This window comes from Phacochoerus africanus, chromosome 7 (assembly GCF_016906955.1).
Source record: "Phacochoerus africanus isolate WHEZ1 chromosome 7, ROS_Pafr_v1, whole genome shotgun sequence".
NCBI classification, from domain to species: Eukaryota; Metazoa; Chordata; class Mammalia; order Artiodactyla; family Suidae; genus Phacochoerus; species Phacochoerus africanus.
In genome coordinates, this window is record NC_062550.1 from 65,826,723 (window position 1) to 65,954,730 (window position 128,008).

General features: G+C 39.0%; 2 protein-coding genes and 1 pseudogene across 9 annotated transcripts; 2 read left to right on the plus strand and 1 right to left on the minus strand.

Annotated features, from left to right (window-relative positions):
- The first annotated feature begins 4,905 nt into the window (after window positions 1-4,905).
- Window positions 4,906-19,089, plus strand: LOC125131242 (killer cell lectin-like receptor subfamily B member 1B allele B). 2 transcript variants are annotated; one of them, XM_047787577.1, is made up of 6 exons: window positions 4,907-5,299; window positions 8,753-8,839; window positions 10,348-10,446; window positions 14,358-14,527; window positions 18,036-18,148; window positions 18,755-19,089. In XM_047787577.1, the coding sequence occupies exons 1-6, from the start codon at window positions 5,218-5,220 to the stop codon at window positions 18,870-18,872; spliced, it is 669 nt and encodes a 222-aa protein (XP_047643533.1). In that variant the 5' UTR covers window positions 4,907-5,217; the 3' UTR covers window positions 18,873-19,089. The 2 variants fall into 2 exon arrangements, with proteins under 2 accessions (XP_047643534.1, XP_047643533.1); XM_047787578.1 differs by lacking the exon at window positions 8,753-8,839 and having other exon boundaries at window positions 4,906-5,299.
- Window positions 19,090-29,504: 10,415 nt separating this feature from the next.
- Window positions 29,505-30,763, plus strand: LOC125130421 (polynucleotide 5'-hydroxyl-kinase NOL9-like; annotated as a pseudogene).
- Window positions 30,764-54,803: 24,040 nt separating this feature from the next.
- Window positions 54,804-120,943, minus strand: CLEC2D (C-type lectin domain family 2 member D). 7 transcript variants are annotated; one of them, XR_007135881.1, is made up of 8 exons: window positions 120,250-120,943; window positions 101,983-102,126; window positions 99,187-99,309; window positions 96,020-96,195; window positions 95,354-95,460; window positions 87,281-87,372; window positions 57,004-57,107; window positions 54,804-54,824 (listed from the first exon to the last, which is right to left on the minus strand). XR_007135881.1 is itself a non-coding variant. In XM_047787580.1 (8 exons), exons 3-8 carry the CDS (start codon window positions 102,056-102,058, stop codon window positions 63,523-63,525), a joined length of 765 nt encoding a protein of 254 aa, XP_047643536.1. In that variant the 5' UTR covers window positions 102,059-102,126; window positions 103,579-103,692; window positions 120,254-120,943; the 3' UTR covers window positions 63,509-63,522. The 7 variants fall into 7 exon arrangements, 6 of the variants coding, with proteins under 6 accessions (XP_047643540.1, XP_047643536.1, XP_047643538.1 ...); XM_047787580.1 differs by lacking the exons at window positions 54,804-54,824; window positions 57,004-57,107 and adding exons at window positions 63,509-63,713; window positions 103,579-103,692 and having other exon boundaries at window positions 120,254-120,943; XM_047787582.1 differs by lacking the exons at window positions 54,804-54,824; window positions 57,004-57,107; window positions 120,250-120,943 and adding exons at window positions 63,509-63,713; window positions 103,579-103,692; window positions 104,673-105,099.
- Window positions 120,944-128,008: the final 7,065 nt, after the last annotated feature.

The following is a 128,008-nucleotide window of genomic DNA, read 5'->3' on the forward strand; positions in this document are numbered from 1 at the left end:
TCTCTTTTTGTTTGTTTGTTTTTTTGTACCTCTGCAGTATCTGATGAAATTTCTCCTTTTTCATTTCTTATTTGTTTTATTTGGGGTTTTTCTCTCCTCTTCTTGCTGAGTCTGGCCAGAAGTTTGTCAACTTCATTTACCTTTTCAAAGAACCAGCTCTTGGTTTTATTGATTTTTTTTTCTATTGTTTTTTGAATCTCTATTCTATTGATTTCCTCCCAATCTTTAAGATTTCCTTCTGCTGGAGTTCCCGTCGTGGCGCAGTGGTTAACGAATCCGACTAGGAACCATGAGGTTGCGGTTTCGGTCCCTGCCCTTGCTCAGTGGGTTGACGATCCGGCGTTGCCGTGAGCTGTGGTGTAGGTTGCAGACGTGGCTCGGATCCCGTGTTGCTGTGGCTCTGGTGTAGGCTGGTGGCTACAGCTCCGATTCAACCCCTAGCCTGGGAACCTCCATATGCCGCGGGAGCGGCCCAAGAAATGGCAACAACAACAACAACAACAACAACAACAAAGAAGATGCTTCGCATCTCCACCCGCCGGGCTGGGAAGAGACTTCCACCCTCTGCGGGAAGTCTTTGGAGTGTAGAAACAAGAATTGTAAAGGAAGCTTTGGAATGTAAATAAAGTTTAAAAAAAAAAAAAAAAAGATTTCCTTCTGCTGACTTTAGGTATTTTTTGTTCTCCTTTTTCTAATTGACTTAGGTGGTGGGTTAAATTGTAGATTTGAGATTTTTCTTCTTTTTTGAGGAAGGCCTATATCACTATGAATGTCTCTCTAATCACTGCTTTTACTGCATCCCATAGATTTTAAATGGTTTTGTCCTTTCAGAACTTTAAATATATTGTGCCACTCCCTTCTGGCCTGTAGTGTTTCTGTAGAGAAATCAGCTGATAGCCTCATGGGGTTTCCCTTATAATTAATGCTTTCAGTTTCTCTTGCTGCCTTTAGAATCCTCTCTTCATTTTTAACTTTTGCCATTTTTATTATAATGTGTTTTGGTGTGGGCCTTTTTGGGTTCAACTTGTTTGGGGCCTTCTGTACTTCCTATATCTTGATATATGTTTTCTTTAGATTTGGGAAGTTTTCAGACATAATTTCTCCAAATGTATTTTCAATTCCCTTTACTCTTTCTTCTTTATGGTACATTTCCCTGTGGTTAGGCCACTTACTCATCAGCTTTATTTCTTAATGAAACTAAGTGTTCTTATTTTTGGTTTTCAATGTTTGCATCTCATTTTAAGTTTCACTTTGTCTCTGATGCACTTCCAGGCTGCAATAGAACCTCATGCATTCTCTGTTGGAAAATTTTTTGCTTCATATATAAAATGGTAGTCAGTGGTTGGTTTACCAATCTAAACTTTTACATTCAGTCAAGCTACATTTCAAGTTCACAAGTGTAAAAAACCCATTCAGACAAATTCCTGAAAACTGTAATTTCTCTCTGTCTCTGATATAGATGTTGTCTTTGCTGACAAAAATCTCTTGACCCTACTTTGAACAAATTTCTGGGCTGATAATAAGTCAATGTTTCAGGTATTTTTGACACAACTTTCTAGTTAGAGACAGGTCCCTCTACTTGTGCTTCAACCTCAGTCTATGTATTTGAAGTGAATGATCCTATGGTTTCTTTTAAGGTAAAGTTTTACTCTTTATCTTAAAATATAGTTCCTCTTTTTGCAACTGACAATGCTGATTTGCACAACTTCCTTTTCTTAGATATTGCCTGATATGTGGTTAATTTCTTAACACACCATATAATTTGTTCTGTATCTTTGACATTTAACATTATGGACATTAATCTTTTATTGTGCTTTTGTATCTTATTTTTCTGCGTTGTACCTTAATAATACTGGTAGAAAAAGGGGCTTTTCCAAATTCTTAAGAATGCAGACAATTTATTATTAAATATATTTCCTTAAGCATTACTATTTTAGTCCCTTTTTCTAAACACAAAATACCTATTTTAATGGCACTTAAATTAATTAATGGAAGAAGAAAAATAAAGCACCATAAAAGGGTGAGGAAGAAGTTAGAGAAATACCATGGTAAATGTAAAAGGAAGCCAGTGATCTGCAAGAGAAAAATAGGCGTATTTACAGTTTAACATGTTACAATATCCCATATCCTATGATAGTCCTTCATATCATATGTTGTAGATTAGAATATTGGCATTAAAAGATAAATTTGTCCAGACTTCTTTAGCTGCTACCTTTTTTAAGTCAAGATTCAGGCCTAGGCTTTTAAAATTACAAAGCCAACACTCTTACAATGGACTATGATGGAAAGTTGAAACTAAATAATACAGGAAAAATGAAACAAACTAATTTAGCCACATAATATTCACCTTGAAAAAAACATTTTAAAAGAATATGATATGAATAAAAAGATGTTTAAAATGGATAGCACTATGGATTAAGAAGAATCAGACTTAAAATCAGTCAGAAAATTTAGCAAACACATGCAAAAATGCTTTCAGATATTACAGAACAGAAAGCTCAGGACTGTGTTCCTTCAGAAAAGGGAAATAAAAAGAGTTCCTTCCCTGGCTCAGTGGTTAATGAACCCAACAATTATCCATGAGCATGGGGGTTCTATCCCTGGCCTTGCTCAGTGGATCAAAGGATCCAGCACTGACATGAGCTGTGGTGTAGTTCACAAACTTGGCTTGGATCCTGCTTTGCTGTGGCTGTGGTATAGTAGAAAGAAATAAAATGAGAAAGAAAGGAAGAAAGGAAGAGAAGCAAAAAAGAAGAGCTCTAAGATGACTCCAGATTTCACTGGGAGTGATTTTCCATAATACAGAAGCAGGAAGAACTATCCAAAGAGAGCTAGCAGCCTCATTGAAATTAAGGAGACAAAGATAAGGGTTTGGGAATCTGGGGCAATTGAGAGAGTTAAAAAAAAAAAAAAAAGTTCCCTTAATTCTACTGAATACTGATATGCGTAGAGTTAGGATGAAAATGCACAAGTCTGGGTAAATGACATCAAAGCAGTTATCTGCAGACCAATTCAAAATTACCAGATGCCACTTTACCCTGCCCCCGTGGGACAGCCATGAGCAACAAGATGAAAATTAACAAGTATGATAAGGCTGTGAGGAGACATACATTGACAATGAGAATGTGAAATCTTTTCAAGTTTTACGAGAATTTGTACTACTGATTTTTATATATTCCTGTTTTTAAGGTGACAAAATCTTGGGAAATCATTGAGTTATGATGGCATTTCAACACTGATCCTCCTCAAGCTCAAATCAGTACTCTAACCTAATGATAACTTGTCTCTGGTTTACTGTCCTTTAAATGTCAGCTCTATTTTCTCAGAAGTTGTGTGTTTACAATGAGTTAGTGCTTTTCCTCAGTGTGAGCGGTGGTCAGTCTCTTGATTTTGGTGTATGTGTTTTATTCCAAATAACTAAATCTGTAGTCTACTCTGTACGTGTGCTCTTAACTGTTAATTTTGTTCGTGATTATTTTATCTTGCTTGAAGACTGATTCATACTTCTTCATTTGATAAGGATAGGGTTTTTTCCTGCTTATAAAAAAAAGACTGTAAAATGGTGCAGCCTCAGTAGAAAACAGTTGGACCATTTTTCAAAAGTTTAAACATAGTTACTAAATGACCCAACAATTCCACTCCTAAGTATATATCCAAAAAAAAATCAAATCCATGTGCAAATGTTCATAGCAGCACTGCTAATAAATGCCCCAAAGTAGAAACACATCAAATACCCATCAAATGATAAATGTGTAATCAAAGCATGATATATCCATACAGTAAGATATCCTTCTACTATAACAAGGAATGACGTACTGAAATACTACAATCTGGATGAAACTTGAAAACATTGAATGTAACAGCCCGACTCAAAACTGTGTGACAGTCTGCTTATGTGAAATGTCCAGAATCCTCACATCATGTCAACTATATCAATATAAAGATGTTACATAAAAATCATGCAACTGGCAGCCCCATTATTCTTCTTCTCAGAAGAACCTGTTTGTTCACTGTTCTAAATCATCACTGGTAAATATTCTTTGTCTGGGATTAGTAGCCACATCTCTTAAATGGCTTCTGTTGCCTTTTTTCTTTCAAGGAGGCTAACTTGGATTTCAGCACCTCCATTAGTTCAGAGATTATAGTGAACTCCTCCAGATGTAAGCAGCACACTAAAAAAAAAGTGCTTTTTTTTTTTTCTTTCTTTCTTTTCTTTTTATGGCTGCACCTGCAGCATGTGGTTCCCAGGCTAGAGGTCAAATTGGAGCTGCAGCTGCCAGCCTCTACCACACCCTCAGCAACACCAGATTCAAGCTGCGTATTAGACCTATGTCACAGCATGTGACAATGCTGGATCCTTAACCCACTGGATCAAGGCCAGGGATCAAACTCGCATCCTCACAAACATTATGTCAGGCTCTTAACCTAGTGAGCCACAACAGGAACTCCAGCACCTAAAACATCTTGATCTTTTCTTTTAAGGTCCTTAAGTAAAGAGACGCTTAAGGTTCATCTAAGTAAACATGCAGTCAGATATTTCCAAAAATATTGCTTTGCCACAAATTGATGGCTGGAATAAGAAAATGCTAACTATCCTGTCCTCCTACTAAATTTAGAATCTCCAAATTTAGGACCTGAAACATGCAACACTATACTTCTCAAATTAATTAGTTAGTGCACAGTGATAAGGAAAGAAAGTTCTCAAACATCTATTTTCCCTCTAGAGTAAAGTTTAGTGTCTATCAATTCTTTCTATTCCACTCATAATAGTATCTCTCTTTTTTTTGTTGTTCTCTCCCTCAAATTGCCGTTCTGCTTTGAAGAAAATACTAGAAGGTCATAGAGTTTCTGCCGGAGAGAGTGTCTAAGAAAAAAGAGGAAGTGGTTCATAGTTAAGTGGCACAATATCTTCTGTAATATCATTAAAGATTAAAATGATTCCAAACATAGGCGGAATACTAACTGTAGAGCAAAAAACTACTACTTAAATAGTCCTTTATTCTATGACATGCAAGGGTTCAAAAATCTATTACCTTGATTAATAAGGCTAAACACATTGCTTTTGTGTGTTATTCATCGGAGAAACAAACCAAACTCGGGAGAGGGGAAGAAAACCATCCTTCTCAATTTATTTGACTTACAGGAAGTTTGCCAACATATGGGACTCCCTTCAGCAGAATATCACTAGTGGGCTTCTCTCTCGTTTTAACATAGGCAATGGCTGGAGATATAGTCTATGCTGACATCAACATTGCCAGGACTCTTTCTTCGGAACATTCCTCTTCACTACAGAGATCCGGTAAGTTGGATTTAGGACTCATTAAACTTAATACTTTACTTTTAATTTCCCTTATTGCTGCCCTGTGTCTATATTTGCCTTACTGGAAATAGCGAAGAGACTGGATTCAAAGCAGAACTTACTGAATGCAAGAATGAAAGTCAATGTTTTTAATGACACAAAATGTTCATAAAGTTAATTTTAATTTTAGCCTTAATATGTAGAATTTCGCTTTGGGTTTTCACAGACCCTCTATTCTTTATATTTGTTGTGGTGAACATTTATTATACTTAGATCAGTCCTCATGACTCCTTTCTCCTCTACAGCTTTACTCACTCCAATCAAATCTTCCCTTTTAAAACAGTTTGATCAATTTATTTACACTGAGGAAAATATCTCTGGCAATGATTCGCAATGTTATTTATCCTTTTGGAATTTGAATATTGGTAGGATAAAAATGTTAAGCTAAAGACACAAAATATTAGTATTTTATTTCCTAAAGTTTAGGATTGATGACTGAGTAAGAGAATATTTTTGGAACATAAATAGATAGGCATACAGCTAAAGAGAACACTGTACCTTAATCACAAACCACCTCGAAAATAATAAATTTTCAAATCCAGTGTATTTTCTATATACATTATATACACATAAAGCATTAGAGAAATTTCTGTATTTCTTTCCTATTCTTTCCTTTAGGGTAAGAATTTTTATATTATAAACTTTATTTAAAATGTTTAAATAACTTAAAATCTCCTCATTGTGCTTGGCCTTGTGGTGTAAATCTGATGTTTTGCTTTTCTATATTTCCCAAGAATGCCTTTCTTCTCCTATATTTTTAAGCTTGCAGTTATCAAATGAATCTGAGGTGTAGTTTTCTCTAGTTGCAAGAACATGTTATTTCCTATGTTTAAACATTTTCTCTCTGCCTTGCTGAATAGAGGCTTATCTCTTTTCTCCATAGACCAGGAATTTTCACTTTAAATTAGCGAATGGAACTTAGTTTAAAAAACTATGTGGACTAGAATTGTATTCTTATTTGCCCATTTCCCCCCAAATCTCATATAATTGGTCAGTTTTTCTAGAGATTAACTCACTTCAAGCAACAAAACCTATATATATATATATATTATATAACATATTACATATGTCTAACTTTATGGCCACATCTACAGCATATGGAAGTTCCCAGGCCAGGGACTAAATCTAAACCTCAGCTGCTACTTACACCACAGCTGCAGCAATGCCAGATCCTTTAACCCACTGCTCTGTGCTGCGGATCAAATCCCACGCCTCTGCAGCAACCAAAACTGCTGCTGTCAGGCTCTTAACCCACTGTGCCACACCTGGAACTCCAACAAAACCAATATTTTTGATTCTGCCTTCTGAGATTTAATTTCTTCTGATGATGGAAAGAACATTACTCTTTTCCTTGTTTAAGATTTGGAGACAACAACTTTAATGCTGTCTAGTCCAATATTCTAATGTTTAAAAAAAGGAAATATGACTATATAAAGATTAAACTACTACCTATAGTCATGCTTATGACCAGATGTCAAATTTCTTACTACTCTTTCACTGCACATCTCTATTTTGGACAAATGCAACTTTTGCCCTCATGCGTCATATCACTGAAGAGAGAAAGAACTATTTGATACCTTGGTTTGTAAATGTCCATGGAGCCCCACACAATTGTCCAGGGCCTTTCTTTCTAACTTGCTAAATGTCACTTATTTTGCTCTGATTGTTGACTTTCTCTTTGTTCTTTAAATTTACCATATTCCTTCCCATTTCAAAGCCTCATCTATGTCGAAAGCCCCTCCCCAATCTCTTCATTTTTGTATTCCCCACACCCCTCACGGTATTAAGTACATAGCAAACAATCAATAGATGCTTGGTAGGTGGAAGAATGTATAAATGGACAAATAAACTAATGGATCTCATTAGGTACTTAATAAATATTAGAGGTTTTTCGGTTTTCTATGATATAAAAAAGACAGCTGCTACCATGAAGCTGAGTGAAATATGGGTGAGAAAGTGTGATTCCACTAAGAATACCCCAGGCTATGATTTGGGAATTCATAGCATTCTTAAATTTTCCTTCAGCTGCCTAAAAATATGAGCTAGCATCCCACATTAGGCCTTTTATGAGGTTTGAAGATTTATTCTTTAAGTTTTTAGGTCTGTAAACTCAATTCTTCATATTAGAAGCTAGTGCTGGGACATCATCACCTTCTTCTTCTGATTGCCTTGAGTGGCACAATTTGAATTGTTTCACCTAATAAATGAAAACACATGGACTTCTTTAAAGTTTTGAGAATAAATTCCCACTAAAGATGTTTTACTTAGCAGCAAGAATTTGAACAAAATCCCATAATATTTCACTAAATAAGAGTTCCTGTTGTGGCTCAGTGGGTTACAAACCTGACTAGTATCCATGAGGATGCGTATTCAATCCCCGGCCTCACTCAGTGGGTTGAGGATCTGGTGTTGCCATGAGCTATGGTGTAGGTCACAGACATGGCTTGGATCTGGCATTGCCATGGCTGTGGTGTAGGCCAGCAGCTGCAGCTCCAGTTCAACCCCTAACCTGGGAATTTCCATATGCCACAGGTACAGCCCTAAAAAAAAAAAAAAAAAAATCACTAAATAAACACTCAGGTTAATCAGTCTGGACACTTGACTTTGTAACTGGTTTTATTTCAGTATCAGTTATAGTAGTACTTTCTCAGTATATTGTATGGATGTGTGTGTCTATCACATATTTAGTGGAATTGATATACTACAGCTATGTTGGGTAAGAGACTGTTGGTTTTAACCATTGGCTCAAAGGTAAAAATGCCAATTTCTTTTAATGATTTATTTATCTTTTGATCATGTGGATATTGATTACAGCACTAATGTAGTAGTCAAGAGACCTGAGGAGGCCCTCATCTCTGCTATCAATTGTGTGGTTGTAGATTTGAAATTCCCATTTTAACATGCAGATGTTGGATAAGATTATCCCTAAAATTATTTTACTTTACAATGTATAATTTCATGAAATTATAATTCAAATCACAGGAAATAGGTGCATTGTATAAGGGAGGGGACATAAAAGCATGGATCAATTCAAATAAGTCGGTGTTGTCTGTAAGCTTATGAGAGAATCCTGAGAATTTCGTAGTCTTATATAAAAGCTTAGGGATGCAGACAGTAGACCATAAGCAAGGCTAATACTGAGGAACATATATGGTGAATCAACAAAGAAAAATTTATATCCATTCATAGTTTTCTAGGTCTCTCTTTTCACAAACTAGGGGACCAGATATGTTCTGTGTGTGTGCGTGTGTGTGTAAAAGGAAGCTAGACTACATATTTCAAAGGAAAGTAATTGAAGAGCATAACTGACAAAATTTATTAAGCATTTCCCTGCCTCTCACTATCTAAGGAATTGTCTACTGGGCTTACTAGCATAATCTCTCCATTTTATAGAGTCTCACCACCATGGAATTTTCTTGAAAGTTGAATGTGCAATGATTGTCATTCTTCTTGTAATAGTAATTGTGCTGAGCATTTTTGGTAAGTAATTATGAATACCATTCATATATCCTAAAGTATTATTTTATCATGACCTGTTGTAGTAGTGTTTGCTATTCACGTGGTTCCTAAACAACAAAGTATGACTTCAGAAAAGCATGAAATTTGACACACAAGTAAAGAGATATTCTACCGAACTTCAGAATGTGATATAATACATATTGTGCAATTCTTTCATTGATAAAGGAGAGATTAGGTTTATATTTTTATGATCAAAATCATAAAATGCATTTTACACACAATGCATTTCCCAGTGCAGTTTGATAGTGAGTTAATAACAGCTTTTCTGGTATACACTATGTAGGGTGAAAATAAATTAAATTATGAAGCATATTTCTATTTGTGTTCATTCATATTAATTATTCCTAGGCATCATAAATCTTGTATCTACAGGTGGGAAATTTGTCTAAAATCCGTCAATTCAATCAAGCATCAAAAAATTATACTCATAGACTATGTATATAGCTAAGTATAGCCCATTTCCTATGGCAATTACCTTAATATTTTTTATTGAATCAATGCTTGGAGAAGAATTCCAAGATGATATATCTTCTAAGGAATTCATATTTCCAGATTAACTCAAGCCCTAGAACACACCAAGGCAGCACCTGCATATGTTGCCCTGTGAAAGTTATTAGTAATTATGAATGTCATTAGTAATTAGAGGTAAGCAGAGTCATAAAATTTTAGGACTGGAGGGTGCTCTAGAAATCATCAAGGTCAAACCTCCAGTTGAGGTGATTAACCTAAAGCCCAGAGTGATAATTGGTTTGAATATTTTAATCTAACTCCTCAGTGGCTAAACTGAAGCTTTAACATTAAAAGGAAGAAGCGAAAACACTTAGCATTAAACATATCTGCAGTATTGCTTTTGGTTGTAAGGTAGATTTGTTTGTTATTGAAACAGTCATTTGTTAGTAAAATAGATTTTAAAGATTTAATTGCCTAATACACACTACTATGAGATTATAAATTACCAAAATGTACTTTCAGTTAAATGCCCATCAGAAGTACCGATGTCTTCTTCATGTTAGAAAAAAAATACCCTGGGATCACTCTACCCTTCTATATGTAATATTTACATGTACAGTCTCAAAAGGAACAGAATCATGAACTGAAATCAAAACACATAAAACCCTTTCCATGAATCAGGTGACATCTGATACAATTAATAGGAACTCACTAAACACAACTATCCAAATTAGGCTTTTAACAAGAGCTGGTTATTTTGTGATTATTCCAGTAAAAAAAAAAAAAATCCAGTAAATATACTTCTGGTCCCAGGTCATAGTTTTCCAATTCTCCTAAAGTTAACATTAATAAACAAAAATGCAAAGGAATGTTCAGAAGCAATATTGTTCTTCCTCTTTAATTTTTAATCGTTTAACTTACTATGGAGTTTCCACATTAATGAACTTCACATCGTCACTAGAAGTCAATAGTTTTGTGCTTTATATTTAATCAGGAAAATATGTTTCTTCTTTTCTTAGTTATCCAGTTCAAATCTGCAAGACATATTAAAGGGGATAATGAATCAAAGGAGAAATACTGTGCCAGGCAAAATGAATCTGAAACACTCACCTCAATAGGTAACATTATTTTTTAACTAGTTAGACCATGATGGCAAATTCTGTGGGACATTATCCCTAAAGCAATTTTACTTTTTGCTGTGCTCATATCCATGATACGCGTGGTTATAGTGATACTAAATAAACCTCTAGCTTTAAATTCTGTCAAACTTGCTTTCTAATCCTCCTTCCCTTGTTGTATATGCCCTAACTGTAAACAGATCCTAGAGTCCTTGTTTTAATTCATCAGGAGAAGGTACCAACTCTAAATTTGTTTGATCTTGAAAGCTTTCAGCTTTTCTCCATTGAGTACTATATTGGCTATGGGTTTGTCATACATGGCTGTTTTGATGTTGAGATATATTCCTTCTATACCCACTTCTATACCCACTCTAGTAAGAGGTGTTTTTTTTTTAATCTTTAATAAAGGGAATGGGATGGATAGGAGTTTGGGGTTAGTAGATGCACACTGTTACATTTAAAATGGATAAGCAATGAGGTCCTGCTGTATAGCACAGGAACTATATCCAATCTCTTGGGATATACCATGATGGAAAATAATATGAGAAATAGAATGAATATATATATATATATATATATATATATGTGTGTGACTGGGTCATTTTGCTCTATACAGAAATTTTTCCAGTGTTGTAAACCAACTGTACTTTCTGATCACTTGAGATGGAACATGATGGAGGATAATGCACTATTACCTGGAAAGAGTTTGAATTAGGTATATTCTATCAATCTAAGGTAGAACTTTACAAGCTATGGAAGTGTGTGGACTTAATATTGAAAGTAAGAACAAATGGGGTTTTTTGTGGTTTTTTTTTTTTGGTTTTTTTGACCACCCATGGCTTGCAGAAGCTCCCAGGCCAGAGATTGAACCTGCACCACGGCAGTGACCCAAGACATAGTAGTGACAACACCAGATCCTTAACCCACTGTGCCACCAGAGAACTCCTGAAATGTCTTTTTAAAATATATTACTTACCTTATACCATTGTGTTTACCAAGATATTTTCCTTTTTTTGATGTTATTCTTTCTTGAATATTTAAGTTTCCATTTATAAACATTTCTCATCTCCGTGAAGAACCTCCTTTAACATTCGTTGTACTGACTATCTGCTGGCAACGGTTTCTTTTAGATTTATTTTATCTGAAAGTGTCTTAAATTTGCCATAATCTTAGAGGATATTTTCACTGATATAAATACTTTGTTGACAGCAATTTCTTTCCTTCAACAATATGAAGATATTTCCATTCTATTCTGACCCCCATAGATTGTGATGAAAATGAGAACTTTTAAATAAATTTCCCTTTGGTAATATGCAATTTTTATCTACCTTCAAGGTTTTTCTGTCTTTAGTTTCAAGCAATATAACTATTTTTTCCTATACAGATTTGCTTCATATTTATCTGGCTTCAGGTTTGTTGAGTTCTTGAAAGTATAATTTATAAATTTAAACAACTACGGAAATTTTGTCCATTATCTTTTTTCTGCATTATTTTCTCTTTTCACTGATTTTAGGGCTTGCATTTCACTTATATCAGATATTTTTTATATTGTCCTGCAAATCCTTCAGGCTCTGCCTACTTTTTTCCATCTTTTTCTGTTTTTTCCCCAATTAATAGTAACCTAATTTTCTGTTAATTCGCTGCTTTAAACCTGTATTGTATTTCTCAATTCTGAATTTCATTTAGTTCTTTTATATACTCTTTATTTCTTAACTGAAGTATCCTATCTTTTCATTAATTGCAAGCATATTTTCTTTCACATCCTTGTGCATAGTCATAACAGCTGCTTTAAAACAATTCTAACACCTTTGTCACTTTCCTGTTGGGATGCATTGATTCTCTCTCTCTTTAGAATTGGTTACTTCCAGGTTTTTCTTATGTCAAGTGACTTAAGACTATGGCCTGGATATTGTGAAATTTATGTTAAAAAGTATGTAGATTCGGCTATATTCCTCAAAAGAGTATTGCTTTTCCTATTTTATCATGCATTTGGTATAGTCAGACTCAAATTTAAATTTCTATCTTTTGGACAGTAGCTCAAATCTCAATTCAGTTTTGTTTTGTTTTGTTTTAACCCTCAGCTATAATCTAGCTTTCACACACATCACCTGGGGACTTGGAAAATTTTTACAACCAAAGTTGGTGCATACCCTTGATTTTTTTAAGAAAATGGGATTTACTCTTCATTCTCAGCATCTGTCATTGTCCCAAATTGTGTTCTTTGGTTATTCAGAATAGGAAGACTTCAGATTGTCTACCAAAACTTTACCCACTCTACATGGCACCAGCATTGGTTTGTCTTAGGCTAAAAGTTATAGAAATGGAAAATTCTTACCTTGCTATACCTTACGTTAAATGTCAGCTACATTCCAGACCTATCTGCTTTTGTTTACTCTTCAATAATGACTCTTCAAGTCACTGTATGATATGTATGTGTTCTTAAAGAATATTTATTTGAAGTTCCCATTGTGCCTCAGCAGGTTGCAAACCCAAGTAGTATCCATGAGGATGCAGGTTTGATACCTGGCCTCACTCCATGGGTTAAGGATCTGGCACTGCCATGAGCTGTAGTGTAGGTTGCAGACAAGGCTCAGATCCTGAGTTGCTGTGGCTGTGGCTGTGGCATACAGCTGAAGCTCTGATTCAACCCCTAGCCTGGGAATTTCCATATGCTACAGGTGCAGCCCTGAAAAGAAAAAAAAAAAAAGCAAAATAAAGAATATTTATTTGTAAAAAAATAAAATAAAGAATATTTCAAAAACAAAACAAACAAAAAAAAAAGGAGTTCCCGTTGTGGCGCAGTGGTTAACGAATCCGACTAGGAACCATGAGGTTGCGGGTTCGGTCCCTGCCCTTGCTCAGTGGGTTAAGGATCTGGCGTTGCCGTGAGCTCTGGTGTAGGTTGCAGACGCGGCTCAGATCCCGGGTTGCTGTGGCTCTGGCGTAGGCCGGTGGCTACAGCTCCGATTCAACCCCTAGCCTGGGAACCTCCATATGCCGCGGGAGCGGCCCAAGAGATAGCAAAAAGACAAAAAAAAAAAAAAAAAAAAGAATATTTATTTGGGAGGACAATAAATGACTGGTGTATGTGGAATGCCTATGTGTCATCATCTAAATTTACTAGCACATATTATAAAGTAGTTCTGTCTGTTATCTATCTGCACATTTTTAGATGTCAAGATCCTTTTGTTCACAGGAGGGTCAACCTATGAGTTTTGGGGGTCACCTATTACACAAATTTTACCCAAGAAAACTCTTCCAATGTTATATATAATTCTCAAAATGTCTAGTTTGTTGTTAGGCCGCTAATTAAAATCTCTAATTTCTATTTCTATTTTTCCTCCAAAATGTTTATCTTCCTGAGGCCTGAATATCCATTGCTTTTTTTGTAGTGTCTGGTGCATTGCCTCGCTGATAGAAAACAATATATTTTAAGAGAATAAGTTGCAGTTTCTGTCATGGCACAGTGGAAACGAATCCGACTAAGATCCATGATGTTGCACATTCAATCTCTGGCCTCATTCAGTGGGTTAAGGATCTGGCACTGCCATGAGCTGTGGTGTAGGTCACAGAAGCAGCCCAGGTCTGACGTCACTGTGGCTGTGGCGTAGGCCAGCAGCTGTAGCTCTGATTGGACCCCTAGCCTGGGAACCTCCATATGCCACAAGTGCAGCCCTGTAAAACAAAAACAAACAAACAAACAAAAAGGAATAAGTTAAATAGAGAAAGAAAGAAAAAGATTGCAATTTTTTTAATCTTTATTTTTTCCAAATCCACCCTGAGAAAAGCACACTTTTGTGAAAGACAGTTTAGGCCATAATTTAACAAATTCGGAGAGGTTTTAATTAATGTACAATATTAGGGGTATAGTCTCAAGATTCTTTTAATTAATCATCCTTTTTTCTTTCTAGTTTCTTCCAATTCTTCTACCACTCATAAACCATGCCCCTTCAAAGACTGGAAGCTACATGGGGGGAAATGTTACTGGGTTGCAGAAAAAAAGAAATCTTGGAATGAAAGTAAAAATGACTGTGCCCAGAAAGATTCACATCTCATGGTGATCCGAGACTTCACTGATATGGTAAGATGCAAAATTTGGAGGTCATAGCATCTTTCACAATTGCCATGGATTCTTTGTGTAACAAATTTGAAAATATCTGTGAAAAAAAATGTAAACTTCATTGCTATTAGTTATACAAATGTTATCTGAATCATTGAACTATATTATTATTTTAGGCTTTATTTTTGGCTAGGTATAGGAGGAATTCATTTGGTTATACACCTAAGTTCTTCTCTACAGTGGATCCCAGGTTCCATTTTAAAATATATAACATAAAATATCTGATATCCCATGTTGAATCCATTGCTCACTAAGGTTGTGGTCAGATATCATGGCAGCTGAAATGAAAGGTATTGGGGGAAAGGTAATACAGCATAGACCTCATTAAGACTTTGTTCCTCCTTGGGCTAATTTAAATTGGAATTTTGCAATGTGAAGGTTGGACACTAAACCTTCTAATTAATAAGGCCGGTGTATATGTTAATTGGCAAATGTCAAATATGGGTTCTCAGCATGATTGGTATGTTGGAATCAGAAGCTATGTCAAAGGCTCAGTTTCAGAAAACTCAGTGAGAGCTGTGCTTCACAATTTTGGTTGAACAACAGCCATCTTCAGGGATTTACATGAGGGCAGCTGTTGAAATTTCTGAAGGGGGAAGAAACAGTCCTTCTGATTTTCACAGATATCCACAACAAGAAAAACAAAATTAGAAGTAAACATCCTTCTATGTAAACAGTAAAACCCCAAATATCAAATGATAAGACTCTTTGTCAGATGCAGTTCAAATTGGTTCAAATATGAACCAAATCCAGGATAGACCAAGAACTAAAAAGAGACTTGTTTTCTTGGAGGTCAATTTTAAGACAAAAAAGAAGTGGGTATCAACTGGAAAATGTCTGATAAGAATGCCCTGACAGGAATAAACATTCAATCATTGCATGCAGAAATAGTGCCATGAGAGACTTCACTAAGAACCTCATCCATTTTCCTCTCACCATTAAAGGGAAGAATGCTGAAATGCAGAAAAGGCATGTCTCTTTATTAATTGGGACAATTAATAAACCCAATTTTAGAGAAGAGTTGGACTGACACAACTGGAAATTTTCTCCCTCCAGTTTAAGTTAAACCTCTTCACATTCTTAATCAAATGAATAAGCTAAACATAGTTATTCCCTTTCAAGGATAGATAAAAATCCATCAGGAACCTGTATAGGATTTAGGCATAGGTATTTCCATTTGTAATTTCTCCAAGAAAGGACAAGTAAAAGTCAAATAAGACGTATATTACAGAATAATAATTATCACAAGAAACAGGAAGTTATTTTCTATCAAATACTTTTCCAGCAGTTGAATAAGTTAAAATGATCAAAAAAATATTCGCCCATCTAGAATTCCCAGGTGTCATCATAGTACCAAACTCAGGTTCAGCTGCTCACCATTCAAAAGCCAATAATTGAAAGGCAAGTATCACAGAAAGAAAAGATGCTTTAATCAGAAAAGCTGGAAACCTGGGGAGAAAGTGGACTCATGTCCTGAGACCAACTCCAAAGATTCTGCCCTGCCATGGCGGTTTTAAGGGAAAAGAGGGGGAAGAATCTCAATGAGTCAAGGCAGGAGGTTGGATTCTGCATCATGCTCCATTGTGTGCAGACCAGCTGACTCTGGCTGACTCTTTCTTCAGAGGTTATCTTGCCAGTGTGATCTCTCTCCAAGACCGTTAAGGGGACTGCTAGGGGTAGAGAGCTAGTCATTCTTTAACTACTTCATTCTTCATTCTTACTTCTGTTTATCTAGGAAAAGAATCAACAGGTTAATTAGGTTCTTTGAAGGTTGGAGGGGAACAGAAATTGGCAAACGAAAAGAGCTGCTTTCAATCACATGGCAAAAAAAAAAAAAAGAATAAAGAAGGAAGAGGAGGAGGTGAGGTAGAAGAAGAGGAGGAGAAAGGGGTATTTTCAAAAAGCAAGGGAGATCTAGAGTTTTCATTGTATGACACAAAGATCTGGAAGAAGTATTGCTACCTTTTTTACAATGAATAAAAGTGGTGCTAACTTTAAATTGCCAATGTTTTTCAAGTCCATTGGAGAATTGAGATTGAGGAGCCAAAATCTATGGTGAAACAGGCATCTGTGAGAAAGAGGAGACACATTTTCACTTACTTGCAATTGACAACTCAAACATTAGATATCAGAGAGTTCAGCCAGAGTAAATGGGGAAAAAAACGAGCTTAAGATGAGTGTAGGATGGCAGAAGAGTATGAAGGTGCTGAGTTCTGCAGGAATTGGGGAATTCTACCATCTCTTGAAAGCTGTTTCTCAACAAACCCCACCAGCACTCAAAGAAAAGATTGGAAAGAACTATAAGAAAGTGTTCATTGTGTCACAGACCTGGGAGAAGAAAACGGCAATAATGCATACATAGAAAGAAAGTCTACCAAGACCCTTCTCCCTGTCTGCAATCTACACTATGAACAAAAGCTTAATTTATGTGTGTGTGGGAGAGAAGAGCAACAAACGTCGCTGCCCCTAGGAAACCAGTGAAACATCATCAGGTGAAAAAGGGGATGGGGAAAAAAAATACTCCTGTGGTGGTGGGGCAAGAATGCACACTGGGACAGCAACTACATCCGAGGTAGGGATAGCAGAACTGGGAAAGCCAATACATTGGAAATACAGGGGTTCAGTGTCTGCCTGAGACTGAAGCATAATCAGAACCAGAAAGACCACTCCTTTCACCATCTTTTACTACCACACCAACAAATTTCAAATAAGATGTCAGGAAGAATACTGCGTATCTCTCTGTGTGTCCACATTTCTTCTTCATATAAGAACACCTATCAAATTGTATTAAGACCTAACCTAACAGTCTCATTTTAGCTTAATCACCTTGCTAAAGGCTCTGCCTCCAAATACAGTCACATTTTGAAATATTGGGTGTTAGAGCGTAAATGCATGAATTTTGATGACACAATTTAGCCCATATTATTCTACCGCTTGGCCCAATATTGTTGCTTTCTTTAATTTCCCCTATATATTCTCTTGCTTCTAGATACGGCTCCATACTTGCATTTAGTAGTAATCAATAACATTTATGTGATGAATATTTATGATGTAAGGAACATTTATGATGGTATTAAATACTATTATTTAATAAAAAACAAGAATAGTTCTTTGAGATAGATACTATATAACCTGGGCTTTAGTGACTGGGCAAAAACTAAAGTAAAAAATATTGAATGACTGTGCAAAGACGCATAGCAGTGTATAAATAGCAGTGCTAAGACTCAAATTAGGCAGTCTGCCTACATAGCTTTGGTGGCTACTACACTGTATCTAATTGCACTTTAGCTGTTTGTCCCACGGTGTTGCGGTACTTTGTCCCTCCACGGTGATCTTTTGAAAACATGATGCATGTCTTAGCTGTTCACCCCTAGCTTCTAGTGGAGTGCCAAGCACATAGAAAGTGTGCAAAATATGTTTTTTGCATCTGTAAGAATCCGTTTCATATAACATTCCTTATTCACTTCAGAGTTTCCTATGGCAAAACCTGAATATATTGGAGTTTTATTGGGTTGGTTTGAACATTCCTCCTGGAGGGAAATCATGGACCTGGGTGGACAACAACACTTTTGACCCCCATCTGTAAGTTTATTACATTTTATTATTTTTTTGTGGGTTTAACCCCATATTGTATGTGACAAGAAAGAGATATCGGATGTTCTTGGCCTTGAGCTGATTAAACCAGTATGAATTTCCTGACTCTTACAATCTGCTCAATAGCCTATAAAGTGGTTTGCACAGAAAGTTGAGAAAGAAAATATATCTCACCCTATCCATTCAGAAGATGTATGTGTGAAAAAGAATTTGCACTGCTGCCTTTCTCTTTTATCTTTTTATCTAAGGTAAATTAGTAAGCATAAAATCTCTTATGACTGCACAAGTTTAGTTTACAAAATGTAAATTTCCACTCATTTCTTACAGTGATCAATTTTTAAATGATAAAAAAGTCACAGGTGATATTTTAACTCTAATGAACTATTAATTTCTCTAGAGAGAGGTTTTGAGAAATGAAACTGAGGATGGAAAGAACTGCTTTGCCTATCATATTGCTGTGTATTGTTTAAATTGTTTTAAAGATCATATTTTCATTAAAAATTAGAAAATATTTTCTAAGGTCCTTTTTAGCCTCTGAACATATACATGTTTTCATTTCTGATATTAAGATAATCATTTGCTTTCTTTCTGCAGGTTTTCAATAGAAGAAAATAAACCATGGACCCGGAGAATGAAATGTGCCAAGGTGTCTTATACTAAGATAGCTGAAGAAAATTGTGCAGAAAATAATCATTGGATTTGTCAACTGTAATCCACTGGGCAGAAAATTGGTCTATTTTTGTCTGACTGAGAGACACCACATGAAGTTTGAGCTCCGGTCATAAGAAAGTTTAGAGAGCTGCATGTGTCCTAGAGGGCTGTGCATGCATATGTATGTGTGTCCATTTATGATTCATGTGGGTAAAGTACTATTTCTCAGAAGTGACAGAGAAAATAAAATGTTTTAGAAGTTGATGGATAGATTTTTACATCTGAATTATCAGTGTAATTATTCAATCACCCATCTCATTTTGCCAGTATTTTGGAAACTTCAGTCTTTATCCCTTTTTTTTTTTCTTTTTTCCCCTTCCTTATTTTTCATTTTATTTTTTTTTCTTTTTCTTTTCCTCTTTTTCTTTCTTTCTTTTTGTAATAGCTGCAGCTGTGGCGCATGGAATTACCTGGACCAGATATTGAATCCAAGCCACAGCTTCAATCTATATCACAGCTGCAGCAATGCCAGATCCTTTAACCTATTGCCCTGGGCCAGGGATTGAACCCATGCCTCCGCAGAAACCCCATCCACTGCAGTCAGATTCTTAACTAACTGTGCCACAGTGGGAACTCTTTATCTTTTCTACGTATTTTCTCTATGATATCCTTAGCTAAACTTTTACATTTTCCCAGTTTCAATTGCCACATACAGAGCAATGTGTATCAGTTATATCTCTAGTCCATATCAGTCCTTGATCACCAGACCTGTATACGATGCTGCTTATTTAACATATCAAACATAAAAATCTCAAAGATACTTCAAACTCAACATATAAAAATAATTCATTAAATTTTATCAAAAGAAGAACCATCTTCTAGCACTCCATACCCAAAATTTATATGCCATACAAGACATTTATGGAATCTATAAACCAGACTCCATCCCGTTATCATTCTATCACACTCGGCTGCTCTAGGCTGCTCTCCACTCCCCACCTCATATCACCAAGTTTTATGTTTTACTAAATATCTCTCAACTGTGTCCTCCTCTTTCCATCACCACTGTCATGCTCTTAATACAAAGGTACTAAAATATTCAATAACTGCAATAACAAGGTCTTCCTGTTCCATTCTTACTCCAATACATCCCTACCGTGAAACCAAAGTGATTTTTTTTTTCTGAAAATATGCGCTAACAATACAACTTTTCCTTTTTAAAATATTTCAATATTTTCCTTACAATAGTACTAAACTCCATGGCCTAGAAATTGCTATCAGAGCTAAGTCTTCCTTACTTATTCAGTTTCTTCCAACACCAAACTTACCCAGATTCTCAGGGCCACAATTACCTTAAGCAAATTTTTATTTTTTTGACAATTTTTAGAATTCATACTGTTTCACTACATTGCCTTAGCAAATGTTGTTCACTAGACCTGAAATTCCCCCCTCTCTTCGCCATCTCCCAAAACATTCTCTACAGCTCTGCTCAATTTTTATGAACTCTTTCGTGAACTTCATGACAATGTCAAATATCCCAACATGATATAACCCTCCCTAGAACTTAACCACATTTTTGGTTTTACATATAACTGTCTTTTGAGTGAATATTTGATTAATGTCCTTCCCCTCACTTGACTGTAAATCTTATAAGGGTTCAATATCAGGGTTTATATATATATATTTCCAGTGCTATTTATATTGCCCACTACATAATAAATACTCAAAAAAATTTTGTTGTATTAAATTGTCTCTGAGAGTTCACAGAAGTAAAACGTTAATATGTGGCTGGGGAGATAGGGTGCAAAAAAAAACAGACTCAGGGAGTTCCCATTGTGGCCTGGGGGGATGAACCTGACTAGTATCCATGAAGATGCAGGTTCAATCCCTGGCTTTGTTCAGTGAATTAAGGATCTGACATTACCATGAGCTGTAGTGTAGGTTGCAGACACAGCTCGGATCTGGTGTTGTTGTGGCTGTGGTGTAGGCCAGCAGCTGCAGCTCTGATTTGACCCCTAGCCTGGGAATCTCCATATGCCACAGCCCTAAACCACACTTAACTAGATGGTCTGAGAGCTCCTATCCATACTAAGCCTGCCTTGCACAATCTATCCCCAGAGAAGAATGAAACCCTGTTATTTTCTAAAGATTTCCATCTTGGTTGTTTTTCTGTGTTTACACAATCCATGTGGAGAAGTGGGAATAGTTCAGGACCAAGATAGAATTAATATCTGCTCGGGGCTGAGCTTAGACTTCCCTTACCTAATTGATGTCTTTCGTGAAAATTAGCAAAGCTGATATTGTAAAGGTAACATGTAGAGAAAGATAGGCACGTCACACTCCATGAATTAAAAGTTCACCCTGAGTAATTTCCCCCACATTTTTTTTGAACTGTTACCCTTGTTAGTCTCAACTCTTCCCCTCTTCATCCATGCAGGTCCCCACTTTTTGGTCCACCTCTCTGAGAAGCCCACCTTTCTCCTAACAATTTATTATTATTATTATTATTATTATTATTATTATTATTATTATTATTTTAATAGTTATTTCCCCAATACAATTTTTTTTCTACTGTATAGCATGGTGACTCAGTTACACATACATGTACACATTCTATTTTTGCACATTATCATGCTCCATTATAAGTGACTAGACATGGTTCCCAGTGCTACACAGCAGGATCTCATTGCTAATCCATTCCAAAGGCAATAGTTTGCATCTATTAACCCCAAGCTCCCCAACCACCCCAATCCCTCCCCCTCCCCCTTGGCAACCACAAGTCTATTCTGCAAGTCCATGATTTTCTTTTCTGTGGAAAGTTTCATTTGTGCCTTATATTAGATTCCAGATATAAGTGATATCATATGGTATTTGTCTTTCTCTTTTTGACTTCACTGAGTATGAGAGTCTCTAGTTCCATCCATGTTGCTGCAAATGGCATTATTTCGTTCTTTTTTATGGCTGAGTAGTAACGATTTTTATTTTTCTCCTTCATTTTAAAAAGACACCTACATTTGCCAAGTCCCTATCCCAGTCTGACCTCACAAATCCACTGAGTTTTGGAAGACCTGTGTGAACTGTCACTAACATAACCCAATTTCTAACAAGAGTAGCCGATGTAATATATAACAATGCATTTTTTGGTTACTTCCACAAAGAAGGGTTCTTTGATTTTTTTTTCTCACTTTCTATTTTTTTTTTTGCAAAAATTCTCTTTTATTTCTCAATACTCTTTTTTTTTTTTTTTAAGGGTCACACCTGCAGCATACAGAAATTTCCAGCCTAGGGGTAGAATTGGAGCTGCAGCTATCAGCCTATACCACAGCCACAGCAATGCTAAATCCAAGCCACATCTGTGACCCATGCCATAGCCTGCAGCAACACCAGATCCCCAACCCAGTAAGCAAGGTTAGGGATTGAATCTGCATCCTCACAGAGACAATGTGGGGTCCTCAAACCTCTTAGTCACAATGAGAACTCCTCAATACTGATTTTTTTTAGAAAGCAACTGCTAAGAGATTTAAACCTAAAAATGCCACTAATTATGCTGAATGTAAGTAGCAAATGCCACAAATAAAACAAAAAAGAAGGAAAACAAAAATTAATCTCTTAACAATGAATAAGACAGAAGAAAATAGAAAGCATGTAAAAAAATTGAAAAATAAAATTAACAAATCTGACCTAAATGACATATCAAGACCAATACATTAACAACTAGATTTTTTTTTTTTTTCAGTTATACAAGGGACATTTGCAAAATGGGCTTTAGGCTGGGCCATTAAAAAAAAAAGGACTTCACAAATTACAATGGACTGAAACCATACAATTTATAGCTTAGTGATAACACTAAGTCATACTGACAAAGGGAAAAATAATAAAAATATAATAAAATTTTATTTGGAAATTGATTGTGTAAAAATATTACTATAATAATTACAAAATATTTTCAACTGAGTGATAATAATATATATATATATATATATATATATATATATATATATCAAATCTTTGAGATCATAGCTAACTAAAGCTATGCTTTTAAGAAAATATATGTCAGGGAGTTCCTGTCGTGGCTCAGTGGTTAATGAATCCGACTAGGAACCATGAGGTTGCAGGTTCGATCCCTGGCCTTGCTCAATGGCTTAAGGATCTGGTGTGCTGTGAGCTGTGGTGTAGGTTGCAGATGCAGCTCAGATCCCGCGTTGCTGTGGCTCTGGTGTAGGCCGGTGGCTGCAGCTCCGATTGGACCCCTAGCCTGGGAACCTCCATATGCCGCAGGAGTGGCCCAAGAAATGGTAAAAAGACAAAAAAAGAAAATATATGTCAGAAATAAATATGCTGAAAATGTTGACAATCAACCGAGTATTTGTATAAAGATATAAAAAAATAGCAGATTATATCCAAATTAAAGGAGAAAGAAATACAAGTGAAGAGTGAAAATAACAAATTGGACATAAGATATAAAAAATACTGTTATATTCTTAAAGCCAAATAAATTATTAAACCTACTTTTAGATTGATAAAGATTAGATGCTGGAAAGCACATATAAAAAAATCTCAAAAATAAAAACAGCACATCTCAGCAGATTGTGTCGACATTTTTAAAAAAGGGTCGTATAAGCAATATTATGACAAAACATTTGAAAATTTAGGTGAAATGGTGTCTAGAAAAATATAAACACAAAATTTCATACAAGAAGAAACAAACTTTCTTAAGTATAAATAAAATTGAATACATAAATTAAAACTTCCCAGGCTCTTTAAAAAAAAAAGTAAAACAAGTCATGCAATTTCTTTTAAAGATTATTGGAAAAGCAAAAACACCCCAAATTGTCTTCTATGGCCAAAGTAACTGTGACGCCCAATCCAAAAGGATATGAAAATGAAAATAAATGAAGGTTAACCTCAGTTGTAGGTACAAAATCTCAACCAAGATATTAATACACAAATAGATTACTTTTCACAGATTTGATTTACTCAGAGACTCCATGTCACCCTCTAGTGGTAGCCTGAAAAGATGCATGGGCCCCATTGCCATGACCTTATGATTCGTGTTCCCAATTGGAGAGCTTGTATGAACAAAAGAATGTCTCAATAGATTACTCCTAAGATAAGAGGCATCCCTCTTCTGGTAAAGAAAGGTCACCAGAAGGCCCAGTGATGAGAGCTGAATTAACCAGGGTTCCCACCAGAGAAAAAAAATTAGTAGGGTAGATATAGATAATAAGAGAATGATAGGTGACAGAGATAAAGAAATTTATCCCAAGAGATTTTCTTATGCACTGTGGGGGATAAAAAATACAGATGACAGGTAGATGATGAAATTTTAAATACATAGATAATAGATAGATAGACAGACAGATAGCCAGAATTGGGTTACACAGTTACGGGGGCTGGCTAGGCAAATCTAAAATCCATAAACCAGGCCATTGGAAGGACAGGCTAAAAACTCTCTAGCAGGAGCTGACGCTTCAATCCTCTCTCCAGCCCCCTCACAATGCAGCTAACAGTGGTTGCAGGAAGTTTCATTTCCTGGAAAATTTCAGATATTTCTAGGAACTTGCTTAGCTTGTCCCCACATATGTTGTATGATAACAAAAAGCAGTGTGGACTCTCTCCAGCAGATGGAGCCATTAAAAAAAGGCATTCTGAGAAAGGCATCATTAGAAAGCTGTTCCTGTTACTCTATAGTCTTCTGAGATATTGAAGGCAACTATTAACATTAATAACTGAAAAATTAGGGAAGAAAAAGAAATAAAAAGAATCCAAATTGGAAAAGAAGTAAAACCGTCACTATGTGAAGACACTAAAACCTTAAGGACTCCACCAAAAAACTGTTAGGACTAATAAATGAATTCACTACAGTTGCAGGATACAAAATCAATACACAGAAATTTTGTAGCCAAAACATGGCCTCTGTACACTTGCATCAATTAAGTCTTGGAGACAAAATTTTGGGTGAATTAGAAACAACAGATTTATTGCTTTGCAAGGCACAGGAGACCACAGCAGACTAATGCCTCAAAACTGACTCCTACCTTGAGAGGGGATAGCAGAGGGTTTTATAGGTTTAGCTTGAAAGACAGGCTTATTGATTAAGGCGTCTGTATCATTCTCCCTCCATAGATCATTTCAGAGTGATCAAATCTGGCATCATCAGTCTGGTGATAGTTTCTGGCTGTCTTGGGGGTTATTGTTCCTTGGCATTTGCTCTGGAAGGAAGATTGCTTACAAGGAAGAGGTGTTAGGGAGTGTTCCAATTACAAAAGAAAGCACGAGATGCAATATAACTCTAACTAGAAAGTAACCATTAGTAAAAGAAAGCAATCAAGCAAGAAAAAGATCATTTGTGAAAAGCTGGGCGCTAGGTACAATAAAGTTCTAATTAGAAAGTAAATATTAATAATGAGTTACTGGGCCAAGGCAGAGCACAACATAATGGAGACTGTTTTAACTAGTTTTTAGCTGTAACAATATTTCCTAATCGTTAACATTTGAATCAGCCTTTTGAGACTGAGGGAAGGCCTGGGAGGCTAAAGGAAAAGTCTTACTTCAAAACACAAAGGTTTAGGGTTTGGTACAGGGTTTCAATATGTTGCATTTCTATACACTAATAAAGAGCTATTGGAAAAGAAATTAAGAAAACAACTGTATTTACAATTGCATCATAAGGAATAAAATAGCTAGGAGTAAATTTAACCAAGGATCTAAAAGACCCATACACTGAAAATTATAAGACATGGAAGAAAGAAATTAAAGAACACAAATAAATGGAAATACATTCCATGCTCATACATTGGAAGAATGAATATTGTTAAAATATCCCAACTCTCTGAAGCAATCTGCAGATTCAGTGCAACCTGTGTCAAAATTATAACGGCATTTTTTCCTGAGAAATAGAACAAACACTCTCAAATTTATATGGAACTACAAAAAACCTTGAGTATCCAAAGCAGTCTTGAGAGCTGGAGGCATCATGCTCTCTGATTTCAAAATTTATTACAAAATTCAAAATAAAACCAACAGCATTGGCATAAAAACAGGTACATAGAAAACTGAACGGAGTAGAGATTCCAGAAATAAAGTCACACATATATGATCAATTAATTTATGACAAAGGAGCCAAGAATATATAATGGGGAAAAAGGATAGTCTCTTCAGTAAATGGTGTTGGGAAAATTGGATAGCCACATGAAAAATGAAACCGAACCACTATCCAACATCATACACAAAGTTAACTCAAAGTGGGATAAAGACTTGAATGTGACTTGAAACCAAAAACATCCTAGAAGGAAAAATAGGCAGTAAGCTCTCTAACACAGACTTGGTGATGATTTCTTTGGATTTGTCACCAAAAGCAAAAGAAACAAAAGCAGCAAGTGGGACTGCACCAAAATTAAAAGCCTCCGAATACAAATGAAACTATCAACAAAATTAAAATGTTACCTACTGAATGGAAGAAAATATTTTCCAATTACATATGTGATATGGGTTAATATCTAAAATATATGAGGAACTCACACAACTCAATGGCAAAACAACAACAATAAACCCATCTAGTCTGATTTAAAAATGGGCAGAGAATCTGAATAGATGTTTTCCAAAGGAAGACATACAGGTGGCCAATAGGTACAATAAAAGACGGGCAACTTCACAAATCATCAGGGAAAAGGCAAGTCAAAACCACAAAGTGGGAGTTGAGGGAAGGAAACATAAAATTGGGTTGTGATGATAGTTGTATAACTATAAATATAATAAAATTCATTAAGTTTAAAAAAGCTCGATCCTGTGAAATTGGATTGTTATGATCATTATATAACTACAGATGTGATAAATTTATTTGAGTAATAAAAAAAAAGAAAAAAAAGCTCAAGGAAATATCCCCTCACAGTTGCTAAAAAATAACTATTATCAAAAAGGTAAATAACAGGTGGAAGAAAAGATATGGAGAGAAGGGAATCCTTATACACTATTAGTGGGAATGTAAATTAGTGCAGTCGCTATGGAAAACATTATCGAAGTTTCCCAAAAAATTAACAGAATAACCATGCGATACAGCAATTGCACTTCTAGGTGTTTATTCAAAGAAACAAGCCCTGTTTATAATTCACAAGTACACAGATGAATTATAGAGACTTGGACGAGAAAAAAAATGTTGCTATCTTAATGATTATCTTTTTTACAAAAAATCTAGATTACCTTTAGACTCTAAAAGCAGCCTTATACGTCTCTGTTTCATGATAGTAAACTATGGACATGTCTTCTACAGATAACTTGAAACAACTTTAACGAGACATTTAAAAATGTCTATGTAAGTATATACACATAATGTGCATACATAAATGTTATATGATTAACACATCAGTATGTGTTATGTGTATATCATATACACATGTATAAATTAATTTATATAAATTAATGTGCCTGTGTATTATAAATGCATGTATACATAGTGTATACATATGTATTACAAATGAGTTTATACAGTATAGACATATATCAAGTTTATTCTATGAACTGCGCATTAATACATACATTAATATATAAATACATGATTACATATATTTATATATATATATAAGTGCATATTTACATGTATGTGTATACTAGAGAGAGAGAGGAAGAAAGAAAAAGAGAGAGAAGAGATGGAGAGAGAGAGAGAGAGAAGGATCATGGTGTGAACAAGCCACTGTGCGGGGTGTTGCCAGTAAATAAGACAGATATGGTTCTTGCCCTCATGAAACTTAATAGGAGAAGAATTCATGAGTCAACAATAAGAATAATGACTTAGGAGTTCCCGTCGCGGCATAGTGGTTAACGAATCCGACTAGGAACCATGGGGTTGCGGGTTCGGTCCCTGCCTTTGCTCAGTGGGTTAACGATCTGGCATTGCCGTGAGCTGTGGTGTAGGTTGCAGACGCGGCTCAGGATCCCACGTTGCTGTGGCTCTGGAGTAGGCCAGTGGCTACAGCTCCGATTCGACCCCTGGCCTGGGAACCTCCATATGCCATGGGAGCGGCCCAAAGAAATAGCAAAAAAAAAAAAAAAGACACACACAAAAAAAGAATAATGACTTATAAGAGGAGGACATAAGGTAATGAAGTCCAGAAAATTAAGCACTTTTGCCAAAGAGAACGTGATGGATGTATTGTAGTATTGGGATGGACTACAATATTAACAGTAAAATTTTAGCACCAAATTACTCCTCTTTGGGACACAGTACAAAAGCTAACTTTATACCTAACTACAAACTAAGAAAACTGCTGCCCAATAAAACCATAAATAATATGTATTGGTCAAGTTAAAGAAATCAATATTATTGATATTTTTACTTAAATTATAGCATTTGAGAAAAAACAGTCTATATGAATAAAATTATGTTATTTCTGGACAGATAACTATTATATGTTGTATATTGTGTAACAGTTATATACAGTTATTGTATACATGGCTTTATATAAAATTACATCTATTCTTTTATGAATCAATATGACATTGATCTAGGACACATGTCATTACATTATCTAGCTCCAATTTAAGAGACAGTCCTTTAGTGTAAGGTTTCCAACTGCTGCCATCATGTAAGAAACACCTGGGAGTTCCTGCTGTGGCTCAGCGAGTTAGTACCCAGCTAGTATCCATGAGAATGTGATTGTGATCCCTAGTCTCACTCAGTGGCTTAAGGACCCAGCATTGCCACAAGCTGCAGCATAGGTCACAGATGTGCCTTGGATTGTTGTGGCTGTGGTGTAAGCTGCAACTGGAGCTCCAATTCTACCCCTAGCCTGGGAACTTCCATATGCCACAGGTACGGCCCTAAAAAAAAAAAAAATAAAAGCACCTGGATCCTCCTCACCTTTCTGGCTTCAGTTCTCATGCTTCCTTTTCCTCTCTACACTTCAGTTTATACTGACCTTCATCCTTTCTCAAGTGAAAAGGTCACTTACCTCAGGGCCTTTAGCACATCATCGTTGCTGAGAACATGCATTCCTCATCTTTCTTCCACTGAACCCACTGCATCCTTAAAGTATCAGCTTTAAGGTGCTACACTAAAAAGCAAAAAATAAAAAAATAAAATACTCTTTAAGCTGCAAGTATTTGGGAATTCTCCAGCAATCTTTCTGTTGTTGATATCCAGTTTCACTCTACTTTATTCCCAGAACATGCTTTGTATGCTTTTAAATTTGTTACTGCATATATTGTAGCCCAAAATGTGATTTATCTTGGTGAATCATCCATGTAAACTTGAGAAGACTGTGCATTTGTTGGATATTCTTAAAATTCCAATTCAATCAAGAGGACCTTCATTTTATACTTAGTCCCTGTTACTGGGAAAAAGGATTTGATATCAGAAAAGAGATTTTGGAAAAATCATTTTGTCTATGTCCCAGAACTTTTTATTCTCCTACAGGAGCTTAAAAAAAAAAGAAAGAAAGAAAAAGAGAGAGAATATGAACCAAAGCTTATTAAAGTATTTTCTTTAAATTTCTGAAGATGGAGAATGTGTTTGCTGTAGGTCTACCATACGACATATGCGTAGTACATCTTAGCTTTTAAAATCCTCAGCTCAAGAGGCGTCCATCCTGCTCCACATGGCTGGCAGCCTGCCAGGCCCTGCCCCAGCCCATCCTCAGCCATGGCCCTGCCCCAGCTCCAGATCCTGCAGGGGCTACTGCAAGCTTATGGTGAAGAAGCAGAAGGCTGACCTGTCATTCTGGTTTGTGACTCTCGGACATTGAGAAGTCAACATTTCTTAGAATGTTGATCCTAAGAAATGTCGACTCTAACAACTGATTAACCAGTTGTTAAAGAGTATAGCTGGCATTGACAATTTGTAATGTGATCTGAGACAGGCAGAATTTATTGCTCCAGGTTGCATTGCTTAACTTACTATTACAGAACCAGTTCCAGAACCACCGTTCACCCACCAGAGGACACCACGGAAAATGAGGTATTGTGAGAAACCTTCTTGTAAACACAACTTTGAGAATTGTGTTGCGATAATAAAGTATGTGTTTAGCTCCTACAAGAGGGAGTCCCCTCTTCTCATCAACACCATGGGCTTGAGAGCAAGCTCTCTTAGTTCTCATTGACCTGATCGGACTGCTGTTCCCCAGTCACATTGTTCAGTTCAGCCCTGGCTCAAGTAAATACATGCCAAACCTCATCTTTGACTATGTGGACAACGCGAACAGATTTTACACAAAATCAAGTCCAATATCAGAAACAGAGATTTCCATCTGGCAGAGTTTGCAGAGAATTTGGAATTTGCTGACCAAAAAAAAAAAGGGGGGGGGGACGTCCAGTTGTGTTCGCTGGATACGAATTGATGTCGGTTAAGGGTTTGTGTCCAGAAAAACTCCAAAAAACAGAGAATCACGTGACAAAATCCTTCATGATTTGGTAGTGTTAGGTTACCTTGGCCAGCTGCAGCTCCCAGTGCCAAAACCGCTTTATCCCTTACATGGTCTGACCACCCCTTCCCCCATTAGATCACCTTAAATGCCATTGAGCTGATATGGCTCCTACTCATATATTATACCCTATGTTATATGCCGTGAATGCCAGCTGGGTTGGACTTTGCAAGACCCTGGACGACGTCAGAGGATATGCAAATAGGTCCATCCTGCTTGCCCAGACTTCTGTCTGTGACTGTTTGAGGTTTGGAATCTGTAAAGGGATTGACGTGGAGAACAGTCTTTACTCCTTACTCCTTACTCCTGTGCCTCTGGGGGAGCTAAGACAACAGAATTGTCTGCTAGTTGTAGCCATTTCCGTTCCATAGCATGTTCTCAAGAATCAGCATGGGCCCAAAGGAATGATACTTTAAATCACAACTGATTATGATTTTAAATCTCCTGGAGCATCAAGAAAATTGGAGCATGAGAAATTGAAGAAACACATAACAAGACAGTACACCCCAAATCTAAATTCGATCAAAAAACAAACTGATACTGATGTTCTTAGTTAGGGAAGGGACTTTTCCACCAGAAAGCTTGACTCTGTCTCCCGCCTGGCATCAACAAACGGATGAGCTTCTGTGGCCATGCATGGTGTGCTTACAGAGCAAACAGTATTTCCTGCAAAACTTGTCGGTATGTTTACAGTACATTTAAGTCTTTCTTAAATAGATGTGACCTGGGAGGTCTGGGATAGGCTTCTAGTCTACATTTTAAAGGGATAAAGCAGCAGGGGAAATTTTGTGCACCACTGAAACAGAAAGAACTTAGTAGATTCCTCAAAAAGGTTTCAAGGAAAAACTGGTTGTTGAAATCTGGATAATAATTGTGAAACTGTAGCCAGAGAAATGGACCAGCAAGGAGGCAGGGCTGGCCAGCGTGGCCCTCCCCACAGTGGGTGTTTCTATCCCTGCTCATTTGATGCCATCCAAGTTCCTCCATGCACAGGAGTCCAGGGTTAAGGTTATATTTGATCTGTTCAAGTTAATTGAGTTTTCATAGATAAAAGTTTGACACAAGATCCCTTCTTCTTTTTTTAACCTGATGGTTTTATGATAAAAAAAAAAAAACAAACAAACAAACAAACCTCTAAAATCCAGGAAGTCTATCCTGGGGCATCTTTAACACTAGACTTGTCCTAATTGACTCCTCATCTGAGACTGAAAACACACAGGCGGAGCCAGAAACTGGGCTGTTTGGAAGAAGGACTGGCGGAGTGGCTCATGCTCTTGTCTTTGACTTCTGGACCTGAACTCTGTGCCAGTGATGATGCTGTCCTCCCAGAGGCTCTGGGAAAAATCAATGGAAATCCCTTCCTCTTCTCGCCAGTGGTCAGGATTCTCTGACCTCCAAGGTTGGAAATTGTTTCAGTAAACAATCAATACAAACCAGGTCAGGTCACATCATCTCTGCATTTAGGATGGCGAGATACTTACTGAGGCAACATTTCAAACTGGTGTTATGGATGCCAGCTTCCCAGGAGAACTTGTTGAAGGGCCACTATCAGGATGTGTGGATTTTAACATCTGTGTTCATTTAAATTGTTGATTATCATTGTCTTAAGTACTCAGACGGCCTCTGCTCATCTCGTAGATCCACAGATTTAAGGAGCCCTTAGTCACCCTCCAGGATTAGTTTTTTGAAAAGTGTATCTATATATAATTGTGATTTGGTATGCACCAATATCTATATAAAACACATTTTAAAAGCTTTTCCTTAAGGATCAAGCATTTTACTTTATTCCCTTTTTCCTTTGAATTAATATTTCTATCCCACTTTCCAATAAAAATTTGTACTAATATATTTATTTTCTTTTTTGCCACCCCTTGACATATGGAGTTCCTGGGCCAGGAAACAGATCTGAGCCACAATTGCAGCAGTGCTGGATCCTTTAACCCACTGTAGGGGGCTGGGAGCAGCAGAGATCCCCGGATCCCAATGCACTACAGTGGGAACTCTTATCAAGATTTTAACTGTACTTCTTAAAAATTGTTCAAGCAGACTATTTGTTGGAAAAGAACATATAAGGAAATTGGCTATCTTAAAATTTGTCCCTTAAACTTATCCTTGTCCCCTAACCATCAGGAATATACATACTTGTTTGAATACCTAATGTTATGACATTTTAAAAAATGTAATTACATTATTAAACTGAAAATCTATTATATAAATCTATTTATAAATATTTAGCATATGTTTCGTATTATAAATATAAATCTATTATGAGGTTTTAAAAACAAAGCTTATATATTCTTTATCTTGGTTGTATTATAAATCTTAATCTTCCCCCATTTCTGGAAAATTACACCCCCATAATTGGTAAACTATTTGAGATACATGACTCCGTATCTTTTACTTTAAAATACTAAAGACTTATGACAACATAAAAAAGAAAACATTTATTTATTTATTTATTTATTTATTTATTTATTCATTCTTAGGGCTGCACCTATGGCATTTGGAAGTTCCATGCTAGGGGTCGACCCGGAGCTGCAGCTCTGGGCCTACACCACAGCCACAGCAAGGCCAGACCCAAGCCACATCTGTGACCTATACCACAGCTCACAGCAACGCTGGGTCCTTAACCCACTGAGCTAGGCCAGGGAAGGTACCCTTTGCCTCATAGATACTAGAAGGGTCCATTACCAACGAGTTACAACGGGAGCTGCGAGAACTTTATTTTTTAAAACATGTACAGTTGATTTACAATGTTGTCTTGGTATTGGGTGTGCAGCAAGGTGATTCAGTTATTCACATACATATATCCATTATTTTTCAGATTCTTTTCCCATATAGGTTATTAAAGAGTATTGAGTAGAGTTAGTTCCCTGTGCCATGTGGTAGGTTGTTGCTGGTTATCTATTTCACATATAGTAGTGTGTATAGGTTAATCTCAAACTCCTAATTTATCCCTCCCCACTATGCTTCCCTTTGGTAATAATAAATTTGATTTTGCAGAATTAGTTTTGATATGCTAGAGACCATTTAAGGTCTTGCTTCTTAGTTGCCCCTTACTTATATCTAACTTTAACTTCTATGTTTTGTTTTTAATCTAGGCCTTGCAAAGAATATTAACAGACAATCACCATCACCTTTTTGCCTCCCTCCCCAGTTCCTGTATCTTTACAATAGTTCTCACTATAGGTCTTTAGTAGCAAGTATCCGGAAGACTGCATGGGCTGCCCTGCCACTTGCATTTTCATTAAAACCAGGCTAGTCTTTAGCGTGTTTCCTGTTGGTCTTCAAATTGCCTTTTCTTCAATCCCCACGTGTAAAGAAAGCAAACGTTGCCACTAGAGGGAGCTGTCAGCGTTTGAGCAACTGTCCAAACCGGGGCAGGGGTTGCAGTGGGGGGCGGCGGACTCAGAGATGTTGGAGGCGGGGCTCTGTGGTCGGCTTAGGGTGTGCCGAAGCCTGTCAGCAGTGCATTCACTTGGGGCGCCCATCAGACTTCGGGACTTTCAGCATTGGGCCTCCTGCATTTCCCCAGCCTGTGGTGGTTCAGAATGGCTAATGAGAGTTCTATGTTGGAGACACGAACAAAACTCTTCACTCGTTTCTGTGGGTGATTTTCAAAGCAGTACATGCTTATTTTAAGAGAATTAAAGGAATATATGACTTAGAACATGAAAAAAATCCTCTAAGTCTTACCTTTAAACAAATCAGACACTTTCCATTTATTTCTGCACGTTATTTGTGCAATTATTCTGAGTCCCTTCTGTACCTACATGGATCTCGGCTTATTAAGAATCTTCCTCAGTGATTTAGTCAGTCAGGTAGAGTAAAAACTAAGGTTGATCTCCAGACCATTCGGCTTATTAAGAATCTTCCTCAGTGATTTAGTCAGTCAGGTAGAGTAAAAACTAAGGTTGATCTCCAGACCATTCAGTAACTATGAATTCTTATATCCTTGTACTTACCATATGAAGATTGAGTTATCTGTGTAAGTATCAGGGATGTTTTTTCTTCATCTTTGGATTTACATCTTCTAGTAGAATGCCTGACAAATGCAGCTTTAACAAATATGTGTTGAACAAACAAATACATGAATGGCACTGATAAAATCCGGTTCATTCAAAGTGGTTTGTTCATGTATACACACATATGATCGGAGGCAAGAAATGGAAGAGATGAGAGAAGTTTTCACCTATTTGGAACTAACGAAAATAAATATTTTTATGATTTCTATTATGTATTTAAATAATTCATATGATTTTTGAGATCGTATTGAGCACATAAAATATTGCAGAGACATTATCTCCTTCAACCATTCAAACCACTCTCCGAGGGCTGTTATCTCCATTTTATAGATGAGGAAATGGAGGGGCACAGAGAACAAGTTAGTCAATGCTCTCCAAGGGCTGTTAGCCCCACCCAGATGAGGAAACTTGAGTGGCAGAGAGAACAAGTTAATCCACATAGCTTTAGCACTAGAATCTGCATCCGTGTGGCCTGATGCAGAGCCTGGACTCTTCAAACTATAGATAGCTACATCGTTTCTTAAAAAAAGTTTTCCCAAAGATCCTCTATACCTCTATACCACATAAATGTCTTTATTTAATTTTCCTTGATCTTACGAGAAACTTTACCAATGACTTTTTTTTTTTTTGTCTTTTTAGGGCCACACCTGCGGCATATGGAAGTTCCTAGGCTAGGGGTCAAATTGGAGCTGCAGCTGCCAGGCTACAAAACAGCTCACAGCAACACCAGATCGAGCCACATCTATGACCTATACCACAGCGCACAGCAATGCTGGATCTTTAACCCACTGAGTAGGGCCGGGGATCGAACCCAAATTGTCGTGGTACTAGTTGGGTTGTAACCCACTGAACCACAGTGGGAACTCCTCAACCTAATTTTTTAATATCAGGATAGCAACTATACCTCATGTTTGGCTTTTGTAATATGATCATATGCTGTATCATTTTTGCAAAAAAAAAAAAGAATAACTTTCCAAGTTTACTTTTTTCTTTTTTTTTTTTCCTTTGTGTCCTTTTGCCTTTTCTAGGTCTGCACCTGCAGCATATGGAGGTTCCCAAGCTAGGGATCTATTTGGAGCTGTAGCTGCTGACCTACACCAAAACCACAGCAATGCAGGATCTGAGCCGCATCTGCGACCTACACCACAGCTCACAGCAATGCTGGATCCTTAACCCACTGAGAGAGGCCAGGGATGGAGCCCGCAACCTCATGGTTCCTAGTCGGCTTCGTTTCTGCTGTGCCACAATGGGAACTCCTCCAAGTTTACTTTTAACCAAGAGCATCTCTTAATACTTTCTTCTTCAATTCATTCTGCTTTGAAGCATCTACCAACCTTCTTGGCGCCCCTGTTGATTTTCTATAGTTAAATCATTAACTTAGTGTAGCTCCAATGTTCTCTCATTTGTCAATAACTTGGCCTGTGATTTAAACAAATCTTTCATTTTACTTCCATGGCTCCTGTAAAATCTTAAATACTTTGAAAGCAAATTTAATTTGCATAGTACACTGTGTGCACTATACTGTCATGTTCACATCTGACAGCTGGCGAAAGGCATCTCGTGATGTACTGGGTGTCATGACACAGATGGAGGCTAAAGCCAGGTGGCAAGGGAGGGTGGGTGGCTGTTGATTTTGTAAATGTCAGTTCATCAGTGAATCATTTTGCTTCTACTGCTTTTAGAATTTATTGCTTTATTAACAAGTAAAGCATAACTGCAGTGATTCTGGGAACAAAAATCTGAAGAGTGGGGACTTTCTGTATAATATATTAAACTTGAAGATAGTTTAACACAATTCTTGAGTAATACTGAAAGCTCTAATATGACAGTCAAGGCAGACATCATTATTCCCACTTTATACTTGACTTTTTTTTTGTCTTTTTGCCATTTCTTGGGCCGCTCCCGCAGCAAATGGAGGTTCCCAGGCTAGGGGTCGAATCAGAGCTGTAGCCACTGACCTATGCCACAGCCACACAGCTACGTGGGATCCGAGCAGCATCTGTAAGCTACACCACAGCTCAAGCCAATGCTGGATCCTTAACCCACTGAGCAAGGCCAGGAATTGAACCCGCAATCTCATGGTTCCTAGTCGGATTCGTTAACCACTGAGCCATGATGGGAACTCCTATACTTGACTTTAAAAGGTTACATGATTTGTTTAAAGTCAAAGAATCCCTGAATTACATAGTTAAGTTTTATACCCAAATCTCTTCCTGTACCAGAGTCCTGTTTAATGTATTATATACTGCCTCCTCGTGGTATCAATTTATATTCACAGGCATCTATAAATAAAGTCATGTTATTTCCTTTTCTTGAGGATTTGGGAAGACTGAAGTTCTATTGACTTGTTCATTATCAAAGTATTTTTTCTCCTGCATGCCAGGGTGCTCTTTTTTAATATTTGCATCATTCTGCATTTGTGTAATTTTATGCTTTCATGCAGGGAGGAGTTAATCATATGAAAAGTTAACATGTGTGGTATTTATTTAATCGGAGACATTGTATCCTCAAAGTTATAAAACTATTGTTATCACTGCCACTTTAGTAGTAAAATGGATGACACTTATGGAGTCTATGTAACTTGCCAACATTACACAGTGGACAAGTGCCACACCTCACTTTCTCTTGTTCATCACCAAAGCCCATCCTTGAAACCATGCATTACACTTCCTAGTACAGTTTTCCCCTAATTAGGATGTTTGTCGTGGCTCTCTATTCCTTCACTGCCTGTTTACTGCTTCTCCAACACAATTTCTTCTGACTGACCACAAGCATTAGGTCTTTTGAAATCAGTCCTTGAGTAATACTTTGTCCAGCTACTCATTTGTGTAAACATAACAAATAGGTATCTCCTTAGTGCATATGACCTACACCTGTACCATTTTTTAACAAGAAGTAACCAAAGAGTTTGTTTTAAAATATGTATTGATTTTGCCACTCCAATCCTGACATAGGAGGTTAAAAAAAAAAAGAAAAAATCAGTGGTGAACAATATTCTTTTCTAAACACTTTGATGTCTAAATCCAGACCATAGCTTTAAAGCTACTGTCCAATATAGTCATGATTAATCACATTTGAGTATTTATATTCAGGTCAATTATACTTACATAAAATTTAGAAATCTAGACAACTCTCGAGTGCCCTGTTGCCACCTATAGCTAGTGGCTACAATTTTGGGTGCACTGATGGGAAATATTTCCACCATTGCAGAAAGCTGATTCAATAGTGCTGGTTTAGAATGAAGATAATAGTTTTCTTCCAGATGTTGAACAAAAGGAAATCCAGCTAAGTTGTTTTCAAGCAATGAACCATATATATAGCTCAATACATCTTACAGCAAAAATTAGGCTTCTTCAATATTTGTGCTTATAAAAAGGGTGGACATTAAGATTTAAGTGAAACAAGGCTGAATATGATGATAGTGTGTAAAGGGAACATGAATAGAGATGAGCAATGCCATACATGTGCTCATTTTTTAATCCTTCACTGGGATAAAGTAGGTACCTTCAAAGCAAATGGCAGCACATGTCTAAAAATGCAGAGACGTCTAGTGAAAAATGACTTGTCTTCTCTTCCAGTCTCTTATGGAAATACCCTGTAATACAGGGAAAATACAGCATGGTACCTGATTGAATTTTAAACTGGATACATGTTACAATATGGAAGAAATTTCTACAGCTATAGCAATTGATGGGCTAGAATTAACCAAGTTCCTTAATAACAAGTAGAAGTTTTCCCACCTGAGCCATGACAGATAGAAAACTGAGACGTGGCCTAAAAGTAGTTTTTGAGCACTTCTAATGACAGCCTTTAAAACAGGCATGGCGGAGTTTCCATTGCGGTTCAGCAGGTTATGAACCTGACGTTGTCTCTCCGAGGATGTGGGTTCAATCCCTGGCCTTTGCTCAGTGGGTGAAGGATCTGACGTTGCCTAAGTCACAGACGAGGCTCAGATCCTGTGTGGCTGTGGTGTAGGCCTGCAGTTGCCGCTCCAATTCGACACCTGGCCCAGAAACTTCCATATGCTGCAGGTATGGCCATAAAAAAGAACACAATACAAAATTTTAAAAAAGTAAAATAAAATAAAATAAAAATAAAAAAATAAATTAAAATAAAAAACAGGCATGAAAACTGCCCCAGATGAGAAAAGCTACACTCAGGAAATCACATCAGGGCAGGGCACAAGGCCAGTGAAGGCCCCTACCTGAAATGAGGACCCTTGGACTCTTGTGCACTGGCTGCACTACAACTCTGAGGATGGAATAAACAAGTCATAGAATTCCCACAACTGAGGGTAGAAGGTAGCCCATGCCCCCATCTAGGGAGCCAGAATACAAATTTCAGCAAAAAACCACTTTGCATGACCTTGGGTTTGGAGCACCAGCATCCCTAGAGTGGTGCCAACAGCGGTAACACAGGCTTGGACGTGTCGGTCTTTGCCTGTCGCCTTCTCTGAACTGAAAGCACGCTTTACGGTCTTCTCCTGGCCTCAAGAGACCACTTAGGTTTACCCAGGGTGAAGAGTAGCAATGCTTGGTAACATTATCAATTACTAGAAATCATACTATCACTACATGACCAAACTGCTCTCCAGTTTTATATTAGAGAAAGTAGGCGGAAAGTGGCCAATTCTTGAGTGAAAATGTCCTAATACTGAGAGCTCTCCTTTTTGATGTAACAGTTTCCCATTTCACAGCAGGATATAACTCCATTCAAGGATGAGAAAACAGAAAAAAAAATATGCATTTTGGGAACACACTTTTCATGTGCAGATGTTAATGTTGTGAGAAGAAAGAGAAGAAATATCTTCCTCTGAAAAATATTTACTTCAGCCAACTCCAAATGTGAAAGTCTATTGAGGGAGTTCCTGCTGTGGCTCAGTCGGTTATGAACCTGACTGGAATCCATGAAGATGAGGGTTCGATCCCTGGCCTTGCTCAGTGGGTTAAGGATCCGGCGTTGCCTTGAGCTGTGGTGTAGGTCATAGACACAGTTCTGATGCCACATTTCTGTGGCTGTGGTGTAGGCTAGCAGCTGTAGCTCCACTTTGACCTGGGAACTTCATATGCCTCAGGTGTGGCCCTAAAAAAAAAAAGAAAAGAAAGAAAAGTCTATTGAACAAGAAGTGTTCAGAATAATTGAAGTAAAAGAGTAATCAATAGAAGTCTCAAAGATAATTCTAAAAGGAATAATAAATGGATTGAATACTCTTATTAGATATTAAACAGGTTTCAAAAATTAAACAATTTTCCTGTATGAATTTGCCGTGAGGCAGATAATGAAACAACATAGGTGATCTATAAATATATATTTCCATACAAAAGTATTCAATCTGTCTTCAGGATGGCAAAGCAAATCAATAGAGAATAAAGACAATACTCAATGTCTTGAGTCAAATAGGTGAAAATTTCGTGAAATGAAATATTTTATTTTGTAATATACACTGAAATAAATTCTGGATGAATAAAATCTGTATGTGGGTATAAATTTCATTGGAATATTCTATGCATACCAATACTATGTCTTTATAAGCCAAAAAAATGTTAAAATTTGTATAATGGAAGAATGGCTCATTTAACTTCAGTATATTTACCTCTATAGATAAAAGTAACTAAATTTTTTTTTTTGCAGCACCCACAGAATATGAAAGTTCCCTGGCCAGAGATCAAATCTGAGCCGTGGCTGTGATTTACACTACAGTTGAGGCAATGCCTGGATCCTTAACCCACTGCACCAGGATGGAGATGGAACCCATGCTTCTGTAGCAATCTGAGCCACTGCAGTCAGATCTTTAATCCACTGTGCCATAGTGGGTTTAAAATAACTAAATTTGTAAATAAAACAGTACATATCAAAATATTTTCAGGACAATTACAGAGAATTAATAGATCTACTATATAAGGAAATCACTCTGGCTGTGAAGGGACTCTGGCTGTGATTGCAGTTACTATCAAGTTTATTAAGATTCATCTTGGCCAACTTGGATGCCCAGGCAATTGTTCTTTTTGTTTATCACTGCTCCATGATATTCCTCCCAAAGATTTACATTTGAAGAGGAAGTTTTTCTGATTTCGGAAAGGATTCTATAGTTAATATACATTGTCAGTAGTTCTCCAGTAGTATGATGTTGGTTTGTGAGATATTTATCAGTTCTCCATACTTCAGGAGGCATGTGCCTCAACCATTCATTCACAGATTCTTTATTTAAAGGAAGCTAACTTTTTTTTTTTATTTGACAGAAAGGATTTCTTCAGAATGAACTTCAATTAAAAAAAAAAAAAGCATTTGGATCTGTTCAGGTCAGATTTGAGGAATGTTAAAGAAGTTTGCTTTTTTTTTTTTTTTTTTGTCTTTTTAGGGCCACACCTGCAGCATATGCAAGTTCCCAGACTAGGGGTTGAATTTGACCTGTAGCTGCCAGCCTACACCATAGTCACAGCAATGCCAGATCCAAGACACATGTATGACCTACACCACAACTCATGGCAATGCCAGATCCTTAACCCACTGAGCAAGGCCAGGCATCAAACCCACGTCCTCATGGATGCTAGTTGGGTTTGTTACCACTGAGCCACAATGGGAATGCCAAGTTTGTTTCTTAAGGATGAATGATGTGTAGACAATTAACACTATGATTGAGATTTCAGTTAACTGTAAGCAGTTATTTTCTTTGGGTTGTAGACTGTCTACCAGTTTATTTACAGAACTAGTCTTCCCTTCCTTTGTGTTCACTGAAGTCTTGGCAGAAGTACCTTCACTTGGTGACTCATTAGAAGTCACCTGTGTAGCCATTAGATCCTGGACTTTTGTTTTTTGGAAGGTTTTTAATTACATTTTCAATTTTGGTACTTGATGTTGGTCTGTTCATATTTTCAATTTCTTCCTGGTTCAGTCTTGGTAGGTTGTACCTTTGTAAGAATCTGTCCGTTTCCTCTAGGTTGTCCATTTTATTGGCATATAGTTGCTTATAGTAGTCTTTTTTGATCCTTTGTATTTCTGTGGAGTCAGTTTAATTTCTCCTTTTTCATTCCTGATTTTATTGATTTGAGCCCCTCCTTTCATTGTGAGTCGGATTAGAAAGCGTATTGGGCAGTTGCAGATGTCAGAGTCCTTTTCCTCTTTCTCGGACAAAAAGAAGACAAGCAAAAACTTGATTGGTCCTGGGGATTGAAAATGTTGATCTAAGTTTTAACTTCAAAATATTGTTTATATCTTCCAAATTTGGCACAAATTTATTTTGTACCAATATCTCTAATTAACTTACAAGTCCATCTCAAGAGTAGCCATTGTACCATCTGTCATGTTCATGGCACTGTGCACACTTTATGCCCCACCACCAGGTAAACAGCCCTTCCAATTTTGGATCTACACTCTCCTGTAATTTCATTGGCAGGTTTTGACTTGGGTTTGTAGTTTTGTCTGTAAAAGGGTGATTCTTTATAAAAGAAGCAGCTGAATTTTTATCAATCCCATCGAAAGAAGTCAAAGGTCATCATTACACTGTGTACCTTGCCTTATTACCTTTCTCCCCTGGGATGATTCAGTTTCTTGGTACAGTACCCATGAAGCTGCCAGAGTAGGTTCCTTTGAATAATTGAAATATCGGGTTTACATGCCTAATTGTTTGATAGTCTGTCAACTTCATGAGTGTATCTTTATTTTTCCCAACATCTCTACACTAATTACTATTCTCTTCACTCTGTTGGTCACTGTTGTCAATCCAGTGGCCCAGGTTGCTGCTGTGGCATGGGTTTAGTCCCTGGACTGGGAGCCCCCACAGATGCAGCCAAAAAAAAAAAAAAAGCTGAATGCAAAACCTAAAGTTGAGGCTGAAGATATTTCTTTGAAGTCATAAGACATCCTTTTTGTATCTACCGATGTAAGATATAGACCAGAAATGGTCCTGACTCAGCCATTGGCAGTGATACTGCAGAGTCCCCACAAAACTCCATGGAGAAAACTAAGAAGCTAGAAACCCAGACAGAGGTGGACCACATGTCATGGCAAACCACACAAACAATCATAGGAGGACAGTTGGCTATGTAAGCAAATTAGAGTTGTTGGGCCCAAATCAAGAAAATGGTATCTGTCTTTTCAAGCCTGGATTAAGAGCTTATTCCCAGAGTTAAGTAATGATAAGATTTAAAAAAAAAACATATTGGGGTATAGTTGATTTACAATGTTGCATTAGTTTCAGGTATAGAGCAAAGTGAATTGGTTGTACATATACATATACACATATATAAATCTATTCCTTTTCAAATTCTTTTCCCATATCGGTTATTACATAGTATTGAGTAGATTTCCATGTTCTGTACAGTAGGTCCTTGTTGATTATCTATTTTATATATGGTAGTGTGTATATGTTAATCCCAACCTGCTAATTTATCCTTCTAACTTGCATTTCCCCTTTGGCAATCATATGTTTGCTTTTGGAATCTTTGAATCCGTTTCTGTTTTGTGTATATGTTCTTTTGTATCATTTTTATTAGACTCTGTGTATTAGTGATCTCATATGATACTCGCCTTTTCTCACTTCACTTAGTATGGTAATTTCTAGGTGCATTCGTGTTGCTGCAAATGGCTTTATTTCATTCTTTTTTACAAAGGAGTAATATTCTAAATATATGTATATATTAGAATACACACAATAGAAGATATGCCCTATCTTCTTTATCTCTGTTGATGGACATTTAGGTTGCTTCCATATCTTGGCCATTATAAGTAGTGCTGCGATGGACATCAGGGTGCATGTATCTTTTCAAATTACAGTGTCCTTCTGATATATGCCCTGCAGTGGAGTTGCTGGATCATATGGTAGTTCTAAATTTGGCTTTTTAAGAAATCTTTGGAGTTCCCGTCATGGCGCAGTGGTTAACGAATCCGACTAGGAACAATGAAGTTGCAGGTTTGATCCCTGGCTTTGCTCAGTGGGTTAAGGATCTGGCATTGCCATGAGCTGTGGTGTAGTTTGCAGACGTTGCTTGGATCTCTCATTGCTGTGGCTCTGGCGTAGGCCAGTGGCTACAGTTCCAACTAGACCCCTCGCCTGGGAATCTCCATATGCCGTTGGAGCAGCCCTAGAAATGGAAAAAAGACAAAAAAAAAAAAGAAAGAAAGAAAGAAAGAAAGAAAAAGAAAGAAAGAAAGAAAGAAAGAAAGAAAGAAAGAAAGAAAGAAAGAAAGAAAGAAAGAAAGAAAGAAAGAAAAAGAAATCTTCATACTGTTTTTCACAGTGATTCCAACAATTTACATTCCCACCAACAGGGTAGGAGGGTTCCCTTTTCTCCACATCCTTTCCAGCAAGTAATGCTATGATTGCATCAGTCATTTTTGGGCAATCAGAGAAAGAAGTTGTACCTTTCAGTACCGGAGTACGCATTGTTCATGACTGGGTTAACCCAGGGCCAAAGAGGTACCTGGGTTGGGTAACTAACTTTTCAACACACTTTGCTTATGAGTCTTGTTTGCATCAATAGCTTCTACAGCTTGCAGAGCATTCACGTGACTCTTCTTACGCAAGAAGAATTTCAGAGGAAAGAAATGATGCTTTTTGCTTTGTTCTTCTCAAAGACAAGTTCTCTAAGGATGTGGTGCTAAGCTGCAGGGAACATGTCAGCTCCAAAGAAAACTAATTTGTTTCAGCAACACTCATGAAATTCACAAAAAGCTGGTCTCCCTTGGGTGTAGGCAAGTCTTTGTGGAGCATATTGAGACTCTAGCATTGAAGGCAAGGGATGGTATATCTTCTTAGGTAGATCTTATCACAAGAATTTGAAATACATATTTGGAAATTATATTGAACCTCATAAAAGTCAGACGAAGTTTTCTTATTAGAAATATCACAGAGGCACCTGCAGTTTCTTCCCGCTTTTTCTTACTGCTTTGGAAAAAGCTGAAATACCCTTTACATTCTTTTTCTTTCACAACACCTAGATTCTGTGATGTTTATTAGGATGCTTTGCTGACATCTATGCATACCATTCTTTCGGTCCCAGGTCATTAAGGGATGTTGTCAAGTAGAGAAGCTCTTGAGTTTGATCATCCACCAATAGGCCATGTTGATCAAACTCACATTTGCTACGTATAACAGGGACAAGGTCCTGAAGTGACATGTGGCTTAACCTCACTGTTGCCTTCCGGGATTTCTTTTCTCTGAAACTTTGCGATGACTGTACTTCCGTGAAAAGTAAAGAGAATACATTTCTGAATTGGGGGTGAGCGAGGTCAGACAGTAAAAATCAGATATCATTTAAAATGTTTCATTTCAGTTTACCAAAGAAACTATTGGATTGGTAAGATGTACAGACAACTTAAAATGAAAAAGGGCCTCATTACAGATTCTGAAAAATCCAGCATTAAACAGCATCAACAGCATTCTAAATAACCACGGTAAAATATCCCTCATCTGTTTATTTAGCCTTATGGCACTAATTCCTATTCAACTGGATTTTTGGTCATGGTCTCATGAAGTTGTTTCTCAACTAAAAAGAGGTCTGGAGATCTTGATCAACACACCAGAAGGGTCTGAATATTGTCTAAGCAAAAACATCAGAAGCCTGTTCCTAAGAGTTTACTCTTTGCAATGAAAGTGTAGGGAGTTGGAGGTGCCTTGTCGTGTCTTTTCCTATGGGACTCTGAGGTGGTCCTTCTTCACTGACGTTACAAACTCTGACCTCTAGCTGGTTGCAGACCCTTTGAACAAGCATCGGAGTTGAAGAAAACTACCTATAAATGAACAGATACACTGTTTTTTTGCTCATTTTACAAAAAATCAAATTGGAGTGCAGAGAAGTTGAGTAGCTTGCCCAGGAACACAGAAGTAATAAGTAGAGAGTCAAGAATACCTTAGTAATCCCAAGCTACTAAGTAGAAGACACCCCCTACTACACACAACCCTTATGTTGGTGCTCTTGGCAAAGCCACTTACCTTCTGAGCAAAGTCAGAGGAACCATCCCTGTCTTAAGAGGCTCCAATCCCATAATAAATCCCCTCCATCTGGCATTCTGATGTGTGGCTGTTGATATGCCTGCCTCAACAAAGCCCCATGGGGCCCATGGTTTGAAGCTGTCTTGCCAGATTTGACTGGAGCAAATATAACTCCAAGATCACTCCAGTGAACTCTGAGGGGCTGAGACAAAACTCCTGCTAGCCATGTGATATCCCTTGTACATATCAGAAAAAGCGCCCTTTTGGGAGTGTGGGTACTTTTTAATAAAGTTTTCTTGGGGGTCCCTGTTGTGGCTCAGTGGTAATGAACTTTACTAGTATCCATGAGGATGTGGGTTTGATCCCCACCTCTGCTTGGTGGGTTAAGAATCTGACATTGCCGTAAGTTACAGTGTAGGTCACATATGCGGCTCGGATCTGGCATCTGGCTTTGCTGTTGCTGTGTACCTCCAATTCAACCCCTCGCCTGGGAACCTCCATGTGTTTAAAAAGACAAAAAAAAAATAAAATTCTTATATGCCCCTCCTGGGCTGTGACAGAGCCACCCCAATACACCCAGATGTAGAACTTCTTTTGAGTTTTCTTAAAATTGATCATGCTTCTCACAGTGTTCTTCTATTACAGGTGTAGGGCTCTCTTTTCATCCAAAATTGTTTACTTTAAAATGACCGTCTCCACCTCCAACATTCTAATGAGAGTATTTGGCTTAGAGATAGACAATAAGATTATTTACAACCAGCAGCAGATCAATAAGAGATCTGTACTCTGAAAACTATAAGATGCTGATGAAAGAAATCAAAGATGAAACAAACAGTATGAAAGATATACCATGCTCTTGGATTGGAAGAATCAACATTGTCAAAATGAGCATACTACCCAAAGCAATCTACAGATTCAATGCAATCCCTGTCAAATTACCAATGTCGTTTTTCACAGAACTAGAACAAAAACAATTTAAAATTTGTATGGAAACACAAAAGACTCTGAATAGCCAAAGTAATCCTGAGAAAGAAAAATGGAGCTGAAGGAATCAAGCGCCCTGACTTCAGACTATACTATAAAGCTACCATCATCAAAACAGTATGGTAATGACACACCAAAAAAACACCCAGAAGTATGGATCAGTGGAACAGGATAGAAAGCCCAGACATAAACCCATGCACCTTTGGGCAACTAATCCTGACAAAGGAGGCAAGAGTATACAATGGAGAAAAGACAGTCTCTACAATAAGTGGTGCTGGGAAAACTGGACAGCTACATGCAAAATAATGAAATTAGAATACTCTATAACAATGTACACAAAAATAAGCTCAAAATGGATTAAAGACCTAAATATAAGACTGGATACTATAAAACTCTTAGAGGAAAACATAAACTGAACACTCTTTGACATAAACTGCAGCAATATCTTTTCATGTCCATTCTCTAGAGTAATGAGAATAAAAGCAAAAATTAACAAATGTGACCTAATTAAATTTAGAGGTTTTTGCACAGCAAAGGAAACCATAAAAAAAAAAGATAACCCACAAAATGGGAGAAAATATTTACAAATGAAGCAACAGACAGGGTATTAATCTCTAGAATACATAAACACCTCCTGCAGCACAATATCAAAGAAATAAACAACCCAGTCAAAAATGGGCAGATCAGAGTTCCCCATGTGGCTTGGTGGTAACGAACCCTACCAGTATCCATGAGGATGTGGGTTTGATCCCTGGCCTGGTTCAGTGATTTAAGTATCCAGCATTGCCTTGAGCTATGATGGAGGTTGCAGATGTGGCTTGGATCTGACATTGCTGTGGCATAGGCTGGCAGCTACAGCTCCAATTTGACCCCTAGCCTTGGAACTTTCATGTGGCATGAGTATGGCCCTAAAAAGACAAAAAAAGGCGGGGGGGGCAAAAGATCTAAATACACATTTCTCCAAAGAAGACATACAGGTGGCCAAAAACATATGAAAAGATTCTCAACATGGCTAATTACTAGTGATAACAAATCAAAACTGCTTTGATGTACCACCTTTCACCAGCCAGTATGGCCATCATCAAAAAATCTACAAACCATAAATCCTGGAGTGGGTGTGGAGAAAAGGGAACCCTCCTACACTCTTGGTGGTAATATACATTGGTACAGCCATTATGGAAAAGAGTGGGGAGGTTCCTCAAAAAACTAAAAATAAATTTGACCCTGTAATCCCACTCCTGGGCATCTATCTGGAGAAAACTATAATTCAAAAAGTTACATGTGCCCAACATTCATTGCAGCACTATTTACAATAGCAAAGACATAGAAGCAGCTTAAATGTCCATAAACAGAGGAGTGGGTAAAGATGTGGTACATACATACAGTACAATATTACTCAGCCAGAAAAAAGAATGCAATGATGCCATTTTCAGCAACGTGGATAGACCTAGAGATTATCATATTAAGTAAAGTTAGACAGTGAAAGACAAACATCATGTGATATCACTTACATGTGGAATCTAGAAAAAGGATATAAATGAACTTATTTGCAGAACAGAAACAGACCCACAGAATTTGAAAAAATTATGGTTTTTTTCACGTAAAAAATTGTAAGGGAGGAGTAGAGAGGGATGGCCTTTGGGTTTGGGATGAGCATATGCACACTGAGGTATGTGAATTGACTGGCCAAAGGGGACCTGCTGTATAGCACAGAGACCTCTACCCAATATTCTGTGATCATCTATGTGAGAAAAGAATCTGAAAGAGAATGGATGTGTGTGCATGTATAATTGCGTCACTTTGTTGTACAGCAGAAATAAACACCATCTTGTAAATCAACTCTATGTTAATCAAACTCTAAAACATGGGAAGAAAAAGGTTTTCTTATAAGAAGTCAACATCCTGACCAAGCTTGCTTCCTGTTTCATGATCAAAGGAGATTTTACAAAACTGTTAGCCACAACAGTTCTCGGCTAGAGAAGTGCTACTTTAGGTTTTCTCTCTGCTTCTCTCTTTTTCTTTCTCTGTGGTGGCTGAGGGCAGAGTTCCCAGGGGTAGAGGTTAGAACCTTCTGGGCTGTGGTACTCAGAGGCCCTTCAGCCTACTGGTATCTGCGTGTCCCTCCCCCTGCTCCTACTCATCCCTCCTGGCATCTGCCTGCTCTCGGCTTCCAAGCCAGAGGAAGAAGCAGAAGCTTCACAGCTCAGCCTGGTGCCTCAGGTTCCCATGAGAATGCAAAGTGCTGTGGGGCCTTCCCCCTCCCCGCCTTGCATCATTTCTCTGCTCAGAACTCAAAACCTAATCTGTCTGCATCATTTCTCTGCTCAGAACTCAAAACCTAATCTGTCTCCATCATTTCTCTGCTCAGAACTCAAAACCTAATATGTCTCAAATCCATGCCACAGCAGTGACCACCCCTGATCCTTAATCCGCTGAGCCACTGAGGAACTCCAGCCCTGCTTTTTCTCAACTTACGTAGAGATTCAGTCAGCTAACATGAAACCATTGGCTGTTTTATTTTCTCCAGAGAGCCAGGCTCTTAGGTAATGAGACAAATGAGTTTGGATGGAAGGGTCAATGATGGAGACCTGTCTGATGCAGATGGACAGCAATGTTGAAAAGAGTGGATCATGTAGAGGAGAGCAGAGGCAGGACTGCCACGTCAAGAGTTTCAAAGTGGTACTAGAAATGGAGAAGTAGGAGTTCCCATTGTGGCTCAGCACAGCAGGGTTAAGAACCTGACTAATTGAACCTGAGGATGTGGGTTCAATCCCAGGTTCGTGGTAATGAACCTGACTAGTATGCATGAGGTTGCAGGTTCTATCCCAGATCCTGCTCAGTCGATTAAGGATCTGTCATTGCCACACGCTGCAGCATTGGTCACAGACATGGCTCAGATCCCAAGTTGCTGTGGCTGTGGCGTAGGTCAGCAGCTGTGGCTCTGATTTGACCCCTAGCCTGGGAACTTCCATATGCCACGGGGGTGGCCCCAAACAAACAAACAAACAAAAAGAAACTGGGAGGTAAAACACTAAGCAAACAGTGCTAAAGGACAACAGAAAAACGTCAACATTTCCCCAATTTTCCTCAAGGTGCACCATGCAGCCATTCTTCTCATTATCATTTGGATTTTACCAAGACACACACGAATGGTTTTCAGAGAAAAGTGAAACATAAGCAAAAAGCAAAACAATTTGTAAAGAAAAACATACTGCTTTGGATCCAGGATCCAGAGGGTGAGGACTTAAATATCTGATTTTTTATTTAACTAATCAGAAAAGGAATTTTCTTGGTAATTATATTTTTATGGGATTCTTTTTTGTGATGTAGAAAAAAACAAATAATATTCCACCTTAAGCAGGGTATTCGGAGTCATTCATTGAGCAATGATGAACTTGTTACTCTTTGGGGCTTCTGGGGAACAAAAGTGACAGGTCCCTCCACTCAAAGTGCAGACATCAGAGGGTCCATATGCACTTACCTGAGAAGATGAAGCCTGAGGTGAATTTAAACTAAGTAGGTGTTAACCAGAAGAGGGGATCTGAGACTTGGTTGGAAGTGTGCAGGGAGTGGAGGGGGACTCTCTGAGTGGTGGCAGCTAGGTTTCTGTCTCCTCACTCAGGCTGGTTCTGTTTTATTGTTTTATTGTGATGAGAGAAAAACTGGCAAGTGAGGACAGAAGTGGATTTTCAGGGAGAAGGAAGGAAAGTAACTTCCTCATAACCTCCTTTTCCAAATAACCTAATCCCATATTCCTCTGATACAAAATTCCGTGTCTTCCTGTCCCATACCTGTGAGGAAATCCAATATGTCCTGAAGGCTTTTCAGCTCCATGGACCTATCATATAGGGGTGTAATGAAATTTTACCTCCTGGGCATCGAAAGGGCCAATTAGCAGAAATATTAAAAGACATTTTTCTATCAAAAAGACAGTCAGAAAATTGCTTGTGGAGTTCCCGTCATGGCGCAGTGGTTAACAAATCCGACTAGGAACCATGAGGTTGCGGGTTCGGTCCCTGACCTTGCTCAGTGGGTTAACGATCCGGCATTGCCGTGAGCTGTGGTGTAGGTTGCAGACGCGGCTCGGATCCCGCGTTGCTGTGGCTCTGGCGTAGGCCGGTGGCTACAGCTCTGATTCAACCCCTAGCCTGGGAATCTCCATATGCCGTGGGAGCGGCCCAAGAAATAGCAACAACAACAACAACAACAGACAAAAAGACAAAAAAAAAGAAGGAAAATTGCTTGTATTCTATTACTAGAAAAACTGAGAGTTTGGTTTTGCTCTTTTTTTTTTTTTTTTTTTGCAAGTTTAAGACAACTTTCCTGTTGGTTCTCTAATGAAATGTGACTTCCTCTTCACATGGGCCTTCTATCTGTACTCTCCCAGTCCTATGATGATAAAGCCTTGAAAGGAACTTGGCTCTCAGCTCTACTGCAAGTAGCTTTTACCTTCACCCCGTGGCATCCTTGAGGCAGGACTCAACACCATTCCCAGTCGCTGTAGCAAATTCATTCCGAAGCATTAGTAAGACATATATGTGGTACCGGAGATTTATAGGAAACAAAGAATAGGTTCACAGTGCATAGGATATACCCCATTTCTCTCAAAATACTCTTTGTATGTCATTTACTGTATCTCTAAAACAGAGTGTTTTCAGAGTTCCCATTGTGGCTCATGACAACAAACCCAACTAGGATCCACGAGGATGCAGGTTCGATCCCTGGCCTTGCTCAGTAGATTAAGGATCTGTCATTGCTGTGAGCTGTGATGTAGGCCACAGAGGCAGCTCAGCTCTGTGTTGCTATGGCTCTGGTGTAAGCCAGCAGCTGTAGCTCTGATTTAACCCCTAGCCTGGAACTTCCATATAATGAGGGTGCAGCCCTAAAAAGAAAAAAAAAAAAAAAAAAACAGAGCATTGTCTCACCTCAACACCTAGGTGTTGCTCTAGGAAAACAATAGCATTTAGGGCAGGTGGCTCCTGAAGTTAACCCGCCCAAGAGCCCACCTTGGAGTTCAGACTGTCAGGAAAACTGCTATAGCTTTTCCTTTCTTCTATCTTCAATCACGGTGTATTGTCTCCACACTTTATCCCACTCTTCTCAACCTGCTGTCTTCAACAGGGCCGATGGAACAAAATGAGATGGGTGTTAATGCTCAGCTTCGAACACGGATTTTTAAACCTTACTGTAATATAATGCAGGCTTCAAGACAAATAGAAGTACATACTACTATATCCCTCCAAAGTAAGAGACTCGAAGTGACAAGCTGTTTGGGAAATACCTCTTCTTCTGGTTATTTGTCTTTTCTCCAGCTCTAATTCTTTGCTGCTGAATTTCATGTTTCTCTCTAGAAACGTTTTCACTCCTTACTTCTCTCCCACTATTTACGGTCTGTGAACTAATCAAATCATCAAATCCCATTAGAATTGTGCATAATGTAACTACATAACTGATTTTGAATCAGGATCAGAATTAGACACTTTTCTGAATAGTACTTTTTTGATTTGTTGACAGAAATAATCAATAAGCAATCAGTGATAAGAATAGGTGAAGTTCCCATTGTGGCTCGGCAGGTTAAGAACCCAACTAATATCTATGAGGATGCAGGTTTGATCCCTGACCTTGCTCAGTGGGTTAAGGATCTGGGGTTGCCTTGGCTGTGGCGTAGGCTGGCAGTTGCAGCTCTGACTCAACCCCTAGCTTGGGAACTTCCATATGCTGCAGGTGTGGCCCTAAAAAAAAGAATAGGAAAGAGTTTTATTTGAGCCAAACTGATGACTAACCTGGAAGCCTATTTCACAGATAACTCTTGAGAAAGTGTTTCAGAGAATCAGGGTTTTCAACACAGTTTTATATCTTGTTTGAACAAAGAATATTAAATAAGTTAGGGTTGCATTTCTTCAAGGTTTCAAAAAAGAAAAAAAGAAGAGACCATTGTGTATGTACACAGTGAGTCAGTCTGGACTTGGAACCTGGGAAGGGAGTCTTATCATCAAAGGAGCACCAGCCTTGGTAACCCAGGACGAAGGAACACAATCTTTTTTTTTTTTTTTTTTCGTCCTTTTGCCATTTCTTGGGCCTCTCCCGCAGCATATGGAGGTTCCCAGGCTAGGGGTCCAATTGGAGCTGTAGCCTCCGGCCTACGCCAGAGCCACAGCAACGCGGGATCCGAGCCGCGTCTGCAACCTATACCACAGCTCACGGCAACACCGGATCCTTAACCCACTGAGCAAGGCCAGGGATCGAACCCGAAACCTCATGGTTCCTAGTCAGATTCATCAACCACTGCGCCACGACGGGAACTCCTAATCTTTATTTTTAATATGCACATTCTTGTGGTTCCTGTCATGGCTCAGCCATTAATGAACCTGACTAGTATTCATTCAGACGTGGGTTTAATCCCTGACCTCGCTCAGTGAATTAATGTTCTGGCGTTGTGGTGAGCTGTGGCATAGGTTGCAGATGCTGCTCAAATCTGGTGTTACTGGGGCTGTGATGTAGGCCAGCAGCTGCACCTCCGATTAGACCCCCTAGCCTGGGAACTTCCATATGCCACATGCCCCTAAAAAGACAAAAAAAAAAAAAAAGAAGAAGAAGAAAGAAAACTATAAGTAGGCTCTATTACAAATAGGTTTAAGAGCTTTTAGAATAGGCACATTTGGAATTCCTTCTGTGGCTCAGTGGGTTAAGGATCTGCCATTGTCTCTAAGGAGGCTCAGATTCAACCCATGGCCCAGGAACTTACATATGCCATGAATGCTGCTGGGAAAAAAAAAAAAAAAAAAAAGAAGAATATGCATATTCTTCGATTTCATTGGATATTGACAAATTTTTCTTAAAAGAAATTCTAACAGTTTATATTTTCATTACCCAATAAAGAGAATTCTGGAAAAAATATTTGTCATTGACGCCTTCAATATTGTTTTTCTCTTATCATTTTATTTCATTTATTTCTTATAGAATTCTCATTAAAACTTCTCTGGCATCTTCTCATTCTATCATCCAAGTTTTTTAAATGTCTTACATATTTTTTAATCTCTTAATTTTCCTCAATTTTTAAAAGTTACAGTACATTACTTACCCTTCAGTCTAATTTAATCAGATGTTTATTTGATTCATTAAAAATTTTAGCTTTTAGATTGTTTATTTCTAAAAGTTCAGTTTAGTTATTTTTAAAACATGCCTATTTTGTTTCTTTTATTTTAAACAGTTTCAATTCCTCTCCTGCTTCAGATACACTGCTTCAGATCACTTCCTTTATTTTCTAGTAGTTTTTCAGGTTGTCGCTTACCTGGTCTTGGGCTCTTCTGGTCCTGACCAATTCTCGTTTGTTGCTTCTGTGGACTCTTCCTAGATAATGCTTTTTTGTTTTCTATTGTGAACTAACCTTACGTGTGGATTTTTCTGCATTGTGAGAGGGTCACTCCCAAATACTTTTACTTTTAATTGAGATAAAATTGGAATAATGTAAAATTAACTCTTTTTAAAGTGGATGATTCAGTGGCATTAGGTACATTCACAATGTTGTTCAACCACCATCTCTATCTAGTTCCAGAACATTTTCATTACCCTGAGAGGAAACCCTGTACCCATTAAGCAGTTGCTTCCCACCTCCCACCAGCACAGCCAACCCCAGTCGAACCCCAATCTGTGTGTATATCTATGATGTTGCTTATTCTGGATGTTTCATACACATCAAGTCATACAATACATGACCCTTGGTGACTGACTTTTTTCACTTAGCATAATGTTTTTTTTCGAGGGTTACCGGACTGTAGTATGTATTTGTACTTCATTCTTTTTTTTTCATTTTTTAAACTTTTATTGAAGTATAGTTGATTTATAAGGGTGTGATCATTTCTGATGTACAGCAGAGTGATGCAGTTCTAAGTGTACACAGATCTATTCTCTTTCAGATTCTTTTCCCACATAGATTATCACAGAATATTGGGTAGAGTTCTCTGTGCTACCCAGCAGGTCCCTGTTGGCCAATCAATATCTCATTCTTTTTATGGTTAAATGATATTCCAGCCCCTGAATAGTTTTGCATTTGTATCTGCTTGTTGCCACAGGGTTCTTGATGGTACAGTTAGCACTTTTAATGTTAGTTGCATGTTAGTTGCATACTGTAATAGAAAGAGCAAAAAGAGAAAGCAGAACTGAAATAATCAGAAACAGGAATTGAAGGCCCTTCCTCCTCAGTGCTCCTTCCGTGTCCTCTAGTTACAAATTACCACCAGTTCAAAGTCCATCTGCTGCCAGAATTTCTTCTGTTTGGAAGAAATCGGTCTTTGCTTTATTTAGGTCTTCAACTGATTGGATGAGGCCTACCCACATTATGGAGGGCAATCATCTTGACTCAAAGTGCACTAATTTATTTTATTTTATTTTATTTTATTTTATTTAGGGCCACACCTGTGGCATATGGAGGTTCCCAGGCTAGAGGTTGATCGGAGCTACAGCTGCTGGCCCACACCACAACCACAGCAACGTGGGATCTGAGCCATATCTGCAAATTACACCATAGCTCACGACCACACCAGATCCTTAACCCACTGAGTGATGCCAGGGATTGAACCTGCATCCTCATGCATGCTAGTCAGATTCATTTCCACTGAGCCATCACAGGAACTCCCAAAGTCCACTAATTTAAATCTCACCTAAAAAAAAAAAAAAAAAGATATTTACAAATATATCCAGAACAATTTTGACACAAAATTAACCATGATGTTCCCCAGCGCTTTTGGATGTCCTCACTTCAGCAGATACTGGAGAGCATAAGCCAAATTCGCTGCCATGAATCACAGCACTTTCTTAGGACCAAGAAGCTGAGGTCTCAAGGAGTGACAGATCTGAGGCAAGCACACATAGAACAGCTCAAGGAGAAGGCAGCTGGGTAGAGCCCATCATACCCTATCATTTTAACCTTGTGTGCCAATTGGCAAGAACCACGTTGTTCATGAAAAACAATAACCACAACAACATACTCTCAACTGACAGTCAGGATTATAATCCTAGAAATCTGAATAAAATGAAAACGCTGAATCTCAAGCAAAGTAATTACACTAAAGAAAGATTTAAAAGAGGAACCAAACAGTGTCTCTAGACAAGATGAGAAAATAAGAAAATTTAATTCAGCCTATAAATATACATAAATATACATGACACATACCTTATCTATAGTATTAAAACTTACCTTGTAAGACATGTATTATTACCTCTTTTTATAAACAAAAAACTAAATTTCTCAAGGTCCCATAGCAAATAAAATTAGAATTCATACCTAAATCAATTAAACCATACAGCCTAGGCTATTTCCACCTTGCTCACTTTGGTAAATAGAATGAAGAAATGCTATGTTACAGGTAAATATTTTTGTCTTCATAGGCCCAGATTTTCTCCTGCCTTTTGTATCGATCACTAGTCAATAGGCTTTGATTAGCTGGAGATACAATCAATCAACTATAAAGATAGTGAATCAAATTTATCTTATATCTATAAGCATAGGATTCTTCCAACTACATCCAAAGCCCCACTTGGCTCATGGGAAAGGTCAGACATCTGTTTTTTCTCAGTTTCAGCAATATTCTACTTCCTTACATAACTGAATTTCTTTTTCCTTAAATAACTGAAAACTCAGCAGTTTTTTTCACATGTTTCATCATAGTCTTCCTACTTCCTTAGTTGTTCCAGTACTCAAAATACAGTGCTATTGAGTTGTTTCAATGATCTGACATAGACATTTAAGTCAACATTTAGATAAGTTTCCCTACTGGTTAAAATTGCTGTATTCTGAAAGGGTTTGCTAATTGTTGAGACAAGCTAGGTCTTAATAAATATAATACATTTTCATTTCTATAGTGATGATCAGATTACACCTGGATAGTTAACAATATATTTGATCCTTAAAATACTTTGTAAATTAGACGGAGTAAATTATTTCAGACTTGTAAAGGAAGAAATAAAGGTTGACTCTAAGTATTTATCAAGCATGTACAATGGGTTGGGCACTGCAGATACCCCGGTGTGTAAATATGAGTTCTCATTCCTAAAACTTACCATCTGTCCAAGGAAGGTCAAAAAGTTAATGAAGAAGAAGTAGTTTTCAAACCTACCAATGTTTAGACCAGGACCCTTACCACTAAATAAAGCTATATTTTCAATATTGACTCCTGTATTATCATAAAGCATCTTGTCAAAATCTCCTTGTCACCTCAGACAAGCATGTATTTAGTGAAATTGTCTGAGTCCAAGTCTTCTAGCATTATCCAAAATGTTTTCAGTAGTATTAAAGACCTTATAAATATGCAAATGAGATTAAACTTGACAATATCAAATGTTACCTGTCTTAAACATTATAACTATAATCTTATAAATATTAAGCATCATTACCATCTTTCATAATATCCCTGTAAAGGACTGAAGATTGATGCAATGGTAGTTTTATTTAACAATTTAACTTACATTTATTTAGTATTTTAAAATTAAAGTGTGCTAATATATACATCAAAATCTCTGATCCTCACAACCACCCCGTGAAATCAGTAGTGCAAGTACAATTGATTTTGCTATAGAGATAAGTAACAGGCTTAAAGATGTTGTGTGGTTTGTTCAAGTAGAAAGATTTGGTAAATAACATAGATGAGGCCAGAATCAAGTTTGTAGGCTTTCAACTATGCCACCTATGAGTGGCCTTTGCAGCTTACAAATTGGCACTTTCTTCCTTTAATGACTAATCTTAAATTAAGAATTTTTAGAGCATGTTACTAGAGAATACTTTCAGTTTCATGCAAAGTAAATTCAAACACAAATATTGCTGCCACATTTTTCAAAACTTACCATCTGGTGCATGCAGTGCCATTTATCCATCTCCAAGGTTGTCCTTGTTTTCTGCTCAGGCCAACCCAGTGGTCAGAGGGGCCTTTTTATCTTAATAGGAAGTCCTTCCAGAAAACACAGAGATGATAATTATTAACCTAGAAGAAATGTTGCTTTTATGCTCTCTCTCTCTCTCGCTCTCTCTCTCTCTCTCTCTCTCTCTCTCTCTCTATATATATATATATATATATATATATATACACATATATATATATATTTTTTTTGGTCTTTTTGCGTTTTCTAGGGCCGCACCAGCAGCATATGGAGGTTCCCAGGCTAGGGGTCTAATGGTAGCTGTAGCTGCCGGCCTACACCAGAGCCACAGCAATGTGGGATCCGAGCCGCATCTGCAGTCTACACGACAGTGCCAGATTCTTAACCCACCGAGCAAGGCCAGGGATCAAACCCGCAGCCTCATGGTTCCTAGTCGGATTCGTTAACCACTGAGCCATGACGGGAACTCCAATGCTATATTTTTAAAATTTTTTTAAATTATAGTTGATTTACAATGTTATGCCAGTTTCTGCTATACAGCAAAGTGACCCTGTTATATATATATAATTCTTTTTCTCATATTATCTTCAATCATCTTCCATCCCAAGAGATTGAACATAGTTCCCTGTGCTATACAGGAGGCTCTCATTCTATACCCATCCTAAATGTAATAGTTTGTATTGACTAACCCCAAACTCCTGGTCTATCCCACTCCCTCCTCCCCACCCCCTTGGCAACAACAAGTCTGTTCTCTATGTCTGTGAGTCTGTTTCTGTTTGCAGATAGGTTCATTTCTGCCAAGTTTGAGATTCCACATATAAGTAATATCATATGGTATTTGACTTTCTCTTTCTGACTTACTCCACTTGGTACGAGAATCTCTACTTGCATCCATGTTGCTGCAAATAGAATTATTTTGTTCTTTTTTGTGGCTGAGTAGTATTCCATTGCATTTATATACCACATCCTGTTAATCCATCCATCACTCCATGGACATTTAAATTGTTTCCATGTCTTGGCTATTGTGAATAGTGCTGCAATGAACACTGGAGTATCTTTTTGAGTTGTAGTTTTGTCCAGATAAATGCCCAGGAGTGGAATTGATGGATCGTATTTAGTTCTATATTAGTTTTCTTTCTTTTTTTTTTTTATACTCCAAGGACACTTTTATTAAAATATAGCTTAGACAAAGCAACAAATACTGAGTGTACAACTTGGTGAATTTTCTCCCATAGACACAAAAAATCCCCACATAATCAAGTAATTTACTATCTAGATGAGGTAGAAATTTATCTGCATGCCACTGTTCCCTTTCTGCACTCTTTTTTTTTTCTGCTGTACAGCATGGGGACCAAGTTACACTTACATGTATACATTTTTTTTTTCCTCCCTTTGTTCTGTTGTGATATAAGTATCTAGACAGTTCTCAATGCTACTCAGCAGGATCTTATTATAAATCCATTCCAAGAGCAATAGTTTGCATCCGATAACCCCAAACTCCTGATCCCTCCCACTCCCTCCCTCTCCCCCCAGGCAACCAGAAGTCTATTCTCCATGTCCATGATTTTCTTTTCTGTGGAAGTATTCATTTGTGCTGTATATTAGATTCCAGTTATAAGTGATATCATATGGTATTTGTCTTTGTCTGACATTTCACTCAGTATGAGAATCTCCAGTTCCATCCATGTTGGTACAAACGGCATTATGTCATTCTTTTTTTATGGCTGAGTAGTATTCCATTGTGTATATATACCACATCTTCCTAATTCAATCATCTATCAATGGACATTTGGGTTGTTTCCATGTCTTGGCTATTGTGAATAGTGCCGCAATGAACAGTGGGTGCATGTGTCTTTTTCAAGGAAAGTTTTGTCTGGGTATATGCCCAAGAGTGGGATTGTGGGGTCATATGGTAGTTCTATGTACAGATTTCTAAGGTATCTCCAAACCATTCTCCATAGTGGCTGTACCAGCTTACTTTCCCAGCAGCAGTGCAGGAGGGTTCCCTTTTCTCCACAACCCCTCCAGCACTTGTTATTTGTGGACTTACTAATGATGGCCATTCTGACTGGTGTGAGGTGGTATCTTATGGTCGTTTTGATTTGAATTTCTCTTACAATCAGAGATATTGAGCATGTTTTCATGTGCTTGTTGGCCATCTGTATATCTTCCTTGGAGAACAGTCTATTCGGGTCTTTTGCCCTTTTTTCCATCGGGTGATTTGCTTTTTTGCTATTGAGTTTCATAAGTTGCTTATATATTCTAGAGATTAAGCCCTTGTCCATTGCATCGTTTGAAACTATTTTCTTCCATTCTGTAAGTTATCTTTTTGTTTTCTTTTGAGTTTCCTTTGTGTGCAAAAGCTTTTCAGTTTGATTAGGTCCCATTTGTTTATTTTTGCTCTTATTTCTGTTGCCTTGGGAGACTGACCTGAGAAAATATTCATGAGGTTGATGTCAGAGAGTGTTTTGCCTATGTTCTCTTCTAGGAGTTTGATGGTGTCCTGTCATATATTTAAGTCTTTCAGCCATTTTGAGTTTATTTTTGTGCATGGTGTGAGGGTGTGTTCTAATTTCATTGCTTTGCATGCAGCTGTCCAGTTTTCCCAGAAATGCTTGCTGAGTAGACTTTCTTTTTCCCATATTATGTTCTTGCCTCCTTTGTCAAAGATTAATTGACCATAGGTGTCAGGGTTTATTTCTGGGTTCTCTCTTCTGTTCCATTCGTCTGTCTGTCTGTTTTGATACCAGTACCACACTGCTTTGATGACTGCAGCTTTGTAATATTGCTTGACGTCTGGGAGAGTTATGCCACCTGCTTGGTTTTTTTTCTCAGGATTTCTTTGGCAATTCTGGGTCTTTTGTGGTTCCATATAAATGTTTGGATTGTTTGTTCTAGTTCTGTGAAAAATGTCATGGGTAATTTGATAGAGATTGCATGGAATCTGTAGATTGCTTTGGGTAATATGGCCATTTTTACAATATTGATTTTTCTAATCCATGAACATGGAATATCTTTCCATTCCTTTACATCTTCTTTAATTTCTTTGATTAAAGTTTTATAGTTCTCAGCATATAAGTCCTTTACCTCCTTGGTCAGGTGTATTCCCAGGTATTTGATTTTGTGAGGTGCAATTTTAAAAGGTATCGTATTTTTGTATTCCTTTTCTAATATTTCATTGTTGGTACACAGAAATGCAACTGATTTCTGAATATTAATCTTATATCCTGCTACTTTGCTGAATTTATTAATCAGTTCAAGTAGTTTTTGGGTTGAGTCCCTAGGGTTTTCTATGTATAGTATCATGTTATCTGCATACAGTGACAGTTTTACCTCTTCTCTTCCTATATGGATGATTTTATTTCTTTTGTTTATCTAATTGCTGTGGCTAGGACTTCCAAAACTATGTTGAATTGCAGTGGTGAGAGTGGGCATCCTTGTCTTGTTCCAGATTTGAGTGAGAAGGCTTCCAGTTTTTCTCCATTGAGAATTATATTTGCTGTGGGTTTGTCATAAGTGGCTTTGATTATGTTCAGGAATATTCCCTCTATACCCACTTTGGCGAGAGTTTTGATCATGAATGATATTGGACTTTGTCAAATGCTTTTTCTGCATCTATTGAGATGATCATATGATTTTTGACTTTTCTTTTGTTAATGAAGTGTATGACGTTGATTGATTTGCATATGTTGAACCAACCTTGTGAACATGGGATGAATCCTACCTGGTCATGGTGTATGATCTGTTTGATATGTTGTTGGATTCGGTTTGCTAAAATTTTGTTGAAAATTTTTGCATCTATATTCATCAAAAATATTGGCTGATAGTTTTCTTTTTTGGTGGTAGCTTTGTCTGGTTTTGGAACTAGGGTGATGGGGGCATCATAGAATGTCTTTGGGAGTGTTCCTTCTTCTTCAGCCTTTTGAAAAAGTTTAAGGAGGATGGGCACCAGATCCTCTTTATATGTTTGGTAGAATTTGCCTGTGAAGCCATCTGGTCCTGGGCTTTTATCTGTAGGGAGTGTTTTTATGACATATTCAATTTCATTTCTAGTGATCGGTCTGTTCAGTTGGTCTGTTTCTTCTTGATTCAGTTTTGATGGACTGTATGTGTCTAGAAAGTTGTCCATATCTTCTAGGTTGTCAAATTTGTTGGCATAAAATTTTTCATAGTATTCTCATTTTATTTTGTATTTTTGCAGTATCTGTTGAGATGGCAATGCCAGACCTCTGACCCACTAAGAAAGGCCAGGGACTGAACTCCCATCCTTATAGATACTAGCTGGGTTTGTTATCACTGAGCCCTCTGACAGGAACTGCAATATCCTCTTGTTGAATTGATCCTTTTATCATTAGTGTTCTTTACTTTTTTTATGGCCTATATTGTCTGATAACAGTATAGCAACTGCTGCTTTCCTGTCATTTCTATTTGCATCAAATATCTTTTTCCATCCCCTCACTTTCAGTTAACATGTGTCCTTTGCCCTAAGGTGGGTCTCTTGTAGGCAGTGTATTGTTGGCTCTTGTTTTTTTATCCAGTCTGCCACTTTATGTCTTTTGATTAGAGCATTCAGTCCATTGACATTTAGGGAAATTATTGATAAATATGTATTTATTGCTATTTTAAACCTTGTTTTCCAGTTGATCCTATGTTTCTCCTTTGTTCCTTTTTTAAACCACTTTTATAATTTTCTTTTAACTTTATATAGTTTAATAATATATGAGAATACATTTACAACTGTAAATTTTCCTCTCAGTACTGCTTCCATGGCACACCGTAAGTTTGGGTATGTTTGTTTTCATTTCATTTGTTTTGATGTATTTTCTAATTTCTCTTGTGATTTCTTTTTTGATCATTGAGTATGTAAGAGTGGGTGCTTTGATTTCCACATATATGTGTGTTTTCCATTTTTCCTTTCATTATTGCTGTCTGCTTTCATTCCATTGTGGTGGCAAAAGGAACTTTGTATGAATTCAGTCTTTTCAAATTTATCGACTTGTTTTGTGGCATGTCATATGGGCTATTCTGGAAATTGTCCCATTTGCACTTGAAAAGAATGTATATGCTGCTGTTGGTGGCTGTTGGTGGCGTGTTCTGCATATGTCTGCTAGATCTTCAGGATGTGTTCATTTATCTTCATTACTTTTTTTTTTCCTTTTTGTTCCTTAGACTAAATACTTTCAACTATCCTATCTTTGGATTTTCTGATCCTTTCTGCTTCCTGTTCAAATATGCTATTGAGCACTTATCAATGAAAAGTAGCAATCAGAAATAACACGTAACCTCAATATTTGGAGAACCATGTCCTCAATGCTAACCTTGGCTCTAGAAAGCTACATTAAGAACACAGACAGCAGTCCCTTGGCTCCCTACTATAATGAGGTGTGAAGATGGTAGCCACTGCTGAATAGGAAAGCTAAAGCTCACTAAGATCAACTTTTCAACTAGACTCCAGAGTATCAAATTATTTACTTTAGAGAGTTTCTGTCAGTTCAATAGTTGTTTAAGTGGAGGTAGAGATTCCAGGAGCTTTCTACTCTGCCGTCTTCTCTGACATCACTCTTGCTTGATATATTTTGAAGTGGAGTTATTAACTTTATAGAGCTTTAAAATTCTTTCCACCTCTAATTTTAAAATCCCTATTTTCACAGTTCTTACAAGTCACAGAAGGCATTGGCTTACTCTCTGATCATTGTCCTGCTGTGAATGTTAAGGTAATTATAGATGCCATTCAGCAGAATGTAGCAACTGCTGGGTTTCTCTCTTCTTATGGTGAAAAATCCAGAGTTCCCATTGTGGCTCAGTGGAAACAAATCCAACTAGTATCCATGAGGACACAGCTTTGATCCTTGGCCTTGCTCAGTGGGTTAAGGATCCAATATTGCCATGAGCTGTCACAGATGTGGCTTGGATTTGACATTGCTGTGGCTGTGGCAGAGGTCAGCAGCTGCAGTTCTGATTCAACTCCTAGTCTGGGAACCTCCGTATGCCATGGGTGCAGCCCTAGGGGGTTGTGGGAAAGCTCCAATTTGTAGTCAGCCAGGCAGAAGTGTGGGTAGCCTGGAGAACTCACTGGTGGCTGGCATCTGAAGTAAAGGCAGTCTTATTGAGGACCTTGCTCTTTAATTTGTGGAATCTGATGCAACTTACAACTAGCTAGTGTCAGAGTTGAAGTGAATTGTAAGACACCCAATTGGTGTCAGAACACAAAGCCAGAGAAGATATACTGGGTAAAAGGAACCTGTACTGAATCCTGTGGAGTTTCCTATTCCTGGTCTTCTGCTCCAGTAAGTGTGGTCTCTGTATCCAGCAGTATCTCTCTTCATGAGGGCAGTTGTGTTTTTTTGGGTTTTGTTTTTGTTTTTGTTTTTTGTTTTTTGTCCATGTGGGGAGAGATATATTGAGAGGATGGGATTAACACATATACAGTACTAATATAAAATAGATAGATAACTAACAAGGACCTACTGAGTAGCACAGGAAGTTCTACTCAACGTTCCGTAATAACTTTTTTCCATTTGATACAGCTGTGATTCTAAGAAGGTGGGACCAAACCCTTTGCTTTTTCTTTCCTCCTTGCTCTCTTTCCTCCTGCTTCACTGTCTTACAGATGCAGCCACCATTGAGAAGTCCATAGTAGAGTGAGGAAATTACAGTCACAAATTTCTGGCTGGAGGCTAGAAAAAAGAAGCATGGCTTTGAGTATATTTACAGAAGGATTTTCACAAAAGATATAATTCTTTTATACAAAACAATTCAGTGGTATCTAATAGCATAATTAATAAGAACTCCTCAGACCTATGTCCATGCTAATCTAGCAGGAATCTAGCTAGTTAAAACAGGTACACGGACTCAGAGGTAAATGAATGAAGAGGAAGGAACTTGGTAAAGAGAACTCTGATTCTTATTAGTAAACTTCTGGACTCCCCACCACCCTCAAACAGACATAAACACATACACACATACAAGCTGTGCATACTTACACCTGACCCCAATTAAGGTACCAAAGACATGAAACATAAACTCTTCACAATGGAACATTGCCCAAATTTCAGATTGGCCACTGGTTGATGCACTTGCAAAAAATATCTACTAAGTGAAGTAAATCCGACAAAGACAAATATCATATGATATCAATTATATATGGAATGTAGTAAAAATGACGCAAAAGGATGTATTTATGAAACAGAAACAAACACAGATTTTGAAATCAAACCTAGGGTGACCCCAAGGGGAACCGTGGTGGGGAGAGATATATTGAGAGGATGGGATTAACACATATACAGTACTAATATAAAATAGATAGATAACTAACAAGGACCTACTGAGTAGCACAGGAAGTTCTACTCAACGTTCCATAATAACTTTTTTCCAATTTATAACGGATTCATTTCACTGTACACCTGAAACTAATACAACACTGTAAATAAAAATTTATTTAAAAAAGAAAGAAGAGGAGTTCCTGTCATGGCGCAGTGGTTAACGAATCCGACTAGGAACCATGAGGTTGCGGGTTCGGTCCCTGCCCTTGTTCAGTGGGTTAACGATCCGGCGTTGCCGTGAGCTGTGGTGTAGGTTGCAGACGCGGCTCGGATCCGGCGTTGCTGTGGCTCTGGCGTAGGCCGGTGGCTACAGCTCCGATTCAACCCCTAGCCTGGGAATCTCCATATGCCGCGGGAGCGGCCCAAGAAATAGCAACAACAACAACAACAACAGACAAAAAGACAAAAAAAAAAGACAAAAGACAAAAAAAAAGAAAGAAAGAAAGAAAGAAGAGAAAAAAAGCAATATCTGAATAACACTACAAAGGCTCTAAAAACTGAGCTGATGTTGGAACCAGAGCCTACAAAAGGCCTGAAGCTAGCTAGAGTGATTGCCTGCTAAAATCAAAAATATTCATGTGCTCCAAAGATTTAAACAATGTAAAGAATCTCATACAAAATATTTATTCAAAATGTCCAAAATACAATCCAAAATTATACAGCATATGAATAGTCATGAAAAGCTTAACTTGCATGGGGAAAGACAAGCAGTAGAAACCACACCAAGGTGACACAGATGTTGGAAATATTTGGCAAATATTATAAGCAGCTATTATAAATATACTCAAAATACAAAATGAATGAAGAAATAAATGAAATCATTTAACAAGAATTAGAAATCATCTTTCCTCATCTGAATTACCTTCTCTCTGAGTTGATTGATTTCTACTTTTATCAAAGATAAAGAAATTCTTCTGACTTAAATTATGACTTTTTTCCCATAATTTTTTCCCATAATTAGTAGAAATCATTTTTCACTTATTAAATCATCATACAATTTTTTAAATTTTAAATTCCTATATAAATATGTAATATGTGATATTATATAGTTTATATATAATTTTTCTTTTTACGGTGTATCCAATGTAATATATTTCATTTGAGCACTCTACTAAGTTTTTACTTGCTCACTTTCTTTTTTTTTTTTTGGCTGCTCCTGCAGCGTGTGGAAGTTCCTGTGCCAGTGAGCCTGTGATTAAATCTGTGCCACAGCAGTGACCAAGCCACTATAGTGAAAACACTGGGTCCTTAACCCACTGTGCCAGAAGTGAACTCCTTGCTTACTTTTTAAATTTGAAAATATCTTTTACTTACCTTTTAATATTTCCTCTCCTACAAGCTTTCATGATAGGTTTTCTACCTTATTTAATAATAATAATATGCATCTGTGCAACACTTTACAGTATGTTTTTTTCCTCAGTGAAGTTAATCATTTCATTCTCCATCATAAATTTAACCCAATTCCTTTCTCTTACATCTTTCTCTTAATAATTCCCTCTCCTTACTTGCTAGGTCAAGAATTTCAATATCTGTTTATATTTTATAGGTTTATAAATTATAAACCAATTTATGACCTCCAGAACTCCACCACTTTACTACCCCGCTTCCCACACTCACTCCAGGCAGTCCAGCTTCTTACCTGGATTTACACTCAGTTCAGTTGGAAAAAAGTCTTTCTCTACAATGTTGGTCTCATGCATTTTGCCTCCAGTTTTCATCCGTGAGCTAAAACCACAGTTAACTGTTTCAGATCTTTTTTTTTTTAAGAACAACTGAAAATGTTTGAGGTTAAGATTTTCTCAGCAAATAGAAATGTCAAGGTAGTTAAATATAGGTAGTGAAAGAAGAGCACTTTTTTGTTCAGAAGGCCCTTGCCACAGCAGAATAGACTGGGTTTTGCACATATACTTTTTTTAAAGACCCTGAAGAAATTTTACTAGTAGTATGTCCGTTGCGAGGCAAATGGATACTTGTTTATTTAATCAAGGAAAATAAGAACTATTAAAAAGAATGAGGTGGCTGCCAGAGAAAGAAGTGAACATTCAGCCAGAGAAACTCTACTCCAAGTTTAAAATCCATGTTTTCTTCTATAAGTTTTATGGTGTCAGGTCTTACACTTAAGCCTTGAATCCATTTTTAATCTATTCTTGTGAATAGTGTGAGACAATAGTCCAGTTTTATTCTTTTGAATGTAATTGTCCAGTTTTCTCAACACTGTGTGTTAAAGAGAAGGTCGTTCCCTCATTATATATTCTTGCGTCCTTTGTCACAGATAATTGCCCACTTAAGTGTGGGTTCATTTCTCCACTCTCTACTCTGTTCCACTGATCTATATGTATATGTTTTTGTGCCAGTGCCATACTGTTTTGTTTACTATAGATTTTAACAGTTTGAAAACAGACAACGTGACACCTCTAGCTTTGTTCTTTCTCAAGATTGTTTTGGCTATTTGGGGTCTTTCGTGTTTTCTTACAATTTTTAGTATTATTTGTTCTAGTCTGTGCTATCTTGGTGAGTATTGCGTTGAATCTGTGGATTGCCTTGGGTGGTATTGTCATTTTAGACAATCTTAATTTTTCCAATCCATGAACAAAGTATATTTTCCTTCTGTTCAGATTCTTTCATCAGTGTCTTAGAGTTTTCCGGGTATAGATCTTTACCTCCTTAGTTAAATTTATTCCTAGTTATTTTATTTCTTTTTATACGACAGTAAACGAAATTGTTTTCTTAATTTCTCTTTCTAATAGCTCACTCTTAGTGTGTGAAATACAACAGATTTCTGTGCATTAATTTTGTACCCTGCAACTTTACCAATCATTGATGAGCTCTAGTAGTCTTTTGGTACCTCAAATACATGTATTATTAAATTATTCTTTCATTATCGGCATCTGTCTTAATTCCACTATGGATGGTAAAAAATACTATGAATTATTTTATCCCTTTAAAGTATATTAAAACTTGCTTTATAATAGCACAGAGAGGGAAATTTCTCTCTTTCTCTTTTTGAGTTCTTATGGCTGGATTGATTATAAAATTAACACATGACATTAACAAGAGAAGGATTGATTATAAAATTAACACATGACATTAACAAGAGAAGGAATTATTTTTTGTTTGTTTGTTTGCTTTTCAGGCCTAATCTGTGGCATATGGTGTTTCCCAGGCTAAGGGTTGAATCAGACTCACAACTGCCGGCCTACCCCACGGCCACAGATGTGGGATCCAAGCCACGTCTGTGACATATACCACACCTCATGGCAATGCCTGATCCTTAACCCATTGAGCAAGGCCAGGGATCTACCCTGCATCCTCCTGGATGCTAGTCAGGTTCATTTCCGCTAAGCCACAATGGGAACTCCTGTTTGATTTTAAAATGAAGGTATTTTTTAGAGAGGAAGAAACTATTTCAATGGATATTAAATTACAACTCTCTTAATTGCGGACTTGCATTTACTGTTTTGAGGCCCATCTCCCAGACGGCTCCTTCCTCATAGCTGGAGCAGAGTGAGTCAAGCTACTTGTTTGATCTTATTCAGTAGAACATAATAAGAACTCAGTATAATTATGATGCAGTTAGAAAATTAATAGGTATGGGAACTGGGACCAAAAGCCTATGTTCAATTACAAACTAGATGACAACAGAGCTAAGTCAGGTTCTAATAATTGTAGATAAAGAAGGAAAGAGAGGAGTTCCCATCATGGCTCAGCGGTTAACGTACCTGACTAGCATCCATGAGGATGCGGGTTCAATCTCTGGCCTCGCTCAGTGGGTTAAGGATCCAGCATTGCTGTGAGCTGTGATATAGGTCACAGATTCGGCTTGGATCCTGCATTGTTGTGGCTGTGGCATAGGCCAGTGGCTACAGCTCCAATTGGGACCCCTAGCCTTGGAACCTGCATATGCCATGGTTATGGCCATAAAAAAAAGAAGAAGAAGAAAGAAAAAAAAAAAGAAAAGATAATTGTGCTATTTACTAAAGATTCTAAGAAACAGTCCCAGTCCAAGGCTGATGAGCTCTGTTCCACAATCACCCCTTATCACCCCAGTTCAGCAGGAAGTAGCCAGAAAGACCATCACCCCTTTTCCCACAAGACTGTGAAATGGACATGGACAGTGGGGAATTGTAGTAGGGAATAACAAATCAGATTCCATATTATATCTGTTTCTTTTCCTTTAACCTTTGTACAGCTCATAGTATACATAATTGCCCATTTCAGGGAACCTGCCCCCCCCCCCAAGCTTGACTCTAAACTAAAATAACTTTGTTCAGCTCACAGAGAACATTCTAATCCAGCCCACCCATGAATAGCTACAGGAAAGAAGAAATTAAAACATCCTCTCTGAAGCCAGGAGATATTTGCAAAAACTTATGACATATTGCCTGTTTTAGAAAATTGTTGCTTCTTGCATTGACAAATGTGTGACTGAGCCTCTGATAATACATAGTTGCATATGAGATCCATGATTGTAATTGTGTAACTCTGGATATGGGAAGAAACAACAAGAAGGACTATTTTCCTGAACCATAAAAGACTTGTAAGATAAGTGGTCTAGAGTTTTTTTGCTTTTTTTTTTTTTTTGTCTTTTTGTCTTTTTGCCATATCCTTGGCCGCTCCTGCAGCACATGGAGGTTTCCAGGCTAGGGGTTGAATCGGAGATGTAGTCACTGGCCTACGCCAGAGCCACAGCAACACAGGATCCGAGCTGCGTCTGCAACCTACACCACAGCTCACAGCAACACCAGATCCTTAACCCACTGAGCGAGGCCAGGGATCGAACCTGAAACCTCATGGTTCCTAGTCAGATTCCTTAACCACTGAGTCACGACGGGAACTCCTCTCCACTATTAAATAAGGCCTAGTCCAGTAATAACACACTGAGTGGCCTGTCAAAGCAATGTTCACCTGACTTGGGAATGAGAACTCCTGGCACCATGGGATGAAAGGCCCCCCAAACCATGGTCAAGTTTATGACACTAAAGGGGCCCTGACAACTAAAATTTGGCACTTGTCATCTGCCTCTACAAGGATTTTGGTCACTAGCCACTGCAGTCGCTGACCTTCAACACCCCCTGAAGGGAATTCAGGGTGGGTATCAGGAATGAGGCACTCTGTGCGTTCAGAAGAACTGATAGAACCAGCCTTCAGATAGCTAGATAGTTTCAGGAGAAGATTTTATGAGCCCCAATTCTTGCATCTTCTCTTATCTAGAAAAGCACTAAAATCATCAATGGTAACATCTACTTTGGCCATTGAGGAGAGAAATGCATTTGGAAGTAAAAATGTAGTAGCTGTGTCAGACTCAGGTGCCACCAGCCACTCTCAAAGCAGTGTCTGTTGGTAAAACGGAGCAGGACCCTATGCGTATCTCTGTCAGGTTTGTGATTAACTTCTTTACCTAAACTTGTATTCCCTTTCTTGTCCAACACTTGTTCTCAAGATTGACCCTAGCAGGACCCTATGGGGTTTCCCTGGGGCAGGCCCTTCCCACATTTCCTGTGCTTTAGCTCCTCTGTGAATCATAACCTGTATCCTGTCAGAGGTTGACAGGAATGACATGCCCTGACCTCCTTGGACAGTGACAGGAACAGGAGCCACAGGAGCCACAGGAACAGGACAGCCACAGGAACACAGCCACAGAAGCTTTAGCTCCTCTCTGAATCATAACGGGTATCATACCGTCTGCTTTAGCTCCTCTCTGAATCATAACATGCATCTTGTCAGAGGTTGACAGGAATGGCCCCACCTGACCTCCTTGGACAGTGACAGGAACAAAGGATTTCTAAACCAGGAAGTTTGCAACAACCAACCATACCCTTCCCTTCCCTTGCCTTTAAAAATGCTTTGCAATTTTGGTTCAGAAAGTTCAAGATATTTGGGAGGCATAAGCCACCCATCTCCTTGCGTGGCTCTGCAATAAATTTTCTCTGCTCAAAACTCTGATGATTTGATTTGTTTGGCCTCACTGTGTGTCGGGCATACACGGGCTTGTGCTAACACTTCTGGGAAAGTGTCTGCTAGTGTGGCCGTCTGCCCAGATTCTGAGCACTTAACCCATCCCCAAGGTACCACTATGAGAAGAGTGACTCCCCAAATGCTTACTTACTTCTCTCCTGTTTCTCCAGTTCCTTGAAAACTTTCCAGTCCCTTTAGAAACATCTGGGTTTTTTTTGTTGTTGTTTTTGTTTTTTTGTTTTGTTTGTTTGTTTGTTTGTTTGTTTGGTTTGTACCCAGCTCTTCTCAGTATCAACTTGGTCTCTCTCAATTTGTATTATTATAAACAGAAGTACATACAAACTTTCAGGTTTATCCTTTTAACATTATTTCCTGATTTCTTTTCTTTTCTTTTTTTTTTTTGATTAAACAGAAAAGGAAGTAAATTTTGATAAATTGTATGTTTTCTTGGAATTCTCACACAGCTGACAGAACGAATAACATTACTTTTACTATCTTGATCATAGCACGAAAACATAAAGCTATAGTTTATCACTCACTGTGATCCAGAAATACTGTGAAAAGATTTCAATAGGTCTCATTTAATTGGTCCAGCTCGATAATGAGGCTGATATTATTACTTTTATTTTAAGATGAGCTCTTTGAGAGAGGGACCAAGTAAGCTTGTTCTAAGTTCACTGTTGTGACAAGAGCCCACAATTAAATGATTTGATGTGGAAATTAGTTTGAAATTAAGGTAAGAAAAATAAAGGTCAAGTGTTGGCTCATGTGACATTTCTGGGTTAGTCTGTTAGCATAAAATCCTAGATTTCTATTTTAAACTATGTAAATGTCCTTATTAGATGGATTGTGTGAATCCTGAGGCATATCATCCTGCTTTCTCTAAGAATTCCCCTCTTTAAGAAAACTGAAAGCTGAGTGGAGTCGCAATGATATTGTCAATCATTTACCATTTTGGTACATATTTTTGAAGCTTCATACCTTTGAATCACCATGCAAAGTCAGTTGCGAGTGCTGGAGAATGAAAACCTACGGTCTCTTTCAGGAAATTGAAAAGTTAAGTGGGTGTATATGATTCATTATGACAAGGTGCAAAAGGCAGCGAAAGGAATGATTATGAGAGCACGTAATGAGGTACTTACCCCGGGGACATTTTCCCAAGGAAATGTTTAATAAATATGCAAACTGAAGAACTGAATAGGAGATAGCTAAGAGAAAAAGTGAGGTGTTTGAGATGGAAGGAGAAGTGTTCCAGTTGAAGGACACTTGCATTAATTTATGCCCAAAGAAAAGAAACTCTGTCATGTAGTTAGGAAACCTCCTGACTTTTAAGATGGCTTGAGCACAAGTCATGAAAGGAGACGTATGAGAAAATAACTTTCTCATGAACACAAGGGCTTTTTGTTATACTGTGTGGATTTAGATATCCTAACCCATATCCCTGTTAACTTATGAAGACCTGTATCTGATAGCTGATACCACACATAAGATACAGTAGTGGTTTTACATGGTGTTTAGGGAGTTGCCATGTGAGGGGAGAGAGAGCACAGAGAGTTATTTTAATTCCACTGAGGAAAAGGGAATTTATTTTTCTTTTCCAAAAGAAAAACCCTTTTTCATTGGACCAATATTTAGAAGACAGAAATGAGTGACTCATTGACTGGATGTGAAAAGAGAAGAAAAAGCCCCTTCAAAGTCTCTTGAGGCAGTCACTACGTCACTCAATAGAAGAGACTGTCTCAAGCGACTCATATAAAAGTAATATAATCAACCATATGAAATTACCCAAATGAGCTCACTGACAGCAATAGCTCATACACATGTATTCCCATTTGACCACTGCCCACAGTCCCCTTGGGCCTTTCTGCCTTTGACAACAGAATGGATAGTAGATGTATTTAATGAAAGAGGAATGCATTTGAGGAGAGAGATGGAAAAATAACACAGTCTTTGGAGCAAAATAAGCCAAATAAAATAACACGTCTTTAGCCTGGTAGTTGCTTGACTTTACATATATGTGGTAGACAGAACAGTGGTTCCCCCCAAATATGTGGTGTTCTAACCCTACAAACCTGTGGATATGTTACCTTACATGAAAAAAAAAATTAAAAAGAGTCTTTGAAAATGTAGCTAAATGGACAATCTTGAGATGGGGAGATTATCCTGGATTAGCTGGGTGGGCCTAATTTAATCACATGGCTCCTTCTTAGAGGAAAGTGTAACTGAGCAGAATGCTGTGAGGGCTTCCCAGAGTGCATCCCCACTCGAGTCGTCCACCTGCCTTTTAATCTATAGAAAAACTTTAGTCAGAGAATCAATTTAATCAGACAAGTGAGAAAATACAAAGAAAAAGGAACACCACCAAGCAAGACAGATTAGTAGTTGAACCACTTCACAAAGTCAAGGACTTTAATTAGTTCTTCTTCAAGGATTTTAGATAGGAGTTCCCATCGTGGCTCAGGGGTTAACGAATCCGACTAGGAACCATGAGGTTGCAGGTTCGATCCCTGGCCTTGCTCAGTGGGTTAAAGATCCAGTGTTGCTGTGAGCTGTGGTGTAGGTCACAGATGCGGCTTGGATCCCACATTGCTGTGGCTGTGACGTAGGCCGGTGGCTGCAGCTCCGATTGGACCCCAGCCTGGGAACCTCCATATGCCACAGGAGTGGTCCAAGAAAATGGAAAAAAATACAAAAAAAAAAGGATTATAGGTAATATTCTAAGCCATGTCCTTGAAGTTGTTTTGCAGGTGCTAAAGCCCCCACTGGGCAGAAGAAGTTAACTGGATGCTACCCACAAGCACATAGACGCTAGACCCTTGGAACCAGAAGGCTGATGCTGCTGACTCCCAGTTACCTCACCACCAACCAGTCAGGGAAATATCCAGGAGCTGATCACACCCCGGTCCTTGAACACGGTAAGACTCCTCAGTACCCCCTCCAAGGCGGGCACAGTCCTTTTTGCCTGGCAATTAAACTACATTTTCTGTTTCCTCCAACTCTGTCTCCATGTTTCTATTTGGCATCGGTGTAGAGAGGCAGCTGATATTTCAGCAATAAAAGCAATAGTGTCACAGTCAGAGAGACATGTGAAGATGTTATGCTATTGGCTTTGAAGATGGAGCAAAAGGCCACAGCTGAGGATTGCAGGTCACCTCTAGAAGCTGTGAAGGACAAGGAAACAGCTTCTGCACTGTGCTCTCCAGAAGGAACCTGGCTCTACCAATACCTTGACTTTTGCTCAATAAGATCCATTTTTAACCACTGACTTTCAGAACTACAATATAATAATTTGGGTTGGTTTTAGACCACAAAGTTTGGTAATTTATTATATAAATTATCTCAGCCTATTAGTTAAATCCTCTCACAATCTATGGTGATAGGTATACACAGAAGGAGAAAATCCAAGATTTAGGTAAAAATATTCAAACAACTTCAGCTGTCAGCATACTTATTATTCAGCTACCAATAATGTTACCCAACCAAACTTGGGTCTGCTGGCCCATATGCATATAGTCAATCTATAAATACCACATTATGGAGGGAGGAAAGTACAATGTTTATTGTAGGTGCCAGACAAGGGGTCTGGAGCTGCTAATGCTCAAAGAACCCAAACTCCCTGATGGGTTTCAGGAAAGCATTTTAAAGGCTGGGGTCATGTGATCTCAGCATGATACCCGTGGTCTTCTGGGTTATCATATCTTGATTTTTCCTAAAAGACAAATACTTGCCAAAAGGACGTATTCATCAGAGATTAGAACAATCTAGGAAAGTCCCTTAAAAAAAATGCTTTTTCAGGAAAGCATTTTAAAGGCCAAGCATTTATCAGGCACAATGCTTGATAGTGAGGTCACAGGGCGGGTTCATGGGGCTTACCACTATGAATCCGCGTTTCCAGTAGGTCTGGGTGCTAAATGCTCATAAACTTCAAGTAGTTAATGTCTTCCATTTGGTGGAGATTTTAGTATCTATAAAACAACTCAGGAAATGTGCATTAGATACTGTTATCCAGGTATATAATATACTAGGAACATCTAGTATGTTCCTACTTCAGAGAGGAATTGAAGGTTCTGTGACTGCCATATGGCTAATTTACTGAATGGGAAAAAGAGAAGAAAAAGCTCCTTCAAATTAACCATCACTCAATAGCAATGACTGTCTCAAGTGATTCATATAAAAGTAATATAATCAATGATATGGAATTGTACAAATGAGCTCACTCCCGGCAAAAGTTCATGCAAATTTATTCCCATTTGACCCCATTTGGTACCAGTTCTCTTGGACCAACTGCTACTTTTTTGTAGTTATCACTGCATGTTTACATTCTTTCAATCATTAGGTCTTGAGCCAGACTTTTGTGACTCAGGAGAGGCCTCGGAGACCATAGCTTTTCCACAAACAAGAGGTAGGCTGAGGACGAGGCGGAAGGCGTTGTTGCCAAAACAACTTGGCCTCTGTCCGCCACTGTGGAATAGAAACTCAGAGACAGAGTTTGGGGGGAAGGAGAAGAAAGTTTTTATTGCTTTGCCAGGCAAAGGAGGCCACGGCAGGCTAATGCCTTAAAGACTGAAAGAATTGTAGGGAGTTTTACAGTAAAAAGGAGAAAAACAGGGTTCCCGATAACAATCAGGGGGAGGACAAATATGCATTCGTTGGGAGAATGTTAGTCATTAAAGCTGGGGTCATGTGATCTCAGCATGATACCCGTGGTCTTCTGGGTTATCATATCTTGATTTTTCCTAAATGAAAAGTACTTGCCAAAAGCACATATTCATCAGAGATTAGAACAATCTAGGAAAGTCCCTTTAAAAAAAATCATGTGCTTATAATCTTTGACCCAGAGACAGTTGTACTCAGGGCGCCTAATCTGTAGCTCATGGGTAGTTGTGTTTAGGGTGCAATTAAGCCAGGGAAGGGAAGCACAAGGAAGGGCTCTAAGCTATTTTTTAAACTGGTCGTTTCTAGAAGACACAGAAGGAAATATATGTATCTATTTACTTTTTAGGACTGCCCTTGTGGCATATGGAGGTTTCCAGGCTAGGGGTAAAATCGTAGCTGCAGCCACTAGCCTAAACCACAGCCACAGCAATGGGGGATCCAAGCTGTGTCTGTGACCTACATCACAGTTCATGGCAACCCCGGATCCTTAGCCTGCTGAGCAAGGCCAGGGATCGAACCCACGTCCTCATGGATACTAGTTGGATTCATTTCCACTGCGCAACAGTGGGAACTCCTGGCATATATCTTTTCTCTTAGGTGTATGAGGTGCCTGCATCAGTGTATGTCCCAGGAAGGTTTTATAGATCTTGCTCAGTTATAGTTATTCATACTTGCCTAAGGAAATGTTATGTACTTTAGTACCTAAAATCTTCCTGGTGAAGCTTTAATCTGGAGAATCAACCTTTTTTTTTTTTTTTTTTCCCAAGGCTCAGATAAAGATGTGCCCGCTAAGTGTACACTTGCAAGAGATTATTCTGATTGACCAGTGCCTGGGTTTAAATACTCTGAATACTAGTGTCTCTTCAAGCATAGCAGAAATGATATATTTCATCCTAGTGCATCATGAAAAGGATCTCAGAGAAATAAGTGAGGCACGCTAAGGAAAGCGATACTATTAGGTAGCTCAGTAGAGAAAAGTACACTCTTCAAGAAGCAAAAACACAGAGCATGAACAGTCAGTGGGGAATTGTGACTAGGCTCAAAAATGATTCTGTGTGAAAGATCAGCTGGTTGGACATGCAGACGATCCAATAGCACAGTTCTCCATGCTGAAAAGGACCCCCTACTTGCCTTAATGCCCTGCCATCAATGTCTTGGAATTATTAATAATTTTTCAACAAAGCACTCCACATTTTAAATTTTGCACTTGACCCTGCAAATTAGGTAGCTTGTTCTGACTCTACGTGCATGAAAGGGGTGGCCTGGTTTTTTGCTTCATCTAATAGAGATTTTACCATACACAGTTTTTGCAGGAAATACTTCATCTCAGATAGAGGTATCTGCTGGTTTTTTCTGACTTGTCACTAACCTCAAATGAGTCACCCCATGCTGTGTACATATCTGGCCCTAGCACACTTTTCAAATCTTTTCATCACACAATCTTTTGCCTAACCTATTGATCCTTTTTGTAGATCAAAAAAGTAGAAATGAGAAATAAGAAATTTAGCAGGTAACCAGACTTTTCCCCTAACTTCCTTTTTCGTGACCTCAGGAACAAACTGTGTGAACAAGATCGCATCAAAACAAAGTCCACAAGAAGTCGACCAGCCTGTCCCGAGTAGAGGACTCTGACTCCCATCTCAATGAATAACTGAAAAAACTTCACTTTTTCATCTTCAAAACTATCATGGCGGTTGCGGGTTCGGTCCCTGGCCTTGCTCAGTGGGTTAAGGATCCGGTGTTGCCGTGAGCTGAGGTGTAGGTGACAGACACGGCTCAGATCCCTCATGGCTGTGGCGTAGGCCAGCAACTACAGCTCCGATTAGACCCCTAGCCTGGGAACATCCATGTGCTGTGGGAGCGGCCCTAGAAAAGGCAAAAGGACAAAAACCCTCTCATGGCTGAGCAGAATCTTTGGTGGTGGTTTTAGAGGCACACTGTGTCCACCCTCATCCCAGACTGCTGGCACTCTGATGAAGAGCAGCTTTCCTTTCCCCCAACATTTGCCTCCCTTGAATATTGAGTTTTGGAGTGTTGAGCAGCTGGACCTGATTCAGTACCATTATTTTAAAAGTCAACTTAAAAAAAATTTTTTTTCAGGGAGTTCCTAGAGGCCAGGTTCAGTCCCTGGCCCAGGAGCTTCAAAACACAGGTGTGGGAGTTCCCGTCGTGGTGCAGTGGTTAACGAATCCGACTAGGACCCATGAGGTTGCGGGTTCGGTCCCTGCCCTTGCTGAGTGGGTTAACGATCCGGCATTGCCATGAGCTGTGGTGTAGGTTGCAGACGCGGCTCAGATCCTGCGTTGCTATGGCTCTGGTGTGTAGGCCGGTGGCTACAGCTCTGATGAGACCCCTAGCCTGGGAATCTCCATATGCCATGGGAGCCGCCCAAGAAATAGCAAAAAAACAAAACAAACAAACAAACAAAAAATACAGGTGGGGCCAAAAAATAAATGAAAATAATTTTCAATAAAAAAAAATTCAGGTCATTATAGAGTCACATGCAGTTGTGAGAAATATTTCAAAGATCCTATGTCTTCTCTATCCTGTGTCCCCCATTGGTAACATCTTAAAAACAGCAGTATGAAATCACAACCAAGAAAATGGCATAACATAGTCAGGATACACAACTATTCCACCATCACATAGATCCGTCTTGTATCTTCTCTTTTACAGCCACACTCCCCTTTTCTCTCCCTTCACCCATCCCTAGCCCCAGGTCTTCCTCTCTACAATTTTTGCATTTCAAGAATGTCATGAAAATGAAATCACATAGTATGTAAACTTTTGTGATTGGCTTTTTGACTTAACCTTGATTCAACCAAGTTGTTCCATGTATCAACAATTCATTCCTTTTATATGGCTGAGTAGAATTCCTTCGTGTGGTTGTAATAGCATTTGTCTATTCATTCACCCATCGCAGGACATCTGGTTCTTTATGGGTTTTGGCTATTACAAATAGAGATGAGGTTTTAGTTTTAAAAGAAACTGTCAAGAGTCAGAACAGGAGGTTCTGGACTCTTCTTTCCCTCCATGACACACTAATTCAAAAGCAACACAGTAATCAATTATTAATTAATTCCATTCGTGAGAATATAAAGCCTGGTGGCGAGGCTCCATGATCTGATCCCGGGTATGTGTGAAACAAAGGCAGCCAAAACCAGCCTCTGTATACCATGACCAATTAAATCTCAGAGACAGAGTTTTGGGTGAAGCAGAAAGAACAGCTTTATTGCTTTGCCAGGTAAAGCAGGCCACAGCAGGCTAATGCCTCAAAACTATGTCCTGTCTTGGAGTTTCTGTCGTGGCGCAGTGGTTAACGAAAACATGAGGTTTCAGGTTCAATCCCTGGCCTTGCTCAATGGGTTAAGGATCTGGTGTTACCATGAGCTGTGGTGTAGGTCATAGAGGCAGCTTGGATCCCGCGTTGCTCTGGCTCTGACGTAAGCCGGTGGCTACAGCCCTGATTTGACTGCTAGCCTGGGAACCTCCATATGCCACAGGAGTGGCCCTAGAAAAGGCAAAAAGACAAAAAAAAAAAAGAATAATTTTAATAAGCCCAGATTCACATTTTCCCACACAGAAAAGCACTAATATCAGTGATATGTATGTTTTTTGTGATTAGCAGTAACCTTTTGATGTTCAACTACATATTTTTTTGTTTTTGTTTTCCAGTAGACAGTGTTTTATATGAGTTGAATTCTTTTCTTTTTTTTCTTATTTTTAAGGGTTGTTTTTGTTATTATTATTATTTTTTAAATAGGTATTTCCCCAATACAATTTTTTTTTCTACTGTGCAGCATGGTGACCCAGTTGCACATACATGTACACATTCTATTTTTGCACATTATCATGCTCCATCATAAGTGACTAGACATGGTTCCCAGTGCTACACAGCAGGATCTTATTTAGGCTTAGAAGATGATGATATTTTTCAGAAACTTTCCTAGTTTGTTCTAATCTCTGATCAATATTCCCTTTTCTCAAGTACTGTTATTCTAGGCAATAAACCAGAAGACCACCAACAAGCTCATGCCCAGCTCTTCTAAGCCAGGTTCAATGACTAAGATTCCCCCAAAGAAAGAAGAATGCATGTTTGCCCCAATACTTTTTCTTACATGAAACCCTGTTTTTCTCTTTTTAGACTTTAAAAATCCCTGCAATCCTTCCCTAAAGGGGGGCACAGTCTTTAAACATCAGCCTCTGCTGCCTCCCTTGCCTGGCAAACCAATAAAAGCTATTTGGTTCTCTTTTGCCCAAAACTCTGTCTCCACGTTTCTATTCCTCTCTGGTGGACAGAGGCTGAGTTTTGGCAACAATTGCATTAACCTTATAGATCACTTTGGAAAGAACTGATCTATTTACTGTAAGTTTTCAAATCTATAAACAGAGTGTGCATCCCATTTATCTAGGTTTTCATTCTTTTTACATCAGCACTTTAAAATTTTAGTGTTCACATCCTGAATGTTTTAATTTTGTACATAAGTATTTCACTTTCTACTGAATGAGTATAGATACTATTAAGTTTTTCATTTTTTTCTGTATGTTGTTAGTATATAGCAAGTGATTAGTGTTTGTGTGTTGAACTTGTATCCTGCAATCTTTTATTAATTGACTCATTCATTCTGAAAGGTTTTTTTCTTCGTTATATTTTGGGGGGTTCTACTTAAACAATCTTGGGACCTTCAAATAAAGGCAGATTTCTTTCTAATCTTCGTTCTAATCTTATTATTATTTAAAATAATAATAATAGTATATATTATTATTTTATTTTAAAATTTATCTTACTGCATTAATAGAACTTTCACTGCTGGAACTGACAGCACTAATAGCGTGACCCTAACCAGAACCCAGATTGGGATTTGAATCCACATGCTGGGACTCAAACCCATATGCTGGGACTTGAAGACAGCCTAAACCCAGATTGGGACTTGAACCCATGGTTTTTAAGTTACAATAACTCACCCAGTGTCTGGACTTACTGAGGTTCAGGTTTGGTGTCTGGACTTACTGAGGTTCAGGTTCATTGTGTCTCAGCTCAGAAGAAATTCAGTGAGAGGCAAAGTGATAGGCAAGAACTAGATTTATTAAGATAGGTCGCTTATTGGAGGTGCAAGCAGGCGGGCAAGGAGGCTCTGCCCTGAGGATTAGGTGGGCTGCAGTTTTATAATGCAAGGGGAGTGGGGATGGGAAAAGACTGCCTCTTCCTTTTTTGGAGTAGTAGCTCCTCCTTGGTATCCGGTAAGAGAGTATTTGACCTGATAAGGTCAAACTAGGACCATCATGGTGCTTATTCAAATCAGCAGAAGGGTGGTCCTAAAATTCCAGCCCTAGGTCTGAACCTGAATGCAGGCCTCACTCCATCCCCCACCCAATGACCTGAGACATATCTCCACTAGTCAAGGAAGCCTGCCTCCCTCTGATGGCTTTCTTGAGCAATAATTGACTTACAGTCATCTCCCAAAATTTCCTAGGCTTCCCACTCTGTCTTATGGTCCCTTATTGGGACTTCCACAACTACCTATGTAATAGTAACTATCCTATTCCATCCCTATCATTATGGCTTTGAATACTGGTGGTGAGAGGAAATAATTACCTTTTTCCTGGGATTAGGGAGAAATCATTTAGCCTTTCATCATTAAATATGAGGTTAGCTGTAAGTTTTTTGAAACTTTTTATTGAATTGAGGTGTTTCCCCCATTCCTAATTTTAATACTTAGAATTTTTATCAACTTACTTCCCTGGTTCTTGGTAGTGTGGATGATTTTCTATTCTATTCTCTCCTAGACATTTTGACTATTTTGTTTGGACATAATATTTTTTATTTTATTAATTTTTATTTTAGCAGGTAGTCATCCCATTTTGATTTACTGTGCATGTTCTTTTATTTGTCTTTTGTCTTTTTAGGGCCACACCCATGGCAAATGGAGGTTCCCAGCCTAGGGGTAGAATCAAATCAGACCTGTAGCTGCTAGCCTACACCACAGCCACAGCAACTCAGGATCTGAGCCTTGTCTGCAACCTACACCACAGCTCATGGCAATGCCAGATCCTTAACCCACTGAGAAAGGCCAGCAGTCGAACCTGCATCCTCATGGACACTAGTTGGGTTCATTAACCACAGAGCCACGAGAGGAACACTTCTTTTTTTTTTTTTTTGGCTGCTCCTGGGGCATGCTGTAGATCTTTAACCTGTTAAGCCACCAGGAAACTCCTTAATGTGAATATCCTGCCCTACTTTTGTGATCTATGATTCCAATGAGCCTAATTTTCAGAGCTTTTCCAGTGTTATTTTGGTCATCATGGTTTGTGGTAGGAAGAAAAAATTACTGTTAGTAACTGAAAACTAGATATCTAAAGCTAAGGAATTTAGCACTTTTCTAAGTATGGGACAATGCAAGGTCTAGGCTCACTGAAATCTTTCCTTCAATCTGCACCTCAGCTTTCTAGGGCCAATATCCTGTGTTTTCACACATCTGAATTCACTCAGGGCTCACCTGCAATCTAAAGGCTGAGAGTGGCCTGTATTCTTTGTTTCCTTCCTTAGTTCACTGGCTCAAGGTGGCTGCAATGCTGATGAATCCAGCATCCTTTGTTTACTGATATGGCAGGCAATGTTTTATTTCTCACCCTCATCTTAGCATCTTTTAAAATTCTCCCCTGGTTATCCCTTGTGTTAGTAACTCCTATTATTTCCAGATGAACATGAGGGACAGATGGGTCTCCACCAGTTTGTCCTGCAGGAAATTGTGGTCCCATCCACATTTTCCATAGGAACTCCTGTTGCAATAAATCTAATCTAATCTTTCTTTGGGCCTGGCTTCTCTTCTTTTCCATTTTTACTACTTTGCATTTTTCTATTTCTTGCTTTCCATCTGTTTTTTTATTATCTCCACTTGTGAGGTCTCAGTGCTCTCTCTGGTTATTACATTATATCCTGAGAAGGACCAGACATCCAATTCTAGCTCTGGTGGGAATACTAAAAGTACCCAGTTTGCAAACTATAGTATCCTCCATAGGGATTCCCACTGAAAAGATTTATTGGCACTAAATTTATTTCTCAGATTGAAAAATAGCAGCTGTACAGACATCCTAGATTCCTTTCCAATGAACACACACTGAAATAGATTTCCAGTTTATGTATTTCATAATCAGAACACTAGTACAATAAAAAATGACCTTGGAGTTCCCATCGTGGCACAGCAGAAACGAATCTGACTAGGAACCATGAGGTTACAAGTTCAATCCCTGACCTCGCTCAGTGGGTTAAGGATCTGGTGTTGCCGTGAGCTGTGGTGTAGATCACAGACTCGGCTCGGACCCTGTGTTGCTGTGGCTCTGGCTTAGGATTAGACCCCTAGCCTGGGAACCTCCACAAACAAACAAACAAAAAAACAAAAACAAAACAAAAAACCATGACCTTGAAGGTGCTTAAGCATAAGTTGCTTCATTGTTGTGTTTAAAATAGATACTCTATCTCAAATTGTAAGCAAGTAAGACCCTATTGTGCTTTCTGGGGCAGGCTCTTCCTCCACTTCCTTTGCCTTATAACCTAGTTAACAGTATCTGATGCATACTTCCTGAGTTGTTTTATAAATGTGAAAATCTCCCCAACCAAAAGGAAGAAGTTCAGTCCTTGAGGACCACTAGAACATAGCCCCCAGGTCCCCTGGAACCTTAAGACTGAGAATGTTAACCCCTGTGATACCACCTTGTTCCCTCACCATCAATCAATCAAAGAAGTGTGCACAAGCTGATAGTTTATCCTGTGACCCCCCCCGACCCCCCGACCCCTGCTCTACCTGGCTTTTAAAAATACCTTACAATTTGGTTCAAGGAGTTCAGGATACTTTGGGGGCATGAACCACCCATCTCCTCACATGGCCCTACAATAAACCCTTCTCTGCTCCATCCTGACATTTCAGTTTCTTTGGCCTCACTGTGCAAATGACAAGTGAAGGACAAAATGTTTCCAAGTTATTTTCAGGAGAGGTTTTTTTTTTTTTTTAAGTACATTTTCCTTACATTAAAGCCAAGACACTCAGAAAACAATTCAGTATATCCATTGAGGCAGAATATTAACTGGGGAAGTTAGTGTAGGAGCAGGGGCTCCCATACATTCTTTTGATATGGATATTGATTAATCTTTGTGGCTTAAGGGGCTCCAGGGAGTAACACCTCCACAGGCCTTGTTTTATTATAGGAAATGCAAATTCCCCACTGATGTTGTTGACTGCAGGAAATGCGAATCTCTAGCCCACTCCTCAACTGATAAAAAAGGAATGAAAGGAAAGGTGACTTAATCTAAGGAAAGAAAAGGACAAAGAAACCATAAAACTTATGGGACATTTCCAACCCTAAAACCCCTACTGGACAGGGACTGATAGAGGCAATAGAGCAAGGCCAATGAGAGAAAAACCACATCTTTCTGGACCCCACATTGGTACCCCTCCCCACCTTTAAGAGATAAAAACCCCTAAAGGACAATAGAGAAGGGGGGGCGCTATTTGCTTTTCTTTAATAAAGACTTTGCTTGCTGTTGCCTGTGTGTTCTCAAAGTTTATTCTTCGACTGCTGTGAACAAGAACCCGGATTCCGGCACCATCTTTCCAGTATCACTATGATATCGGAGAATTACATATCTTTTTAAACAAATTGGACACAGACTATTATGAGCAAATATGATTTGCATACACAACAGAAAAAAATGTTTACTATATATAATGTATATACACAGAGATGCATATCTATATGTAGAGCATATAGTAATCAAAGAGATTGCCTCATAGAATAAACAGTAATTACAGTTCACCATCTGATAGAATAAACAGTAATTACAGTTCACCATCTGATAGAATAAACAGTAATTACAGTTCACCATCTGATAGAATAAACAGTAATTACAGTTCACCATCTGCCAGGGATCACACAAAGCACTGACAACAAAAGGAAGGACAAGTCATTGTAGTTTCTCTCTACAGGCAGCAATGAGAAAACTGGTGAAGTAATTGCAACACAATAGAATGAGCTTTAGATTGGGGCAATAACTGCTATGAAAACACAGAAAGCCATCCAGTAAAACCAGAAAGCACATCCCTGGGAGGTGATGATTACTTTAAGACTAAAGATGAGCCAACCAAGTACACCTCTATGGTTATGGCTCTCTGTTAACTCGCCACATCCAAAGTTGATCTGTTCCATTAGAGTCTTCATCCTCCACACTGGACTTTAGCTCTTTGAAACTGTAGCTGCTGATGTGGCTAGAACTCCAACTACTCAGGAATAGCTATGCCTTGGTGGCTTCTAGAGTTGCTAAAGAGTCATATTATTTCCAATGGGCATGAACACCATGGAGTTTCCATACAAGATCTGGTCTGACAAGTGGCCTGAAACATCTCCACAAGCTGAGGTGCTGTACACTAGCAGAGAAATTATTTGGTATATAAGTTCTTTTTTTTAAATTGTTTTTTGGTGTCAAATTGGAGGTGGAGGAGAGATGTTAGACAAAATGATGTAAGAAAAAAGACTGAAAAGAAAGTAATGACATAATTATATTATATGGCCTTGATTACCATCAGGAGTTTGGGTTGTATGCTGAAAGTAAAGAAGTCATTCACAGATTTTATTCAAAGAAGTGACCTAATCATACTGTGGATTAGCGTGATGGCTTTGGTGACCATGCAAAGAATGAATCAGAATGAATTTAAAGTGGAAGAATAGGTAAGTCCCCAACTATGCAGATTTTTTTCTGTATGATAGGCCAAATACTTCTGTAGACTTGTTCCTATGAAGAAATGTTTCCTACCTGAGCTTTGAATTATTAATACAAACGAGCATGAATTTCCACTGACACATTAGATGATTTTCTAATGGTGACAGGAAATGTCAATGAACTTCACACCACGTAGGTGTTCCCACATGGGTGGGAAAACACTTGCTGTTATTTTTACTTTTATTTCCATACCATAATAATGGGAGAAAAACAATTTACTAAATATTTACTGTGGAGTCAGGTCTATGGGCAAGAGACTTTTATCTCTTCTCTCCTCTGGACTTAAACCAGTAAAACTGGTAATCTTATATTTATTTCTCATATGAAGAAACTCTGCTTTGAGGGGCTTTATAATACATCAGGGTCACACCTTATAAGAAACGGAATCCTTGGGGGAAAAATGTAATTGTAATGTATACATGTAAGGATAACCTGACCCCCTTGCTGTACAGTGGGAAAAAAAAATAATAATAAATAATTTAAAAAAAAAAGAAAAAAGAAATGGAATCCGTGCTTTAGATAGATGGCTTGTGAACTCGTTTGTAAAAGAAGAGTAGGTCCGTCAGGGTAACTGTTTGACTCAAATTTCATTTGTCACATCCAGTTTATCAATATAATTTTTTTTTTAAGTTTCCATATTCCTGTGGAAACTTAACTTTCTTCAGGAGAAAGTTAGCAGAAACTAAGGAAAGAGAGTAGAATTTCATGGTCGTGAAGGCATATCCACAGCTATGTTAGAAACGCATCCTATACTTGGCATACTGTGCTGATCTGCAAGGATGTAGAAGTGAACTAGACTTAGTTCCTGCCTCTTAGAAAACCTAATGCAAAATGGATTATAAGGCAAAAGACATCAAGCACACGGTTTCAAATATATGTAGCACAGAGATACAATATATAACATACAAAAAATTCCAATGAAACGAAAGAAATTAAAGTATAGAGAGAGGAGAGGTGCATTGTAAATTGCCATTTCATCCTTTTTGGGACTCATCAGCACAGTGTAGCTGATGCTCTAAAAAGTTAAGACATTTTGTTTCTAAAACTCAGTCATCTATCAATAGTTCTGAGATTGGGGCATCAAATGCCTAGAGTTGAGGTAATTAACTATTTGGGATTTAATTGGGATTAAATTATAGGATGTTTATTTTTTTTTTTATTTTAAATTACTCAATGAGTTTTCTTACATTTATAGTTGTACAACAGTCACAACAACCCAATTTTACAGTATTTCCATCCCAACCCCCAGCCCATTCCCCCAACTCTCCAACCTGTCTCCTTTGGAAAACATAAGTTATTCAAAGTCTGTGGGTCAGTATCTGTTCTTCAAAGAAGTTCACTGTGTCCTTGTTTTAGATGCCGCATGTCAGTGATAGCATGTGATGTTGGTGTCTCACTAACTTCACTTAGCATGATCATTTATAGGTCCTTTCATGTTGCTGCAAATGCCAACATGAGTAATATTCCAATGTGTATATATGTACTACATATACACATTGGAATATTCCAATGTGTATATGAGTAATATTCCAATGTGTATATGTACTACATCTTCTTTATCCACTCCTCAAAAGCAGAGGATTTTTAAATCCAATAAAGGGTAGAGTAAAGATGGGTATTTGTACAGAGGTACACTATTTTTTGAGCTCACTGTAATCTGAAACCTAAACACTTATAATGTGTAAAAAGCACTTTTTCAGTGTTTTCAATGTTTTAAAATACAGAGTCCAAAATAAATATTAGTCTTAGTACTTTTTAAATTTCCTCATATATTTGTTTTTTTGTTTTGTTTTGTTTTGTTTTGTTTTTTGTCTTTTTGCTATTTCTTTGGGCCGCTCCCACGGCATATGGAGGTTCCCAGGCTAGGGGTCGAATCGAGCTGTAGCCGCTGGCCTAAGCCAGAGCCACAGCAACGCGGGATCCGAGCCGCGTCTGCAACCTACACCACAGCTCACGGCAACGCCGGATCCTCAACCCACTGAGCAAGGGCAGGGACCGAACCCACAACCTCATGGTTTCTAGTCGGATTCATTAACCACTGCGCCATGACGGGAACTCCTAAATTTCCTCATATATTTGTAACTGACAATAAGAGGATTTTGAATGTGCTAACCATCTGTAACAAGGTACCATTTGTAACTTTCCTCATTGGTTATTAAAATCACTCTGCATAGTTTCAGCTATCATGGTCATTTTTATGGTCTCATGTGTGCAAATAAAGGTCTATCTGTATAGAAAAGGAGGAACTCATTCATATTGACTGGGTTCAAAATATAAATATCAACCGATTATTTAACACCTATTTAATTTAGACTCATGCTCTTCCAAATTCCTGAATCATATCCGTCAAGGATAGCTTGCCTTTTTGCTGTCAACAAATGTTATAAATGAAGATTGGGAATATTTTTGGTAAACCTAACAACAGAGCAGCAGCAACTGTGTATACCAATTTACAATGCACCTCTCTCTTAGGTGTATGAAATTTCCTAAAAATTTCTTGAAGTAAGTGGGTACATGGAGAAATAATTGTTTGGCTTACTACAAATCCAATTCCTATCTGTGTAGGTCCTGGCACTACTAACTCCAATGTCATTCAGGTAGGCACATTCTCCAACTCCTCTGATGACAAACCTAGAACCAAACACAAAAATATTAAAAAAGTATAGGTTAGGGGGGCGGACCAAGATGGCAGAGATGTAAGACATCACATTCACCTTCTCCCACAAACACATCAAAAAACACATCTTGGAGTTCCCGTCATGATGCAGCGGAAACAAATCCAACTAGGACCCATGAGGTGGCAGGTTCGATCCCTGACCCCACTCTGTTGCTGTGAGCTGTGGCATAGGTTGCAGACCCAGCTTGACTCCTGTATTGCTGTGGCTGTGGTGTAGGCGGGCAGCTGTAGCTCCAATTCGACCCCCCTAGCCTGGGAACCTCCATATGTCGCAAGTACGGCCCTATAAAGCAAAAAAAAAAAAAAAAGTCTACATGTAAAACCACTCACACAGAACATCTATTGAACGCTGGCAGAAGAATTTAAACCCCCCAAAAGGGCAAGAAACTCTTGATATAACTGGGTAGAACAAAAGAAAGAAAGAGAGAGAGAGAGAAGGAATCAGGACAGGACTAGCGTTCCTGAGAGGGAGCTGTGAAGAAGAAAAGGAACCCACACCCTGGGAAGCCATCTAACCAACCAGGAGATCAGCTGAGACAGAAGGATCTCAGAGTCGCTGAGAAAAGCACAGCAGCTGGACTGAGGAGGGCAAAGTAGAGTGAGAGCCGCACAGATCATCTGCACCACCACCTGGACACCATGGCCTGAGATGCTTGGGCAGGGGCTGGGCACCGAGACTTAGGCTCTGGAGGTCAGTCTTGGGGAGAGGACTAGGGTTGACTGTGTGGGAACAGCCTAAGGGGCTAAGGAGCGCTGTGCCTTGGGTGGGGGAGTGGTGTGTTTCTGACTGGGGAGTGGAATGCCAGGGCAGAGGGAACCTGGGAGAAGGTCTGGGCCCACGGGAGAAGCAAGGCACCATTGCTGGGGATGGTGAGAGCAGGAGGGGTAGACCACCATAGGAATCTCCCTGTGCATGCATGCATGGGTTCTCAGAGGGTGGGTCAACTCTGGTGCCGCCTATGGGTGGCTAGAGGTCCCTTGCTCAGGCTACAGAAGACTGGGTGCTTCTGGTGCAGGCTATAGGTGGCTGGGCACCTCTTATGTGGGCTAAGGGCAGAAGGGGGCTAAGTGCAACGTGGTGCCTCTTGTGTGATCTACAGGCAGCAGGAATGGACCTTGGTGGTCATTTCAGAGGTGAGAGGGAGGCGTGGCCTGCCACCACTGGGGGCCTGTGAGTGGGCTCCACCTGTGGTCCCTGTCACCTCAGGAGTTGGCAAAAAAAGAAGGCACTGCAACCAAGCACCACACGTTATTGCTCTCATCCCCCTGAGAGCACACCTGCCCTGCTGCTGCCACTACCAAAAGCTCTGGGCAGTGCCCAGTCACTTTATCACTGTCCCTTCCCAGAAACTGACAACTAGGAGCAGCTGGTGCAACACCTCCTGTGGGGGCTAAGCATGATAGGTGCTTCGGGTGTGGTATACAGGTGGCAGGGGCAAACCACTGCAGTCATCTCTGACTCCAGAGGTGGGCCTGGCATGCCACCACTAAGGGTCCTTAAATAAGCACCATTCGTGGCCCCAATCACCTCAAGGGCACCATAGAGGAGGGCATTGTGACCAAACACCACCTGTTGTTATTCTTGCACCCCTGGGAGCACACTGGCCCTGATGCTCCCACTGCTGAACTCTCTAGGTAGTGCCCACACGCTTGATCTGTCTCACTTCCCAGGATCCTACACCTAGGAGCAGCCTGTGCAGCACCTTCTATGTGGACTAAGTAAGACAGGGTGCTTCCTGCATGGTCCGCAGGTGGCAGGAGCAAAGCACCACAGTTATCGCTGACTCCAGAGGTGGGTGTGGCCTGCTGCCAATAGGCATCCTGAACAGTCACCACTTCGGGCTCCAATCACCTCAGAGGAGGGCATTGCATTTGAGCATGACCTGTTGTTGCTCTCACTCCCCTGGGAACTCACACAACCTGCTACTGCCACTGCCAAATGTTCTGGGCACCTTGTAAATCTGCCTAAGACTCATCACCACTTCCTAGGGCCCTGAAACTAGGAGTATCTTGTGCCACCTTCCTGCAGGTCCTTGCTGCTATTAAGAGCCCAGCAACCAGGCACTGACTACTAGCCCTACCCATTGCCTCCTTCTCCCCAGAAACACACTCAGCACACTGAGGATAACAGCCTGCTCACACCAAAGAAAGAGACAGCAAATATTCAAACTCCCATGCCAAAAATAAATAGTAATCCCCCACAAAATACAAAAGGGTGCTCTTGCATAGAAGTAGCCCTCAAAGACTACAGTTTGGCTTCCTTAAACTCACAGAAAGAAGAAAAACATAAGCAAATGGAGAAGCTCAGAAACCATCCCAAGTTAAAGGAACAGAATCCACATGCAGCAGCAAACAACAAAACAGACCTCTGCAGTCTGAAGACATTGAGTTCAAAAGGGAGACAGGAAAAATACTGAAGGAATTAAGGCTGAATATCAAGGAATTAGGAGCAGATATGAATGGTAACGCAGATTCCTTTAGAAAGAAACTAGAAGATATAGGGAAGAATATACAAAAATTAGAAAATTCATTTTTAGAGACACGAACTGAGCTAAGGGCCCTAAAGAGCAGAATGAATAATGCAGAGGAATGAATTAGTGACTAGGAAGATAAAATAATGGAAATCACCCAATCAGGACAGCAGACAGAAAACCAAATGAAAAAACACAAAAGCAATATAAGAGATCTATGGGATAATATACACATAATAGGAATTCCAGAAGGAGAAGAAAAAAAAGGGGGGGATTGAAAATATATTTGAAGAAATTACATCTGAAATTTTTCCAAATCTAAAGGAAACTGATATCAAGAAACAGGAAGCAGAGAGGGCCCCAAATAAGTTGAACCCAAATAGGACCACAACAAGACATATTATAATAAAATTGGCAAAAGTTAAAGGTAAAAAGAGGATTCTAAAGGCAGCAAGAGAAAAACAAAGTGTTAATTATAAGGGAACTCCCATAAGGTTATCAGCTGCTTCCTCTACAGAAACACTACAGGCCAGAAGGGAGTGGCACTATATATATAAAGTTCTGAAAGGAAAAAAATTGCAGCCTAGCATACTCTTATCTAGCATGAATATCATTTAAAATAGAAGGGGAAATAAAGAATTTCTCCAACAGAAAAGGGAACCCTCCTACACTGTTGGTGGGAATGTAAACTGGTACAGCCACTATGGAGAACAGTTTGGAGATACCTTAGAAATCTATACATAGAACTTCCATATGACCCCGCAATCCCACTCTTGGGCATCTATCTGGACAAAACTCTACTTAAAAGAGACACGTGCACCCGCATGTTCATTGCAGCACTCTTCACAATAGCCAGGACATGGAAACAACCCAAATGTCCATCGACAGATGATTGGATTCGGAAGAGGTGGTCTATATACACAATGGAATACTACTCAGCCATAAAAAAGAATGACATAATGCCATTTGCAGCATCATGGATGGAGCTAGAGAACCTCATACTGAGTGAAATGAGCCAGAAAGACAAAGACAAATACCATATGATATCACTTATAACTGGAATCTAATATCCAGCACAAATGAACATCTCCACAGAAAAGAAAATCATGGACTTGGAGAAGAGACTTGTGGCTGCCTGATGGGAGGGGGAGGGGGAGGGAGTGGGAGGGATCGGGAGCTTGGGCTTATCAGACACAACTTAGAATAGATTTACAAGGAGATCCTGCTGAATAGCATTGAGAACTTTGTCTAGATACTCATGTTGCAACAGAAGAAAGGCTGGGGGAAAAATGTAATTGTAATGTATACATGTAAGGATAACCTGACCCCCTTGCTGTACAGTGGGAATATAAAAAAATAAAAATAAAATAAAATAATTTCTCCAACAAACAAAACTAAAAGAGTACAGCAATACCAAACCCATTCTAAAAGATATACTGAAAGGGCTTCTCTAAATAAAAAAAGAAGTAAGAAGAAATAGGATAGAGGAAACCACAACTGGAAAGCAATCACTTAAATAAACCAGCATACAGATCTAAAAGAGGGGGAAAAAAAACATACTGTAAAAGTGATGATAAACACAGGGAACAGCAAAAGGACAAACACAGAGATACTAAAAAAAAATTTAAAAATCATAGAATGTGGGGAAGGAAAGTAAGAAAATATAGATTCTTTTTTTTTTTTAAATAATGTGTTTGAGCTTATATGACTATCAGGCTAAAGCAAGCAGATATAGGAAGGGGTTAACATACTTAAAACAACAGGGCAACTACAAATCAAAACCAAACATTACATTTACAAAAACTAAAAAGAAAAGTACTCAAGCATAAAAAAAGAAAGGAAGAAAGGAGAAACAGAATCAACTGGAAAACAAGGTTTAAAATGGCAATAAATACATATCTTTCAATAATTACCTTAAATATCAATGGACTGCATGCTCCAATCAAAAGACACAGAGTGACAGACTGGATAAAAAAGCAAGAGCCTACAATATACTGTCAACAAGAGACTCACCTTAGGGCAAAGGATACACATAGATTAAAAGTGAGGGGATGGGAAAAGATACTTCATGCCAATGGAAAACACAGGAAAGCAGGAGTTGCAATACTCATATCAGACAAAATAGATTTTGAAATGAAAGCCATAAAGAAAGACAAAGACAGACAAAGGAAGACGCTATTTAATGATAAAAAGATCCATTCAAGAAGAGGATATTACAATCATCAATATATATGCCCTTGATATAGGAGCACCCAGATACCTACAATAAATACTAATGGACATAAAAGGAGAAATTGATAGGAAAACAATAATAGCAGGAGACTTTAACACCCCACTCACATCAATGGACAGATCCTCTGGAGAGAAAATCAATAAAGCAAAAAGATCCTGACACAATAGAAAAGTTAGACTTAATCGACTTATGTATGTTGAGAACTATAAAACATTAATCAAGGAAATTAAAGAGAATGCAAAGAAATGGAAAGATATTCCATGCTTCTGGGCCGGAAGAATTAATATTGTAAAATTGGCCACACTACCCAAAGCGATCTACAGATTCAATGCAATCCCTATCAAATCACCCATGACATCTTATTATAGAACTAGAACAAACAATCCAAAAATTTATACAGAATGACAAAAGACCCAGAATTGCCAAAGCAATCCTGAGGAGCATAAACCAAGTAGGAGGCATAACTCTCCCAGACTGCAGGCAATATTACAAAGACACAGTAATCAAGACAGTGTGGTCATGGTACTAAAACAGACAGACAGACCAATGGAACAGAATAGAGAACCCAGAAATAAACCCAGACACCTATGGTCAATTAATCTTCAACAAAGGAGGCAAGAATATAAGATGGGGAAAAGATAGTCTTTTCATCAAGTGTTGCTGGGAAAACTGGACAGCTTCATGTAAATCAATGAAACCGGAACACACCCTCACACCATGCACAAAAATAACTCAAATGGCTTAAAGACTTAAATGTAAGACAAGACACCATCAAATTCCTGGACGAGAGCATGGGCAAAACATTCTCTAACATCAAACTTACAAATGTGTCCTCAGATCAGTCTCCCAAAGCAACAGAAATAAAAGCAAAAATAAACCAATGCAAGCTAATCAAACTGACAAGCTTTTGCACAGCAAAGGAAACCATAAAAAAAAAAAAAAAGACAGCTTACAGAATGGGAGAAAATAGTTTCAAATTATTCAACTGACAAGGGCTTAATCTCTAAAATATACAAACAACTTATAAAACTCGACAGAAAGAAAAGCCAACAACCCAAATGAAAAATGGGCAAAAGACCTCAATAGACATTACGCCAAAGAAGATATACAGATGGCCAACAAGCACATGAAAAAATACTCAACATCACTGATTATTAGAGAAATGCAAATCAAAACTACGAGGTACCATCATTAATAAGTCCACAAATAACAAATTCTGGAGAGGGTGTGGAGAAAAGGGAACACTCCTGCACTGTTGGTGGGAATGTAAATTGGTACAACCACTATGGGAAACAGTATGGTGGTACCTTGGAAAACTATATATAGAACTACCATATGAGCCAGCAATCCCACTCTTGGGCATATATCCAGACAAATTAAGAAAGACACATGCACCCGCATGTTCATTGCAGCACTATTCACAATAGCCAAGACATGGAAACAACCCAAATGTCCATCGATAGATGATTGGATTAAGAAGATGTGGTGTGTATACACAATGGAATACTACTCAGTCATAAAAAAGAACAAAAGAATCCCATTTGCAGCAACATGGATGGAACTAGAGAATCTCATACTGAGTGAAGTAAGTCAGAAAGAGAAAGCCAGATACCATATGATATCACTTATATCTGGAATCTAATAAACAGCACAAATGAATCTTTCCACTGAAAAGAAAATCATGGACATGGAGAATAGACTTGTGGTTGCCAAGGGGGAGGGGGAAGGAGTGGGAATTTAGGATTAGTGCATGCAAACTATTGCATTTGGAATGGATAAGCAATGAGATCCTGCTGCAGAGCCCTGGGAATTATACCTAGTCACTGATGATGGAGCATGATAATGTGAGAAAAAATAATGTATACATGTATGTGTGACTGGGTCACATTGCTGTACAGTACAAAATTGACAGGACACTGTAAACCAGCTATAATGGAAAAAAACAAAAATCATTGTAAAATTAAAAAAGCATAGATTGGATATCTACAGTCATTCCTCTCTGTTCTTCAGCATCTCTGCCCCAGGTATCTTTAGCATGAGCAAGAGAAAAGTGAAAAATGTGTCATTCATATAGTTTCTTAGCAAATGGACACCATTTCTGTATTTAGCTCCTTTATATTCTCCAAGTCCTTGCTGAATATCACAAAACTGTCATCATTCGGTTGTGTCCTCAATTAGGATTTAACTGGTACTTGGCTGCGGTGGCTAAGTGAACTGCTGCCGCTGGTGGCCTTCAGTGGAAGATTATGTTCAGTGTTCTTCTGACTTATTTCATACATGCGTGAAAATAAAAGTATTTACTAACTAGTAAATTCCTAAAAGGGCTTAGCTTTGATTGATGGAAGTGATTGGGCCCCAACATTATCTGTTCTAATGTATTGGTTACATTCAAAACACCCCCACTGCAATGTTCATGATCCAAAGAATGCAACAAAGTTCCTTCTGGTGATAAAACTTTAGAAGGGATTCCCATTGGCTCCCTGATGATCTTCTTTTTTAATTTTTATTTTATTTTATTTTGCCTGCATCTGCAGCATGTAGAAGTTTGCAGGCCAGGGACTGAACCTGAGCCACAGCAGTGACAATGGCGGATCCTTAGCCCACTGCACCGCAAGGGGACGTCCATCTCCTTCCTTTTATAAATGGATGCAGCCACTGGAAAAGTGGATTTAAGAGTCTGTGGATGTCAATTCTTCTGTGATTTTCTAGGATTTTAGAAACCCTGCTGTGCATCAGCTACTCTCTCTATATTCTCACTTTGCGAGTGTGTGTGTGTGTGTGTGTGTGTGTGTGTGTGTGTGTGTGTGTGTGTGTGTGTAGGCTGTGCCCACAGCATATAGAAGTTCCTGGGCCAGGGATCGAACCTGAGCCACAGCTGTGACTCAAGCCACAGCAGTGACAACACTGTATCATTAACCCCTAGGCCACCAGGGAACTCCTCTCTCCCTATTCTTACTAAGGACTTCAGCGCAGTTTAAGTCAGTGAATAAAAGTGGAAGAATTATGTCAAATGTCATCATCATGTTAAAGATTTCAACTGAAATCACAGTAAGTAAACTTCTTCCGAAAGGCACAGCTAGTAAATGGAAGAGCAGACAAAGGATTTATATGTCCTTCCAGCCAGTGCAATAAGTAAGCCTCCCATGATATTTAATGCATTTCTCATCAACACAACTCCCATGCACAACCACACGTAAACACAACAGAAGGAAAAGAACTCTCGAAACGTACGAGGCATTATATTCGGTGTTGTCCGTCCACTTCCAAACGTGACGTGGTGACTCTCTGCTAAGGCCAATCCAATGGTCAGATGGGCCTTTGTATCTTTTCAGGAACTTCTGTTGTAAAACACAGAAAGTAAAAACATGTGTCTCTTTCTCTTATATTACATGTAAGCCTCTCTTCCCTCCAGCCTTCTCTTTGATGGCAGCCTGATATCATTGAGAAGCTTAGTCTTTGGAGGACCCAGTTCTCTGCTTTAATTGCTCAAATGTCTCTGATTCCAAGTGACTTTAAAGTGACCAGACATCCCAATTGACTGGGAAAGTTGGTGCCTGCAGTTCCAGCATCAAATTAATATTAGTCACATTCACTCCTTTGAATGTCCCCATTTGGATGACAAAGTACATAATTACCATATTTCTTTGTACAGTGGGAACAATCATCTAATCTTGCAGGTTAACTAAGAGGATAGCATGAAAGAACACATCTAACTTGCGTCACGGGGTTTTAGGCAGAGAATATACCCCTAAAAAATAATAGGCACCAATATGCTTCCCACACCCCCAAGTCTGCCTAGGGGATCCTTCCTGGTCTTTCAGCTTTCACCCTATCCAGGCTTTATCCTCCTCAGGGGCTAAGTATTCAAAGAGAATAAGATCCAAAAATATTTCTTACCAGCTCCTCTTCGGTTTCAAACTGAGCCAGATGAGCTTCTAATGAGACACAGAACATCTGGCTGACTGTCCAGTTCTTTGCGTCTTCAGAAAAATAAAAACACTTACTTCCAAATCCAATCCATCCTTTTGGGCAGGTAACATACCGAACGTACTCTTGCCGATCTGCCCCTCTCACTAAAAATTGGACAGGCACAATGAATTACAACAAATAAATGTTCTCCTCCCTTTTATCTATTTTCCACTTATCATCCAGAAGTCAGTCTATTTTTTTAACATATGCATGTATACACATATATATACAGCGGGTATGCATGTCTGTATGTATAACCAAATTCCAAAGTGTGGGATTCGAAGAAAAACATGGCAAAGTATCAACCAGACTCTTGTATTGTAATGGCCTTTCATAACAGCATTTTGTTTTTCTTAAAATCTGAACAGGGGCCTACTTTTTTTAGACACACAGAGCACTGGAAATGTCTTCCATGCCCCAAAGCATTTGTTTTTCCCACTGAATAGCTTTCCTTGGGTACCTGTTTTGGCACCATTCATTATATAATTTCCCTCATCGCCATCTCATTTTGCTTCCAGAAACATATTCTCAAGTGCTTGGCTATATTAATAAATACACTATGGGTGCTGCCCAACTCTTGTTTATGTGCAGAATTGTTGAGCTGTAATGTGCTACAGACTAATATTTCTAGTGTCTCTTAGAATGCTACCAGCATTAACCATTTATAGTATACCAACAGCTACTCAATATGGAGAAATGTCATTGCATTTCGCTGCTTGTCAAAACAGCAGGTCTTTGTGAGATCATTTTTCTTTCTTTCTTTTTTTTTTCCTGCTGAGCCTATGGCATTCATAAATTCCCAGGCCAGGGATTGGATCTCTACCACAGCAGTGCAGTAACTCAAGCCACAGCAGTAACAATGCTGAATCCTTAACCCTCTGAGCCACCAGGGAACTCCCATTTTTCTTTTTTTGGTTTCTGGGAGAATACAATCTTGATATTCATCATCATTTACCATGTGGAAGATAGCAGTAGATTTTGCTAAATGACTTTATTGCTTTGAGGATTTGCCTTGGAACAAAATGTTCTACAGAAATCAACATGTGAATAAATATATATATTTCTTATATGGTGACCTTTTACCCCTGAGGTTAGTCTTGCAGTAGGTACTTTCCGTTGTGGCCTTCCTAAGTCATCACCAAAAGCCTTACCTCAGGCACAGTGGTCATTAGACCCCTGGACAACAAACGGTGTCCCTGTGTGACGTTCCTGGAGGTACGCAGACACTCATGGTTTGAAGGAAATCGATTTCTATCACATTTACTTTCTAGTACTCGTTCTCAGTATTAGACAGAGCCCTCTCTCCCACATCTGCCTCCATACCAGCCCCTTTTTTAAATTTTTTCAAGTTTTATTGAAGTGCAGTTGACTTACAAGGCTGTGATCATTTCTGTTGGACAACAAAGTGATTCAGTGATACAGGAAGACACACCTAGTCTCTTTCGAATTCTGTTCTCACATAGATTATCAAAGCTCATTGAGCAGAGTTTTCTGTGCTATACAGCAGGCCCCTTTAGCCAGTCATTCCATATACCTCAGACGCAGATGCCCGCCCCAAACCCCCAGGCCATCCCTCCCCACCGCCCAACCTGTCCCCTTGGGTAACCAAAAGCCTGTCTTCAAAGTCTGCGTGTCTGTTTCTGTTCAGAAAGCAAGTTCATTTGCATCCTCTTTTTAGATTCCACAGATTAGTGATATCACGTGATGTTTGTCTTTCACGGTCCAATTAACTTCCCGTAGTATAATTTCTAGGTGCAGCACTTCTTTTTCTTTTTTTATTTTATTTTATTTTATTTATTTACTTTTGCTTTTTAGGGTCACATCCGCAGCATATGGAGGTTCCCAGGCTAGGGGTCGAATCGGAGCTACAGCTGACGGCCTACACCACAGCCACAGAAACACGGGATCCGAGCCTCATCTGCGACGCACACCACAGCTCACGGCAGTGCTGGATCCTTAACCCACTGAGCGAGACCAGGGATCGAACCTGCAACCTCATGGTTCCTAGTCGGGTTCATTTCCGCTGCGCCACGACAGGAAATCTAGCATTTCTTTTTCTTGGTAAAAGAAAGGCAACCTCTTTACATTTCCTAGATTTTAGTGTGATGCATTTCTTAGGAGGTATCAAATCTTCTAGTGAACAAAACATAACACATTCAAATACTGAGGTTAGTACCAAGAACACAATGTAGGGTCTCCTGTAGTTTTCTGTTTTGTACATATTTCTGTTAAATATGTATGCAAATATCTTGGTCCTTGTCAGATGTTCTGCAACCTGCAAGATTTCAGAGTGTAGGCTGTGGGAAGAATAGATGTTTTTTGTTCCACAATCTGACTTTTTCCTCCCTTTTCCAATCTGTTAGTAAATACTGCTGACTCAGCTTGCAAAATATCCAGCATCTGACAACCCTGTCCCACCTGTCCTGTTCCCATCAGGCCCAAGCCACAGTCAGGCCTGGATTTCTACGAGACTGCCCTCAGGGGGCATCCCTGGTTTGACCCTTTCCTTCTAACAATGCATTCTCAATACAGCAGTTAAAAGGATTATCTAACAATGACAGTCACATCAGGACTTTCCTCTCCTATCACTTTCCCTTTCCTGATGGTCCTCCACTACATTCAAAATAAATGCCAAGATCTTTAACTGACTCCAAAAGCTATGATTAAGTCATTACCTTCCTGACCTCCAGCCTATTACTCTTCCTCATTCTCATCTTGCTTTAGTTCCCTCCCTCTCATCTTGCTGTTCCTCAGACATGCAGAGGTGATTCTCCTTGGTCCGGAATGTTTTCTCCAGACAGCCACATGGCTCCTTCAAACATTTGCTGAAAGGGTGTCCCCTCAAGCAGGCTTACTCTGGCCACTCTATGTCTACCACAATTTATTCCATCTCTGCTTTATTTATTACAGGATCTGTGTCGTCCTGCCAGAATATAAATTCCCTGGGAGCAGGGATTTTTTTTGTGTGTGTATTGTACATGGGTATAACTCAAGAACATCACGCAGGGGCTGGCACAGAGTGGGGCTCGATAAATATTTATTGACAACATAAATGTGTGAAGAACATTGTCAAGTGTGGAGCACACGTCACTTACCTGCCAAAAAAGTGGAAAGTACAATCACAGCTGCAGCTAAGACTGCCATAGGGATGATGAAACAAGCAAGCTTGAGAAAAGTTAGAGATGTAATGGATAGACATTTTCTTTGGAGATCCTCCCCTGTGAATACAAATGTCATAATCTCAATCACATGAAGGCGTTAGGGAGAGAAGCTTACATTTACCACAAAATCAACCTGTACAGTCAGTTTTCTTATTGCCTTCCCTATTGCCAACCCACTTCACAAAAGGTTCAGGTCCATAAAGGATGACCATGGCCCAAAGAGGGCTAGAGATAAGAGAAACTGAATTATTTTCCCTTAGAGAATCTTCCAGTTATTGAAAGAAGAGCTAATGAGAGAGTAAGAAACAAAAAGAGTAGAAATCAGGATGAAAAAGAAACATACAAATAATTCAGATTTACCTCCTTAAATAAGAGATCTGGTTAGAAGTACTGAGGGGAGCATTAGAAAATTAATCAATATAATTTGTCACATTAACAGAATAAGAGGAAAAAGCACATGATCATCTCAATAAATACAGAAAAAAATGTCAAAAATGTAATATTCATCCAAAATGACAAATCCCAACCAATTAACCAATTAGAAAATGAAGGGCTTTCCTTTTAAAATTTTGTTTTTTCTTTCAGCTGCTCTTGCAGCATATGTAAGCTCCTGGGCCAGGGATCGAATCCAAGCCAGAGTTGTGATGTATGCCACAGCTGCAGCAACACCAGATCCTTAACTCATTGAACCAGACTAGTGATTTTGAACTTGCCCCTGCATAAAGATAAGCCAGATCATTAACCCACTGAGCCACAGCAGAAACTCCCAAAATTTATTTTAATTGGTTCTTTTGGGGGTTTTTTTTGGCTGCACCAGTGGCTTGTGGAAGTTCTTGAGGTAGGGATCGAACCTGTGCTACAGCAGTGATCTGAGCCAATGCAGTGACAACAGCAGATCCTTAACCCACTGCACCACAAGGGAAATTCCTGAAGAACTTTCCTTAACCTGATGAATGTCATCTATAGAAAAAGTACAACTAGCATGATACTTAATGGTGAAAAAGTAAATGCCTTCCTCCAGAGGTCAGGAACAAGGCAAGAATGTTAGCTCTTACCAATCCAACTTAACATTTTCCAAGAGATTCTATCAGCAGCAATAAGGCAAGAAAAAAATAAATAAAAGGCAGGTAAATTGGAAAGAAAATTGTTTCTAGACGTGACATATGCTCATCTCCCCATAGAAATACCAATTTAAAAATTATCTGCTTGTGAAAATACTTTGCCAAAGAGCCAAGGATTCCAGGTACTCCCACCTTCCCACCTCCACCCCATGCCTCATCCCAGCTCTTGCCCACTCCAGCAATTCCAGGAAAATAAGGCAGCCTCAGACAGCTTCCATGTAGGGCTTCCAGTGGGCTCCGAGGAGCCCAAGCTCCTGCCTCCTCCAACAGGAAGATCAAGTTCACACTGTCTCCTTATTTCTGTGTGTCCCAGCAAACATTTATTCACCAAATACTTGCTTTTCCATTTCTCTGTCAATTATCTCCCCCCACTTTCAGGTTCCAAACCACTACCCCAAACATCTTTGGTTTTTTACTGGAGAGGTTATTTAAGGTGAAGTTTATGGCCACTTTAGGGAGTTACCAAGTTTCCCTGGGTTTCTCCCATGTATACATATTATGATTTTTTTTGGGGGGGGTTTGATTTTCTCCTGTTAATCTACCTTATGTCAATTTAATTCTGAGACCAGCCAGAAAAAGGACAGGAAAATTTCTTTCCCTGATACTTTCCTATGGTGTGTCCTCCTCTTGTCTCCCTCCAAATTCCTGCCTTTAATATTATCTTCAAAGAACCACAATAACCTTCAAATTTTTCATCTGAGAAGTGCTGTTGGGAATGGTCTCACAGAAGAACAAAAAAACAAAACATATTACTGATCTACTGGTTCTTTTAGTTTCATGATCTAAAAACCTTTGTTAACTTACAGGAAAGTTTCAAAAAATAAGTTTGAAGAGTTCCCGTGGTGGCACAGTGGTTAACGAATCCGACTAGGAACCATGAGGTTGCAGGTTCGATCCCTGGCCTTGCTCAGTGGGTTAAGGATCCGGCAGGTTGCCATGAGCTGTGGTGTGCGTCACAGACGTGGCTCGGATCCTGTGTTGCTTTCCTGGCTGTGGTGTAGGCCAGCGACTACAGCTCCAATTCGACCCCTAGCCTGGGGAACCTCCATATGCTGTGGGAGCGGCCCTAGAAATAGCAAAAAGACAAAAATAAAAAATAAAAAATAATAATTACAAAGGATCTAGACACCAAAAATCCTAGTTTTTACTGGCAACTTTTATTAGCATGTGTTATTACAAAACCGTTGGTGTCTGTTTGCTGTCACTCTGGGGTATACTAATCTGTTAATTAGTATCGTAATGTGGCTTGCCAGAGTGCAAGTTGCCAGTAATGTGGGGAAAATACAGAGACTAGCAATATAAAACCAGAGAATATGTTTCTCTTAACCTCTTAGAACCTAACTCACTGTGCATTTCTCCTGCCCCAGAAGGGTTTAAGTAACATACACAATAGTACAATAATGGATGTAACCATTACACAACCATCTAACCATCCACCTTCTCCCTCCAGACCCTTAAAACAGTCCCTCAAAACAGTCCCTCTCCCGCCGAGGCTGACCGTGAAGCATTAAGAGCCCGGACAGGAAATTTCAATCATGCTGCCGATGGTTAGTGGAAAAAGAGCCCTCCCCACCCAGCATTTTGTCAAAATTTATCGATTTTACATTACCAGATTGCCCTTCAGACATGCTTTCTCTGCAGGTATGACCTGTCTGTAAGAATTTCAAAGCCTCCAACGAAGTCATGTTCAGGCTCCTTTCAGCTTGTTCCCGGAACAGGACTGATTTCTCAGAAATGCAAAAGCCAAGAAGAACTACAAAAGCGAAAGCAAAAGATGGACACAGAACAGAAAAACACCCTGTTTCTCTCAGAGGATTGGCTCATTTCAAATGAGGTATATTGAGCATACATGGACTTTATGCATTAATAGTTTCTAGCATCAATATTTTTTATGCCTCAACCATGTCCAAAGGACAAGTAACTGGCTACCTGAGAAAAAGAACACATGGGAATAAGAGGCAGAATATCACAATGAGTTAAGTGGGCTGTAAAAAAAAAAATGATGCATTTGATAAATTTTTAACTTAGAAAGAGCAACTCCACAGACTCCTGCGCCCTGTCAAAATAGAAGAGCAGGGACCCAATTTACTCCCCTGCCTGAATCAACTAAAAAGAAAAAAATAAAATGTGGGGGGGGACACCTATATAGGGAAAAAGAGTGGATACAAGCATATGTATAACTGATGGTCCTAAAACTAATACAACATTTTAAGTCCGTGATACTCCAATAAAATTAAAAAAAAAAAAAAAAAGGACTGGGCACCACTCAGTGAAGGGCAGTGATCCTCTGAAACACATTTGGTGAGCCCTGCCATTGCCCCTGATTACTGCCCAGCAACAGTCATTCTGTGCGTTGAAGGAAGGAAGCTCAGAACAAGACCTGTGCACACAAGTCAGGAGCGAGTGCGACATCACACAGTGTGCCCCCTGGGTGCTCAGCAGTGTACTGATGAGCACTTGTGTGTGAGAATGGAGGGAAAAAACACAGGAAATGATCAGAAGAAACAGTAACCGGTGTGCTCACCTCCCCACTTGGAGAGGGTGACCATTTGGATCAACCAGGCTGGAAATACCCCATCATCTGTGGGGCATTTTAAGAGTAGTCGGAATGATTAGCCATAGACTAAATGGCGACCTGATTCCCTCTGACAAACTGAGATAACAGAAAAAAAAGGATATCTATCCTATATTATATTTACAAGGATTTTATGAGCTTTGTGCTAGGAACAGGAACATTTTATACTTATATATATAATATATCATATATTTCTTATATATTCTATTATGCGTAATATAGTACATATAATATACATTATATTATATATTATACTTATATTTTATAATATGTTATTGTATATTATACTATACTATATTATAATTATTTATTATTTTTATAATATATTATCATATATCATGCATAATATATAGTACATATAATATATAATATGTTATAATATAATATTATATAAAATGTTTATGTAACTACTACCTATAGTTATAGAAGATATTAAAAAATAGATACAAACCCAACATCTAGTGATAAAATTTCGTTTTTCATCTTGAGATGAAAAATACATTGGATGAATTAATGGCAGATTAAATGTGCGGAAGAAAAGATCAGTGAACTTGAAAATATAGCAATAGATGTTTAAGGGTAAATTCTATAATAAATTGTCATTGAATCCCTAAGGGAAAGATTACTCACCTTTGACAAAAGTTACTGTTGATAACTTTAGTATGAATCCTTATTATTAAGGATTGTTTTGTGGAACTTCCAGAATTTTTCAATACCAGAAAACATGAATGACACTTACTTTACCTGAATATAGAAAAAAAAAATTTAACAAGGAAAATATTCCATAATATCACCAAACATATCACTAAACATTCACTGTAATGGATAAACGAAAAAGAATAGTATGTGATTTATTAGGGATGGCATAAAACAACTGGAACGCTTATCCACTGCTGGCATTGCATGTTTTTGTTGTCATAACCAACCTCCATTTTGTAGCCTGGTAGACAATTCCAGTGCTTCCTGAATCTGAGTCTCTGAGCCACAGCTCTAACGACCCGTCCCCGATAAATGCCTCTTTATCTCAAATCAATCTCCATTTCTGAAATTTCAGTTAATAAGAGCAGTATATTACAAAAACATTGGTACACCTAACCCACAGGAAACGGAAGGGAACTTCCTTTGTTTTAAAACACATGTTTATTCTGCCAGAGGCTGCTTCAAGATATTCAGACCGAGTCTAAAGACAAGTCTCCCCGGAACGTTTGTATTCCTAGAAATGGGGCTGAGTCGGGGGGGGGGGGGGGGGGAGGCAGGGAGAAGAGACTCAGGCCAGTTCCTAATGGATCTCTACTTTCCAATTAAAATAGCGATGTGGGGGCAGGGTGGTCTGAGACATAAAAAGAGGGAGAGACCCTGAACCAAGTCACTAGGTAAGGCCTGCTGAACCTGCAGCCTTTCCCAAGCCTTTATCCCCAGACCACAGGACCTATCCTAAGGAATCTCCCACCCATCACTCCGGTGAAGAGAGCGGGTCAGGGCCCCAGGCAGCTGGAGCGAAATCAAGTTGGGTTTTTGGAAATCGCCTGTTTAGCCTGGCTCACCCCCACATTGGGAAAGACCTGGCAAGGCCTTCCTCTTCTTAGCAGCGGTTCCTCCTTCACCATGACCAGGCATTGGGGCAGCGGCGGTGGAGTGGGATGGAGGGTCTCAGGACTGCAAACTCCACTACCACTCCCCGTGCACTCTCCAGCAGCCCTCCAAATTCTGAAAATTGCGCTGACCTGAGAGCATGCATCCCTCTGGAGGCAGCTGTTTGCAGGATGCCAGGAAGTGACTGGAGCACTAGACTGGCTGCCAGGGGTCCAGATGCAACCTGCCCCACCCTGCGTACTTTTGACACATGGTTTTGCTTCCTATTTCTTTTCTCAGAAGGAGAAGCAGAAGAGAAAGCTTGAACTCTGGTAAACCAGATGTGATTCAGGGTTCACGTGCTTGGTTCCAAAAGTCCCACTTCTGGACCCTGAAACCTACCCTGACCAGTAGTGCCTGACTTGGGAGTGGGGAGGGGGACTGACAGTGGGTCAAAAAGAACCCCTCTGTGTAGCCTTTCTCCCAAACTTGGTCCCTCCCTGGCAGAGCAGAAGAAAGTCTGCAGAGGGTTCCAAAGTCTGGGAGCCGCTCTGGCCTAACAGAGATGGAGGATAAGGCTGTCTCTTTGTAGTTAACCTGTGACAACCAAGACTTCTAAGAACAGAAACCCTTGTCAAGACCCCCCCCCCCAAAGGCATTCATTTGTGGTTGTTAGGACTGCAGGAGGTACAGATGGAGAAGCAATGAATTGTGTCCCAGGAGACTACAAAGTGGGGGAAGTTGATAAATGCAAAAAAAGCTGCAAGTTTACACAAAATTGTCCAGAATTAGCATAGGAACTGGTAAGAAGAAAGGGTGTTTGTCTAAATAAGGATTGCTTGGGTGGGGAGAGGCTTTTTGAAACTTAGTTTGCAACTGGTAGCTGCTTGCAGGTGTTATTTTGAAAGTGGGGGGTGGTGCTCTTGGGTTTAAGACAGTTCAGAAAATTCAAGTTCTTAGTAATGCAAGAATGTGTCTGAAACCACATCTACCGATCTGACTCCATTTAGATGCCTGAACCATAGTTACTCCATTTTGAGTTTTAAGTGATCTTAAATATGCCATTTCCTGAATCCACCACCCTTTCTTGGACTTTCTGGGGGTGGTTAGATTTCAAAGCTGAGGATCTGGCCACAGTGAGGTTGATCTAGTTGGAATAGAGTTTATATACATATTGTGAAAACAAGACAGTAACTGTAGAAATCAGTCTTTGATCAACAACATTTTTTTCTAGTGGATTGTTTTAATCCCTGAAGTGATTTAGAAGTTTCACCAGGTATTGATAATAAAAAGCAAATGACTCTTTGGAAAACAGTGTGGCGGTTTCTTAAGAAAGTGATGTACGTATTATATGATCCAACAATCTCCCTTTTTGGCATTTACCCAAGTGAGTTGAAAACTGACTGCTTATGCAAAACCTGCGCAAATGTGTTTACACAGCTGTATTCATGACTGCCAAAACTTGGAAGCAACCAGGATGCCTGTCGATGGCTAAACATATGGTAGAACTGCCAAACAGTGGCCGAATAATCAGGGACTTAGGGAAAAAGAAAGTTCTCAAGTCAAGAAAAGACATAAGAGAGCCTTTAGCGCAGATTACTAAATGAAAGAAGACCATTTGAAAAGGCTACATACTGTAAAATTCCAACAATGTGACATTCGGGAAAAGGCAAAACTATGGAGACAGTGAAAAGAACTGTCTGGAATACTGAGAAGGGAGGTTGGGAGGGATGGACAGGTGGAGGCCAAGGGATTTTTAAAACAGTGAAACTATTCTGTATGATCCTGGAATGATGGATTCATGTCAATATACATCTTTCAAAATCTATAGCATATAGGAAAGAAAGGATGAACCCTAATGCAGACCATGGACTTCAGTTAATAATAAGATAGCAAAATTTGCTCTCAGCTATAATCATGTAACACATTAGGTCTGCCTAGGGAGGAACACACAAGGCCAAGTCAGAAAAGCAAGTGAGGAGTTCCCATAGTGGCTCAGTGGAAATGAACACGACTAGCATCCATGAGGACGAAAGATCGATCCCTGGCCTTGCTCAGTGGGTTAAGGATCCAGCGTTGCCAAAAGCTGTGGTGTAGGTTGCAGACAAGTCTTGGATTCTGCATTGCTGAGCTTGGGGCGTAGGACAGCAGCTCCAGCTCCGATTTGATGCCTAGTCTGGGAGCTTCCATATGCTACAGGTGTGGCCCTAAAAAGATTTAAAAAAAAAAAAAAAAAGAAGAGAAAAGAAAGAAAAGAAAAGCAGGAGAGGAGTACCCGTTGTGGCGCAGTGGTTAATGAATCCAACTAGGAACCATGAGGTTGTGGGTTTGATCCCTGGCCTTGCTCAGTGGTTTAAGGATCTGGCGTTGCCGTGAGCTGTGGTGTAGGTTGCAGATGCGGCTCGGATCCTGTGTTGCTGTGGCCCTAGTGTAGGCTGGCGGCTGCAGCTCCGATTAGACCCCTAGCCTGAGAACCTCCATATGCCTCCGGTGGGGCCCTAGAAAAGGCAAAAGGACAAAAAAAAAAAAAGGAAAGAAAAAGAAAAGCAGGAGAGATATAAGAAGACATCTGAAATGGATGGGCTGAGCCCAAGATGGCATCAGCAACAATTGCAAGCAGGCATTCTGTTTATAAAGGGCTGGTGGCGGGAGAAATGTGGTGGGACATGATGGGAACAATGTACAAGAAAGGGGGTGGCAAAGAGTATGTGTCTCCTCTCCAGGTCTCATGTCTGGATAAGTGTTGAAACTGTGCTGCCCTTAGCAGGCAGGGTAGTCAATCCTTGATCAATCATGTCTCACCAGCGACCTTACATGTGTCCTCCTTGTCCATGTTGCTCAATCTAAACAATTACATCCGCCCACATTCCCTAGGACCCTATAAACACATGCATGCAAGGTGTTAAAAATAGAGGAAGGTGGAGTTCCCGTTGTGGCGCAGGGGAAACGAATCTGACTAGGAACCATGAATTTGTGGGTTCGATCCCTGGCCTCGCTCAGTGGGTTGAAGATCCAGCATTGCGGTGAGCTTCAATGTAGGTTGCAGATGCGGCTCGGATCTGGCGTTGCTGTGGCTATGGTGTAGGCCAGCAGCTACAGCTCTGATTGGACCCCCTGGCCTGGGAACCTCCATGTGCTGCGGGTGCAGCCCTAAAAAGGACAAAAGACCAAAAAAAAAAAAAAAAGAGGAAGATGTGTAAGAAGAAGAAAAATGCCTGAAAACTCTGTATTTTCTGCTCAATATTTCCAAAAACCTAAAAACTGCTTTTTTCCTTACTTAAATCTAAAATGAAGTCTACTATTCTTTTTTTTTTTTTTTTGCTTTTTTTAAGAGTTGCGTGTGCAATATATGGAAGTTCTCAGGCTAGGGGTTGAATCAGAGCAGCAGCTGCAGCCACAGCCACAGCCATTCAGGAACTGACCCACATGTGCAACCTACACTCCAGCTGTGACAAAGCCAGATCCTTAACATACTGAGCAAGGCCAAGGATCGAAACTACATCCTCATGGTCACTAGTCAGGTTCATTTCAGCTGAGCCACAATGGGAACTCCCAAGTCTATTCATTTTCAAGAAGCAGATGACTTTTAGTCAGGATTAGAATTGTTTGTAGCTCAGTGCCGCAGGAACTTACAGTCATCCTTAACCAATACTGAAAGTCACAAGTGTGACATGTATAGAGCTCTAGAGCATGCGCTCTGAAAGTGTGACATGAGTTAAGGATCAGAGTCAAAGTTCATGTGCTGCCAGAACCCTCTAAATGAAAATCTGAAAAAGGCACCTTAGAAACTGCGGGACCCTATGTGACACAAATTAAAGCACTAACCTATAAAGAGCAAAAGATGGAGGCTGAAAGCTGTATTTTTGCTTTGCTATGACCACAGAAACTTTTTGAAGAGTATATTTATCTATCCACCTATCCATGCTGAAGGGCAAACATAAATTTAGTTTTTTTTTAATTGAAGTACAATTGAATTATAATAATATTGTAAGGTTGATTTACAATGTTAGTTTCAGGTGTATAGTAAAGTGATTTGGATACATACTTATATATGTATACATACACACACACATATATATTCATACATATATCTAAATTCTTTTTCCATTAAAGATTATTATAGGATACTGAATATAGTTTTCTGTGCTACACAGTAGGCCCCTATTGTTTATCTGTTTTATATACTGTAGTGTGTATCTGTTAACCCCATACTCTTAATTTATCCCTCCCCCGCTTCCCCTCTGGGTACCATAAGTTTGCTTTCTATGTCTGTGATTCTGCTTCTGTTGTGTAAATAAGTTCAATTGTACTATTTTTTTAGGTTCCACATATAATTATCATACAATATTTGTCTTTCTCTATCTAACTTTCTTCACCTAGTATGACAATCTCTATGTCCACATATGTTGCTGCAAATGGCATTATTTCCTTCTTTTTTATGGAATATTCCTTTGTAGTACCACATCTTCTTTATCCATTCCTCTGTCAATGGACACTTAGGCTGCTTCTATGACTTGGCTCTTGTAAACAGTGCTTCTATGAACACTGAGGTGCATCTATCCATTGGAATTAGAATTTTAATCTTTTTAAGCTATATGCCTGGAAGTGGGATCGCTGGATCATATGGCAACTCTATTTCTAGTATTTTAAGGAACATCTGTACTGTGTTCCATAGTGGCTGCCTCAATTTATATTCCCACCAACAGTAATGCTCAACATCACTAATTATTAGAGAAATGCAAATGAAAACTACCATGAGGTATCACCTCATACCAGTCAGAATGCCCGTCAACAAAAAGTATACAAATAATAAGTGCTGGAGTGGCATATGGCGTTTCTGGGCCAGGGATCAGATCTGAGCCGCAGTTGTGACCTAAGCTGCAGCTCTGGCAATGCTAGATCTTTAACCCAATGTGCCGGGACAGGGCTCAAACCTTTGTCCCAGGTCTCCCAAGATGTTCCCACAGTGGGAACTCCATTTTAAAGATGTTTATCTTACAACACAGGGCCTAGCTAATGGAGCATGGGTCCCAACTTTGTCTATCAGAATTACCTGCAGGGTAAATAAACAGCAGCAGAAGGAGCAGCAACATGACTGGGCCCTGACAAGAGCAAGTGTGGAGGAGAAGGTCAGGAGGGGGATGAGCAGATTATCTTTATGAGCAAGGAAAATTGACGACCTTTCCCTGAAGTTACCTAATTAGAGGTAACAATAGTATATAGACGATCCAGATTACAGCACTTAATAAAGCAAACAAAATTTTACCATAACATGAAAAAAAAGTATAGTATAAAATAGGAAATGGCCATATATATAACATGTCATATATGTTATATATGACATATATTAAAAGATGATATAGTTTAACAAATTGAATCAATAAAAGGGGTACTTATGGAAATTAGACTCCTATTCTTCCACTGATTGGAGCAAAAGGGAAACTGTCTTTTTTTTGGTTTTTTTTTTGGTTTTTAGGGCCACACCTGTGGCATATGGAGGTTCCCGGGCTAGGAGTCAGATCAGAGCTGTAGCTGGTTGCCTACTTCACAGCCACAGCCACTCCAGATCCAAGCTGAGTCTTCAGCCTATATAACAGCTGTGGTGTAGGTTGCAGCTTTGACCTGTTCGGTCCCTGGCCTGGGAATTTCCATATGCTGTAGGTGTGGCCATTTAAAAAAAAAATCAAGTTCATTGAATTTGAGAGTATCAAGTTCTGTGTGATGGCCACTGCCAGATGAGATGCCAGATTCTTTCAAAGCAGTAATGCAGGAAGGAGGCTTGAGACAAAAGAACTGTCTGGAAATATATGAGACTGGGAACAAGTTAACTTCTTTTTGTTTAACATCCATCAGATCACACTCTTAACTCAGAGAAAACTAAACCAACCCAGCAACCCAACAAGCACACTGAAAAACAAGATTCCTGGGAACAAAATAGACGGAACAGAAAAACAAATTAATGGTTTTTTTATTAGTTTTCCATTTTCTTTCACTTTCTAACAGAAGACCTAACGGAAGATTTTGTTTCAGTTTGCAATATTGATTGCATTTTGCATGGCAAGCAGTTAAAAGACTCTTAGCAAACAACCCAATAAATATTGTTTTCATCCACTTGAATTCAAACAGATTGCCTACCCAGGAACAGAACTGCCATTTGCGCTCCTATGGCCAGCCTTGTGCAAGATCTTAGTTTAGTTTAGTTTAGTTTAGTTTTTCTCTATATGACTTGGTACTGTGGTATTACAAGAGCAACAAGCCTGGGTTTTGAGGAGAGGAAACAGATGGTCAGTCATGTTCTTTATTCATCCATAAAATCAAAAAAACATGCAGCCGGATAACATAGGTATTGATGTACTAAATGAAATGATGTGGGTTGAAGCATTTACCCATTAACTTTGACTCTCTGACATCAGTATACAAGTTTAAGGACCAAAAAAGAAAGGTTTCCAGTGCTCCCTGGTAGGAACTGTTAGTAAATTAACTCAGATTTTAAAAACAAATAGGAGTTCCCATTGTGGCGCAGCGGAAACGAACCCGACTAGGAACCACGAGGTTGCGGGTTCAATCCCTGGCCTTGCTCAGTGGGTTAAGGATCCGGCATTGCTGTGAGCTGTGGTGTGGGTCGCAGACGCAGCTCAGATCCCGCGTTGCTGTGGCTCTGGCGTAGGCCAGTGGCTGCAGCTCCGATTCAACCCCTAGCCTGGGAACCTCCATATGCCGCGGGAACAGCCCAAGAAATAGCAAAAAAAGACAAAAAAAAATGTGTGGACAAACATCAAATGCAAAACTCGTGATAAGTGGCACCAATGTTCATCCCCTCCCCTTTCCCATGGCATGCATGAGAGACACACACACACACAGCCAGGGGGACTTTTTAATAAAAACCTCAAAACAGTTGATTCTGGCTGTGTCATCTACAGCAGTGGTTTTGTTCCTGAAGGGAAGGTTCTTGTCTCATCTCAGAAAGAATTTGGAAATGAGACAGAAATGGAGAAAGAAAAAGTGAGGATTTATTTAAGTGAGAAATACACCTCTTAAAGAGAGGTGGGCAGAGAGGTGAGTAACTGCCCTGAGTTTCTCTAGCACACAGGTTCTAAAAGGCATCCAGTTGCATGGGCGGGATAGTCACTGGGAAGAGGGGAGTTTGGGGTGGGGGTGTATTCCTTAATTTTCATTCCAGCTCCACCTTCCCAAATGCAGGAAGAATTTTTGTCCTCATTTAGCTTTGATCGGAAGAGTCATGGCACCAGTGCATGATGGGTACTTCTTGTCGGCTTAGCTAACTTTTTTTTTTTTTTTTTTGCTTTTTAGGGCCGCACTCTCGGCATATGGAAGTTCCCAGGCTAGGGGTTGAATCGGAGCTACAGCTGCTGGCCTCCACTGCACCCACAGCAATGTCAGATCCAAGCCTTGTCTAAGACCTACACCACAGCTCATGGCAATGCCGATCCTTAACCCACAGAGCAAGGCCAGGGATTGAACCTGCATCCTCATGGATCCCAGTCGGGTTTGTTATCCACTGAGCCACGAAGGGAACTCTGACATTGCTAATTTTATTATGACTTTATTATAATGAGGGCATAATGAGCAAAAGCTTACCTTCAGAAGCTGGAGATTCACGCCCTTTTCCACCTTTCTTTGTCTGCCTCCAGGGCATTTATTATCCTAAAATGTGTGGTTTCCTGTCAGTCTAGATATTCCTGCTTTCCCTTGTCCACCCATGGACACTGCTGTTTGCATGAGGAGGGGTTTTCTGCCATCTGGCCCCATACCCCCCCTTCTCTGCTCATACCTAACTATTTGCCTGCTGTAACAGTTTAAACACGTTAATATACCTGCCCCTCTGTTAATACGCCTGTTAAACTGCAGATTTGAATTCACTGGGTCTGGGGTGAGACCTGAGGTTCTGTATTTTTAACAATCTCCCAGTCAAGGCCTCTCCTGCTGGTAATGGACCCACCCAATGCCTTCCAGCCCTGGCAGGTGTGCAGGCAGAAACGCTCACTGCCAGGTCAGTAAAAGGGGCAGATTCCTGAGATCCTTAGGAGAGTCCCCTCTCAAAGCAGGAGGTGGTGGAGTTGATCAGGGGAAGTTTGCTTCAGGTAAGTTGGGGGGTACCACACAGCATAAAGGGGAACCTGCCCCCAGGAGCAAGCAGCTCTTGCTTTCAGGTACCATCACCCCCCACCACACCACCACCCTAAACTGAGGTACAAGAAAGAGGGCAGGAGTTCCCATCGTGGCTCAGCCGTTAAGTAACCCAACTAGGATCCATAAGGATACAGGTTTGATCCCTGGCCTCGCTCAGTGGGTTAAGGATCCAGCATTGCTCTGAGCTGTGGCATAAGCTGGCAACTATAGCTCCAATTTGACCCCTAGCCTGGGAACCTCCATATGCCACGAGTGTGGCCCTAAAAAGACAAAAAGACAAAACAAAACAAAACAAAACAAAACAAAACAAAAAGGAAAGTAGACCACTTATCTGGGACAGATTTAAGAATTTCTACTCAGACTTCCTCAAAGTCTAAGGAATTATTCTTCCTAAAATGTCGCTTCTTCTGAGCCTGGCATTGGGGAAAAGATGGAACAACTGAGTGGCTTTGAAAGTAACTGAGAGAGATGAAGAAGTGACTTCTTTGATTTGGAAAGGGGTGGTGGCTACCTTCTCTGGGTACCTCCCTCGTGCCTCTGGTATATTTGGAAGGGGAGTAAAGGGAAATGCACGGCAAACGTAGCACAGGGAACTCTACCCAATGTTCTGTGATAACCTATAGGGGAAAAGAATCTGAAAAAGAATGGATGTGTGTACATGTGTAACTGAATCACTCTGTTGTACAGCAGACATTATCACAACATTGTAAATCAACTATACTTCAACAAACTTTAAAAAATTAAAAAAAAAAAAAGACTAGGTGGAGGGAATTAGGTGTTCACAGAATAGTGTTCATGGTGTTCGAAAACAAGACAATAGGCCCCAAATGGAGTCACTTGGGCTAAGTCACTTGGGACCATTTTACCAAACTGAGACTTAATTAGTTTTGGCTCTCCCAGAAATGAGATCTTAAACCAGTTGATCAAGAACGGCCCGACCAGGTACATAATGTATACAACTGACCCCTGCTGTCCCCTAAAGGAAAGCGACTTTGCTTTAACCGACCCACGTTTTTGACAAGTGAAATTTCCTTGATGCGATCTCCACTGTCAAAAAGGTTTTCATTTTGTACATGCCCTTGGAGCTCCTCCTCTCTGTCTGCTCGACTGGAAGCTGCCCGATTTGAATCCAGTCTTTCTCAAATAAGCCCTTAACATTTCAAATATTCCTCGGTTTATCGTTTAACAATGAGACGATGTCTGCAGGGAGCGGGTCCTGGAAGAAGGTAGGACTTTTAGTGGCCAGGATAATAAGTCCACTTAACTACCTACTTCCATAGTGTTGGAAACTACAATAACTCTGGCTCAGTGTGGAAAGTGAGACACGTGGACAAGGAGAAATTGTGACCAGGCTCTTGACTTCTGCAGAAGGGCGTGGACACGCCAAAAAGTGTGCGCAACGAACAAAGGAGCCTCCCCTATTTCTCCCTAACGCAGGTGATGTACCTGTCCCCTTCCCATGGGTCAGGTCAGGGCGCACACTCTTCCCCGTTGGCTAATTTGAAACACAGTGTTACTGGGAGAAGAGGGAAAGGGAAGGGGTGGGGATCACAGGAAGGCAAAAGCGGAGCAAAATGGAGTCACCAAGATTTCCTTTGATAGAAAAGGCATTATGGTACGTCCCACAGTAGCATACAGACAACAGCCAAGTCATGGACTGAAAGGTCAGGCCTTATGTCCTGTGATAAACTTCAGTGCTTCCGGTGAGAAACTGAAAATAAGAATCCCTTCGGAAAAATCTGATACAAGGAATAATGGCTTTTTCTTCCTACTTCAGGCGTTACTTAAATTGTCACAATTGCTTTCTGGAAAACAACTGGCATAATGTCAAGAATCTTACATTTTTTTCGGCCATTTAGATAGACCCATAAATAAACGATGTGGGACAAAGGTCCCTTCCTCCTTATTTGTTTCATAGATACAACATAGATTCTATCATTTACATAGTTTTTAAAAAATGCCATCATTGAACGTACATTCAGAAGTATTAAGTATTCGATTGCTCTAGATTCCAGAAAGCTCTAAGGGACTGTTAGCTGTGTTATAAATATATTTAAAAGGTATTTATACATATATTCTGTTGTTTTGTTTTTTTTTCTTTCCAGGGACATGGCTGAATGACACTTCTCTGCCTCCTTGAACTCAGGCATGGCCATGTGACTTATTTCAGTTAATGGAATGTATGTGATATCTTTAGTTTAAACCAAAGTGTAATTATATTTAGACCAAAGTGTAATTTGTCACATCCTCTTTCCCCCACTGCAGTGCACAGCAACATTCTCAATGATACCATTTCTGTGCCCCTGGTTCCTGGAGTGAAGTAGACACAACAGAGGGTGCAGATAACTCTGAATGGACATGAAGTATGAAATAAATAAAAATAAATATTGGAATTTGGGGGTTAGCAGTTGCTACCAGGTTTAACAATGGACAATTTTCTATTGCTCACTTACTCAAAAGATAAAGTTCTCACTAAGGTAACATTTATTCTCATGCTGTGAAAAAATCTGATATGTTTCAAATTCTGAGAAGCATCTAACAATGTCATATTGAGGGCATACTCTTACGAGACCTACAAAGTGTGAAAAATACCTAATTTTAGCATGGCTTTTAAATTCTAAGAAACAGACTTGCAGCACAATTTAGATTGTCCAGTCTGATAAGGGGAGTTTTTAGGTCAGTATTGATTATATCAGTAGATTAAATTTAATTTTTTCAAATCCTATTGTATTCCATTAGTAAACATCACAACATCAGTAAAAATATTGGCTAGGAGTTCCCGTTGTGGCGCAGTGGCTAACGAATCCGACTAGAAACCATGAGGTTGCGGTTTTGATCCCTGCCCTTGCTCAGCAGGTTAAGGATCCGGCATTGCCGTGAGCTGTGGTGTAATTTGCAGACTCAGCTCGGATCCCGTGTTGCTGTGGCTCTGGCGTAGGCCAGTGGCTACAGCTCCCTTTAGACACCTTAGCCTGGGAACCTCCATAAGCCATGGGAGTGGCTCAAGAAAAAAAAAAAAGCAAAAAGACAAAAAAAAAAAGAATATAGGCTACGTCCCAACATTGTTTTAGGCTATGGTGGCTATATTGTTGAATAAATCTAATTCTTATCCTCAACAATGTAATGATAGATATAGATAAGAACCCCTTAAGATGGTCCAGAATCATCCTAGCCTCCTGGTATTGAGACCATTGCATACCATGTGTCATTCCTTCTCTTTGATTGTGAACAAAAATCTTGAATGTCACTTTTGAGATTCTGTCAAAAGAAACTATGCCTTCTGTCTTGCTATCGTTTTTTCTTTCTCTCTCGTTTTTCCCCCTAGGGTGCCATAACAAATTACCACAACCTGGACAGCTGGCAAGAGACATTTATTTTCTTACAGTTCTGGAAGTTAAAATTCTGAGAGCAAGCTGTCAAGAAGATCGTGCTCTATTGAAGTCTGTCAAGGAGAATCTGTTCCCCGCCTTTCTCTTAACTTCTGGTGTCACCAAGGATCCTTGGCATTCTTTTCCTTGTGTCTGCATAACTCGAATCTCTGCCTCATCACATGTTTTTTTTCCACCTGAGTCTGTGTTAGTGTCCAATTTTCCCCTCTTATTATAAAGACAACAGTCATTTTGGATTAAGGGCCCGCCCTATTCCAGGATGGCCTCATCTTTTTTTTCTTTTCTCTCTTTATTTTATTTTATTTCTAGGGCTGCACCCACAACATATGGAAATTCCCAGCCTTGGGTTTGAATCAGAGCTGCAGCTGCCAGCCTATGCCATGGCAATGCAGGATCTGAGCCACGTCTGTGAGTCTGTGACGTACACCAAAGCTCACAGTAACACCAGATCATTAACCCACCGAGTGGGGCCTGGGACCAAACTCGAATCCTCATGGATACTGCTCAGATTCCTTACCACTGAACCTCAGTGAGCACTCCCAAGATGATCTCATAGTAATGAATTATATCTACAATAACCCCATTCCTTAATGTGATTATATTCAGAGGTTCTGGGGGTTAGTGATTTAACATATCTTCAGAGAGTTTTAAGGCTGTAACCCACAGATCTTGTCAACCAAACATAGGACTTTTAGGATACCTCCAACATTGTCCCCCAATGTCTCAGCAGGGGCCCAAGCCTAAAAAAAGGCTTATCTTGAAGAGATTATGAGTTGCCTTTGTTTGTTTGTTTGTTTGTTTAACAGCACACACCATAATGGAAGTCACAGGAGACCCACAAGGTTTTTAAGAGAATGGTATTGGCAGAAATATTGCCAATTTAGATTGAAAGGTCAGAGAAAATAAAAAATGAAAGAGACATTGTATTGTCTCTTGACAGTAAAGTTGGACACCCAAATCTCTACTCTCGTGAAGCAGACAGAGAACATTTCTCAGCCACAAATATGTGCTACCTTTTGTGATAAAAGAAGGATGAAGTAGCAAATGGAAAAAAAGAATGCAAAAGGTGGCACTGATAGACAAACAATTATTCCTATATATTGAGACACAATCAAAGAACTTCAAATATTTGTCTGGCTGGATATTAGAACTGCTATGGATCAATCACTCCTGTGTGCCTATGACCTTATACTTTTTTCAACAAAAATGTCTATTGTGCTTATTCTATATCCCACCATTGTTATGTTGAGTGTGTGGGAAGCAAATAACCTGTCTTTTTAGTTTCTCAGATCTATATTTCTATAGAAGCTGTACTCAGAGAACTGGAAATGTCCACTTATGAACCTGACTTATGTAATAATATTCTGCACTTTGAGATAATGTTTTAATGTGATTACATGTTTGGGGACTTTGGGAAGGTGAATGTATTCTGCATGAAGAAGTGATGTGAATTACTGCAGGGCAGAGTGAAATGCACTAGGCAGCCTCTAGGGGCCCCCAGTGACCCTACATCTTTAAGTTCATGCTTTTGTGTAATCCCTCTGCTTGAGTCTGGACTGTACCTAGTAACTAATTTCTAATGAATATAATACAGCAAAGTTAACACATGACATTTTTGAGATTAAGTCACTAAAAAACAAAACCAAAAACAAAAACTGTGAACCCTGTCTTGTGTGAAACTTTACGTTTTTATTTCTTGGACACAGAGATTTCATGCGTCCAACAATTAATAATTACAGCCAACAGTCATCAAGAACCTGAGGCCAACTAATAGCCATGTGAGTGAAGCTAGAGATTTTCCCCAGTTGAGGCTTGAAATGACCACAGTCCTGGCCAGCACCTTGACTGAGAAACCTTAGGTTAGAATATCCAACTAAGCTGCTCCTGGATTCCTGAGCCACAGATTCTCTGATATAATACATGCTGTACATGCTGGGTTTTGTTTTTTGTTTGTTTGTTTTTTTGTTTGTTTTGTTTTGTTTTGTTTTTTTGGCCATGCCTAAGTCATGAGGAAGTTCCTGGGCCAAGGATTGAACCCATGCCACAGTAGTGACCTGGGCTGCTGCAGTGACAACACTGGATCCTTAACCGACTGAGCCACCAGGGAATTCCAAATGCTTGTTTTAAGCTGTGAAATTTTGGAGGTAATTTGCAAAATAGCAGTAAAGCCAATAAAGACATCAGACATTGAATCAACAAGTAGGGGGAAATGTGGAGTGTATTTAGGAAAGGATTGAACATAGATAATACTGAACTAGACTGCTGAAATTCCCAAATCAGAATGTTATTATCAGAGTTCCCGTTGTGGCTCAGTGGTTAACGAATCCGACTAGGAGCCCTGAGGTTGTGGGTTCGATCCCCGGCCTTGCTCAGTGGGTTAAGGATCTGGTGTTGCCTGTGAGATGTGGTATAGGTCACAAACGCGGCTCTGATCCCACGTTGCTGTGGCTCTGGCGTAGGCCGGTGGCTACAGCTCCAATTAGACCCCTAGCCTGGGAACTTTCCTATGCCGTGGCAGTGGCCCTAGAAAAGGCAAAAAGAAAAAAAAAAGAATATTACTATTAATGCTTAAAATATTTTTCTAATATATGATATATTACATGTTAAAAAATTCATGTGGGGATCTGAATGTGGAGATACCATCAGAAAAATATTTTCAGAAAATCAGCTGAGATTAGAGTTCGACATGAATGTTTAGAGCAGGCAAATAATTTTTCTTCTTATCGATTATTTGAAAATGAAATTATATTTATCTATATATTTTCTCCTTTTGTGTTCTACCCAAATTCTACCTCCATTATTCTTAATGTGTGCCTATATTGTTTACCTGTTCTTCTAATCCGTTGACAGTTTCATATGACACCTAGTGTAAAACTGGAAATTCCCGGATCATCCTTGTTACTATACCCATCCCTTCCAAAACTATCTTTGAACAAATGACTGGCTTGGAAAGCTTCCCCCACACACAATGAAGTTCCAGAAATAATTTGCAGGGGACCTATGCATAGATGCTCCCTTTGCACTGATTTACTGCCATCCCAAAAGCAGTACGAAGAATCTGTATTTAAATAAATGCTTCAGGAGAAATAAGATAATTTCATGTCAATACTTCTTCATACTTTAAGAGATCATGGATAACTTAGACTGAAAAAAGAACCTTTCTAATAAATGAACTTAAAAGGATCAGACACAATACAGAGATGAGAAATAAGCTGGTGGCACAACACTGTAAATCAACTATACTTTAATAAAAAGAAATAACAACAACAAATAAGCTGGTATCACTCAGCAAAGAAAAGTGAAAAACATCTCTGACACTTCTATTAGAAATGAAGGATATTCTTAAAGAAAGGAAAACCGTAGAAATATTATGATATAAAATGAACTGCCAAACAAGTCAAAGCATTTAGAAAGTCATTGTCATAAAAGAAGGACTAAGGAAATTGGACTGACGTGTAAAATCAGTATTTCTGAAGACTAGAACACAGGAGGAAAAGTTTCAGCATCAATTGAAGAAAACTCTACTCAATAAAGAGGACAACTTAATATGAGCATTATAGAAAGTAAAACACAGCCTGGTAATGTTCCCCTTTTTTTTTTTTTCAGTATAAAGAAAAAATATGCAACTTACTGGAAATATCAACCTTAACTTAGACTTTGCCACAGCCCCATCAATGGCTGACAATAAAAGAATAATATTTACACTGTCTGAGGAAAGCAGCAAGTAAGCCAAGCTCTTACACCCATCCTGTTCTCAGGCAAATGTAATCTCAAAACTTAGCATCAGGAACTTACTGAATACAACATATGTAGACTTTTTCTGAAAATAAACTCCTTAACAAAGAAATCCAGACAACCCATAGGTACATGAAAATAAGAATCTCAGAAAACATGAAGACAATGTATGAAATTACTGGAACTATAGATTCTCCCCTAGGGCTAGTGACTGTATTTAATGTTGAAGTTTAAACTAAGGAGCACATAATTAACATTAACATCATATTATACTTCATATGATGAAGTATAGACCTGAGGCTAAAGCACAATTGAAATTATTACCCCCCCCAACAGGAAGCAAATGTAAGAAATATAAATGTGGCCAAGTTCTTCCTCTGACAAGGTAGGAATTCATTTCATAGACTTAGATTCAACCAATAAATATAAAATTACAAACATTAAATTATAATACTTACGGAGTGATGTTGTGATGGCATAAGACATCCGCGGTCACTGCCTTTAACTTCTAAAATTTGTCATCTCTCCATGATGAAAACTGCCTCTCCGGGAGCTGTGGCATCCAGCACCACACACCAAGGTACGCAGGAGGAATCTCACTCACTTCTGCATTGGGTAACAGGCAGACACACCCCAATACAATTGCAGAATCAGCAGGAGCCTGTGAACTTGCTTCGACCTCTAGAAAATGCTGACTTGCACAGATACATTTGGATAATTTCTAGGAATTCAGGTTTCTAAAGAAGTTCAAGAACTCCATGGAAACAAACAAACAAACAAACAACAACAACCTCCACTGAAGGGGGGCAAGAGGAACTTTCTGAGCATCACCCTGCCCCCAAGGTGGCATCACTTAGAGAAGAAGTTGGCTGAGAAACCATCCCAAGGGGGAAAGGAACAGTGGTGAGTGAGCACTTGGTTTTCCCAGCTGTGAGGGCTATTGCTAAAGAAACTTTTTGAGCTAGAATTTGAGTGTTGTTGTGAAGAAGGCGTCAACAACAACAGTATTAAACAAGCGCTCCATGACTTAGGGAAAGGGAAACATGGGGAGAGAGGGCAGACGACAGAGGGAATTAAAGGGATGTCTGCTGACTGTGTTCTAGATTCAAACAGGAGACCTGCCCAAAACCTGCTGGGAAATCTTCACTTGAGGATCTTCCCATCTGCCTGTGGGAATCCCCAGTGCCACAGTGCCAATCCCACACTTCCCCTTCTCTGTGGCTGCTTCCTTGTGTGCACTCCTGAGGGCGGTGGTGAGAGCAAGCCTGGACAGACAGAGAGGACGCCCAGAAAACAAGCAAAGTTCTGAGCACAAGGAAGAAACCACAGTCTTGAGCTACAGCACCACCTTCTAGAAGAGAAAAAAGAGATTACCAACAGTCAGCCTGGTGGGTTGTAAAGTTGAGAGAAGACATACAAGCTTAAGAATTTGCCGTGGAGTTCCCGTCATGGCTCAGTGGTTAACATATCCGACTAGGAACCATAAGGTTGCGGGTTCGATCCCTGGCCTTGCTCAGGGGGTTAAGGATCTGGCGTTACCGTGAGCTGTGGTGTAGTTTGCAGACGTGGCTTGGATCCAGCGTTGCTGTGGCTCTGGCATAGGCCGGTAGCTACAGCTCCGATTGGACTCCTAGCCTGGGAACCTCCATATGCCGCAGAAGCGGCCAAAGAAATAGCAAAAAAAAAAAAAAAAAGACAAAAAAAAGAATAATAGGCAAATAATCAGGCAAGGTCCTTTTTTTGAGTCCTTGCATCCCCTTGGCTCCCCGCATCTCCCCCTTTTTTATTTTTTAAAATGAATGTATGATGTTCAGTTGAAAGATGTCAAAAATTACGACCTATAAGTTTAAACAGAACTGGGAGAGACAGCAATAGTAGAATCAGAGGTAAAGCAGACACAGCAAGACTAATGAGCACAGAGGTAAGAGATTGGTGACTCACAAAACTGCTTATGTTATTAAATAAATCTGATGCTATATTTTGAGCACTGAAGGCTCGTTCCCCCTGATTTATATCCAGTATCTCCTGATGTAATTTCGAAATATCCAATCCAAAGTCAGAGTGATTCCAAACTCCTTCGAGATGATTTTTAATTTTATCCCAGGTGTGATGAGACTTATGTACCTGGAGAGGGGTGACACAAATCCATTTCAAATCTGCATGGCAGCGAAGAGCCAAATTAACTTTAGGAGAAACTATTTTCTGTTTCATTGCCATAACTGCTTCTTCCAAAACATCAACCTTGTCACTTAATTTTTTATCAATAATCGCTTGTGCAGTTAAAGCTAAAGTAATATTTTTAGATAATTGATCGGCCAAAGTTGCAGTATGTACCTGTTTTGTTAGAGCAACAGCCGATACAGTTAAAGAAGTAATTATAGAAATCAAGGCAGTAATTCCTAATATAAGAGTAGCAACAAATCGTTGGGTTTTAGTTAACTGACTATTGAGCAATTGTAAGGTTCTTAACTCCTGATTATCATACCAATTATCAGTTACATTTACAGGAATTATTACATATGGATGCTGTTTTACAATAAGCAAAAATTTATAATTATCAATATTAGAACTAATACAATTTGTTAAGTTACAATTATCACATTGAGTAGTAAAAACATCTTTTTTTATGAATTTTTACATTAAAAATTTTGAAAGAAGCAAAGCATAAGGAACTTGTAAACAAGCTTTTAGAAAATAAGTATTGGGAGTTCCCGTTGTGGCGCAGTGGTTAACGAATCCGACTAGAAACCATGAGGTTGCGGGTTCGGTCCCTGCCCTTGCTCAGTGGGTTAAGGATCCGGCGTTGCTGTCAGCTGTGGTGTAGGTTGCAGACGCGGCTCGGATCCTGCGTTGCTGTGGCTCTGGCGTAGGCCGGTGACTACAGCTCCGATTCGACCCCTAGCCTGGGAACCTCCATATGCTGCGGGAGCGGCCCAAGAAATGGCAAAAAGACAAAATAATAATAATAATAATAAAACAAGTATCTTAGCCAGAGACATTAGTTGGTCTAGGACTATAAGGAGTTAACGGCAGAGCAAAACAAATCGGCAACGCTGCAGAACTTTTGAGGAATGAATAATTAGAAGAACTGGCTGTAGGAATTTCAAAAGGAGGGGAAGGAAGCCCTGGTCCCCCTAACAGGTTAGACTGATTTATATGTACTTTAATTATTTTATTTTTTCAAGTAGCAGGCTGAAAACTGGGCAGGTTAGGGGGAAAAAAAGCCCAATGTGACTTAGCAGAGACATCATTTGTTTGAATAGAAAGAATTATAAGCATAGCAATGAACATAGTTGTAAGATTTAAATGTTGATTTTGAGCTCTCACCAACCCCTCAGCATTTTTAGTAGGTCTCTCTATTTGGTCCCGGGTAGGCAGTTGAGCAGTTCCTACCCATCTTGCAGGGCGGTCCAGTTGGCGGTTGAGGTTTAAATCTCTCAGCCGTGTAGAAAGGAATTTTGTCACTTGTTTATTTTGGGGTCTCCTTCCCTCTGTGTCCTCAGGACAGCACTTTATTTTTGATAGTCGTGGTGGCGACATGTTTAATCAGATGACCAGGAATCCAGATGGGCCATGATGAGTTCTGAGAAAAAACATAAGCAAAACCTCTCCCGCAAGTTAGACAGGGAAAATCAAGATTTTTTTTTTTTTTTTTGTCTCCTTCTTTGCCTTTAAAAAACCAGACTCGGGGTGAAATCCTGGGCCAATAGGAGGTTGTTTACCGAATAAAGAAAGGTCCTCAGATTTAGGTGTTTTCTCCACCGGTGCCTGAGATGGAGGTTTATATTTTAAAAAAACAAAATTTTTAGTAGATGTTTTAGGAAAGGACTATCCTCCTCCCAATTTATTTTTCTATTACCCTTTTTTTTTTTTTAAATCCTATCCTGTGTCTCTCTCTCCAGTCTCACCTCTTGACTCTTTCACTGTCTCTAATCTCTGTTTCTTTCCATTTTTTCCTTACTTGATCTCTCGTCTGCAGCTCCTCCACCCCCTATATTCCTTCTTGTTTCAATCTTTTGTTTTTGTCCCAAATTTTTTTTTGAGGAGGGGGGCTCATAGGCTCTTTTTTAAGTCTCCATACTGTTGTGCTTTTTTTTTTGCTGTCCTCCTCTCTGTCTTTTTACCTCCTCTTTACCCTCTTTCACTTACTTAACTTTTTTTTTTTTCTTTTTGTCTCTCCTTCTCTCTCTATCTTACCACTTACCTGTAAGGAGGTCCATCCATTTTACCTGAGGTTTAATAGTGTTTTTAGGATTTCAATGTCTTGACATCGGTGAACTTCCACAGGAATCAACATTTAGGTGATTAATAACAAACATTATATGATTAACCACATGATGAGGAAAGCTATATATAAATTCTCCTCCCTGTAATTTAGTTATTTGATTTTTAATATTTGGTGTGCTCTTTTTACTATTGCTTGTCCTTGAGGGTTATAAGGAATCCCCCTAGAATGAGAAATATGAAACTGGGTACAAAACGACTGGAAGGATTAAGATGTATAAGCTGGAGCATTATTTGTTTTAAGTTGTTTAGGTATTTTTAATTGTGTAAAACAGAAAAACAAATGTTAAATAACATTTTTATAGGCCTCACCTATTTTGGCTGAGGCCCAAATTACACTGGAAAACTGGAAAAATGAGTAACAGCCATTTGCCAAAGGGCATTTAGTTTGAGTCCCCGTCAAAAACCATTGGGAAGTACAAAGAGAAATCCATATGACCCTCAACTTTAACCCTCCGTCTGGCAGCCCTAACCCCAGAGAATTGGGCCCTCTGTGTTTTTGTCACAGGAGGCGAGTATCCAGAATGTCTTTGGCCAAATCGTTCCCTATGGGGAGACTAAAGTCAAGGGACTCTTATTAATTATAGGATATGTTGTAAAGGCATGGAAATCTTCCCTATGGTATCTAGCTGTAGCATCTTCTAACTCCTCCTCCTCCTTTGGGGATAATACATTGCCATCAGCAGGTGTTGTGGTAAGCATTACTTGGGAAGGGGCAGAGGGTAATAGGGAAATATTTTCTCCTGGTTCCCGTTTAGCTTTAAGGGGCATTTTATCAATTTCTTGTTGAGGATATAATACATCTCTAATTATATACCATGATGCAGAAGCATCTACAGGCACCTCTTCTGGACTGTGATGAGTATAATAAAGCTTCAACTGTTTCTCTACTTCGGTCCAGGTTTTAAGATTAACAGTGCCTTCTTCTAGGAACCAGGGGCATTGTTCTTGTACGAGATGTAAAAATCCAGCAATCTGAAAATGAGTAACTTTTACACCTCATTTATTTAACATATGCAACAAAATATCAATGAATAGTTGTCTCTCTTTTGATTTTGTATGACCCATGGTCGTTACAATATCTTTACAGCTATTTTGCAGATTACTTATCTTTACAATATCTTTACAGTTATTTCATAAATTACTTATCTTTACAATATCTTTACAGTTATTTCACAAATTACTTATCTTTACATTGTTACATGATTACTCACCCCTACTCTCCCTGCATCTTTCTATAGGAGGGGTCCCGGGCACCCTAGGTGAGATCCTAGCTGTCCCAATACTTACTTTTAATGATTACTCCTTCGGGCCCCTGTTGGAGCGCCACTTTGCTGGAGGCCAGCTCTGGCGGCCAGGGAGTATACATCCCCATCAGAGATGGACAGTGGAGGCCAAAGAATGGAGACAGCCTCTTTGGCCCTTCTTTCAGGGCCGTGGACTGCTCAAATTTTACTGGCATAAGTGGTTAATTATACAGACAGTTTTTCACTACAGATTACATCGTAGTGTTAAAAGTACATTGGTTAACTATTAGACTTTGTTTTTTGATCACATGGTACAGGAGCAATACGTCATGTTTTAAAATCTTTAGTCTAACTAAATTTAGTGAGTACAATTCAAGGACAAACAGGTGCAGCATATCATGTGGGAAAGAGGAGACCCAGCACAAACCATCTCATGGCCAGCCAATTCCCACACGCTGAAGAAGTTACAAACACAAAAAATCCTGTCTTTAGACTAGTGTCCATCTTCAAAGTGTCCTTGGCAGGGAGACAGTGTGAGAAACTACAAATCAACCTAGCTAGCTACTGTTCAAACTTTCTAAAGTCAAAGACAAAACTCACAGCTGGGTTTCTTTTGATCAAGAATAATATATGTCTCACTTCTATGGACTTCACTAAAATCCTAACTCCACTGCATGACTAGGTAGTAGATAAACACTGTGCTTTTAATTAAGTTGGATTTAAATAGGGGAAAGTCCTTTAGGATGAAATTCTTATTATATTATTATTGTAATTTTGTTAAGTCACAAATCACCACAGGAAAAATAAGAATGAGAAATAAGAATAATATGCAAATAATCAGGACAGACTGAGGAAAACTGAATAACAAATAAAACAGCAGGAAAGACTAAGTCACCCGAGAAACAATCCATGTTCTCTGGTGCAAACATGGAAACTGTTTGCCCAGGAAAGCCCCAATTCTTCCCCATCAACATCAAAATGAGAGCCATGTAACCTGAGGCCTGCTCTCGGCTTGTACCATACAGGCAGGCTTTTATCCTGTCCAGAGGCCCACCTTCAGCATGTACCATTCAGGTGAGTGCCCTTCCTTGGTTAGGAACCTGCCTTCAGGTTTTTCTGCCATGAGGCAAGATCCTTTTTTTGAGTCCTTGCATCTCCTTGGCTCCCCGCAGATGAGAGCAAAAATAAATGAAATAGAGTCCCGAAAAACAATAAAAAAGATTTATGATCAATTATTCCACACCCATATATGATAAAAATGCTCAATAAAATGGGTATAGAAGAAATATAACTCAATATAATAAAAGCCACATATGACAGACCCACAGCTAACATCATACTCAACAGTAAAAACCAAAAGTTATCCCTCTAAAATTATGAACAAAACAAGCATGCCTACTCCAACCACTTTTATTTAGCATAGTATTGGAAGTCCTAGGTAGAGAAATTAGTCAAAAAAAAAGAAATAAAAAGCATCCAAATTCATAAGGTGAGAAAACTGTCACTATTTGTGAATGATATATTTTATATGTAGAAAACCCTGAAGACTCCACCAAAAGAAAAAGTATTAGAAATAATAAATGCCTACAGTAAAGCTGCAGTGTAAAAAATCAATGTACAAAAATCTGTTGTGTTCTATACTTTACAATGAAGTAGAAAGAGAAAACAATCCCATTTTTACAATTGTAACAACAACAAAAATACCTAGAAAGAAATTTAACCAAGGAGGTAAAATACTTGTACATTGAAAACTATGACATTGTTGAAAGAAACTGAAGAAGAAACATAGAAATAGAAAGATATAGCATGCTCATAGATTGGAATGATTAATATTGTTAAAATGTCCATATTACCTAAAACAAACTACAGATCCAATGAAATCCTAGTCACATAAATAGAAAAAGAAATCCTAAAATTTATACTGGAACTACAAAAAACCTCAGATAGCCAATGAAATCCTGAAAAAAAAAGAACAAAACTTTAGGTAACACATGGACTGATTTCAAATTATACTACAAAACTGTGGAAATCAAAATCATGGTATTGGCAGAAAAACAGACCCATAGATCAATGGAACAGAATTGAGAGCCCAGAAATAAATCCACACATATATGGGCAATTGACTTACAATAAACAAGCAAAGAACATAATGGAAAAGGATAGTCTCTTCAATAAATGATGTTGGGAAAAAGTGGACAGTCACATGCAAAAGAATGAAGCTACACCCTATCTTATACACAAAAATCAACTATAAATTAATTAAAGACTTGAATATAAGGCTCGAATCCATAAAAAACCAAGAAGATACATAGGCAGCATGCACTTTGTTATCAGTTTTAGCGATATCTTTCTGGATAGGTTTCTTCAAGCAAGGGAAACAAAAGCAAAAATAAAGAAATGGAACTACATCAAACTAAAATGCTTTTACACAGCAAAGGAAACCATCAATGAAACGAAAAGACAACCTAAACCTACCAAGTTGGAGAAAACACTTGCAATGACATGTCTGATGTGGGGTTAATGTCCAAAATATATAAAGAGTTCATACAACCAAACAACAAAAAGCAAGAAACCCAATTAAAAATGGGAAGAAGATCTGAACAGACATTTTTCCCAAGAAGATATCTATATGACCAATGAGTATATGAAAAGATGTTCAACATTGCTAATTAGTAAAATGAA

What these genes read in the sequence shown, in the direction of transcription:
- LOC125131242 (XM_047787577.1), top strand. Translation starts at nt 5,218, where the DNA reads ATGGCTGGAGATATAGTCTATGCTGACATCAACATTGCCAGGACTCTT. An exon ending in CTCTTCACTACAGAGATCCG is followed by an intron (nt 5,300 to 8,752) that starts GTAAGTTGGATT and finishes TCCATTTTATAG; the next exon opens with AGTCTCACCACCATGGAATT. An exon ending in AATTGTGCTGAGCATTTTTG is followed by an intron (nt 8,840 to 10,347) that starts GTAAGTAATTAT and finishes TTCTTTTCTTAG; the next exon opens with TTATCCAGTTCAAATCTGCA.
- CLEC2D (XM_047787579.1), bottom strand. Translation starts at nt 120,274, where the DNA reads ATGCCATCACAACATCACTCCGTAA. An exon ending in CATGTCTGAAGGGCAATCTG is followed by an intron (nt 99,310 to 101,982) that starts GTAATGTAAAAT and finishes TTGTATTCACAG; the next exon opens with GGGAGGATCTCCAAAGAAAA. An exon ending in TTGAAACCGAAGAGGAGCTG is followed by an intron (nt 95,461 to 96,019) that starts GTAAGAAATATT and finishes GTTTTACAACAG; the next exon opens with AAGTTCCTGAAAAGATACAA.